The 144,179-nt window shown below is 45.2% G+C and overlaps 1 protein-coding gene and 1 long non-coding RNA gene across 2 annotated transcripts; one reads left to right on the forward strand and one right to left on the reverse strand.

The window, feature by feature from the left end:
* Positions 1-24,543: 24,543 nt before the first annotated feature.
* Positions 24,544-65,619, reverse strand: LOC146823125 (uncharacterized). The gene is made up of 2 exons (XR_014961878.1): positions 65,264-65,619; positions 24,544-27,037 (listed from the first exon to the last, which is right to left on the reverse strand). It is a non-coding gene; the product is annotated as an uncharacterized LOC146823125 (long non-coding RNA).
* A 151-nt stretch (positions 65,620-65,770) lies between these two features.
* Positions 65,771-88,196, forward strand: IGFBP1 (insulin like growth factor binding protein 1). Its single transcript, XM_085607382.1, has 4 exons — positions 65,771-66,196; positions 80,306-80,484; positions 83,170-83,298; positions 84,721-88,196. Exons 1-4 carry the CDS (start codon positions 65,839-65,841, stop codon positions 84,850-84,852), a joined length of 798 nt encoding a protein of 265 aa, XP_085463508.1. The 5' UTR covers positions 65,771-65,838; the 3' UTR covers positions 84,853-88,196.
* Positions 88,197-144,179: the final 55,983 nt, after the last annotated feature.

The raw sequence follows: 144,179 nt of genomic DNA on the forward strand, positions 1-144,179 counted from the left end.
CCATCCTTTTCAACTGTTGCACCAGCATCCCCCAAGTGCTTCACACCCTGTGCCCTGCTGTCCACCATTCCAGCTGCACTTGTTCCTAGCCCTTTTGTGGGGCTACCATCTGCTGTGTCCATACCCACGCCCACTTCACCCACTTATTTTCCTCTTCTCAGCCTCCCCATTGGCACAACCCGCATCCACACCCATGGAAATTATCACAGGGCCCATGCCCTCCTCATGGCCCTTACCTGGCTCCAGGTTCAGTGTCTGTGCAGGTGCTTGCTGCTTTGCCATTGGCCTCCGTGTTCCTGATGCCACACTGTGCTGGGCCTCTCTCACCTGTAATATACTAGACTAGAATAGGTTAGCAGTATCCCCATCTGTGCACCCATGCCGCCACAGTGTCTTCTCCATCACATAACTCGCCTTCTTTTAGGCTATCCTCCCCATAACCTAACATTGACACCCCATGGTGTCTGCTGCCCTGGCCCAACTCAGGGCAGTGCTCTCAGGGTGTCTTATCACTGTTGAACTGGCCTGTACTGTGGGCTGAACCTGGCAGCCATGAGGGCTGTAGGGACCACACACTGGTCTGCCGACACCACTCAATCTTCTTCCATTCCGAAGGAGTTGGAGGGCATGCAAGACCTACATGCTGATTGAGCCAACAACGTACTCCTGGACCTACTTCTGCTGGCTGTGATGGGATTCCCCAAAGGCAACCAGTGAACTTCTCTGTGCCCAGCCTTCTCTTCATCTTGATGCCTATGAGACACTCCAAGCTTTCCCAATTCTGGTTACCTGCGACACTCCTCCACCTGGGAAACAGAAGACAGGACTGTTATGTGGGTGCCCCTGTCCCTTGAGTTCCCCCCAACTTCTACCTCTGGCACTCAAAACCACTAGCCCTGCCCTGCACTTTATATCTCACCGCCCAGGAGGTAGTCCACTCTGTTCCACAACATCACATTCCCAACAACACCAGTCTGTCTGTCCCCCCCACCTCTTGGTCATCGGACTCCGCCCCTTTATCCTCACCACTCCATTCCAGCATGGAAGCTACAAAAGCAGTAGCTGGCTCCTTCAATAGCTGCCCCCCTCCCCTGCCTTACATGCTCACACTCAAACCTAAGACCAGCATTTCGGAATCCCTTGGGATACTCTATGCAGCCAGTCCCACCGGCCTAGCCAGAGGTCATCCTCTATCCCAGTAAGCTGCCCATCACCCTCTAGGCTTGATTCTGCTCAGTGGAGCCCCAGAATAGTTTGGGCCCCAGAAAATTTCACTGTGGCAACTGTCATTGCCCCCATTGACATATTCCTGTTCAGTGCTTGTAATATGGCAGGGAAGCAAGCCCACCCTTCCACTCCCCCGCCTCGATTGTGTGGAGTGGGAGGCTCATCCACTGCCTCCCATTCATATTGATCCCCCTGGGATGGCCAAAAGCACTGCCGCGGTCTCCCACCCTCCTGACCTCCTTTCTCGTATGGTTCCATACATGCATCTGGGGCGCTGACAGGCCTCCGTCAAATCCTCATTCAGAGGCACTGCATCGATCCATGCGGACATCTCCCCAACAGCTGCCACTTCGCGCTGCCACCCTTCCTCACATGCGGCACCGATGCAGGCTACAGGGGAGCCAGGGCATTTCGCTCCTCACTCTGGCCAGCCCCCTCCCACAGCGACTTCCCACCAATACGAGCCCAGCTCAAGGTTGGGCACTGGGACACAGAGCAGGCTTGCACCCTTACTTCCTTTGACACCTCCCACATCTTGCGGGGCAGCCAACATGCGATTACGGCTGCGCCCACATGGTCTGAGGTGTGCCACGTTGGTCTCGCTGGGCCAGATATGTCTCCACGAGGCACCATCAAATCCATGCAACCTGCTTTGCACAGAAGGCACATGGCCTCCGCAACCTTGACGGCGCTAATTGCCATTTTTTTCTTCCTAATGCCAATAACTAATACTAGGTAAAGTTAGGAAAAAAGACTACCAGGGCTCCCTGTCACCAGCCACCAGGTCACCAAAAACCAAGATGGTGTCAGGTAGCCCCAAATAAGCCTCCTTTATAGATTTATTGGGCTACATTGGGCTCCAATGGAGCTTGAGCGCAAGAAAGGGGTGGGCAGTCAATTCTGACTGCACTCACTCCCCTGGGGGGGGAGGGTAGACCTCCCTACGGTCGACTGCCACCAAAATCCCCATTGTGCACAGTAATGGTTGGATGCGAAGAAAGGTTGGAAATGGGATATAGCTGAAAACTAGGCCATTCAGCCAACTTCTGCTGCCCACAGCGGAAGGCAATGTACAGTATGATTTGGAATTGCAGTACTTGAGGAGCTGGGCCTGGCCAAAGACTGTGCACAGTAGTGGATGATTGTTTAGATGGTAAATGTAGAATACAATGAATCAAATGAAAACAACGTTCAGGGTAAGATATAGTTTCCTTTGCTCATAGTAACGTTAAAGTGAATTTATGGTTCCAAAACAAAAAAAGAGCCGAAACTGTCCAGTTACAGATGATAGCACAAACCAAAAAACACCTACCCCCACCCATGCAAGCCATAAGCCATACCCCAAATAGACAGCTCATACTCTTTTGGAGAGGACATGTGGCTAAGCGGTCTTGGTTGTCCATTAGGGTTAAATCCTGGCCTCAGCTCAACATCCTACATTGGTCCTTCTAGGCCAATCACTTAATCGCCCATGCCTAAAAAATGTGTAATTCCCTTTGGACCAAGGTTGCAGTACAAAACACTGCTGAAAACAATTAAACACATGAGTTTGCAGACGCCATCACAAATTACATCAATTGAGCCATTTGCATGTCACCTTCACATTATTGGTCCCATGACTATGAATACAGTATTATTTCTTTGTTTAGATATGTGTTTTTATGTTGTTGAGCACTTTCATTTATTAACATGACTACTGTAAAGCCAAAAGCAGTTAATTTCGCGTACAGTTATGGTTTTCATTGCGGCGGTACGTGGTATGTTTTGTTTACTAAACCATAACTGTACAATTTCAGAATTTGTTTTTTTTTAGGTTTTTCGGTTTTATTTTATACCCATGAGTTCAATAGACTCGTTTTAAAGAATGGATACATGTCTTAAAATATTCCGAATTAGGTGGAACATATTTCTTTAAAAGTTATTATAAAATAGGTTCTGTAATTAAGACAAAAAGATGGAATTACTGGCGTCTAATGTCAATTTTGAAGGGAAGTTAGTATGTGCATAACTGCATCAATGGCAGGCCTGCACCCGGGTGCAAATTTCACTGAAGCTAATCATATGTTTTTATTATTGTATTTTAGAAAATAATCATTTTGAACGTCTGCAGTTCTTGGCAAAAACAGCACAGATCGACCTGACACAAGTCTAAAAAACATGTCATCCACAGTGAGGGTGAACCGGTTTCATGTGCTTTGCTTTGATGTGTTTTTGAGATAAGGCTTCCGGTCAAACACACTGAGGTTACAGCTGAGAGTCTCGAGCAAACAGAAACGTTCATTGTTGACATTCCTGCCTAGTTATCTATTATGTTTGTGTACTTTAAACCATTATCAAGGTCAGTTGGGAGTTGTAGTATTTCAACAAAAAACAAAACACACACATACTCACTCACTCTAGTTTCCAACTTAAGTTTTACGGCTTAATATGCGAAGTTTCATGGCTTCAAAATAACCGTAAATACACAGCGAGCGACGTTATGCTACAATAAATGTGTGCAATATTTGCATTCTTAAGGCAATAGTCACTGGTATCTGAAGTTTTATCGCCATTGGTGATTCACCCTTGCATGTGATTGGCTGTTCTGCCTGCTCGTGGGTGACGTTTTCCTAGCAGCTTCCTCCTCCTGTGGGAGAGCTGCAGGGCACACCATCTGTGAAAAGCATGTGTCTTTGCAGTGCTAACTCTGAAATGCTTCCTGCCCTGCAACACTTAGTTAATATGACATGCTATGGGCATCTCCGTAGTTGACCTCTCGGCTCTCAATGTGACTGAAGGGATCCTCCCACAGAAGTGACTCGGGAAGACATCACACATCCCATTACATTGTGTAAACAGTACAGGGCGCCCCAGTGCTCCCTGTTATGTTAGTCATACAGTTGCTAAGGAAATATTATTCAAGTAAACACATACATTCATGGCAACAAGAGGTCTCAGACTTCTTGTCGTTTGGAATGTGATGATTGACCACTGACACCTATGGGCACTCGTTGATTGCCTGCACCACTGTGGCAAAACGTCATCTTTGGAAACCGCTAGGCTTCTCAGAAGGTTCAGACCCACCTTCTTCACATCAAATATTGGTTCGGAATTCCATGTTTTAAGCCTCTAATTACAAATGAAATACATGTGACAGATGTTCTATGGAGAAATGAGAGGCACTGTTGAAGGGTGACAATAAGGGAATCATTGAAGAACCCCAACAAAGTTTGTTGTATCCGGGTGCATATTAAGGTCATCATTTACTATTCTTTAAAAGCGAATGCAATTCATTATATAATGATAAATGTGTTGTAGAATGCACCATTGATTCCTAACTTTTCTTGGGGGGAGAGGCCACTCACTGCACTTAGTGTACACTGTATGGGGACTGGTCTGAAAACACTTGCCAGGGCTGCTTTGGGTTTCCACTCTGGCCCTGGCAGGAGCCTTGTACGGTGAAATAAAAGTAACTATTTAAAAGTTACGGAGATGCAGCACCAACCTTCCCATTACATTTTTCCCTTTTTTGCAAACTCTTTCAATAATATACTAAAATCCTTAGTAATTCGAGTATTTGTTTTTGCGTGCACATGTGTGTTCATTTTTTTCGAATTACATTTTTAATGTTTGAAATTTAAATCATACAAATTGCTGGGGGTCCCCGGCTTCCAGCGGTGAGTCAGTGGGGGTCCTCAGGAGTCACAAGTTTGGGAACCACTGCAGTAGGCGATTCTAGTGACCTGCTTTTATAGGAGAGCATGTGTCTCTCTCTGGTGTGGCATATATAGGGATCAATCAATCAATCAGGGGATTGCAATCACGCTACTCACCTGTGAGGGTCTCAAGGCGCTAGTGGGGGGGGGGGGTTGTTAGCAGCTCCGTCCAGCCAAAGAGCCAGGTCTTGAGATTCCTTCCTGAAGGTGTTCAGGGAGGGGGCGTGTCTGATGTCAGCCGGTAGCTCGTTTCAGGTTTTGACTGCAATGTGGGAAGGATGATGTCAGGCATGATGACAGGTGCGCTCTCATGGTTTTGTTGTTTTGTGGCTTGTTGTGCTTTGAAATAATTCAACAAAGGAGAGATAGGATATTTATGCTTATAAAGACGACGATTTATGGATGGGTAATATAATAAGTGAGTGTGGTCTGTGTGGGAAGTGGATGTGTCATTGTATGCTGCATTGTTTCTCATACTCATTTACCATGAATCCAGAGCAAAGGAACTCTGTGCAAGTAGATTTGCCTGCCATCCTGAATGATTTGTTTGAGTATCTTGTGAGTATGATCCCTAGTTCTGTGTCATTCATGCCACCTTGTGATGCAAAGTGATTCTTCTGTCTGCTGGCTTAGTAACACTTCGTCATCATTGTGAAAAGAGCCATCTCTTCACGGCTCTCCCAAATTCCAGATGGTATTAAAGGCTTATTATTTTACTGGTGGGGGGATGATGAAGCCTGGCTGCCTGGACAAAGGAGGAGATTCCACTGGTGTATTTCTTCATGTATAAAGACTTGAAAGTTGAGTGTCAGCTATTATTAGCCAGGGATGAAGTTTAAGGACTGTTGAGGTTTGGTTTCATCCAAGAAGGTGTAATAGGTGGCTTGCTGTCTTTTGATGCCATACTAGTAAGTTCTAGGTAGAATCCATTGGCATAGTCTGAAGAAAAAAGGAAGAAGAATATTGTGACCTGGAATTTATGAGAGAAACGTAGATAAGGTAAGACGTAACGAAGAGTGCCATGGTGATTAAGTGACTTTATTCACGAGGGGAACCAGATAGGCAGGAACTCCTAATCATACCCCGGTTTCTCACTCCTGTTAACATTGTTGGTGTGCTAATTTTCAAGGGCAGAATAATCGTACTCTGCTAGTTTTTCTATGATCTAGGTTACAAGCTCTCTTTTGGGCGAATTTATATTCAGGTTTTTCCACAATACACAGTCCTAACACTTGAGGAATGCTGTGTTTTTTCAGATTTGAGATTGGCTGGAAGGTATCAGTGTGTTTGTAGTTGTACCATGTTTGGCTGAAGGACTGTTAGGGGTGGGAGATAGTCGTTGAAGAAAAATACTGAGATAATAAATCCTTCAGAAACACACGTCAGTGCTGAATTGGAAGAGAAATTAACTGGGCATTAATATGATGCAGGATCTGTCAGAGAGGTCGCAGATGATCCATCGAAACATTGGTGTTTTTGATGCCAAAATCTTCTAGTCTCATATGGAGAGAGTGGCAGTGGGGTTTGATAAATGTAATAGATCAGTTCTGCGTAAGAAACGTTACAGCGCCAATTCTGGGGACAGTGGTCTTATGATCTTCTCAGAGGAAAAACACAGTGGATTTGGTGCTTCACTGGGAGTAGAGCTATTTCCTTTAAATGAAAGTTTTGTTTTTTTTTCTTGCAAGATGTCGCAGACATGAGTGAATGCCTCTCTTTTGATAATGGGCTGTTCAGGATTGTTCTATTGTGGGAAACGGCTGCTAGATCTAGAGATATTTTCTTAATAAGTGGTCATAAGTAGCAGACCTTGTGGTCTGATGGGAATTGTTTGATGTTAGCAAGCGGTTCATAATTTTGCTAGGAAGTGCAGAGACAATCATTAACAATTGAAGAGTTGTGTGGGATAGGAGTCTAATAGAGAACTCGCTGGACCACTAGCCTTGATCAGATCCATGAACTGTGAAGTTGAGGGAAGCTTGAAGTGGACCAGAATCCTATGTCTATCGATTAATGATTTTTTTTTGTAAATTATGGACTTGGTTGCTCAAATTGATGCTTTTCCTGAGATGTTCCTTGGTGGGGTGTCTGTTGTTGACGTGGTTATAATAGTGATATATTTTTGCCTTCTTGAAGAATTATGTAATAGATCCTGTTGAATTTTTGGTGGAAGATGTCGTCATATTGATTTCTTACATTGATGTTGAAGTGCAGTGATGTTTTTGGGACTACAGCTTGGTCATAAAATGTTCAGAACACTTAGGGGCATATTTATGTGAGCCCTGCATCACTTTTGTACCACATTAAGTGGTGCATGGGTGACACAGGGCTCTCATAAATATTTATGAAGCCACACAAAGCAGCCCTGCATGACTTTGAGTGGGCTATAAATCATGAGTAATGCGAAACAGTGCAAATCGCTGTTTTGCCTTATTCTGCACCCGGGAGTTGTTCCATGGGCATTGTGGTGGGTTTTTTCCATGTAACTCCCAAGGAATTTGAAGCTGCCCCTAATATACAAAGTAATGTAAACCTGGGGAAGCATCAAATCCATACTCCTCCTGAAGTGAGGCGTAACAAGAAGAAATCATTGTTTCCCTTTCCATGTTTGCTGCATCCTGCAGCACACATGCAAAGAGGAAACAGCGAGGAGGATTGTTCTTGTACAGGAAGGTGTCTCTTCCTGCTCAAAAACAATCCTGCCTGCAATGGAGGCACCCATGCACCATGATGCAAGGGTGTCTATGTCGGCTGGATAAAAAACGTTCCCCCGACTGTAAAAGATTGGATTAATTCTGTGAAGTATATAATCAAGTTGGATAGGTCATCACCAAAGAAGAAGAGAGATTTTTGGGTACCATGTGTGAGTTGGCTGGAAGCTGACGTGAATACAGTCCTAAGATTATGCCTCTACACTGAGATACTTCACCGCTCCGGTTGCCCTCTGGATGGCTCTGAGAGTGGGCCGGAATGAACCACTAAAGGAGAGGTTCTGTGTAAAGTGCACCACCTTGTAACTGAGTTCTCTGGTCGGTGCCAATTAAGGAGAGTGGGCCAAAGAAATCCTGTATATCTCTGTTTTTATCTAAGGCGAATGAGGACTAAATATTTTTTTTTTTAAAAGGGTGTCTATGTTGGCACGAGGCTGCCAAAATGGCGTTAGCGCATGCATAAAGGATAGGACTGCACTGTATTGCTTAAATACGGTGTATTCCTTCCCTTTCACTTTGATGTAGGGCAGCACAGCAAGGTGCCTTTCAGTGCTGCCCTACGCCAAAATGCCATAAATGAGGCCCCTAGTATGGAAAGGTTTAGGTGGTGTAATATAAAAATGGTGTTCATTAAGACACCCCTAAATGTCTAACATGATGTGTACATGCCTTATAGGATGGTCAACAGCAGTCTGCAAATTAGTAGAAATGAGAAGAAAGGACGTTTTGAAGAAGAGCACATTAGAAGTGATTCACAGTGGCAAAACAATGGTCCTTGCAGTCCCCACAGTACAGGGAGGTCCCCGAGTTCCAGAGGGCCTCTCAGCACAGTACCCTGGACTGAAATCTTCTGAGTGAGTCCATGGGGCCCCTCCATGTACTTCTCAAGGGGGCCCCCTCAAGGTTTGTTAAGCCATTGGTGATTCACCCTTGCATGTGAATGGCTGCTCTGCCTGCACGTGGGTGGCATATTTCCTAACAATTTCCTCCTCCTGTGGGAGAGCTGCAGTGCCATCCATCTGTGGAAAGCATGTGTCTTTCCAGTGCTTTCCAGTGCTAACTCAGAAATGCTTCCTGCCCTGCAACACTTGGGGGCCGATTATGATCTCGTCCAGAAAGCATTCCAACCAAATCGGTCCAGGAAGGCTCTCCGAACAACTCACATCGGATACAAATCATATGCATCCAATTCACTTGGTCGGACTCCCCCCATACGGATACGATTTAGTTGGACTCCTCTTGACTTCAATGGGAGCCTGTGTTCCAAATGAATACACAAGCTCCCATTGAAGAAAGGGATTATTGGGGAAAATCGTGAACCCTGTGAGGGGCACCACTTGGTGCCTGACACGTTTTGCATGGCTGGCAAGGGGGTGCTCCCTTGGGTACCCCCACAGGACCGATTCGGAACACCCCAGGTGAAGGGGTGCCTGCTATTGGCACCCAAAGACAGATTCCGGCAGTCGATTTGTCCTGGGCAAACCGAATCGGAACGGCTGTCCTAATCAGTTATCGTAATCGCTGATCCTGAAACCGTGTTCATAGAGCTGTACGGAATGACTCTGAAAGACTGTCCGAATGCCTTTCGGAACCTATTCGGTCTGCTCGAACGGTATCCTGGCATCATAATTGATCATTGGGACAACAGTATGATTCAGTAGGAAACAAGGGTTCCAAATCAGATTCGTCAATACCGAATCCCATCCGGAGCCCTTCCTAACGACATCGTAATCACCCCTTAGTTGATATGGCATGCAATGTGTATCTCCGAAGTTGGCTTCTTGGCTCTCAATGTGACTTCAGGGATCCTTCTACAGAAGTGGCTGAGGCTGGCTGTTTCAGCTTTTTGCTGACATCACAGGGCTTCTCATTGCAGGAAGTTCCTGTTCAGTGGTTTTGGAGGACTCCTGAAATCCTCAGAAGCTGAGAGGCACATGTTCTTAGTACATGTAATTCCTTGCTAATGAACCTGAGGCATATTATAGACATTTCAAACAACTATAAGCCAGAACTATGCATACCCAATTCAAGATGGCCGACAACCAACAAGTTATTTTAGTTTACTCAATGCAATATATTTTTATAATCACATGATCTATTAAAATGTAGTTTTCCTGTTTGTTTGCTATGAAAGTTCTTCTGTTCCCCATCTACCTGTGTCAGAACACAGTCATAGTATTTTTCGGTGGATTCATCTCCCATTCAGCTTACATTTTTGTGCCCTTTTTTCCCTTTTGCGCCAGCCTTACTTTGGTTTATCAGCAATTCACTCCTCCTTCACTGATGATCAGTGCTCACCTAATCATGAAGCTGAACGTCTGTTTCAATAAACAACCATCTCTGTCCAGCCTTGTGAAGACTTGTGCAAGTGGATGGGTTTTTTTTAATGTCTGAAGGGTTTTTTCTCTGGATCGTGGGCACAATTTTCATACACTAGACCAGACAGAGAAGATTAAAGGTTGTCTGTTGACACTGTTGCTTTAGGGTCATCAGATTTCCATTGCCTCTAGCCCTTGACACTGACACTAGAACACATGTGACTAGTAAGGATTTCTTGAAAATGGCTACTCATCCTTCTCCTTTCGTCCCTCTCTGAATTTGAATGATGATTGCATATCCAAGAAGAATTGCCTCATGTAGAACTGGGAAAGCATTGGTTCTCTACTAGGATTCAGTGGAGAACAGTAGGTATGGTTTAGAGTCGTATATCAAATCTATCATGTACATGCAATTCTTGTTCATCAAACGTAATTTGTAAATGGTAGAAGCTCAGCTGATTAGACAAATGGGTCAGAGGAGTAAGGAGAATATGTCATGTCACCAGTGATGTGTCAATTATGTCATTTGTGATGTCACATGAGTCATCTTGAGCAGTGAATGGCAGCATGAGGGGGTAATAAAGCAAATATAGATTAACTTGAGAATTACAGGTTTTTCAGGTTTTGTGGTTTTTCAGGTTTTGTGTTTTAGACACTGCATGTAACAATTTTGCCCTGGTTTTTGTGGTATTTGTTAACGGAAATACACAGAGGCATAACTATAACATACCTAAAGTTTTTCCATATATCTTTTACGTACTTGGGTGCTTTTATTGCACAAAATATAGGAGGATTAGAAACAAGCAAGTTCACAGGGAACTATGAAATATGGATAATATTCCACAATTCCTGTGAAATATGGATTTCAACATATGAAGTGCAGCCCTGAATCTATACCACTTTGCAAAGGTTTGCCATTGTCAGGCATACTAGGATTATATGGCCTGGAGGACTAGCTTATGCAGTTGAAATGCAAATTATGCAACACCCTCTGTGGAAATGGTATTTCATCTATTTTAGCTAGAAACAACACTGTTGTGAAATCTGCAAGCTAGGTGGAAAGTTATTTGGCAGTACTGTTATTGCCAGTGCTCTAACCTTTAAAAGTGTATGTTTTATTGGCTATATCCAATTGGCATAAGCTAACTTACTTATACGTCCCTAGTATATAATACAAGGGGTCACCAGGGCCTTTACGTTAAGATGTCCCTCATGGCTGCAGCACTTATTGTGCATCCCTGAGTGTGACAAAGTAACACATAGCTCTTAGTCTGCTACTACAAACTTGTAGTGTTTAAGCTGATAACTTGACTTTGCCCTTAAAACTAATGACAAATTCTAGACCTCACTTTTTAAAATATATAAAGACACCCCTACGACAGGCCTATGTAGACATAAAGCAGGGTGCTGTATATTAAAAAGTAGGTCATATATTTCTGTATGTTGTAACAGTAAAAAAATCCCCATTTTTGTTTTGCAGTGGAATGGCTACTGGCTCTATTGGCGAGTACAGGGTTACATGCTGACAACTTAGCTGTGCTAACTCCTAAATAAGGCTACTAAAGTTGGTACTTCAAGGTATTAAAATAATCATTACATTAAACCCAACTTGAGGCACAAGTGGAATTTAATGTAACTTTTAATTAAAATTCAACCTAAGAAAGTTTCCATTATGTTGCTCAAGTTTTCCAGTGGCCATTCACCGACACTGATCACAAGGCAGCCTTCTGCAGTCCTGGGGAGAGATGTGAATGACTCTCACTAATGGACACAATAAGGCCTGCCTTTGGAAGAGGTGTTACCTCTCCCCAGAAGGAAGCCACACAGGATGTAAGTCCAAAAGGTGGGCTTCAGAGAGGAAGCCGCCTTTGAGGCCTAATTGTGTACACAAATGAGCGAGGCAGCTCTTTTGTTCTGGTAGACAGGTTGGTGTCGGGAACAGAGAAGGAAAAAAAGTTGACAAACTGGTTTCCCAGGGGTGTGGAGTCCTTAGATAGTAACACCTCTAAGGTGGGCTACCAAGCTTCGCAGAGAGAGGGGGGGGGGCTGCCAACTTGGGAGTGGGCAGAATGTTACACTTTGGGATAGTTGGATTCCACACATTGTAGGCAAGAAGATATCTGGCAGCCCATTGGTAGTAAGTGATGCATCCCTTGAAGGCACTTTCTAGGTATAAATATTGCACCCCTGGCACCCACACCTCAAATCACATCTGCAGTGGAGAGAAGGCTGAAGAAGGACTGCCCTCTGTTCTCTGGATGTAGCAAAGAGAAGCTGCACAAAGACTTAACTGCACCTGCTTCTCCTGGACTAACAAAGGGAGAACTATTCCTGTGGTGCCTGACTCAAGGAAAAGTAATCCCCAATCACCAGACAGAAGAGATGAACTGTAAGTGTCTGTTGTATGACTTCCTGTTACAAGTCAAGGGCTACAACAGCTGAAGAAGTCTGCCTTGGCTAATCAGTAGCCACAATTGTTTGATTGCCACTGACCGTGACATCCAGCCTTGGAGACTGAGTACTGATGATCAAATGTTGTACCTGAGTCCACTGGAGAGAGTCATCAGAATGCAGTTTGCACCCAAGAAGGACACTAGCCTCCACCAAAGGGAACTGCTGGTTTCTTTATGACTGAAGACCAGTGGCAACTGGACGTTTGCTGGATCCCTCAGGACTTCAAAGGACATTGATCACTATGACCAAAATTGACCTAACAAGACCACAGACAAGGAGTATCCCCAGGAAGGCCCCTGTCGATGAACAGCATCCTAAAGCATCTTCAGCATCCTGTATCCCTTGCATCAGGACCACTCCATTGAAGACTATGACAGTTCGCCCATAAAGCTTGGAACTGGACTGGAGACTGCTTTAATGGCAAGGTAACTTTCTCACAACTCGTTACTGTCTCCCTTCACCTGCTACCTGCCAGAGTTGGTTACCAAAAGTACCCAAACACAACTTTATAAAAGATATACAAAGGTTCCAAAGCTTCCCCCAATCATGGTAGTTACCAATGCCTGTTTACATTTTGAATGAAAAGTGCTGACTTATGTTTTAGTGAAAATCTATTTCTCAGGAACCCTTTGCTGCATTTTTTTTTCTATTGGTGTTTAAACATTTATAAGAATAAGATCTATTTATATAAATTAGTGTCAGGTTTTTTTCATGTTTTATGACTTTCTATTTTGGTTGTTTTGTTCCTTCTAAATGCTTTGCACATGCTCCTTTGTTTAGGCCTGACTACTCACAGCCACAGCTACCAAGAGTTGAGCTAAGGTTTAACAAATGATCCCGACTGGACCCAAAATGGTATTGTGAGTGTATTACACAATGAGATCGCACAACACACCATATAAAATACCACTTTCCTCACAGACTCTGATTCCAAACAGTGGCATTGTTAGCCGCACTTTGAAGAAAACTGTATTTAGGCCAACATCCCCAAAAATTAACATCTAATATAAAAATACATTCTGAGTAATATTTAGTCTTATCTTACTATCTCGAAGTTCTGGTGACATTTACCAACAACTCGACCTACTTATTTATAATTTGCTCTGTCATATTATACAGTTACCCATTATGTATCACACATACACACACACACACACACACACACACACACACACAAACTTGTGTGTGTGTGATACATAGCGGGTGGCAGTGTAATATGAAACTCCTCCACTGGAAAGTTGGGTTTCCGTGGCGGGTTTGGGTGCATGGCCTCGCCAGATGCTAGGCCGTTTAGCCAACTCCTCACTCTGCAGAGAATTTGGCTGTGCGAAACAGGTGGTTGGCCAGCTGTGATGGGTTTGGGTGCATGTGCAATGGGGGTGTTGACTAAATATGATTTAAAAAACCTGATAATTACAGAAAAAACAAAGGTTAAAGTGAAGTTATATATAGTCATGATTATAAGATCTTAGCTAATGTTAAAAAAAAATTCACAGAAAAATGATTGAAGTGGCATAATAGGTGTTGAGATCAGATAAATACTAATGTTTAAAAAAACAAATATGCACCAAAATTCACAATGATATCTCAAATTACGTCATTGATGATGTTACTAATAACACCATTGTCATATGCAGCATACAATTACTGAGTGTACACTTGAGGGTCTTTACCATAGAAATACTGTATGCCCTAGCTGAAGTGTGATTATGCATGTTGAAAGTTATTTTGCACACTGTTTACACATCACTAAAGTGTGGGATGCAAGTTTTACTCCATTTTAAACAAGGTAAAGTCTAAGCGCACCTGATTTAAATTGTAGCAGTTTTTTTCAAAATAAGTTGTGGCTGAAAGCCAAAGCCTTTGTAATTCCCAAAAATCTATGAGAAGACCAAGGCTTCTCTTGACAACAGATTATCCACTAGTGGCTATCTGGCACGCACTCATGTTAAATAATTGTGATACAGTGCTATAGACAAAGTCTATGTAGTGAGGACCTTGATACGGTGTGGATGTTTATTTTCTGAGCTTCGCTGAAAAAATTGAGGCATTGCAGATTCACTGAAAAAACAAAGGTTAAAGTGACATTATAGTATATCAGCAATCAAATTATAATGGGCATACACTTTTGCAGCATACATGACATGCATCATATCTCTGAACTCACCCGCATGTGGTGGATGTCATCCTGTTTTTAATGGTATTCACCCAGCTAAAAAATAAAATGCCTCCATACTCTTTGATGGGCAGCCCACTTTATAACTCTTGAACATACTATAAAACAGTGTTCATTCACCATCAATCCACCATATTAAAGTCACACACTTCAACACCTCACATTATTTGCAATATCGAGTCAAGAAGGTGGTTCTTTGAACTACGTTTTTCAGTTAAAAAAGGAAAGAAATTATGTTGTTGGTAATAACAATCTCTAAGTGTCAAAGTATGTTTAGCCATGCACAGCAAAGTTGGGTGTATAGCCTGGACAGTGTCTTAGCCCTGCATTTAATCCCGTTGGAGTGGCCAACTCTGCTGCATTCCACAGGGTGCAGACAATCAGTAGCAGCTTTTTTCTTTCCTTTTTGTTGCCACTGGACTCCCGCAGGACCTGCTGTTCAGAAATACCTATCTTTTTCTGAAGGTTAACCAATCCACGCTCAACCCAAGCTCCTCTTTAAATGCTAATAACAGAGTTACAACAAATCACAAAAAGCATGAGTAAAGTTCAAACGTTTTGCCAAATTTAGTGTACTTATGTTCAGCTGGTTTTTTTCTATATCTGACAGCAAGGTTTCCCACGGGAATCAATATGGAAAATCACACTTTTGAGAAACACCCCTCCTCTTTTTTTTGGCCTCTGTTTGACAGGTCAGCGCAAAACTTTGTATGAAGGAGCCAAGGTGGAAGAACATTTTCTGAAAAGTTGTGTGCATGCTGCTCAAAGTACACCACTGTTATTAAGAAAATAAACAAAATCCCCAAAAGGAAGCTCAGACCTAATTCTAACTACACAGTGGTGACCGACACTTTGTGATAGATATAAATTACATAGTGTCAGTCACCACTGTTTAGTTATAGTTAGGTCAGAATTTTCATACATAGGGTGTTTTTGTTTTCTTAATAGATTTAGCACAGTTTGATCTACCACAGCTCCTTCCTGAAAAGTTTTGGTTGATTCATCATTTGGGGGCTAAGAAAAAGGTGGAGTCCCAAAAGGAAATCTTTCCTTGCAATTTCCATAGGGAATTTTAGACAGTCCTGCAACAAAAAAGACCAAACACAACTATATTAAATATGGCAGAAAGCTCAATATTTACCTGGAAAGCATAATTTTTGTGATTTGGAGTAAATTTATTCAGTAGTTTTGGAGAAATTAATTTTCTGAATCTCTAGATACTTTGGTGGTAGGACTGAAATTCAAATATTCAAGCATTCTGATTGCCTGAGGGGGCTTTTTTGGACCTTTGGGCCATTACCGGACTAGGGTACTTGGTCCTCTGTCCTGTAAATGTTAAAAAAACTTTTAAATTGGCAGGGTTGGGGGATCACAGACCTCCTGGACCTATTGGCGGGTCTTAGAGACCCCCCCCCCCCCCCCCCCCGCGATCAAAGTGCAAAGAAATAATTTTTCGGGGAGTCACTGCCCTAGCCCAAAATGTCCCAAAAAATATTTTGAGGTAGTTGTGATCCCACTGATGACATCTAATATCTATGGCAGTGCAAGTAATATGTATGTCAATTTTATACAACTGCTGATTTTCCCAGGTATTTTCCACAGGGTTTCTGATCTCCTTCCAGAGTTTGCAAACCCTAATAGTCATATTCCTCTCCTATCATGTTCTGAAGTTTGGGTATCCGGTGCAGATTTTGTTTAAAATAAAATCGATGGACCCTTGTTTGATCCTCTGTCACAGTTTGTGAACACTGTGAAAAAGTAATTCTCAAATGAATCTTTTTTTAGTTTTTGTTTATATGGGGAGATTTTGAGTTTATTTAAATTCACGTTTTTTAATAAACTTTACTGCAACTGTTGGTGCCAACTTCACAAATGGATTTTTTTATTTTTTTTATTTTTATTGATGGTTGATTTTGAGTCTGAGCAAAAAAGCAGAAAAGAATCTGAGTGAAATTTCAGGGGGGCATGCTATTTAAACTTAATATAGTGACAAAATCAAAGAAAATTGTTGTTATCACATAATTACATTTAAACATACCCCACCCTGGAGTGTGGCTTGCATTGCTTTGTATAACTTATATGAGCTTTGGGCCAACCTCATTGAGCAGGCTCCTACATATATAATACACTACCAATAATACCATCAATAAAAAGTAAACAATGTATATATTCATGCACATAGAATATAGATAGCACTGCTGTAATTATGGTTATGTCTAAGTTTCCATTGAAAAGCATTTCTTTAACTAATATTGATGTTGCTCTGTGAACCTGCATGAAATTTTCCAAAAACAAACATTCACCAGATTTTAGTTTGGCAAGTGCTGTGCAGATCTGTGAAGTGGGGCATGAGTGCAGGGGCAAAAAGTGTTTTTTCCAAATCTAGTTGCCATAGGAGTCCTTGTTCTCCTCATAGTAAAAACGACTGAATGGATTTCACTGAACTTAACATTTCATGGGATTAAACATTTCAACAGATATCAGAGGTGGCAATGAGGAACTAAGGATAGCAAAAGCCTTATGAATTATGAAGCTAAAAGCTGTATAACGGGGCCTTTACATTGGTTACAAGCTTCAGTATTTACTTGGAAATTGAACGATAACCTACATCATTTGTTGCTCAGTGGTTATGTGAACCACAGTCATTATTGGTCAACTTCACATGTTTCATATGTATACAGGCTATGCTGTATCTTCTTACATCATTTGATTATGTATCATTATGTTGGAATGTAACCTGTAGCATTGTATTGCCCTGATGCAATTGATTATTAAGAATTTACCCTATGTTAATTAACCGTTCCACTAATCAACATTGTAACAGCTGAAGAAATAACTGAGATAGTTCATGCTGAATGGTATTTGAACATACACTGTTCACTTGATGTGTAAATTAATTGGGTTTTGTTAATGTTTCACATGATTTTCACAATAGATTGCATTAACTAACCTTAGTTCCCCTTATTTGATACTTGTACAATTGCTTGTCAATGGTGCTGTGAGCCACAAGGAAAGTTAAATCCAGAAATTCAAGATGGATGCTACATCTCAAACTTAAATGGAGTTTGTAGAATACAGAAGAATGTCGATTTTTGTTGGGATGCTGATGCGTTATGAGTTCTCCACAAACTCAAAGCCAGAAGAAGGAAGTTATTGATTTCAAAGGGAAACCAACAAGATGATGGCTCTAAAAGGCCTACTCAGCTCTGTGGACTGGAGAGAAGTGCGTTAATTTGGAAAATGCTGCTGAGTGTGTGTGCTGACTCAAATGTGAAACTCCTCTGCAGTTGCGGTTGGGGGGCTGTTGTAACTGTAGACAGACATTTGATGTCATATCATCATCATCACATGATACACACACTTGGCTAAATGTTATGATCAGCCAAGGCTCTTGCAGGTAAGAGCTGTGGGGCCGGGTGGGAGGTATTTCAACAGATGACCACAAAGGGAAAATTAGTTATTTATTTGAGTTTCCCTCGTGGATATCTGTCAAAATACCCCCCCAACCCGGCCCTACTACTTGTACCTTCCTGAGCCATGGCTGGTTATGATGTCTTCTCGGTTAATCAAACATGAATCATAAAATGAATGATTGCAGCACCCTATGCTCTTGCTGTGCCTCTGAGTCTTGTTACACTCCTCATTAAGCTTACCTTCTGTCCTTCTCCTTAACTCTACAATATCATTTATGTTTTACAATACTTAGGCCAACTCTTCTACAGCACAAAAGTTGAAAGCTCCATAACACTCCTGTTTACCCTACCGAACCGGTTCAGCCAGGCACCCAAGATGGCAATTGCAAGCAGAATCCAGATGCACTGCTCATTTTAGCATTTGCTGTATTATTTTTCTTTTAACAATCATTCCTTTTCAGAAATGTTTAGGTTCACGCCTCCTGCATTATTCAAACCTTGATGACAGAACATTTAGATATATAAGAACTTGGATCTATGGGGCAGAAATACTCTGTCCAATGAACTTAATTGAACTGGCATTCCTTCATTTCCTTCACAACAGATTGATGGGGTGCTGCCTATCACCCTGATGAATACTGTTTTTGGGCAGTGTTTGTCTTTATTACACGATTCTCCAACTTCCCTTTCCCATCTATTGATCAAACCCCTAACCCTCTTACCCCATGCTGCTTGATTTATTTAGATGTGACTTATTTTACACCATAAATGGATCACAAACTTGGTGTGGTGGATGTGGGGAAAGTAACACCAATGCACTGCAGGATCTTCTAATACCTGAACAATAGCCCACACGAGCCCCACTTTCCTACTCACACATGAAAGGGATCGATAATTTAGATATAACATTATTCGTCAACATCATCATTCAGGCCTTGTGTTGCATATACACTTAACCTTGTCCACTCCTAATTCTGAGTCCACATCTCCTGATTTGAGGATTTTGTAAGTTTAGTCTATCTCCCCATTGCTCAGATGAAGTTACTATTTCTAGATTTTATTATAATAATCAGGTCTTTGTGTCATGGTGGTAGTCTGGTCTCAGTCTTTGTGAAGTTATGGTATACATATAACCCACAAACTCTATATGTTCTTTCAGTCTAGTGCCTCTGATGGATAATCCTTTTGATTAATCCTAAAGTTGGAGTTCACCTAGGTTGGACTGGAGTAGGACTTCACTTGTGATGCCTTCCCTGGTAGCGCTCTAGCCTGCTACTACTACCACAACAATTAAGAAGGCCCTTTGGTAACCCCTGCTTTAAGGTTTTGGAAGATCATCTGTTCAGGTAAGATAACTATGGGGTGAAGTGAACTAGTTTAGTTTGTAATTAATTTCTACTGAAGAATAAGATGTTGTTTATCTCAGTTGTTGTAGGCATTATAGGCATAGGCAATGGCATACAACCCCCCTAGTGGTCAATAAAGTTACAGAGGGCAGTAGAACAAGGTTATAACTAACTAGTATACACTTTGATAAGCGGATTGAAAAAATAGGCGGTGCTATAAAGGCAGCAGTGCAAAATAAAACACACAAAAAATGGGAGGCATAAAGTAACATAATTTCCAGTTAATGTTTTGAATAATAATATAAACCCATCCTCTCCACCCACAACAGCTCCACCCCTCCCCAAACATATACCACTACACCCCCAGCCAATGTTCAAAGGAAAGAATGTCCAAAAGTAAAGTTCAACTTTCCCTTTTCCTTTCAAATTCCCACCTTCTTCACCCACAACAAACGTCCCTCACACCATAGCAAAAAATAAAAAATGAGAAATAGAGGGCATCAATTTGGGCATGAAGGCTTGTCCCCTACTTACAAATGCTTGCTACCTCTTGGCAAATCAGCCCCAGCTTGCGAACCATGCAGCATTGGAAGTGGTCTGGGTAGGGGTGGTGCTGGCAGCTGGCTGGAAGAACTGGGGCCCGGGGCCAGTGGCAAATGCCTCCACATTCCTCTCCTCCTCCAGAGCCACCAGCTGGATGTATTCAGTCCAGAAGGCCTCCATTCGGTGATGCCACAGCCAGGGGGCTATCTCCTGATTAGGTAGTGGTAATGGTGGAGCAGCAGGAGTAACTGTATAAAGGGAGACAAAAATAAAAAAGACAAATTGTAAACAATGCTCTGTGCAAACAATTATTTATATAGTGGTACTGCAGCAATACATGGCTGGTCCCCTAGGGCCATTTGAAATTTTCATGTGATTAGTCACAGGGCCAAGTATTACCCATACATGCCTCACATAAAAGCACCGACTGGCTAACTGATTAAGACAGAATCCCACCAGAGTTAAACTAAGCGATTTTTTATTTTCAAGGATTTCATAGTAAAATAAAATTAACAGACACTTTGCGTTTAAAAAGAAAAATGAATTACCTCTCATTAATGAGTAAGGCGTTATGTACTATGCAGCACAAGCACTCTTGTTGTGCTAAATTGATAAAGGCATGCTAGCACGTCGGGTACTTTGCTACTCTCTATAGTCTGCAGCTGTGGCAGCTGTAATGGGCAACTTATTTATGGAAACCATGGAATATATATACATAAATCATTTGTAGTCTTAAGCGGAGTTCATGGACTTTCACTATGTGGAATCCTGCAGAGTTTCTAAAAATCTCCACTGAATTACACTGAGTTTTGCCCATCCCTACATACCTACAATTTTAACAGCAGGCACTAAAATGTCATATAGTCACATTAAAATGTCACAGCAAGTAAACTTCATTCCACATGCACAATGATCTAGACGCAGTAGAGCTTGCATATACAGACCCCTCTACTTATTTTATATATCCAAACAATTTCTGTGAAAGTGGCAAACCTAAAATCATTGAGACAAAAGCATACAATGAATTGCCTGAAATAATCTCTCTGTGTGTAAACCCCGCTGGCCTTACCTAGTCTTCTACAATGGGCATGCCAATCCCTGGCTCTAGGTTGCCACTTCTGAATATGGGGCTAATCTGCCATCTGATTGGAAGTTACAGAATCTCATATTTGCGGTCACCACCTTTAGAATTTGTGTCAGTCACTTGAAATAATGTATGCAAGCAGAGCCAATCAAAAGCAGTGTTACATTGATTGGCAGGCTAGGGGGGCAGTACTAGGATGGGCATGATGGTTGCACCACTCCATAAAACCTGCTATTGGCTAAAAAGAGATGTATTTACCTGAGAGAAAGCTCACAGTCTGCCAGAGAATACAGTCCCACCACGAACCAGAAGAAATTTTGCCCCCAACCGACCCAGAAACACAAAGTAGTTCTGTAAACAATCACACCTGAACCAGCTTTTTAATTGCTGTGCTAAAGTATGTATACTGCAACAACTTCCTTAATTATATTTGTGATACCTGAAATGAATTTATGTGGACCATAATGTTTATGACAACCTTCTTCTAGCTGTAATGTAAGGTGTTGTCCAGCTCTAATGTGTTGTCATGCCAAGCAAATATAATGTTCTTAACTTGTCTCTCTATGTGCACGAAATGTTCCTGCTAAAGGGCATGCTGTGCCACTGATCTGACTCATGAACCTAGGGAACCAGTATGCAACCCTCTTGGGCACCTAAAAGTGACACCGTTTTACAGTTAGCACTTAAAATAAATATACCATTTGTATGTGTGTGTTTGCGTTAGCGAGGGGGTTGCTGAATGTCTGTTATCAGAGACAATACATCACGGCAGAAGAGCTATATATGCATGAATGACCAGGCAGGTTTCTATCACCCAGGTTAAATGTCACATTTAAGCAATGCCTTACTATTAAGCATTATTGGGGTGGCTGCACTGCAAATAACCAGTTTTAGTGAGAGTACCAGTAAACTCCGCTCCAACGGCAGTTGGCAGACTTTTTGCCAAACTCCACGCTCCAAGTGGAGTGCAGAGTCACAAACTGAACCAACTCCCGTCACAGGGCGTGGTTTACTGCCCACCCCATATCATTTAGCCAGAAAAGTAGCACATGCCAAGAATAGATTTAAAATAAATGTGGGTAGGTTGGGTTAAAACTTAGGTAAGAATAAAGGAATAAAGTACTAGCATGAGTTGACTGATTGGGCACAGGGAAACACAGCACACCCATTTTTTGGTTTGCAATGCATTGAAAATGTTGTAAATGCCTTGTTAATTGAAGCAGACGTACATTGCACAGCCAACAGTGCAGTGACAAACTGAAACATGCAGCAGTGAAGTCACGGGTGGCAAAATGCCATGGGCAGTGAGGTGATGAATGTTGATGGGTGGGATATCTGCCTCGCTTAGCAAATACATTAAATTTAATTTGTCAAGAAGGAAGCAATGTGACTTACCACCAACCATCCTTGTAGCCGCTGTGACTCCCCCTCCACTTCTGGCTTCAGCGCACTGGTGCTACGTTTTGTGCCGGCACTGGTGATCTGAGTGGTTAGAAACAAAATCGCACAATTTGGACTCCAGATTCGCCTCCCCTTATTATTATTTTTTTTAAAAGTACACTTGCAATACCTCACTACATATCAGTTAGCAGTATCTGATATCAAAACTATAACGTTGTGCTGTTGTTGCCATTGATTGACAATCTTAGAAAAGCCAGGTACTCAAGTCAACCAAAAACTTTCTGTAATGGAGGTGCAGAGATATCATGGCTCTGAGTCATTGAAGCACAATGAAGGGGTGGAATAATGGTCAACGAAGGACATATGGTCTTGTTGGCAAACGCAATGGGCCCGCATAATTTCCTTTCATGATGCGCTGTCCTGGAAACTGCTGGTAAACTGGATTAATAATTTACAGAGCAACAAATTACAGCACAACATTGGGGAGTCCACCATTACCATGGCCACTCTCTTCTTTTAACTGTTTGAGCATGAGCAACAAAAAGACAGCCTTCTCAATAAACTTGTTGTGAATAATCCCTGCTTAATTGGGCCTGCAATCTTCACAGTAGAGTCCCAAAAATCTGTTAACTTAGTCTTACAGTAGCACAAGTTATATAAGAGAGAGGGAAAGCCTACTGAAAAAGCACAGGAAAGCTACAGACTAGTACAGACAGCAGAATGTCAGCTAGAGAAATATGAATGATATAAAAAAGGATAATGCAGGGATAACAAGAACTTATCAAACATATAGGAGGGATGGGGGAGATATGGCCTCGAAGGCTGTGTTGGTTTTAAAATCTTGTTGTTTTATTATTATCAAAGTAATGAATTAACATATGTTGAGGGTATCAAGCTGATGATAGATGACAGCTTTGAAGATGAATGTTTTCTCTCATTCTCTGCAGATCCTCAAGGAGACTGTCACCACCAGTAACTTTGGAAAACAGGTCAAAGGGTCAGAAAGTAGTATAGTCTTTAGAATAATGGTTTGGTTGATCCCTTCACCAATATCCCCATGCATGACCAACCAGGTCCTAATCCTGTGGGGTGTTCCTTACTTCCTAACTGCCAGAAGTAGGTGATTATTCCAACCGAGGGTTGGTGGAAGTACCCTGGTTCCCCAATATCAAACCCTGTGTCTACCAACTGGCTTAATACACAAAACTCTTCTTTAGACTTAAGCTGGAAACCTAATGCCCTTATATACAGCCAAAAAGGGGGAATATATGCAGTGCAATCCAATAACAGTGATCAATTAATAAGTGAAACGTGCCTCCAATCAAGAATGTGCTCCCCACCCTGCCCTCTAACAAACCCCGGTCATTCCCTGTGACAGAATTATCAATTCCTGCTTCCCTGTGTACTCATCAGGCTGCCACAACTCCCCTGAGTTGTGGCCGGTGTGTGTATGACCTCCGGCGGCATCCACCATTCCTCAAATCATGTTCCTAGACCTCCACAGTGTTGTCGGCGTAGCTCATACGGACTCCAAATTCTTCTTCACTGGCTTCCAGATACTCTTGATAGTCCGGGTCCTCTCTCTATTCAGTGCTTCTCCCGGTTCTCTTCTCGTGTTCTCTGTCCTCTCTGGGCTGCTGTTGGGAGTTCCCTGCATGCCTTTCCTCTCATCCTGTTGGTCTTTTGGGGTCATAGCTCTGCCCTTTGCACCAAAAAAGAGAAGTTTCTCATCAGTTTTTGTGGTGTTTGTCTCTGTTCTCGACCCTCCTCTGTCTTACACTCTCTTCTCATTTTTCTTTTACAGGGCTGCCAGCGATTCCTGCTGATGGAGGATCAGCTCCGGATGTTTCCTACAGGTAAGGTTTAGGGGTGAGGGGAAGGGAGGTTCTCCACAAAACTTTACATAGAAGAGATAAAAAAGGAGAAAGTATGATAAAATATACAAGGCAAATTAAAATTATTCTAATAGTGGAGAAAGATAAAAGTTAGGGAAATAATGATAACAGGGCTTACTAGGGCCCGCAGAACCATTGGCTGTGGCCGAGGCACTGGTGGTGATTCCACCTGCTGTGGCACTGCTGGTATGAAACAAGGGGGGGGGGGGGGGGGTTGTCCAAATTCAGGTGCCAGGTAGGACATGTCAAAGGGCGCAAAAGAGAAAAGACTTGGCTACCATTTTGTATCGCTGCTATTTATTTAGGCAGACTATCAACCTAGACTCAATAGTTCATAGGCTTAATTTGATATACTCACAAATAGTTTGCATTTTTTAGTACCATTACAAACATTTTGTCTGTGTAGAATACACAACCAGTTAACATGATACGTTAAACAAGCAATTGTGAAAACAAAACAATAATTACATTCATACAAAATATGCAAGTATTAAACAATATTCAAGATTTACACCAGAAAATATAATTTACATAAAGCAATCTCTATAGCCCTTTGCCTTGGAACTAGAGAAGGGATTGCTCCCACAAGGGTAGCATGCTTCTCTGTGGGGTTGATTTATGAAAATAAAACCTCCTCAGAGAAATACAACATTTTTTGAAAAACCCTTTGTGGAAAAAAGAGGAAAATCCGACGCATTTTCAATCCCGTTGGTGAGTCACAGGGTTTTCATCAGGGCTGGGGCCCTGTGTAACCTGTTAATTAAAAGCAGTGAAACAACTGGTTATCTAAAATTAAAGAGCTTTCTCCTGTTTTACATGGTAATCATGCGTGTTGAATTTGTAATGTACCTCAAGCTGCAAGCAAGAACTTTCGAGCTTCTTTTTGATGCTGTGTTCTTAATTTTAAGACCTGAAAAAATGCGAACATCTTGTGTCAGTGTCACATTATATGTGTTTCACACTTTATGTACCAATGTCAAAGGAAAATTTTGACTTACGGTTTTTTGATGCGGAGGGGGCGAGTGTTCATACAGTTATGTATCTTCTAAACTCTATGGCTGTCTGTTTCTTATTGGCATACGTGATCTGAGGGTAAACAGAGGGAACACCACATTTTATTAAGACGGTGAATTCGCATTGTTTGAGGAATTGCAGTGAGAAGAGTCTTTTGTGTGGGCAACTTACTTGAAAGCATGCGTTTGCTTATTCGTTTTAAGGAGCCTTCAAGTTCGTCGTGTGTTTATCTCACTTCATCTAAAAAAGGAATCAGGAACATTTTAAGTATTTCATGAAAAACAGCAGAAACTGACACATGTTGGATACGTTGTGTCTACTGAAACCGGGACACACTTAATTGAAACTGTGTCACCTCTGCGCAAGTATTATTTCAATCGCAAGCTTGGGAGTTAAAAAGTAAAACGTAGAACCCGCATTTAGTCTATTTATGCAAACAGGCTTCTTCCAGTACAAAATTCATGCCTGTTTAATCATTTACTTTTGGATTTTACGTCTGAGTTTCAAAATGTTCCTCCTGTCGTATGATTCGATAAGTGGAGAAGGAAGTGTGTCTATTTGAAATATAGTCATGAAATGACGTACTTTCGCAGAATTGTGGGATTTGAAGTTCCCGTAGTTAACTATGGATGCTCCTGAGGGAATATGGGACATAGAGTTCACTATTATGTTTGCCATAATTAAATGCATGAGTAGTTTTTGACACATATGAAGGCAATATAATCTACCCTCTCCTGCTTAATAGTGAAGTCTTACTTATTTACAAGAATGTGTACTTGACACATAAACAACATCGTTTTTAAATAGAATTTTTACAGAGGATCAGCGCACTGATTTGTGCAGTTCTGACATTTCGTTCAGCCCATCAGTCACGCAGTTGAATTTCAGCATTAAATAGGCCTCCCGTTTTAAAAGTGATGTTTCAACATTTCCACCTCGAGATGAGGGTTTGATTCCTGAAAGTACAGTCCAGATAAAATCTTTTTCAGAGTGATTCTTGTCAATAAAATGTTCTACCATTGGTGCTGTTAGTATTTTTTGTTTTATTCTTGAACAATGTTGGGTGATTCTTTGATTGATTTGTTAAGTGTTTTTTTCAATGTACAGTTTGGGGCATGGGCACATGATTGCATAGACTGTGTTGTTAGTTTCACAGTTTGTGAATTCTTTGTGGACCCATTTAATGGAGTTGAATACAAATTATTTTCCTTCCACCGTATTAGAGCATGATATACACTGGCCACATTTGTGGTGGCCTTCTACATGTTTTAGGTTCCATAATGATCTTATGTCTGTTTTTGCTTTTGATGCTCCCAAGTTGGCACGTATGATCTTTTGTCCGATACCTTTATTTTTCTTCAGGGCAAAAAACAGTCTTTCCATCGGGCATTCTAATGTAGTGAGAAGATGCCAGTTATTGAGGATAACCTTGCGGAATTTATTGGTGTGTGGGCCATAAGTTGACACACATACCAGTTTGTCCAAGGCTTTTTTTGTTTTTTTTTACCCAGTAATTCCTCCCGTGGTGTGTACCATGCTCTCTTGGTTGCATATTTGAGCATTTTCTTGTGGTATCCTCTTGTTTTCAGTTGTTTGCACAGTATTTTCGCGTGTACTTCGAAGTTTTCCTGGCACAATTTTGCCTTATTCTTAACAGTTGACTATAAGGTAGATTATCTTTGAGACTTCGAGGATGGAACCTTTGGCAGTGGAGGCAGCCCTTCCTTCACCTGCCTTAGATGTTCTCTTGACCTTGGGTGCTGATGTAAGAAATAAAGAAGATTAAAAAAATGGATTAGAGATGCAGTTAATCTCCCTAAAAATATTTTGGCAGGCAAACGCAGTAACAGTGTACTTTTCTAAATCAGATCGCCTATAGTTCTAGCAGTATTGAGTTGACCTATTCCTAATTTCCTCAGCCTAAACTACATTTAGAACTACTAATGCATTGCAACGAATGTTGTTTGTTTCTCAACTACCTTTTATGGGCCAACTCAGTCTCCCTTTTCAATGCATTGATACATTCTACACATCACTGGGAGATTGGGCTTGTATAAGCAACATCGAGAAATGAACAGAGAATACTAGCTCACTACTATTACTACCACTATCTTAGTAATAGGAGGACAGATGAGTCTGTGTGACTTCTTAAATAATCATTCCAAGTGAGCGCTGATGAGTATGATTAGGTATCAGCAAGCACCTGGCTGGCTCAAGCTGAATCACATTATATTCATAATGTCACATAAACTTAACTTACCTCCGAGTGCCGTCTGACTTACCGTCCATCGTCTCCTTGTGTTTGCTTTGTTCGGCCTAAGTTGGCAGGGTATGCCCAGAAGTGGGTCCCTTGCTCACTTTGCCACTGGAGTAAAGCTAGCCTGGCTGATGAAGGGTGTTACCCAGAAACCGGTCCCAGGATATTAGTTTCCAGTTCAAGGAAGACCTGGCTTGGGAGCTCGGGCTGGACTGTTCCCATGAGGCACAGGGTCAAGACTGATTTGCATATAGCTGGGTCTGAACTGAGGTGGCGAAGCGAGGAGCACAGATCGCGCTACTTGGTTGTGAAAAAGCAGCATGAACAGATGGACGAGCACTTCTGCACAATTGCGGAGACCCACGGAATCCTGCAGAGGTTTTTTGCAGTCCAGGGAATTCCACAGAGCAGAACTCTGCTTGCTCTGCCGAGGCATATATAACATATGGTGAACTTATCAGGCGCCTAATTCAATAAAAAATTAGGACAGATGCCAGAACTAACTAGAATGTATTTAAGCGATTCTTTAGGCAAATAAATCCCTTCACAAGAATTTCAGTCTGTGTGGCCGTTGGAGGGTTTGGTAAGTGTGTAGAGAGATTCCCAACACATTTTAATGTTACTTTTTTGTCCTGGAATTTAGGACTGGATGATAATAGTCTATAATCAATGTTATTGAATTGCTAGATTTAGAGATTTAAAAATAAATGAGTGTTGGAAAGTGGGGGGTCTGTTCACCAATGTGACTTTCAAAGCACCTGTTATAGAGATGTGATGATATAACAGATCTGATGGATTATTATGGTGGTGATGTAATCTAAGTACAGGAGTTTTAGGTATGAGTGTATGAGTGTCCTGACAATATCTTTCTTCTGTTATATATTAATAATGGGATCAGTAATATCAGTTTACTTTGAGCCTTTATAACAGAGCTTGATGCCTGCTGGTGACTTTGTCCCTCATTACATTCGTAGAAGATGAAAGGATAATGGATAGGAACGGACAGAGCTATAAGTAAGCCTGATACAGAGAAGAAGGTAAGATGGGTGGTGATTTTAAATATAGCAATATCAAAATGATATATATGCAAACTGATACATTGGTATGTGGTCATGTTTCTCACTCATAAGGAGTGATGACATATGGATATGTATGTTACTGAAATCACTGGGATAGAGCCTACATTTTATATCCCTCTTCAAATAACAGGTAGTGATGTAGCCCAGTTACAATCAATGTTGATAGGGAAAGTATAATGCTCCAGGAAGAGGTGAGAAATATGTCATACTATTTCTCTCAATACTTATGAGGTAGTAGAGGGGAAAAGGGCAATATACTCCTATATATCAGTGTATTTAAACTGATTAGGAAATGATAAGCTTTTGAAACAATAATAGCTTCCTGAAATGAGCTTGTATTTATCTCTGAACAAATGCATAAGAGTTCAACTGTGAGACTTCCAAATTCTAAGTCTGTATTATGTTGCATGTGATGAGGCAAAATACATGATGATTCCCTTCCTAAACAAGTCAGTCAGGGGACTACTCCTGGTGGAACTCTTCAAGGTGGAGTGATTGCAAGCCATATCCAACCTACTGTACCACAATGCCACTTCGAAAGATGGCTTCCTGGCTGAGTTCTATAAATGGATGAGGGAGGAGGTGGTGAACTCCCTCTATGAGGTCTTTTGGGTGGTTGAGCACATGGAGTCTCTTGGTTCTATCTCTCAAATAGGTCCCTGATTGTGGTCCTCCCCAAGTCCAGGAAGGACCCACCCTCTGCTGTAGCTATAGTCCCATCTCCCTGCTCAATGAGGATAGCAACATGTTGGCCGGGATTCTGGCGGCTAAACTCCAGACAGTAATCTTGATTCTGACACATCACACCCAGGTGGGTTTTGCCCCAGGTGTTCATGCCAGAACCACGTCCGAATTCTTTCTTGTGCCTTGTGATTTGCTAAAGGCGCTGCCTGAGAATGCATTGCCCTCTCACTTGACTCAGAGAGGTGTTTCTCCTCCCCCTCTCCTGCATTTTTCTTTCTGTTTTCTGTTTCCGATCCTGAAGCTGAGCACCTCTTCTAAAAAAGTCAAAGAGCATGCTCCCTGTGCAACTCTGTCCATATCTCCTTCCCTATTTGGTTCATCAATTGAAGATGCACCTGAGCTTGCACTGATACTAGAAATAATCTTGATACTAGGAGTGACTAGTGTGTTACCCTTTGGTACTTGTATGAGTCAAGCTACGTGTATAAAGAAAGGACCTCTGACAAAAACTCTTCACTTCTGAACTTGTGAATACTCTGCCAGAAGGAAGGACTGCTGTACAGCTCCTTGTGTTTGCTTTGTTCACCCTAATTTGGCAGGGTATGCCCAGATGTGGGTCCCTGGCACAATTTGCCACTGGATTCAAGCTAGCCTTGCTGATGAAGGGTGTTACCCAGAAACCGGTCCCAGGATACTTATTTCCGGTTCAAGAAAGAAATGGCTTGGCAGTTCGGGCTGGACTGTTCCCATGAGGCACAGGGTCAAGACTGATTTGCATATAGCTGGGTCTGAACTGAGGTGGCGAAGTGAGCTAAAGAATGATGATGGATCCAACCCAGATCTGTGACTGAGGTTGAGTGTCTGAAACTTTCAGCGCTTCGTCCATCATCTCCGAGTGTTTGCTTTTTTTGCCATAAGTTGGCAGGGTATGCCCAGATGTGGATTCCGTGCTCACGTTGCCACTTGATTCAAGCTAGCCTGGCTGATGAAGGGTGTTACCCAGAAACCAGTCCCAGGATACTTGTTTACGGTTCAAGGTAGACCTGGCTTGGTAGTTCGGGCTGGACTGTTCTCATGAGGCACAGGGTCAAGACTGATTTGCATATAGCTGGGTCTGAACTGAGTGGGTGAAGTGAGGTAAAGAATGATGATGGATTCAACCCAGATCTGTGACTGGGGTGAGTGTCTGAAACCTTCAGCGCTCAGTCCATCATCTCCATGTGTTTGCTTTGTTCACCATAAGTTGGTAGGGTATGCCCAGATGTGGGACCCTTGCTCACTTTGCCACTGGATTCAAGCTAGCCTGGCTGATGAAGGGTGTTACCCAGAAACCGGTCCCAGGATAGTTGTTTCCGGTTCAAGGAAGACCTGGCTTGGCAGTTCGGGCTTGACTGTTCCCATGAGGCACAGGCTCAAGACTGATTTGCATATAGCTGGGTCTGAACTGAAGTGGCGAAGTGAGCTAAAGAATGATGATGGAATCAACCCAGATCTGTGAATTTGGGTGAGTGTCTGAAACTTTCAGCACTACGTCCATCGTCTCCTTGTGTTTGCTATGTTGGGCCTAAGTTGGCAGGGTATACCCAGATGTGGGTCCCTTGCTCACTTTGCCACCGGAGTACAGCTACACTGGCTGAAGAAGGGTGTTACCCAGAAACGGGTCCCAGGATATTAGTTTCCGGTTCAAGGAAGACCTGGCTTGGGAGTTCGGGCTGGACTGTACCCATGAGGCCCAGGGTCAAGACTGATTTGCATATAGCTGGGTCTGAACTGAGGTGGAGAAGTGAGATGAAGAATGCTGATGTATTCAACCCAGATCTGTGGATGAGTGTCTGAAACTTTCAGCGCTCCGTCCATCGTCTCCTTGTGTCTGTTACAAGGAGCGCCACTCTGCTGGACTGCTGCTCTAAAGGAACTGCTACCCTGCTGTGCTGACATGTTGCCTGCTGCTCTCTTGCTCAGGGAAGAAGAACTGGACCTGCAACGTCATCTTGATCCCAGGACCCAAGAGTGACTCAAAGGGCTAGTCTGTTGGCCTTCTAATTTTAACCTCAGGGACATAAAATACTCCCCAACAACTCCTGGAGCCATCTTCAGCACATTTCTGACCCCCAAGTGTTGCCTATCAGGTCCTGTACCCTTGGTGTGGATCTCGGGCTCTCTAAATCAATCTTTTGGGCTCTTCACAACAGCAAACAGGCCCTTTCACATTGGAACCGCTGTGCATGCACCAAAATTCAGAGAAAGTCGCCTTTGATTTTGACCCCATCCAGTACGACCACATAGATAAGTTGGCACTTACTTTTTTTAGGCAATATTTTACAGTTTTACTCCAATTCTGATTATTAGATTGTTGTCATTTTGGTCTTATTTTCATGATCTAATCCAGCTCTATTGTTCTAACCTGGTGTAGGATTGTTTTGTGTGGTGTTTTCTGTTTTACCGTTTGAAATGTTGTACAAATACTTTATACATTGCTTCTATTTTAAGCATCATTGCTCTGTGCAACCTACCAGGGGGTTGAGCACAGGATCATTTGGGGTTTGCTTGTGCCTTACCCTGACAGGGATTGTGGTTGCTGGTTGACCAGGGCTCACACCCCAGTCAACCAGTAAGCCAAATTCTAGCAGAGGTATTCAAATCTTGCATCATATGTACATAGCCCCCGGGCATTGCTACAGGTAGGCCGCCTGCATTGAAGTTTCAACCATGACCCAAGCTCCATAGAGGTCCTGGGAAATGACTTTACACGAAGACTAGATGCAGCCTGTACCCCACACTCCGCTGACCTGTAAAATAGAGACAAAAACAAACAGGCAAAGGAAGGTAAAGGAGGTGAAGATATCCTCATTGGCAAGGAGCAGTTTGTTTTTATTTGATGTTTTTAGGAAGTTGACCTTGTTAAATCTGTCTGTGGTGGCATAGATGCTTCATTTTGAAATCAGACAAACAAGGAGGAGGACAAAGAAGAGCTGATGAGAACTCTAAGGGGCAGATTTACAAGGAGCGTGACTCAGTGTGTGCTGCAAGCAATTTGGCTGTGCCACACTGAGTCACTTTCAAAGCACAGGGATGTGACATATTTACAACAATAGGTCACATCTCTGTGCTTCCCCCCTGCGCTGGCACACAAACTGCTGCCATGCACCGGCTCAGGCACCCTGGCACCATGGTGAAAGGATGCCTGCATCGTGAGCAGATTCTTTATGTGCAGGAAGGGTTCCCTTCCTGCACATAAACAATCAGAAATAGCGTTTTTCAACTTCTATGTGCGTTGCCTGCTTACTGGCTCCCCCCTGTTAAGTATCTGTCCAGTCACTATTACTGATGTCCCCTGTCTTAATCATGTTACAACATATATATGAAGGTTTTGCACCTCTTAACTGAGACCCATCCAGTTATCTCTGTCTGCGTTGCTGCTGTATCCTTATTGTTAGTAATAGGGTTGTTGGTTGACTGAGATATGAGATATGGTCAAGCAGCAACCACAATACTAGTTCATTCTAAGAGGTAGGCAGCCCCTAAATTAACCTGTGCTCACCCTCTGGAAGCGTTGCACAAATCAGTCAGGGTTGGCTTAGAGGCAATGAGTAAAGTATGTGTGCAACACTACATACAGTAATACTGTGAAAACACCACACAAAAAGATCCAGTAGACTTTAATAAATAAAACAAGACCAAAATGGCAAACATCTAATTAGTAGAACTGTAGATATTTAATTTCACATTTCTTAAGTAAAATAGTGCCAAGAAGCAAAAAGTGCTATTTGGGATATATGGTCACGCTGGACTGGGACAAAGTCACAAGCTCATGCCAACCACGATGGAGTGTGGGCCGGCTAGAGGGACTGGGTTAGAACAACTGAACAAAGTACCTTAAATCCTGGTTGTAAAGCATTGCATGAAGATACGTCGCGCAGCAGAGGTGATGCATTGGTTCCAGGACACAGCATGGCTGCGGTGTGAGGTTCTTTTGCATCAACGTAGAGAAGCCTGTTGACGGGGCTTGTGATGGGAAGTCCAGTGTCTAGGATGCGAGGCGCAGCTGAGGCATTGCATTGATTCTGATGAGCGGTGACGATTGGATGCAGTTTCTACGTCGTTGTAGAGGCTGTCATCGATGAGGGATGTGAGGAGCTTGTGTTGGAAAACGTGTAGCTCAGCTGTGGTTCTGAAGGCGATGCAGAAGTCCCAGATGCAGGATACTGGGGCAATGCAAGTTTTTAGTGGCAAGTCCAAACCCCCGCAACAGCTGCAATGCATAGTTCACCTCATAGATGCACCGCTAAGCAAAGGAGATGCATCCGATCTTTTCGGGGATGCCTTGCTCAGAAGAGAAGATGCATCAGTTCCGCTGACAAGCACCTTAGGCCCACTTCCAAGGGTCCAGGACTGGGGTGGCACCACTTGGCAGTGTGGACTCACAGACGGCAGGGTTCCAGTGCAAGTGTTGGAAGACTTTTATGTCCCCGAGACTTCAGATCAGGAGGCCAGCCAAGTAGTTAATACAGGGAGGGTATGCAGTCCTTTGTGTGTGGCCAGGACACAGCCTGTTCAGGTGTAGGTGAGGCTTTGCCCAGCTCCTTTCTCCCATCCTGCCAGAGATGTGCATTGTGAGGAAACACCTAAGCTCCCAGTGTGTGTGGCTGTCTAGGAGGAATACCCATAGCCCAACTGCCAACTACATTGAGTCATTTGATCAGACACAGGCTACAGGAACCAAATGCCAAAGCAAGAAAATTCCAACTTTATAAAAGCGACATTTTCAGAATTGAGATTTAAAATCTCACTTCACCATGAGTTTGGATTTTAAATTGTGATTCCAGAGGCACCAGACCTGAAGGGTTTATCGCTTTCCAACTGGTGATTACACTTATACAATGGAATAAGGTAATGCCAAAGTTAGCTTATGGCAGAGATAGGCCTTGAAATAGTAAAAAACAACTTTGAGAGGTTTTCACTACCAGGCCATGTAAAACTTAAAGGCACATGTCCTGTCTATTAAATACATTGCACTCTCCCCTCTAGGGGTGTCTTAAATGTATAAAAACGTAAGCCTAGGGCCTGACAAAAGGGTTTATCTTCCAAGGTCGAAATCACAGTTTAAACTGCACACACAGGCTCTACAATGTCAGCCCTGACACATGGTTAGAAGGGCTAATTATGTGGGTGGCACAATCAGTGCTGCAGGCCCACCGGTAATATTTAATTTACAGGCCCTTGGCGCACGTAGTACACTTTACCAGGGATTTTTAAGTAAAATAAATATGCTAATTGGGGATAAGACAATGTTACCATGTTTTAAACTGATAGCACATGCACTTTACCACTGGTTTGCATTGGTAGTAAAGTGCTCAGAGTCCTAGAACGAGCAAAAATAAATTCAGCAAAAAGTGAATAAGGAAGGCAAAATGTTTAGGGGTAACTTGCAAAAAGGGCCATTTCCAATACTTATACAACAGGAACACATGAGGAGCTAAGTCTGGGTGTTATCCACATATCATCAGGTATGAGTTCAATGTGGTCTGACAGAGTGAGAAGATGCTTTCTAGTTGCTAAGCTGCAAGCTTTGAAAATGGGGGGGGGGGGGGGGGGGGGAATTTGAATCTTAGCCTGGCACTTGACTGAAAATTGTGTCATTCTGAGCACACTATTTATTTCCCCCATGTCCAGAAATGTTAATATATGAAATGTAAATCTGCGTATATGTATGGAATTGTGCAAATCAAAGATGTTAATTGCTACTTAATGTGCTCAATCTTTAATCATATCTCAGCCCCTCCATAATGTACAGTGCTTCACTGCTCAACAACTGGGCTTGTGCAACATATATCACATTACATGCATTCATGCATATATGACTGGTGGCTTCAGATTCCATTCGGATAGCAGGTTGAAGATACTCAACTCCAGGACTGGAAGGGTGCTTACACTTTTAAATAAGCAGACTCATTTGTTGGCTTTTTGATCCTTGTGGCCATTGGAGGAGGATAAATATTGGTCCTATTCACCAATACTTGTTAGCTCCCCTGAGCTGTTAGAACGCTTGTATACCAGTTTAGGAAAATGCATCCAACCAGAAGAGAACCTCTGCTGAGCTGCTATTCTCCTTACAGACTGCCTTATATCTGCAAGTCCTGAATGATGCATTCGTTTTGTGATCTGTGAAGAGAAGGAGTGCTTACCTGCAAAAGGAGCTTGATAGCATCTGTTCATATTACCTAACCTGATCTGTCGAAGACCTTTACAAGGTCAAGCTGACTAAACTATATTTACGGAAGATATCCTGATGGACCGAGGAGATCCGTTAGGAGCCATGAGATCCCTTTAGCCCAGCAAGTCACAAAAAAGAAACAATAACAAAAGTGTATCCTCTGGGTTATGCAGCTGCAATTTTGTTTGTCTTTATTGAGAGGGTGAGTTAGCACTGACCCAACCTTGTGAAGTACCTGGAGGGTGCCTGTGCCCACCTTGTTAGTGTCAGCTAGACAAGAAGGGAGTCTGACTTCACACCCCTGGTGCTAGACTTAATTCTGTTGGCTGGACAGGCCTGCACTTACTCTGAGACCATTTAAACCATCTTTCTAACGTGTGCAGTGCCAAAGATATTAACTTTCAAGTTTATTGCAATGCACTTATCCTAAAGTCCCGTTTCCAGCAGAAAATGTTAAATCTCATGGTCACAGTGCATGCACCCAGGCCTGAACATTTCTGACCGGGATTCCATACTGGAAGCATGCTCACTATTACATCTGTCCCACCATCAGTAGAGCCCATACCTATTGGTCCTTGTTGTTCAGATGGTGGCTTTTTGGCCATTGGGATTTTCAGTGGGATAACTTTTATTTTATCTTGGCTTCAGTTTCTTTGGTTGTTGAACCAATACCTAATAAGTCCTGCAGTTGTATTATATGCACAAACCTAAAACCCTTGTGGGAAAAAGCACCCCTCAAAAAAAGTGGAACCTATTGAAGTCTAAAGATCTATGAGTTAACTCAAGAACAGCTCTATTAGTAAACATTGACCACATAGACGATGAAATATGAACTCTAGATCTTAGCATGAAGGAGTTCTAAAATCATTTAGGGTTGTATCTCAGTCCCAAAATGTGCTAGCACCTTCGCATCCTATGTGTCTTTCTTAATTGTGACTGTCCCATTTGCTATCGACAAACTCCTCCTTCATGTTAAAAAAATAAAGCACTGACCAAATATGGAAGTTATTGAGTATTATTGAATATGACATATTGCATCTGCATTTGTAATGCTGCCCCTAACTAGAATAAGCTTTGACTACTTGTCCTTGTTACCCCAAGAGAGTCAAGTTCCCTAATTCATTAACCTGGCTCAGAGATAACATATGTAGTATTTAAGTAGCACCAAAAAACAATTATGTCCAGAAACCAGAAATTGAAAATCCCAAACCAAGCCAGAAAAAAAGTTGAATATTTAATACATGAAAGGGCATAACCGTGGTCAAAATCAGATAAAAGACCAAAAGATATGATTTCTTAGAGTTTACAAGCCCAAAAGTGTCACAAAACATCAAAGTGCCAATTGAAATCTAAGGGTGCAAGTGAACTGATTCTTTCCAAGTTGACCAGAATAGAGAGCAGACCAGACCCATCTCAGTCAAACATTTGGAGACAGAACTCTCTGGCTTGTGAGGGCTTCACAAAGGTGGTTATGATTAAGTCAAAGTCTTACTGAAGCCTTCAATTTTGGTGCCAAATGTTCAACAGGGGAGCAAAATATAAATCATTGCCATTAACCTCACCTTGCTGTTTGAGTCACCTTGACATCTTTCTCTAAGGCTTTTTCCACAGTTAAGTCATTTTCTGGAGCTCAGGAAATCAATTAAGACTTATGATGCCAATGAGAGGTGCACAAGACCTGATACTCAGGGTGCACGGTCCCAATGTAGCCTTGAGTATTGGTACCAAAATGTTCTGAGTGGAGTAAGTCAAACTTCATAGACTAAAAAGTCATACCATCCCTAGGGTTAAGTTGCTGTCTTTGCCTACTCCTCTTTCTAACTTCGTAATTTGTCTTTTTTCTTTTTTGTCAGAATCCTGTGGTGGAATAAGGTCAAAAACTAGAACTTGATGGGGCACCTTGGGGTCAAATACTTATATTACTATGAGGTCCATCTGAAAATCTGAATGTTACTGCAAAAAGTCTTAAGAGGGGCACAACAATAAATCATAGAAAAAGCAAGATAGCAGACCCAATGTCAAATCACATGCCTCTACTCAGACACTGGGTAAATATAAGTGTTTTACAGGTAGAATTTTTAAGAAAACTGGTGTTTTGTCAGACCTAACACAACATGCAGGTTAAGACTATCCTCCCAGGGATTGGAGGTGTATTGCTTACTTTCCGACAACTGAAGGGTGGAGACCCAGACACTGAAGTGAGGGGAGTGGAGTGGGGACAAGCCTATTTAAGATACTCAATGAGGCCATTTGGTTAGCAAGAGTTGTTGATTAGTCTGCATGATCACTGCCATTTGGTGGATGGTAGGGGTAAAGGGAAGGGCTGAAGACTACTGTAAAAGGTGAAGACGTCTCTAGGCAATGCTTTTTTGGCTGGGAGAGTGAGTTGTTAAAGTGTTCGAAAAGTAGTGTTGTTAGAGGGCAAAGTTTTTAAGCCCTTACCTGCAGAACTCCAGAGTGTGTATTGAGCATGTCTGTCTCCTAGGAGATTCTTAATTGAGGAGCAGCTTCTAGCACCCTGCCTAGCAAACATTGCCTGAGGTCGAAGGCACCTTATACAGGTTGCTATTGGATGCTACATGTGTGAACTGGTTGGTGGCTGTATCTGGTGTTTCTATTGGATTTGGGTTAGTGTTCTCATTGATTGAGTATGTGATGGTGCTGATTGGTTGCTGGGTGATTCTATTGGATGTAGGGTTTAGGGTTAGTGATCTTATTGGTGGATCGGTGTAGGGTTTCTGATTGCTTCCTGGGGTTAGGGTGTCTTTTGGGCATAGCGCTTAGGGTTTCCTGCATGATTGGCTGCTGGGACTAGGGCTGGGCCTAGAGTTTCTACTGGATGTGGAGCTTAAGGTTTGGTTTCTGATTGGCTGCTGGGACTAGGGCTGGAACGAGGGCTGGGACTTGGATTTCTATTGGACCTATGGCTTAGGATTTGGTTTCTGATTGGCTGCTGGGACTGGGGCTGTGGTTGACTAAAAGAAGTGGGTGTCCTATTGGTTCTAGGGCCCTAGGACTAGTGTTGTGATTGGTTAGGGCTAGTCTTCCCATTGGCCAACAAGATCACCTCATTACTAGGTCTATTAGGGTGGGGAGGCTAATGGCAGAAAGGACAAGGGAAGCTGCCTGTTTGAGCCTGTTAAAGTTTGGTCAGGACTCAGACCGGAAATGCTGCCGCAGTTTACATACACCAGCACCCACCCCATTCACAACCAGAATAACAGACTCACAGCACATGCACTTTACTCATTTACTAAAAACTAACCCACGGCAAAGTACAATGTCTCAGCACCCACTACAAAACTAAGAAATCAAACCTATGCACCCTTCTACTGCAGCTACCACACATTTCCACCATCACTTACAAACAATTCACAACTCTATCCTATACCACTAACCAATCTATTCATCACTAATACAACCCAATTCCACACCATACTTAACTATATCCCATCCAGACACACAATCCCTGATCTAATTACTCCTAACAGACTCCTTTTTCTCACTAACAAACCTATACTCAGCCTTCTATCTTTTCTCCCACCCACACCCTCTCTTCTTCCTACCACAATAACACAACCACACAACACTAAACATGTCAGCACCTCCTTTCACTACTCCTGAAAATAAAGCATAACACACACACCAGCACAACAAAATCTCTCACTCATACCTCATAACACGTTCCGTCACAAACTACAAACATACACCTACCTTCCATAGTACACAAATGATACACACCGTGAACAAACTCCAATGCCAAGCTTTCTCTCTTCCCCCACACCTAACACACATACAGCAACACAGCAACTCTCTTTTAACTGCCTCTCATCCATTGGACATTTAGAACCTTACTACATGGCCCATCTGCCGCACCACCACCCCTAACTCATACACCTTCCATCCTAACCAGATGAAAACATAATAAGCAACATGACACCACTCACAACTTTGCTTCTCTATGCCTACTACACAACAAGTTTACACTACAAAAACAACACAGCTCACCAACTCACTATCGAGCACTGTCTCTACCACCTAAACATGCAGACCCACCAAAATGCCTTCTTAGTCTGCTTGATGAGAAACATGATACAGAACAGCTACACGATTGCTAACCTCATACATCTAATAGCAACACTAAGGCCACGCCTGCTACAAACCCAAAAAATACTGCTCACTCTTCTACAAAACAAAGTCACACTATTGCCAAAGCACATTCTCTAAACTGTCTACTAATAAATGCTCGATCGCTCTCTGAAAACAAACATCACATCTACGATTTTTTCACTGACACAAAACATGACATGCTCTTAATAACTTAATCATGGTTGGAAGATAATATGGCTCCAGTTCTGCATAGAGTTGTTCCTCTAGGCTATAAAACTATCACGCAAAATGGTATAGGAAAAAGAAGCGGTGGCTTAGCTGTTGTGTTTAGGCAAACATTACATATCACGAAAGCTGACGACGTCTTCATGCAAGGTTGTGAGGCCCTTTTCACCAGATGCAATCCTACACCATCTTCCTCCTGTAACTTCCTGCTCCTTTATAGACCTCCACTTAGCAATGCAACATTTTTAGACACACTTCTAGACAAAGTTTCAACCCTGATAACACTCCACTCCAACCTATGCATTCTGGGCGACATTTGGTTTGACAAACCCAATATGTCCCATTCAAAAACAATTTTCACCAGCCTAGTTGCACTGAACCTGCATCAGATCGTCCACAAATCCACATACATCGCTAGACACATCCTAGATGTCATTTTTGCAAATCCAGAACTAGTTACCTTTCAAACAATGACTCAAGTCACATGGACAGACCACCATTGGCTTGCTTTCCAACATAAAAGAGCACAAAGCAACGCACCTAAAACCAACTTACGTGCATCCACCTATCAACTGTGGAACAAACTCAATTTGGAACACTTAGAAACACATCTATCATCCAGTACAGATCTAGACACAATAAATTCTGTTTAAAAACTATATGAGTGACTACAGGAAGCTTTTGATATCCTGATACCACTAAAAAATATACAACAGAACAAAAGAAAATAGGCACCTTTGAGAACTACAGAGATAAAAGAGATGAAACAACAAATTAAAAATCTGCAACGTACCTGGCTCAAAACAAACACCAATCAATACAAACTTCGCCTACAGAAAATTAACAGATTATACAAGTCATTTATCAAAAAATCTAAGAAAATGTACTATTCAGACAGAATTCAAAAAGCTAAATGTGCAAATAAAGAATTCTATAAAATCCTCACGGAATTATGTAAACCAAATTTCCTAGAATGAGCTCATCCCGTTACTCAAGATTTCGCAGACAAACTGTCAAATCATTACATGGCCAAAGCAGTATCATTGGACTCATATTTAAAACAAAGACAAAGAACCAGTACTGACCTTTTTCCAAAACAAGAATCCAAGAATACTCTAACCCAGCCTCTCCATTCCTTCCCACATATTTCACACGATAAATGTATGGACCTGGTCATGGCAAGCAGGCCTGCCGGCAGCCCTTCTCACCCATGTCCACCATAAAACTTCAAGACAATTCTTATAACAACCTTTGCTGCCACACCAGTAAGAAGAATCATCAACAATTCCTTAACTACAGGAATATTTCCAGAAGAACTCAAAAAGTCATGCACATGCCTATTACTGAAGAAAACAAACCTGGACCCGCAGAACCCCGACAACTACAGACTGATTACAAATGGACCTTTGCTGGGAAAACTTATAGTAAAAGCAGCATTCGCCCAGATGTCAAAATTCATTGAACATAATGCCAAACTTTCAGACTTTCAAGTGGGATTCCATCCAGGAAAAGCACAGAATCTGCCCTTGTTGCCATCTGGGATGACCTTAAGAACACAGTTGACCAGAGCGGGGTTGTGGCGCTACTTCTCTTGGATCTCTCGGCTGCCTTTAACATGATTGACCATGACACTCTGATACAAAGACTGTACTGTAGAGGATATTGCTCTAGACTGGATCACATCCTATCTTCACAACAGAACTAATGTCATCCATGCCCCTCCTTTCTCATTCAAACCATACTTTTTTTTGGGTGAAAACTTTATTGAACTTCAGCACAGTACATTGAAGTGTTGCGATCAGGGATGTCACATCCATAAATCCAGTAGCAAAACTGTTAGCATTACATTTCAGTAAATTACCTTGGTACACATTTGTGCATTATACATGACTACTTTACACCGTATGAGGCCTCCAACGTTACTTCAGAGTACTATACTTTATGTTATCAAAAAGCCGATCCCAAGTGCGTATATGCCCTCTTTCAACCCTTCCCAGTTCACAGAGAGTCATTCACATCTAGGTCACAATATCGTGCATAGTGGCACGCTCAACAAACCCATCTATCTTATCAGGTGCACGTTTGCCTACTCGTGTACAGTAGAGTCTGCCCCTTTCTCAGTGCTCTCTATTGTGGCTAAATACCAAAGGTTTTTGGGGCGACTACTTGGAGGAAGTTGTTCACTATAGTTTTCAGTCTGTGTGCAGCAATATATCATGTCTCTTGACCAGCTTGCTAGTGTAGGGGTCGGGCCACGGGACCAGCTCATCACGACCTGTCGTCTAGCTAACAACAGCCCCATATCTATCAGTCATCTAGTTGGCTTCAGGAGATGCAGTGAGTAGCCCAGTAAGGCTAGCAATGGGTCCGGTGTCAGGGGTGTTGTGATGATTCCCCTAGGGTTTTTAAGATCTGGGTCCAGTAGTTGGCAATCCCCGGACAGAGCCACGCCAGGTGGAAGAAGTAAGCCAGTCCACTACCACAGTGTTCGCAATCTGCAGTGTCCCTCAGTCCGTACCTATACAATCTCTCCGGGGTGTAATACACTCTATTTAGAAATTTGAAATGAATTAGCCTGTGCTGGCCATTTAAACAGTTGCGTTTCGTGCTCTCGCAACAATACTTCCACATTCTGTCATCTATGTTTTTGTCTATATCAGCTTGCCATGCCAGTCTAGCTTTAGTGTAGTGATTGTCTCGATAGCTCGGCATTAACTTATACACTTTGGATACCATCTTCGTCGTCGCTTCCGTTTTTATCATAAATGTTACGCACCGCTACCTCAGACGGTTCAGCCATGTCATTACCCAAGATGTCTTTCAATGATTGCCTCATTCGGTGATACTGAAACCTGGCAAGAAGAGTGTCCTGCTGTCCCTGCTTCTCCACCGCATGCCATTTCTTCACTATGCCCCCTTCAAACATGTCTCCTATCGTATTAATGTTTGTGCCCGATAGTGTCTGAGTAACCCCTTTATCCCTGCAGGCTGGAAGCCAGAGGTACCAAGCTAGGGGGAAATACAAAACAGCCCCAGCTTGTAGCTTCAATAAATGATGCCAGGCGTGAACTGTTGAAGTGATAGAGTCTAGAATACCTGTTCTACGGTCCAGAGGCATAAATAGAAGTGCCGGGATCAGGAGTGGCACCACCGCCACGTTCTCGATTTGCAGGTGCCGTGTGTCTACAGGGCCATGGATCCAGTAATGTAAACAAGAAAAACAGGAGCAAGCCCGTTAGCCCAGTTGAGACCGGGTATATGTAGTAACAACAACAATATCTCAACAGGGAAATTATGTAAAGGGACCAATAAACACAAAATGTAATCAAAACAGCCAAGGAGGGACAAGGGAGACCAAAGGGAATGAAAAAATAATTTGTAATTAAATACACAATTGGTATATACAATTTGAAGTAACCATAACAATCATATGTGCACTGATAGCGCAGTGACATAAGTGTTAAAAGGACAACATAGTGCGGCAAAGAACTATTCAAAAATTAATTAAGGGTCAAGACAAAGATATATACAGTAGACAATTTACGGAACAATATTATTAAATCACAGATGGCCCTTTAACAAGCCGCGATTACTGCTGTCAAGTGGACGACGTTTCAACCTCCTTGCGTTGAGGTCATCATCAGGACTATGGTTACCAGAGTATTAAAAATACCTGTGTAGGAAGTTATAGCGTCATGGCTGAATACAAAGGAATATAAATCCAAACGGGGAGCTGAGAGAAAGATGTATTAAACCATCAATGGAGGTCCGCCAGTGAAGGAGGCACGTGTGTGATAATTTCAGCGATATAAATGAGGTTTAATACATCTTTCTCTCAGCTCCCCGTTTGGATTTATATTCCTTTGTATTCAGCCATGACGCTTGTAACTTCCTACACAGGTATTTTTAATACTCTGGTAACCATAGTCCTGATGATGACTTCAACGCAAGGAGGTTGAAACGTCGTCCACTTGACAGCAGTAATCGCGGCTTGTTAAAGGGCCATCTGTGATTTAATAATATTGTTTCGTAAATTGTCTACTTTATATATCTTTGTCTTGACCCTTAATTAATTTTTGAATAGTTCTTTGCCGCACTATGTTGTCCTTTTAACACTTATGTCACTGCGCCGTTCACTTGTTCACTTCACTATCAGTGCACATATGATTGTTATGGTTACTTCAAATTGTATATACCAATTGTGTATTTAATTACAAATTATTTTTTCATTCCCTTTGGTCTCCCTTGTCCCTCCTTGGCTGTTTTGATTAAATCTTGTGTATATTGGTCCCTTTACATAATTTCCCTGTTGAGATATTGTTGTTGTTACTAATGGATCCAGTAATGAGCATGTACACACTGAGCTACTCTATAGTACAGGTCTAGGTCCGGCGCCCTCAGTCCCTCTGGTGGTATGGCAGTGTAAGTATGTCCCACCTAACTCTAGCATGCTTCCCCGCCCAAGCCAATCTGATTAATAAAGATGTGAGTGTTTTAAAAAAGGAGGACAGAAGGATCATCAGGATATTATTGAACAGGAACAAAAACCAAGGCAATACGACCATATTCATGATCGAAACCCTACCGGCTATTAACAGTAGCAATCGTATCCACCGTTCAATATCGGATTCTAGCTTGCTGACCGCCACCCCATAGTTCTCTTTCAGTATAGTCTCAGAGTCTGTATGAATCATAATCCCCAAGTACCTCACCGGCTCGGTCGTCCATTGCAAAGGGAAATCCACTGTAAAGTGTGAGATAGTGGGAGTAAGGGGGAAAATTATCGATTTGGTCCAGTTCACCTGGACACTTGACATTGCCCCGAACCTGACTACTTCACATAATATGGGGGATAAGTTGCGCTCAGAGTCCCTGAGGTAAAGTAACGTGTCATCAGCGTATGTGAATATTACTAATTCGTACCCCGGAAAGTGGATACCTCTATATCTGTGATATTCTCGCATCACGCAGGCCAACGGTTCCGCAACAAGAGCATAAAGTAACGGAGATAACGATCATCCCTGCCATGTACCCCTGGTAATTTGCATTTTGTCGGTAACATTGTCGCCTATTTTTTTTCTGGCCACTGGGTTGTTATACAAGACTCCTATCAGCTGCAGGAAGACGCTTCCTAATCCGATTCTCATCAGAAAGTGCTTCATAAAAGTCCATTCGACCGAGTCGATGCTTTTTCCCTGTCTAAAAACATGGCTACAGCTTGCACATCCTTTCTCGTGTGTTGAATGGCCCCAAAGACTGTTCGTAAATTGTTTATCAAATTTCTACTGGGGACAAAACCAGCCTGTTCCGCCGCTACCAATAGCGGGACAAGTGGTGACAGACGATTCGCAAGTATTTTAGTATATATTTTCGTGTCTACATTTATTAGCGACAGCGGCCGGCAGGACGCACACTGTGTAAGAGATTTCTCTGGCTTCAGTATGGCGACTATCAGTGCCTTCCTCATAGATGGGGGCATTTGGCCGCTTTCGCTAATTTCCTCAAACAGCATGCGCAAATGTGGTATAAGCATGTCTTTGATTTCCTTATAGGAGGAAACCGTTAAGCCATCGGCGCCAGGAGTGCTGCCCGCTCTCATTCCTGACAGTGCTGCAATTATCTCCTCCATTTCGAGTGGCCTCATGAGGTATTCACGATGCGCATTCGTCAACCAGGGAAGCTTTATATGCGTCAAATAGTCCAGTCTCACTGCGTCAAGGTCTTCTGCTCTAGAGGTGTAAAGTGAGGTATAGTACCGTTTAAACCTGTTCACTATTCCTGTAGAGTCCGTAATGGGCTCTCCCTACTCATCATTGACTATCACCACCCCCGTTGTGTCCATACGCTTTTTTAACAGAGAGTCCGGAACCAAGCCAGGCCTTTCACTTTCTCCATAGGTACGAGCTGTGGCATATTTTCCAAGCTGTTTGAGTTCTGAGTCAGCCGTGTCATGATACTCTTTTAGGAGTTCCTGAAATTCCTCCTGCGCATGATCATCAGCACTATAGAGTAACCCTTGTTCTACCGTCTTCAGTCTACCCTCTAAATCAGCAAGGCGTTTCCTTAGCGCCTTAAGCACACCAGAGTGTTTGGACATAGCAATCCCCCTGATAAAAACTTTAAACATTTCTCACACCACCGAGAAGGTATCAACTGACCCTATCAATCAATCAATCAATCAATCAATTTGTAAAGCGCGCTACTCACCCGTAGGGTCTCAAGGCGCTGGGGGGGAGGGGGATCCGCTACTGCTCGAAGAGCCAGGTCTTGAGCTGTTTCCTGAAGGAGAGATGGTTCTGGGTCAGTCGTAGGTGGGTGAGGAGGGAGTTCCATGTCTTGGCCGCCAGGTAGGAGAAGGATCTTCCTCCGGCGGTGGTATTGCGGATGCACGGGACGGTGGCGAGGGCGAGGGTGACGGAGCGGAGGTGGCGCGTGGGTGTGCAGAATGTGAGGCGGTTGTTGAGGTATGTGGGTCCCATGTCGTGGAGAGCCTTGTGTGCGTGGGTGAGGAGTCTGAACGTGATCCTCTTGCTGATGGGGAGCCAGTGCTGGTCTCTTAGCTGGGGAGAGATGTGGCTGAAGCGGGGGGTGTCCAGGATAAGTCGTGCAGAGGCGTTCTGTATGCGCTGGAGTCTTTTCTGTAGTTTGGCTGTGGTTCCAGCGTAGAGGGTGTTTCCGTAGTCCAGTCGGCTGGTGACGAGGGCCTAGGTGACCGTCTTCCTGGTGTCGGTGGGGATCCACCGGAAGATCTTTCGGAGCATGCACAGGGTGTTGAAGCAGGATGACGAGACGGCGTTGACTTGCTTGGTGATCGTGAGGGAGGAGTCCAGGATGAATCCCAGGTTGCGAGCTTGGCTTTGGAGCGGAGCCCAGGGCAGGAGGCCACCAGGAGTCGTACCAGGCGGAGGGGGATGTTCCCAGGATGAGGACTTCCCTCTTATCTGAGTTCAGTTTCAGCCGGCTGAGTTTCGTCCATTCCGCGACATCTTTCATTCCTTCCTGGAGGTTGGCTCTGGCTGTGGCGGGGTCGTTGGTGAGGGAGAGGATCAGCTGGGTGTCGTCGGCGTAGGAGATGATGTTGAGGTTGTGTTGGCGTGCGATGGCTGCGAGGGGGCTCATGTAGACGTTGAAGAGGGTGGGACTGAGCGAGGATCCTTGCGGGACGCCGCAGATGACTTCGGTGGCCACGGACCGGAACGGGGGAAGGCGGACTCTCTGGGTTCTGCCGGCAAGGAACTAGATGATCCATTCCAAGGCCTTTCCTTGGATTCCGATGTTGCTGAGGCGCTGTATCAGGGTGCGGTGACATAGGGTGTCGAAGTAGCCGAGAGGTCCAGGAGGATGAGGGCAGCTGTTTCCCCGTTGTCGAGTAGGGACCTGATGTCGTCGGTGGCTGCGATGAGGGCGGTCTCGGTGCTGTGGTTTGCTCGGAAGCCGGACTGCGAGGGGTCGAGGGATCCGTTGGTCTTGAGGAAGGCGGAGAGTTGATTGTTGACGATCTTCTCGATGACTTTGGCCGGAAAGGGGAGGAGCGAGATGGGGCGGAAGTTCTTGAGGTCCGTGGGGTCCGCGGTGGGTTTCTTCAGGTGGGCGCTGAGCTCGGCGTGTTTCCAGCTCTCTGGGAAGGTGGCAGATGCGAAGGAGCTGTTGATGATGTTCCGGAGTTGGGGTGCGATGATGGAGTCGGCTTTGTTGAAGATGTGGTGTGGGCAGGGGTCGGTTGGGGAGCCGGAGTGGATGGTGATCATCGTGTGGGTGGTATCTTCGGTGCTGACCGTCGTCAAGGTGCGGAGGGTGGTGGTGGGGGGCGCCGGATCGGTGGTAGGGTGCGCGGTCTGTGCGCCGAAACTGTTGTGTATGTCAGCAATCTTGTGGTGAAAGAACGAGGCGAATGAGTCGCAGAGGTCCTGCGAGGGTGTGATGTCGTTGTTGCAGGCGCTGGAGAGCTCTTTGACTATGCTGAAGAGTTCCTTGCTGTTGTGGGAGTTGTTGTCCAGTCGTTCTTTAAATGTGGCTCTTTTGGTGGTGCGGATCAGTTGGTGGTGTTTGCGGGTGGCGTTCTTGAGGGCTGTCATGTTTTCTGTAGTCTGGTTGTGGCGGCAGGCTTTCGCGAAGGTACGGCAGGTTTTCTGGGAGTTTTTGAGGACGTTGGTGAACCAGGAGGCTTTCTTGCTGCCGTGTCTGCTGGGGGGGTTCTTCAGTGGTGCGAGGTCATTGGCGCAGTTGGTGAGCCACTGTGTGAGGTTGCGGGCTGCTTCGTTGGGGTCCGTCGTGTTGGTGGGGGGGTTCTGGCTGAGGGAGGTGGTGAGCTGGTCGGCGGTGATCTTGCTCCAGCTTCTGCGGGGAACCTGTTGAGGGTGGTTGTGGGTCGTGGTTCTCCTGAAGTTGAAGTGGACGCAGCTGTGGTCTGTCCAGTGCAGTCCGGTGGAGTGGCTGAAGGAGATATGCTTGCTGGAGGAGAAGATGGGGTCAAGCGTGTGGCCGGCGATGTGGGTGGGGGTGTTCACCAGTTGCTTGAGTCCGAGGTTGGCGAGGTTGTCCAGCAGGGTGGCGGTGTTGCTGTCATTGTTGTTCTCCAGGTGGAAGTTGAGGTCTCCTAGGAGGATGTAGTCTGAGGAGGTAAGGGCGTGCGGGCTGACGAAGTCTGCGATGGCTTCGCTGAATTGTGTGCATGGTCCCGGGGGTCTGTAGACGAGGGTGCCTCTGAGGGTGGTCTTGAGGTCGGTGTGTATCTGGAAGTGAAGGTGTTCGGCGGCGGTGAGGGTGTCATCGGAGTTGGTCGTGATTCGGATGGTGTTTCTGTGGACGATGGCGATGCCTCCTCCGGCTTAGTTGACACGGTCTTATAGCCATCCGGGATGGCTATGGCGATGTCATCCATGTTTCTGTGAGGAAGGCGACGTCTGGTGATGTTGTGTCGAGAAGGTTCCAGAGTTCGATGGCGTGCCTGTGGATGGAGCGGGTGTTGAGCAAGATGCACTTGAGGTGGTCGCTGCTGGAGCCTGGCTTGGTGGGTGCGGTGCAGGATCGAGTGCAGGTGAAGTTGCAGGCATGGCAGGTGAATGTTCCGTGGGTGCGTTTCGGGTTGGCTTGGTAGCAGGCTGGCTTTTGGGCGGTGTTGAGTGCGTGGAGGGTGGCGGCGTCGTATCTCTGTTGGGATGGCTGGCTCCGGCGGGGTCCAGGAATTCTGGCGCTGGGCGCGGTCCAGGCGTGGACGGGCGTAGACGGGCTTGCCTTTGGCACGCCTTCGGCGCGCAATCGGCGCGCCCGCTGCGCGTACGCGCGGTCCCCGCCATATATGGCGAAGTTGGAGGGTGGAGCAGCTGGGAGGCGGGAGCGGGGCGACGAATGGGGAGCGGGTGCCAAGAGAAGGGGGCGGGGCCGCAGGAGAGCAGCGGCGGGGAGTGGAAGGGGGGGTTGGAAAGAGCGGGAAGACGGAGCGGGAGAGCGAGGGCAAGCCTGGGCAAGCCTGGGCAAGCCTGGAGAGCAGGGGCCTTAAGGAGAGGCGGCAGCAAGAGAGGCCAAGAAGGCAGCAGCAGCAGAATCTGGGCACACGGGGGCCATGCGGAGTGGAGTGACCGGGTCAAGGGTCACTGCTCACTGCAGCGCGGTCCCCGCCATATATGGCCAAGTGGGAGGGAGGAGCAGCTGGGAGGCTGGAGTGGGGCGGCGAATGGGGAGCGGCTGCCAAGAGAAGGGTGTGGGGCCGCAGGAGAGCAGCGGCGGGGAGAGGAAGGGGGTGGAAAGAGCGGGAAGACGGAGCGGGAGAGCGAGGGCAAGCCGTGGCAAGCCTGGTCAAGCCTGGAGAGCAGGGGCCTTAAGGAGAGGCGGCAGCAAGAGAGGCCAAGCAGGCAGCAGCAGCAGAATCTGGGCACACGGGGGCCGTGCGGGGTGGAGTGACCGGGTCAAGGGTCCCTATATTACATTCAAAAAATGTATCTATCACTTCTGAGAGCTCCGATTTGAACACCGTGTCCAATAGGGAGTATAGGGGAAATCGCCAAGTGAAAGGCGGGATACGCTTGCAGGGAATCTCTATCAGCAGTAATACTGGGGAGTGAATCGAAAATGTGCGGGGTAGTACCGCGCAGTCGCAGATCTGTATGTGTAAGTTCCTAGAGGCCAGCCAGTAGTCAATTCTAGTATGTAAGTTGTATTGAGCGGAATAGTGTGTAAAGCCTCCTTGTGTGGGAGAACGCGTTCTCCAGACATCACATAAGTCTAGTTGTGTCATTGCCCCTATAATTTCTCAGGCAGCTGCTGTTAGTCGCTGGTCTGGACCACCCGATCTATCTAGTTGCATGTCTAAAACACAATTGAAGTCACCTCCCCACAGTTGGAATGAGCTCCCATAGTGGCTCATCTTCTCCGGGATCGCTGCATTGATCTTAGTGTTGTCAAAATTCTGTCCATATATTAACTATAATCAGATCCAGTCCTTTCCCTGTGCACCTTGATATAGTGTATCTACGTCTGGATCCGTGTCTAGAGGCTCCAGATCCAATCCTGCCTTCGTTGTGAACCCCGCAGCCTGAACCTTACCCTGTAGCCCTCTGCAGCTGAACATACCACTGTGTAATGGCAAGTGCGACTTTTGGAGTAGTGCTATATCAACAGAGTGTCTGTTGAGGTACATCAAAACATTCCTTAGCTTCCTATGGTCATTTAGGCCTCGGACGTTCCATGTCAAGGTAGTAATCCTAGCATTGTGTGACTGTGTCATAGAATTTGGAAGAACCATGTATGTTGCTTAGTACGTGTGCCTGTACGTCCCTGTATATCCTCAGATAGAAATACAGCTGTCTCATCTGGTAGATCGTTAGTTTAATAGTTACAATAGAGTTTGTACTGTGTCCCCATGTCCCCCCTCCCCAGGCCCATGCAATGCAAACCCCAACACTGCATTGGCGAAAAAATCCCAACACTCCCATTGCCTTTGCAAAAGAACCATATTTCTTGCGAACATTAAACATAAACAACCCAAATTAAAGTAGTGGTACACACACTGGGGCAGATGTTGCCCAAACTCTGCCCTTGCAATCGCCTACAAGGCGTTGCTCCTATCCCCTTCGCCATCCAGCATGTCTTGTGCATTATGCTTTCAATTCGGTATCCACGCACTCACCCATAGAGCATTGTGAAGTGGAAGTCCGCCCACTTCAGTCCTCACTAGTGGTTCTGCATGACCTTACTATGACTTATTGTCCTTACATCTACCGTAAACCCTCACCCGCCGCCCTGTTCCAGCATCGCCCTTTATATCTCCTTCATTCCTTATCACCCTACCCGCCTCCCTCCTAACAAAATTCTTATCTGCTACTTGACGGGATTCGACCGTCAGTCCTGCTCCTCCAAACTGCATCCCACAACACCCTCATGGTCAGATGAATCTTTTTGTAGAGGTCTGTCTTTAACCCATTCCTTCAGGGCTTTTTGCAAGCTTTTAGGGTCTGTGAAGATTCGAGAGCATCCCTGTCTGTTGACTCGTAATCTTGCCGGGTATAACATGGTGTAGTCCAGGTTTTGGTCACGTAGCTGCTTCTTTAACGGAGCGAACTGTCTGCGCGCCTCCTGCACACAAAGTGTGAAGTCCGGTTAGAGTGATACCGTTGACCCTTCGTATTGCAATGTTTGTTTTTCAAAGGCCACTTTCAATGCACCATCTCTGTAATTTAATAGTTTGGCAATGATTTTCCTCTGCGGTGCTCCAGGGGAGGCCTCTGGCCCAGAGACCGGTATGCTCGCACCACGATAAACATCGGGGAGAAAATATCACAGCCGAATAGCGTCTCTAGCAGTTTCTCCACAAAGAGTTCCATGTTTCCTACATGTGTTGACTCCAGAAGGCCTGTGATTCTAATGGTGCTTCTGTGTGAGTGTGCTTCGAGGTCCTCGGCCTTATCTTGGAGGGTATGTAACAGCTTGCCCATCTGCTTTTGTTCGGTGTTCAGTTCCGTCTGGGCTTCCTCCACTTCTGCTACCATGCGTTCTGTCATGTCTTGCCTTTCCGCTTGCTTATCCATGCGTTCTGTGATTTGATCCATACGTTGAGCCAATGTGTCTAACTTGCTATCAATAGTGGATCAGCTTTGTTGTAAGCTCTTCTGCATTGCCTCATCGGGGAGCTGTGACTCCTCTGCGTGCTTGTTCTGGCCTTCTTCCGGGTCTTGCTCACGGATCTTAGATTTCCGTTGCTCTGGTTGTTTTTTATCCACTTTCCCCATAGTCACAGTGGTGATATATCCGTACCTCACCAGTAATAGGCCCCTAGAGTGCTATAGGGCTGCCGCGCCACGCTCTTATTTCTCTTTAGCAGGTTCTTTCTGCGACTTCTCCAGCGGGGTATACTGCGCTACATAGCAACCGCCGAACTCAGGGTTCCTCACGCAGAGGGAGGGGAGTTGAAAGGAAGTTAGGCATATTGCCCCACCAGCGAACATAGAATCCGGCAGTGTGACAGCGGCGGCCGTGCCACAGGGCTCTTACTGCCAGTCCCCGACGGCGACCAGTGTCATGCAGCGCAACAACCCCTCCACAAGTCCGCAGCTCCGCATGTAAGGCTGTAGCCGATGAGAGCGATGGCCGGTCACAGTTTTTCGAGTTACCCACCAACAGCTGGTGAAGGCTGTGCGTCAACAGAGCAGCCAGGTTGTCACTTCACTGATAGTCGCACTGAGACAGTGTCAAAGAGGTTCAGCCCCAAAAGTCAGGGATCTCACAGCTCCATGGCAGCGCCGGCGCGGTCGCGCACCTGTGCCCTTGCGCATTGGTGTTGCTCTGTTCAGAGCCTCGATCTTTATGGAGGCCATCTGGGCATCCGTCTTGCACAGCTCTCAACCACCAGCCTAAATAGCCAGTGGGAGGCCTAGTGGGGGGGGGGAGAAGGCCCTCGCACCATCCTCCCTCCAGGCTCAACCCTCCCCGCAAGGTGGGTAGACAAGGTCCCAAAATGGACGCTCCTGGTCTACAGCAGCCGAATCAGGCCGCAATGCTACCGCCAGACCAGCTCAGGGATGAGCATGCAAGTCTCTTTAATAGGCGGGGAGGGCTGCAATCAGGTGAGTCTATCCTCCCGCACTGCTCCGCAACCATCGATGTAAACGGAAGGGCTCCAGCATCTACCCCTGTCTTCTACCCGCAGCATACCTCGCACGCCGTCGCAAGGATCGAGCCGTCAGGCGTTCTTACCTCAGATTGGGGTCCCACAGTGGCGCCGCGTGTATTCCTCGTGCTCCGCAGTCCAGCTAGTCCACCGTTCTCGATCGCCCGTAACTTCTGAGCCAGGCTCTACAGCCCAGTCAAATCAGCTCCAGGGACTGCGATAGCGCACTTCCAGCCAGGAATTCGCCAAATTCTCCAAGCCGGCTCCAAGAGTCGCACAGCCGGCTCCCGCGTCACTCTCCAGTTTCAGTGCTTTCCGTGACGGCCGCTGAGCGCAAAGCAGCTTGTTAGATATCTTAGGATTTATGCTGGATAACTTGCAGATATTTGGATGGCTCGGCGGAGAGCTCGTACTACGCCGCCATCTTGAGCTTGCAAAACACACCAGTTGATGGACAGAATGCAGAACAATGTCATACATTCACCCCAGTACAGAGATCTGGGCATAAATCCATCGTTTTTTTGCTCACCATGCCGTTCCAGTTTAAACCAAGCCATTTGCAAATCAGTCTTGCCAAGCCAGGTCCTCCCTGGACTGGAAACAAGCATCCTAGGACCGGTTTCGGGGTTTCACCCCTCTTCAGCCAGGATAGCTTGATTCCAGTGGCATGGAGAGCACAGGACCCACGTCTGGGCATACCCTTCCCACTCGGGGTGACAAATGCAAAAGCAATAGTTGATGGACAGAATGCAGAACAATGTCATACATTCACCCCAGTACAGAGATCTGGGCCTAAATCCATCGATTTTTGCTCACCACGCCGTTCCAGTTAGAACCCAGCTATATGCAAATCAGACTTGACCCTGTGCCTCATGGGTACAGTTTAGCCTGAAACTTCAGCCAGGATAGCTTGATTCCAGTGGCATGGAGAGCACGGTACCCAAGTCTGGGCATACCCTTCCCCCTCGGCTTGACAAATGCAAAAACAACAGTTGATGGACAGAATGCAGAACAATGTCATACATTCACCCCAGTACAGAGATCTGGGCCTAATGCCGTTCCAGTTTGAACCCAGCCATATGCAAATCAGTCTTGACCCTTTGCCTCATGGGTACAGTCCAGCTTAGGCAAGCTCCGCCCCGCCATCCAAACCATACTTCACAAAAGCAGGGGTCCCTCAAGGCTCTATCATCTCACCCATGCTTTTGAACATCTATATGAAGTCATGACTAGCACTGATCAATCAATTTCACCTCACATCCTATAACTATGCAGATGACACACAAATACTCCTTCAACTGGAATGCCATAAAGACATCAGAAACTCACCAATTCGCAGTTGTCTCAGAGCTGTGGACCAATGGATGAGATGGAGCCATCTCACATGGAATGCTTCCAAAACGTAAATACTCACTTATGGTGATTGGAAAAATTAGGACCCATTTGCAACCTGGCCTGATGATCTGGGGACACTGCCTAAAGTATCGAAGAATGTCCATGGACTCCAAGCTATCACTGAATGCCCATGTGGACAAGCTAGGAAGATCAAGCTTTATTTCTATAAAATCTCTGCAACTAATCTTCCCCCATCTGGGATTTCCACAAAAGGTCCTGGCTACCATCTCTCTTGTTCTGTTCAAACTTGATTACTCCAATAGCTTTTGCAAGGGTTCACCTTTAATGACTATGAAAAGACTACAACAGATTCATAACTCTGCTGCCAGACTACTCTTACATATAAAACCACAAGCCCACATCTCCCCTTCCTTGAAAGCCCTACATTGGTTACCAGTTGCCAGAAGATCCACATTCAATCTGCTTTGTCTCACCCACAAAGCGATACATGGAACACAACTGCTCTTCATCGGGCAATAAAATCACAAAATACATTCAAAAAAGGAACCTCCTCGCTGGAGTGGCACCTCACCTCAAAATCCCAAAGTACAGGGAAAAAAACATTGGTGGCACATCCTTCTCTGTTCAAGCAGCCAAACTATGGAACTCTTTACCCCCCAACATAAGATTCATGGATAACCACCTTATCTTCAGAAAACTACTCAAGAATTGGCTCTTTCCCACATAACCACCATACGCAAACATAAATATACAGCATATCCCTCTGTAAATAAGCTTTTATTTGGACTATAGATATGTACCTACATATGTGTATTGCTTTGTATAAACGTGTATAATAATTATGTTTTAAAAATATAGATATTTGTTAGTTCTGCTTTACAAATGTACATATTACTTATAGTTCCAATATTCTATGTCTTAATGTATATAAGTGACTGCATAAATAAGTAAATCGTTTATCATAACTATCTACAATTGCTTTACTACTGAATTACAAAAATAAAAACAAATAAATTAATTTACAGTACAACAAGACTTGAATTCCGGAATTTTTTTAATGCATCTTTAATTTACATATATTACCTTCCTTAAGCATATCTGCACCTTTTATGTACTTATGTATCTATATATGGATTACTTTTATTCTAATTCAGCACATCCAATGCACTACCCCATTTCTCACCCTATACCACTCTCAATATATCCTCTACCTCAACTCTCTGACTCATCACAAACCTCATTCTACTGCTCTTTCCAATGCACTACCCTTTTCTCACCCTATACCTCTATCAATATATCCTTTACCTCTACTTTCTTATTCATCCCAAACCCCATACCACTACTATGATCCCCAAAATAACCCTTTCTAGACTCTTCCCTCCTATACCCCTCCTTGCATCATATATACCTCTTTTACTATTCAAATCTCATAAACAAGCTTTTCTAAACCCTACCCTCTGACTCTTCCCCCTCCACCTCCCCTTTATCCATCCCAAACCCACTCCTAATGCTTTGAACTAAAAATAATAATAATAAATAAATGCATTCTAGACACTCCCTCTTCTATCCCTCCTTCACTCTTCTATCCCACCACTATTCATTTTCAATCCAAATAACAGACTAACATGCCCACCACTCACATTAATGTCATATTTTTCTATACTAACACCCCTCCACCTCCCATTTACTCATCCCAAACCTTCCTACGGCTATAAACTCCCCTCAAAAAATGTTTTCTAGATTCTTTTTATCCCTCCTCTATTCCTTTTCAAGCTAAATAACATACAAACATGTGCACCACTCAAATTTATTGCATATTTCCCTATACTAATTCCCACTAATGCTGTTTGGGTTCTGGAGTAGCGTGTTACTCACCGAAAATGTGTTTCAACACCTGATCAGGGGTAGCAAGCTCTATATAAATGCAAACCGTTTCCCTCCACTATCCTTCTCAATCCGAATAAAAGACTTACATATCCGCTGCTCAAATTACTTTCATATTTCACTATACTAATTCACCATTAAAACTTTATGGATTCCAGAGTACCATGCTACTTGCTGAAAAAGCGCCTCAACACCTCATCAGGGGTAGCAAGTGCTATATAAATGCACATCTTTCCCTCTCCTATACCTCCACTATCCTTCTCAATCCAAATAACTGAAAACATATCCACCACTCAAATTACTTTCATATTTCACTACATTAATTCACCACTAAACCTTTACAGGTTCAGGAGTGGCATGTTTCTTGACGAAAAAGCACTTCAACACCTCATCAGGAGTACAGGGGTAGCAAGTGCTATATAAATGCAATCCTTTTCCCTCTTCTATCCCTCCACTGTCCTTCTCAATCCAAATAAATGACTAACATATTCACCACTCAAATTACTTCCATATTTCACTGTACTAATTCACCACTAATCCTTTATGGGTTGCAGAGTATTGTGCTACTTGCCAAAAAAGCGCTTCAATACCTCATCGGGGGTAGCAAGCGCTATATAAATGCAATCCTTTTCCCTTTTCTATTTATCTACTATCCTTCTCAATTAAAATAACTCACTAACTTATCCACAACTGAAATTCTTTCATGTTTCACTATACTAATTCATCACTATGTGTTCCGGAGTAGCGTGCTACTCGCCAAAAAGGCGATTTGAAGCCTTTTCAGGACTAGTAAGCGCTATATAAATGCGAATACAATAAAAAACGCATGTCTTTCCCTAATTATTCCTTCAGTTGGCCTGGTGATAGCCAGATGCAGAAACCTTACACCTCTGTTGTCCTCTATTGTGGATGCTCATGGATGCATACAACCCCAGTGCTACCTGCAGTGTGTGTGAAACTTCATTCTACACAAATATTTATATCAGGCGAACAGCCTTGGAAGGAACCCAGCTATATGCAAATCAGACTTGACCCTGTGCCTCATGGGTACAGTTTAGCCTGAACCTTCAGCCAGGATAGCTTGATTCCAGTGGCATGGAGAGCACGGTACCCACGTCTGGGCATACCCTTTCCCCTCGGCTTGACAAATGCAAAAACAACAGTTGATGGACAGAATGCAGAACAATGTCATACATTCACCCCAGTACAGAGATCTGGGCCTAATGCCGTTCCAGTTTGAACCCAGCCATATGCAAATCAGTCTTGACCCTTTGCCTCATGGGTACAGTCCAGCTTAGGCAAGCTCCGCCCCGCCATCCAAACCATACTTCACCAAAGCAGGGGTTCCTCAAGGCTCTATCATCTCACCCATGCTTTTGAACATATATATGAAGTCATTACTAGCACTGATCAATCAATTTCACCTCACATCCTATAACTATGCAGATAACACACAAATACTCCTTCAACTGGAATGCCATAAAGACATCAGAAACTCACCAATTTGCAGTTGTCTCAGAGCTGTGGACCAATGGATGAGATGGAGCCATCTCACATGGAATGCTTCCAAAACGTAAATACTCACTTATGGTGATTGGAAAAATTAGGACCCATTTGCAACCTGGCCTGATGATCTGGGGACACTGCCTAAAGTATCGAAGAATGTCCATGGACTCCAAGCTATCACTGAATGCCCATGTGGACAAGCTAGCAAGATCAAGCTTTATTTCTATAAAATCTCTGCAACTAATCTTCCCCCATCTGGGATTTCCACAAAAGGTCCTGGCTACCATCTCTCTTGTTCTGTTCAAACTTGATTACTCCAATAGCTTTAGCAAGGGATCACCTTTAATGACTATGAAAAGACTACAACAGATTCATAACTCTGCTGCCAGACTACTCTTACATATAAAACCACAAGCCCACATCTCCCCTTCCTTGAAAGCCCTACATTGGTTACCAGTTGCCAGAAGATCCACGTTCAATCTGCTTTGCATCACCCACATAGATATACATGGAACACAACTGCTCTTCATCAGGCAATAAAATCAGAAAATACATTCAAAAAAGGAACCTCCTCGCTGGAGTGGCACCTCACCTCAAAATCCCAAAGTACAGGGAAAAAAACATTGGTGGCACATCCTTCTCTGTTCAAGCAGCCAAACTACGGAACTCTTTACCCCCCAACATAAGATTCATGGTTAACCACCTTATCTTCAGAAAACTACTCAAGAATTGGCTCTTTCCCACATAACGACCATACGCAAACATAAATATACAGCATATCCCTCTGTATATAAGCATTTATTTGGACTATAGATATGTACCTACATATGTGTATTGCTTTGTATAAACGTGTATAATAATTATGTTTTAAAAATATAGATATTTGTTAGTTCTGCTTTACAAATGTACATATTACTTATAGTTCCAATATTCTATGTCTTAATGTATATAAGTGACTGCATAAATAAGTAAATCATTTATCATAACTATCTACAATTGCTTTACTATTGAATTACAAAAATAAAAACAAATAAATGAATTTACAGTACAACAAGACTTGAATTCCGGAATTTTTTTAATGCATCTTTAATTTACATATATTACCTTCCTTAAGCATATCTGCACCTTCTATGTACTTATGCATCTATATATGGATTACTTTTATTCTAATTCAGCACATCCAATGCACTACCCCATTTCTCACCCTATACCACTCTCAATATATCCTCTACCTCAACTCTCTGACTCATCACAAACCTCTTTCTACTGCTCTTTTCAATGCACTACCCTTTTCTCACCCTATACCTCTAACAATATATCCTTTACCTCTACTTTCTCATTCATCCCAAACCCCATACCACTACTATGATCCCCAAAATAACCCTTTCTAGACTCTTCCCTCCTATACCCCTCCTTGCATCATATATACCTCTTTTACTATTCAAATCTCATAAACAAGCTTTTCTAAACCCTACCCTCTGACTCTTCCCCCTCCACCTTCCCTTTTATCCATCCAAAACCCCCTCCTAATGCTTTGAACTAAAAAAAAAATAATAAATAAATGCATTCTAGACACTCCCTCTTCTATCCCTCCTTCACTCTTCTATCCCACCACTATTAATTTTCAATCCAAATAACAGACTAACATGCCCACCACTCACATTAATGTCATATTTCCCTATACTAACACCCCTCCACCTCCCATTTACTCATCCCAAACCTTCCTACGGCTATAAACTCCCCTCAAAAAATGTTTTCTAGATTATTTTTATCCCTCCTCTATTCCTTTTCAAGCTAAATAACATACAAACATGTGCACCACTCAAATTTATTGCATATTTCCCTATACTAATTCCCACTAATGCTGTTTGGGTTCTGGAGTAGCGTGTTACTCACCGAAAATGTGTTTCAACACCTGATCAGGGGTAGCAAGCTCTATATAAATGCAAACCGTTTCCCTCCACTATCCTTCTCAATCCGAATAAAAGACTTACATATCCGCTGCTCAAATTACTTTCATATTTCACTATACTAATTCACCATTAAAACTTTATGGATTCCAGAGTAGCATGCTACTTGCTGAAAAAGCGCCTCAACACCTCATCAAGGGTAGCAAGTACTATATAAATGCAAACCTTTTCCCTCTTCTATCCCTCCACTGTCCTTCTCAATCCAAATAAATGACTAACATATTCACCACTCAAATTACTTCCGTATTTCACTGTACTAATTCACCACTAATCCTTTATGGGTTGCAGAGTATTGTGCTACTTGCCAAAAAAGCGCTTCACTACCTCATCAGGGGTAGCAAGCGCTATATAAATGCAATCCTTTTCCCTTTTCTATTTATCTACTATCCTTCTCAATTAAAATAACTCACTAACTTATCCACAACTGAAATTCTTTCATGTTTCACCATACTAATTCATCACTATGTGTTCCGGAGTAGCGTGCTACTCGCCAAAAGGCGATTTGAAGCCTTTTCAGGGCTAGTAAGCGATATATAAATGCGAATACAATAAAAAACGCATGTCTTTTCCTAATTATTCCTTCAGTTGGCCTGGTGATAGCCAGATGCAGAAACCTTACACCTCTGTTGTCCTCTATTGTGGATGCTCATGGATGCATACAACCCCAGTGCTACCTGCAGTGTGTGTGAAACTTCATTCTACACAAATATTGTGTCAGGCGAACAGCCTTGGAAGGAAACTGCAAAAAAGAATTACCTCAGAGTGACTCTATAGTTGAAGACTGTAAATGCTCATCCCTTGTCTAGAAGATGTGAATAAAGGTGGGACCTAAATGAACCCACGTGATTCCAGTTCCAAGTTCTCTAAGACCAAGAACGAAAGTGTTTCACAGACTACTCAGAAGACTACTGTGCAGCCATGTTTGATACTTGTCTGACAATCTGCCAACAGTAAGGAGACATTCCTGAAGCCTGGAATTGTGCAAGCAACTGAGCAGGACTAAAATTGCTGAGCTACTGAACGTTCAAGTTGGGCTGCAAATGATGAATTACTAAAGACTTGCAGGCAGATTCCTCAAAATGTCACACAATGTATTGCAGCAAGACACCTTGCTGCATTGCGTGACAGGGAAAGGGTGGGACGGCAACATATTTAACATTATATGGTACATTCCTTTCCTCTCCTTGCTCTGGCGCACTATGAACTGACTAGTGCCAATGCAGGCAGACTTGCACCGCCGTGCTAGGGTGCCTGTGTTGCAGGCAGTATTGTTTTTTGCAGAAAGTGGCACCATCCTGCACACAAATTATCATTTGAGGCTGTTTCCTCTTTCTGTGTGTGCTGCACAATATAGCATACAAAGTAAGAGGAAAAAACAAGGAGAAATATAGATGATTGTCCTTTAGTACGCCTTCCCTGGGAAGGCGTAGTATTTGACAGAATCCCAGATCTACCACTCGTGGTAAATCTGGGAATGCACCAAAATCCATGGGTGGATGTATGGGAACACTGATTCACCACCCAAGGAACACCTCCTTGGGCAGAGTAACGCCAGGCATTGACTTGTGCTTCCTTTCGTTACTCCAGATTTGGCAAGCCACGCAGGGCCTCCCAAGATGGCATTGCATAGCTGCGTAAATCTGGATCTAGGTTTTGCATTGACCTGCATCTCCTTGTGTGGTGCAAGGGTGACGCAAATCCTTTGATAAATATGCCCCTTAGTCGGGCCATATCTGTGGAACAATCACATTGAACATGGCCTACAACTGCAGAGAACTTCCCTGGGACTGCACCCACCTATGGTGTTGTCGGGACTGCACCACTTCAAGATTGCTGAATACCAAGCTATGGACTGCACCTGTTGTAGCTGCGACTGTGATCATCGTAGCTGCCATGGCCAGACCCACAACCAACGTCAAGGAACAAAGGGCCATATGTATGAAACTTTTATTTTGCATTTCCTAAATAGTAAATCCTAAGACATAGCTATTTAGGAAATTGCGATTTCCTAATAGTAATTCCTACAGAGTCGTAATCACTATTAGGTAATCGCTATTTAGGAAATGCAAAACCATGTGTTCCTATAGTTACAAATGGTTTTGCATTTTCAAATTTGCAATTTCCTAGTAGGAAATCACAAATTTAGAAATGTAAAAACAAGGTTACCTGTGGCCCTAAGGCCTCCCTTAAATCCCCCCCAAAAAAGTGGTGTACATGTGAAGTGCTCAAATGCCCTAGTGGGGAGTGCGCGCTCTATGGCACTGCCAAAACTGCAGTTTTGGGTGCCTTTTTATATTTTGCACATCCTTACCATCAACTTGAAATCTATGGTAATAGCATTTACTAAATGCCCATTTCGCATTTAGGAAATGCTTTGTACATGTGCTTAGAAAATCACAAATAGGAATTCCCTATTTGCGATTTCCTATTTTGGTGATCGCAAATTGCAATTTGCAACTGTGGGGTACAAATTGCAATTTACAACTGCATTTCTGCTTTGGTACATATGGAAAACCCATTTAGCATTTCTTAATGGCTCGAAACAGTGATTTGGTCCATTAAGAAATGCTAAATGGCATTGTACATATGGCCCATGGTGCTTCAACCACAAGAAGATGCCTGGGTGGATGCACTATCATAAGAGTCCCACACCCGGCAGGATGCATCCAAGACATGCTGGTTTTGTACGTTTTTCCACAAGTATGAGGGAGAACCCCTTCAGAATGCAATGCGGCAGCCGAAACGACTCCTGAGACTCTTGTGCCCATTATGGGGTAATACAAACAGACTGAGCATGCACATTTTGTGAACTTCGAGAGATTGAGACTGCACCTGAGCTTAATTCATGCTTCTCCTGTTTGGCCTAAGAGTGAGGAGAACCCATTACCATAGAAGTTGCCCTAGGAGAGGGTGGTGAGGGAGTCAGGTCAGTGTAAAGCTTCAGTAACAGTATTCTTGAACGGTGTGGCACAAGTTCTGACTTTTATTTTTGTAATAGGCAATATGTATTTATAGTCAGGTGTGAAAAAAAAGATCTTTTAGAATTACTGTAAATTTTGAACAAACTTTGACATTCATTCTCCTTGTGCTTCTCTTTCTGATCTTTCATTGTAATACTTGTCTACTGTATGTGTCATCACACAGCACATAATAAATTGGTTCAATGTATCATCTAGCGTGGTTCACCGAACCAGCACTCTAAAGTCACACTTGATCTGCACTTCGGGTGCAAAGCAAATTCACAAATGTTTTAGGATTAATTGAAGGAGTCTAATAAGTTATTTAGAAAGGAAGCCATGAGCCCTCTCCCTCCCAGACAAGACCCCCAACAAAAGAAACAAGTTCACCTACTGCGCGACTGAAGTTGCTAATTGAATGGAAGCCAAATGTCTCAACGCCAACAGGAGAGAAGTGATCTTTGGCAAGAAAACCTCACCATGGGAAACCAGCCGGCGGCTGGCCAAACTCAGACCCACACTAAGAACGCAGGAATAATCATCAACAGCAAACTGGACATAGCTGCACAAGTCAATGCCGTCACTGCATCCTGCATCCAGACCCTGAAGGTGATGAGGAAAATCTCCAAATGGCTTCCAAGCATAGCTAGAAAAACTGTCACTCACGCCCTAATCAGCAGCAAGTTAGACTGCAGGATCCCCAAGCAACTCACTAGAAGACTACAAACCATCCAGACTCATCCTCAACCTCTGATGCAGAACTTACATCACACCACACCTACACAAGTGCTCTCATTTCAAACTCCTCACACACATTCAAGACACTGCACACATTAAGCCCTGCCTACCTGAACTGTTGTATCTACTTCCACCAGCCAAACAGACACCGCCGCTTCCAAGGATCCTTACTCACACATATCTCACGCATAAACAGAACCAAATCAGGAGGACAGGAGTCCTCTTACACCACTCCTAAAGTTTGAATTTGGCCTCCTACTCCCAGGGGGGGCCAGCACAGCTTGAGGGTGGGGTGGAGGGTAGGGCTCGCAGGGCTGCTTTTTTTAAAAAAAAAAAAAAAAAAAAAAAACTTACCTTGTCAGCACAGGATCCCGCAAATTTTCTACTGCTCGCCTGTGTTCGACTCCATGCCGGAACAGGAAGCAAGCAGCCAGGCTCCCACCACTAAGCCAATCACGGCGTTCCAATGGAGCATTGTGATCGATCCTGGCGCCGTGACACGGTGCTCAGCCAGGGCCTGTAGGGATGGGCATGTTCTCCATGCAGGCTGTAATGCAGCCCGCATGGAGAACAGGGGAGTGCACATGACTGTTTTGGGCAGCCTAAGAGGGCTGACCAAACAGTCATTATGCAATGGAGTGTCTACCACTCCTCCCCTGCAGCTCCACCCCGCCCCCACACGCACTGCCGCAGCAGGAGGAAAAACTAAAATGATAATACCATTCCATTATTATCATTTTCTTCTTTCCTTTTATTGCAACTCCTGGCAGTGGGGCGACGCTCCTCCGCCTTAGCAGAGGAGCCGCCACTGCCTTCTCCACATCAAAGCCTCCTCCTCCGCAATTCTTGAATTCCGCAACAAGCTGAAGACCTGGCTTTTCAATGAACCAATTTAACATAGGCAGGGCCAGGCCAACACACCAGCTCAGGCCACGATTCGCCTGCAGGTTACAGTATGCTTTACCAATACACATAACAAGGCAAGCAAGAAAATTGAACCCCCATTCCGTATTTTGGTAGTCAAAAGAAGACGCTACCTGAGATGAAGTGGGCCCCCCCCACACACCTCTGAGTCATGGTGCCCATGAGTCGTGTAATGCTTGTGAATCAGGGTGTGTGAAGATGTGCAGACGTGCTTGCATCCCAGGCCTCCTGTGCTCCGGTTCACCTGGCACCTCATGATTGTAAAGAATAGCACACGCTCGGGTGCCGTGAGCTTGAGGAGACACGTCCTCGGTTCACAGCGAGGGAATGCCCTCCCCCTCCCTATAACGCTGACTGACGCACGGTCTCGTATAGCTCGATGCAAACGTATAGGGCATGTACATAAAAAGGACAGTTTCACATTTCTGAAGAATTCTAATTCCGGTAAAACTGATGGTGGGCAAGATAGATTTGATGGGCACTCTAAAAGCAATTATTAATGGTATCTAGCGGGCGAGAGCGTGAGGAATCAAATGTCTTGGAAAAAAGTGGAGAGTCACAGCAGCTAAGGGCAGTATCCACCTCCTGGATATTGGATTGTACCTCATACATCCCTCGACCTCTCACACACACGCACAAATAGTACAAAAGTATTCGATTTGCTGCCATGGCGGGTTGTATTTAACTCCACGAGAGGCAGCGAGAGTTGCCTATATATGTTAATGCCGTTTTGAAAATTAAGAAAACGGCCAAGACTCTTAGGGAAAAAAAGCACAGCAGAATCATCCTCAGGGTTGCTTTGTTAAGGGGGTGCAATTTCGCAGGGTGAGCCTGAAATGAGCATCTGTGCTCTCTTGTCTGTGCCCCCTCCCTCCCCGCCACCAGAAGCCATTGTGCGCCGGGTGCGTATGGCCAGAACCGCACGTACCCACCACACGCGCACAATGGTAGGAGGAACAGGCGCTGGGTGCTGCACTCACGTCTTCAGTGAGGTGAACGGAGGGCGCCATCTGCATCACCGACGCGTGACGGTGACAACAGTGTAGTAGAGGGGAAGCTGTCAGGAACATTCCACAATGAAAAACATGCGTCCTCTCAGTCTGCACGCGTCACTGGGATGGATCACTGAGTGTGTGCCCCCGCCGTTCCCGAGCCAGCACCGTGACCTGGGGCCAAAGGCCGGCGTTGAAACTCCCCCGGGGTCTGTCAGCTGCCTCTGAGGGGGGAGGAGGGAATCCCGGTCAGGGTTTGTCTGGCTTCCTATTCCCGGCAGAGTAGTGGGAGGAGGGAGGGTGGGGCTGGGGCAGGAGGTGGAAGGTGAGCTCGGAAGTTTTGCGGCACCTATGGGGAAGGGGGAGTGACCTTGTCACCGCAGCGTCGGCCGGCACCAATCAGGTAGGCCGGCCGGCATACACTCCTCCTTGGCAAATAGTTAATCTGATGGGAGCGCCATGCTTCAGCCTATAAATGCACTCTGGGGCAGTGCTACTGGCATACATTCCTAGATCTTTTTAGGAGCACGAGACAGCACCTCAGCCTCAAGGACCCTTCCGCGATGACTGCTGCCTGGCCCCTCTGCTGCTGGTTGCTCTGCTGCTGCGCCATGCTCCACCAGGCGCAGAGCTCCGAGCTCTTCCGCTGCGCCCCCTGCTCAGAAGAGCGCATGGCCCTCTGTCCACCAGTGGCCCCTGAGTGTCCGGAACTGGCGCGAGAGCCAGGCTGCGGCTGCTGCCTGACCTGTGCTCTGCCCCGTGGCGCCTCCTGTGGGGTGTACACTGCGCGCTGCGGACGAGGGCTCAGCTGCCAGGTGGCCGCCGGCGAGCTCAGACCAGTGCACGCTCTCAACCGGGGCCAGGGGACGTGCGTGGAGCAAGAGGAGACAGAGAGGATGCGGAGCCCCGACACAGCCACAGGTACAGCCTGAGCGCGGGGAGAAGCACGTGGCACAGAGTGAATGAAGGGAGCTGGGAGGGAGCCGGCGTTTGTGGAAGCGCACGCCAATAGGAAGCGCGCACCAGGATGGTCTGATGGCACTCGGAGGGCGAAGAAGGACGCAGAGGCTTTAGGGCATAAGAGGGGACATGGCACACTGAGACTGTAGGCACGTGGTATGAGGAGCTCAAGGGGAAGCGTGACATAAGCAGAAGCAACTGGGATGCGTGGTTTTAGCACAGGGAACAGCGGAGTGACCATAAGACATGGAAGGCGCATGAAAAATAGAGACGGTGGGAGGGGAGATGGACACAGGGAAGGGTGCTTGCTTGGTACGTGTGGAGAAGAGGATGGAGAATCTGGCTTAGAGACTAAAGAGGGTCCATGTCACGGGGGGAGCTGACGAGGGGCGACCTGCTGCCGAGATAAAAAGAGGGTGCTTGACACGGAGAGACCAGAAAATCAGGCATGATATGCGGAGTGTCAAGCAGGGTGCATGGTACAGAGCGGGCTGAGGAGGACACTTTCGGCACAGGGAGTAAAGGGATAGGCATGACAGAGAGAGAGAGAAGAAGCTGGAAGATGGCCACGTGATATATAGAGCCCGGAGTACGCATGCAAGGAGGCAGAGGGGCGGCATGGGATTCAAAGAGCCAGCTGCAGAGAAGGGGACATTGGGCGCAGAAATTCCCGGGTGGCTTGTGGTGTAGAGACAGCAAAGGAAGGGTTTGTGGAGAGTTTCGTGGGTGACGCCTGTGACTAGCGAGCAGTGCGTGAGACATGGACATAAATGCCAAATAAAACCATAGTGCACAAGGAGCAGTGAAAAAGGGTGGGACACTAACGGCCAGACAATATGGATAATGCATAAGAAAGAGAGGGGCCAATGGGATAAGGCAGCCTGAGAAGCCACGTGCTACACAACATACGAGAGACCTTGTGGCATAGCCGGTGGCCGCTACATAGGGAATACGGAAGGATGCATAGGCAGAGTTGGCAATGGATATGAAAAACTGGAAAGGTACGTACTTTTCAGGCATTAGCGGAGGGGTCGAGTGGAACAAGGGATTCAGAAGTGTGTCTATAAATAGCAGGTATGTAGGCTTGGAACTTTAAGAGCTATGGAGGGACCATGCTACATAGTCAATAAGCAACAGGGCCTAAGGGTGGTGGAGGCATAGAAAAATGTGAGCAAGGAAGAGGTAGACAGCACATAGCTGAGGAGCGGTCTATTGACGCTAGGTGCAATTGTCATGGAGGCACGGAGAGCGCAACACGCGTGGCGAGACAAGGATGCCGAGTGACGCATAGGGGGCAGGTGAGAGGGCGAGGCACGCAGAGATGCAATGAGGTACAGAGCATAACGGGTGCATGGAAAGGAGAACAAGTGGAGATGGGGGAATATGGCTAATGGTTGCCTGGAAGTACGCACAGTATAGAGATAGAGGCATAGCTTATGGGTGCATGAAAGGGCGCACAGCATCGATATGGGGGAGCATAGCTTATGTGCGCATGTAAGGGCGCACAGTATAGACATGGGGAGCATAGCTTATGGGTGCATGGAACGGCGCATAGAATAGAGACGGGGGAGCATAGTGTATGGGTGCCTGTAAGGGCGCACAGTATAGAGATGTGGGAGCATAGTTTATGGGTGCATGTAAGGGCGCACAGCATCGATATGGGGGAACATAGCTTATGGGCGCATGGAAGGGCGCACAGTATAGAGACGGGGAGCATAGCTTATGTGTGCATGTAAGGGCGCACAGTATAGACATGGGGTAGCATAGCGTATGGGTGCACGGAAGGTCGCACAGAATAGATATGGGGTAGCATGGCTTATGGGTGCATGGAAGGGCGCACAGTATAGACATGGGGGAGCATAGCTTATGGGTGCATGAAAGGGCGCACAGCATCGATATGGGGGAGCATAGCTTATGGGTGCATGGAAGGGCGCGCAGTATAGAGACGGGGAGCATAGCTTATGTGTGCATGTGAGGGCGCACAGTATAGACATGGGGGAGCATAGCTTATGGGTGCATGAAAGGGCGCACAGCATCGATATGGGGGAGCATAGCTTATGGGTGCATAGAAGGGCGCACAGAATAGAGACAGGGGAGCATAGTTTATGGGTGCCAGTAAGGGCGCACAGTATAGAAATGGGGAAAATAGCTTATGGGGGCATGGAAGGGCGCACAGTATAGAGATGGGAGGGCACAGCTTATGTGGGCATGAAAGGGTGAACAAAAAGTGGAAGGAGCGTAGCAAATGGATGCCAGGAAGGGCGCACGGTAGAGAGATGGGTTAGCACAGCTTATGGGTACCTAGAAGAACGGACAAGTATAAAGATGGGGGAGCATAGCTAATGGTAGCCTGGAAGTGCGCACAGCTTGGTGGGCATGTGCCACGGTGAGGTACAGTGGAAGGGGCTTAGCATTTCGAAATTGTGCGTGGGACAAGGTCACTGAGAGGAACGGGTACAATATGGAGCCGTGAATGAGACATAGCACTCGGCAGACTCGTGGCACAAAGGAAGCCTCGTGGGGTAGTAGAAGTAGCGCGAAGGAAGCAGTAAACACGTGGGACGCAGGAACATCGATGTCGGGGAGGACGGAAGAATTCAGGACTGCATCACACAAGCACCTTGGGGCCATAGAGCCCGGATACTGGAGGGGAGACAGAGAGGGAGGTGATTGCATGGTGCGTAGAGAGCACGGGGGTCTTCCTAGGGGCCGTGGCATATAGAGAATGTGACGGAGACATGGTAGATGCGGAGCTGATCGTGGCACGCGCTTTGTCTGCGCAGAGACCAGAGAGAGAGAATGAGGATAGTCATCTACTGAGCTTAGAGCATGCATAGTGCGTAGATAAAGAGCATGGCTAGCATAAAGCACGCAGTGGGTATGCGGCTAGAACAAGGGCCCTGCTTGTGACGGGTGCACGTGCTCATATGCACGGCTGACCATCGCCGTGGCTCCTGCTCTGAGCACAGCTCTGCTTCCGTCTCTGAGCTCAGACCCGTTCAGACCCGAGGATCAAATTTTGCACGAGTGAAAAGGTCTGGTGGTTATTGATTAATGTCGACGTCTACTCTGAAGTAGAACATGACCAGAGATGAGACTCGAAAAGCGCCTCTGTGCTCCCGGAGGTAAGACAGGCATGATGTTCTGGACTTAAAGTGTGCGCCATCTTGGATGGGTTCAGGGGTGCGTGGGTGGGGCTTGAGCCTGGCTTTGGCCCCCACAGTGGGGTAATGCAAGATAATGGGCCCCCAGCAGAATGGCGTAAGGGCTCCAGAGACTCCATAACTCGCAGACTTTCATAGGCTCTAGATTACTTGGGGGCATTTTGGAGAGTTGTGACCCAAATGCACTGCGGGAGCCGGTGTTATGCCCCATGGCCAGCGACAGCTGTGCCGGGCTCTAATTAAGGGCCAACCACTTTAAGTCAGGGGCGTACGTGGGGCCTGCAGAGTTGTGACAAGTCTCGAACAACGCAGAGTCCTTCCTGGACCAGCCTCAATGCCTTTGTCATACCCACCACCTCATGCCCTCGCCCCAGCGGCGCATCAACCTACGTGGTGGCGCGTGCTCCCGATGTCCTCGAGTACCCTCGAGAGAAGAGTGAGAGCGCAGGGTTTGCCATGAGAGTACCTGACTGCCAGGGAATAGGGCAGCGACCAATTAGCAAAGGGGAAGAGCTTCGTTTTAGAACACTATCTACAGACATGAAGCACCCCTTAATGAAGAAGAATGCTACCGGTATTTCCATTTTGGTGTATAGTCGTGTCCGGTTAATGTCACCAGACCGCCACCTCGTACCTCTGGGCGGGGAGACATCGTACCAATCCGTGGGAGCTCTCTTTCCTCATTCGCGGAAGGACCCCACGCTGCCAGGTGGTACCCCGCATTACTTGAAGGGGTTTGCCATTCGTATTTTCATACAATCATAACAAAAATGTGAGATTGCCCCGCTCAAAATGTACTAGGTTCTACGTTTTAACAGGCACTATTCGCCTGTTTAATACTCTTTTCTACAGTTCTCGAACAAGATGCGTCAGAAAGATGCGAATTCCCTTTTTAAAAGAAAGTCCTCTTGAATTATATTCATTCTAGGGGCCAAAAGCTCGCGTTGAAGGGTGCGAACACAGGCTCGCTGGATTATCCAAATGGCCTTTTATGTTGGGAAGAACAGATTGCAAGAAAAGTGTAACCACGTGCCTGAAGTCGCGTCGATAACGTTGATAATATTAACCCCGTCAGTGGTACTCATTTCACCAATTTCTGACTGATGAAAGGCTGAGCAAAAAGGAGAGTTAAGTTTCGTTATGCTACACGTTGGATTTCAGACGAGACCACTCTTCCCTGACGAAGTAATTTAGAACGTGTCGTGTGCCCTGTTTATCTAAAACAGAATATACATGTCTCTTCTTATCAAATTAAAGGCGTACTGACAATTTAGGCGCACAAACAGTCTGCAGCTAAAGATAATAAAAGAACTGATGAGTACAGGCAGAAAATCGTGCGCTCGCCGATTTCATAGTATCACAGGCAGTGCAGACACGAACTGACCGAGCTCCCTGGCTTGCCTCTCATCTCTCCCTGACAGACGGAGCTTTGCTATTTCGGTTTTCAGTATTGTCACACTGGTGGGTTTGCTTCTAGAGCTATTAGTACCCTCAGTTACGGCCCTGTGCACCGTGCAATCTTTGGCGTCATTGCATCAGTTCCTCGGAACAGGCGCACGGTTCCAGGACACAAAGGCAACACCCTGCCTGGTTGCGCAGACAATGCCTGACGGACAGCGCTCTTCGGGCCTTCCCGCCTCACACCCGGGGAGGCGCCTCTACCGCCCGCGGCGCTCTTGCTTCAGTCCCGTTGCATCAGTCTGCGCGGAGCTGCCCAACGCCGAGCCGGTCCGCTTTGATGCTTTGTGCTGCGTCCGCGTTTGGCACCGTCCCGCGCTTTTCATCACAGAGTCACGCTGGATGGGGATTAGGAACGAGAAAGGTATCGGGGCAGGCGTGACGCAGCAGATAGTGCAAGAGCGGCCGCGTATTTCAGCATTACGTTTAAATGAGAGTTGGTCTATTAACCTTGCATCTTTCCGAAACTGAAGGTCACAGGTGTGGTGCAAAGATAATTTGTTTAACATACTTTAATGCAGTGGCAGTATACTGAGTACTACGGTGTAACATCTTCTTAACCCGCAGGGCCACGTAGCTGTGTCCAGAGAGCCCCAGTCCAAAATATCAGAAGCTGCAACTTGAACAAGAGATGCCCAAAAATTGGTCGCACAAATCTGGGGGTGTGTCTTCATCTCATTGTCTGTTTACTGGCCCTTGTGAACAACGCAGCCCACCAACCTGTCGCTTCTTAAAAGGTGCTTTAATGCTAATGGTCGTCATGTTTACAAGCATTCTACATTTTGGAAAGTGTGGGCAAAGGGCATATAAGTATTGTGTGCAAGATGGCACAATGCGTTCAAGTGGGGAAGCCAAGATTAGAAATGAACTCACCAGGCCGGAAAGCTAGCAGTTTCTATGCAAGTGAACGGTTCACGCAGCACTAGCTGCTGCAGCAGCTGAACCAGTCCCCTTTTTTGGGAGAGTCCCTGCAATAGACTCTCTGATACCCGATATTGCTCGCAGATTGTGTTCGGCATCTATCTTTTCTGGAGAACCGCTGCATTCACCACTGTCCAGGAGCCTGCCATAGAATGCATCTCCAAGTCTCCTGTAATAGAGGAAAGGGTGTACACGGATAAGGTGCCAGGCTGTGGTAAGTCTGCATTCACAGACTCCGAGGCAGTGGCATGAAACAAACTGGCCCCCGCTGAAGTGACCGATGGATCCGGGTTGACTTTCAAACACATCCCCGGCAAAGGATTGAATGGGTAAAGTGCTTGTGTCCCCAAGGGCAGGAGGTAACGATGTCTTTGAACGTGTTGGTGACTTGACTTAACAAATCCCGCAGATGGTGACACACCAGCTCTATAAGATCCCCTCCCTTCTAGACACAGCCACCTTGGCTTACCCCTGCCTTTAACCCCCATCTGACCATGACAGGAGGCACTTCAGCCTCTGCCTAGTTTGACCCTCACCAGAGTCTGTTTCCTCCCAGGTCTTGCCTCGCCTGACACTCGCAGAAGGTCGCTTTGCGAATGACCCTAGGCCTCGCCTCATCATTGCATGAGCCCGCGTCTCGCTTGCCCCTGGCCTGGTCTTGCTTGAACCTCACGAGAGTCTACTTCGCCCATGGGGGCATTGCCTTTTTTGACCCTCATAGCCAACAAATATTCTCTGTGCCCCTCTTTTGTCATTGCCAACCCAGTGCCCCACTTCAGACATCACCCTGCCTGACCCCTCAAAGGCCCATTCTGCCGCTTCCCCACTCTTTAAGGTCACCGTGTACCCAGAATCCACACTGAACGTGACTGGAGTCCTTTAAGTCCCGTGTCCCCCCCCTCCCCAGCCTGAAAAGGGGTTCCCGGTCCTTGCTCTCAGCAATGTGTCTCTGTAGAGGGCGTTTTTCCGATCCATTGCGCATGTAAATTGCCGATTGACTTTTCGCCGGTCTCTGTGGACTCCGAGCCTCCCTCAGTTTGCGACCCGGCAGGGAGCTGCTGAGACACGTCATGGCGCTGTCCCTGGCTCTCACGGACCGGACGGGCAGGCTTTACAATTCCGGTGACTCCAAGTCAGTTCCAGTTGTAATCCTGAGAACGCAGGTCGTCCCTCAGTCCCCCGAGGACGTTGTGACGCTGTTAAGTTTCCACAAGTATTTTAAGCAGCCAGGAAATGGAGGCGAGCTGCTCGGGTGTATTCTTCCTGCAGAACAATGTGTGACCCTCCACGTGACGCGGAGTGGACATCATGTCTTGCACAGGGACCTGTGAGTGTTCGCTCGGAAGTTGAATACGCACGAGGATGTCCGGGTAGAGGTTGCAAGGGCAGGGCAAGTTCCCATAGCGTCGAATCCCATCGAGGCTGCAGGAAAGGTCGGGCGGTTTGAGTGAAAAGGTCGGGCGGTTTGGGTGAAAACGCGAGTCAGATCGGTACCTCATGTTCTAAATTAAACTAGACAATAACTGAGCTTATTACACTTGCCCTTACAACCAGTCTCTGACCTATATCGCCTGGATTTCAGAACTATCGCATCTGGGTGTTAGAAATAAATTTAGCGTGAAATATCACGTGATTCTTTGGTGCAGCGTTTGGAGACCTTGAATACCAGAACAAATATTTTTTTTTTGCCGAGTTTTATATAGCGCGAACTTGACCCGAATCCAATCAAGTATCAGAGCGCTTTAAATAGCAGCAGTTACGTTACATGAGGACACACATTCATTTTTTGTTAGAGAGGGGGAGATTAAGTGATTTGCGTCATTGCCGAGACTCGAACCCAGTTTCCCCGGCCTAAGGTCGAGCGCCCTAGCCGTTAGGCCAACTCCTTTCCCCCAATTGACATTGTTTAGACAAAAGTTTCACCTCATGAGCACCAGTTTGGAGCCTGAATAGAGCAATCAGCATCAAAAGGTGTCGAATTAACCTCATACTGCAGAGCACCACACGTGGCATTATTTTGGTAATTTGTGATCCAAAGGAGCTTTAAAGATTGTTTTGTTGTTGAAATGTTCACATTATTCTTTAGTTGGTGGATTGCAGGACAAGTGCGGTAAATCTATACATATGCAGAAAAGGACACAGTCACAGACAGGATCATATATTTCCAGAGGCTTTACCTATTAACCTTTCCGGTTTTGTGTTCGATGTACCCTCTACACCAGCAACCACTACCCTGCATTGCAGTGCGTTGTTGTAGGAAGTGCTAGGAATATACGCCCTTGAAAGACCTCCTCCCAGATGAAATAAAAACAATTCTTTCTTTAAAGTGAAGAATGAACACATATTGGCCCAGACTTACAAAGAGACCCAACCCCGACACAAAATGCTTTTTGGTATTTACAAAGCTTTGCAAATGTTGATTTGCTTGGCTTTGTAGGAAAAAGTAACTCAGTGCAGTGCAGTGCATAGCTCTACCTTAGGTTACTCTGTGTCAGTTAGACCTTCCATGGGCGTTGCTAACTAGTTCATTTAAGTGTTTTTCAGTTCCTTTTTGTTTCCCTTTTATTACTTTTTTCACTCCAATGTTGATCACATTGATCAGTTTTGTGCAACATGTCCTTTCTTTTGTTTCTTTAAAGTCATATGTATTTAATTATATGTATATGCACTTGAAACTAACTTCTGCATCGTATGTACAGCCTTAAAAAAGGAATATGAGTCGTTACAACGCGTACAAATACAACGCGTACCATTACAACGCATGTATTAGTACCTATTGTCAATTACGAGATACCATTCCTACGCAAAACTTTTAGCACGGCTATACCTTTACCACGCATGCCATTACAACGCAAAAACATGCATGGTAAAGACATAGTTGTGGTAAAAGTTTATAAGGTAAGTGACAGTCCTCTCACTACATTTACACTACCCAGCACGACCCCCCTACACTACCCTAAACCCTAAAACACTACCCTACACTACACATACACCACAACACTACACTAAACCCTAAAACACTACCCCCAGAACGACCCCAACACTACACAAACACCACAACGCTACCCTAAACCCTTAAACACCACCCCCCGCATGACCCCCAGTCCTGTCCCTGCACTCAAACACTACCTAGCACAACCCCCCTACACTACCCTAAACCCTAAAACACTATCCTAAACTACACAAACACCACAACACTACCCTAAACACTAAAACACTACCCCCAGCACGACCCCATACCCTACACAAACACCATTACACTACCCAAAACCCTAAAAAAATAAACACCCACCCCAAGCCCAATCTTCCACCCCACGACCCCCGACACTACCCTAAATCCTTAAAAAATATACCCCCACGCCACGCCCAATCCCCTTACCTCTCTCTCCTGTTGCTCAGCTATTTGATGTGTGAAGCCCAGTCATGATGGGACATTACTAGAACAGGCAAGCTGTATTTCCAAACACTTTGTAAAATCTCCCAAGTTCACCTTTAACTTTCAGAATCTTAAGGGTGGACTTGCTCCTTTTGCAGCACACTGACTAGTGCACATTAGTGCCTCCACCGAGAATCATCCAGACCCCGCTGGACATTCCACGCCAGTGCTTAGAAATATTTTCTATTATATGCTTTAACTGGCTCATGTGTGTTTGGGCATTAATTGCTGCTCTGAGCAGTCCAGTTGATTCCAGTTTCGCATATAACTGCTCAACGAGTATTACGTTGTGGTTATACTGCTATGCTTTTTTAACGATTTTTTTTTTTTTTTCCTGTGGGTAATATACTGCCCAATGTCAAAACCTCATATGCTGCACCTAGATCTAGTAGAAACACGTTGCAATCAACTGGCATTTACAGAAGAGTTTCAAAGCTTGTTTATTTAAGAATATATTGGCTTGAAATCAGGACCATTCAAACATCTCAAGCTTCTACCACAAGGTGGCGCTACGCTGTTGACATGGCTCATTTGCTGCCAATATCACTTAACCTAAACACGTTTCAGCATGCAGTTTTAATCACGTCCCTGTTACAAACAATTATTTTAACCAAGCAAGCACTTTACAATCTCATGTGTCATGACTGTTCTTTTGTTGGGTTTGATCCAACTGCTGTAACTTCCCTAATATTAAATAAACAAGTAAATAAATACACTGCTACCCCCGCTGTTCACACAGTGAGGTTGTCAGAGATGAGGTTGTCCTCTCTACAACTAGACATCCAAAATGATAGGGTTAGTAAATGACAGAAAATCATAGATGGCACAAAAAACTTAAACAAAACCAGAAAAATCAGACCGGAGTTTAGACGAGACCTTACTTGAATGAAGGAAGACCAAGACAAGTAGTTCAGGAAATGACTAAAAAAAAAAAACATAAAACGATGTGTCGGTGGTGCGAGATGTAGAAACCCAGTTTGAGCCTTTTCTTTCTTAAAACAATACTTTCCTTTTTATCCTTGTCCTGTCCGGACATGTAAAGCTGATGTTCAGTGCCTGATTTACAGCTTATTTTATGATCCGGAAGAGTGGGGGCTTCAAATAAGCTCTTTATCATTCATTTCATGCGGATATATTTTCTGCTCGGCAAGGGACTCAAACAATGTGCGTGCGCTCCTTGTGTAGGAATTACGGTTAATCATCACTACACACTGTACTGATCCTGTAAAACTGCAGACATGCACTCAAAGGCAAAGCAAGGAAGATGGAGGCTTACAGCAGCTTAATGCTAGGCCACCTCACCATGTCGTCATCACTACTGACGCGTGGCAATCAAGGAATATCTAATGTTTCACTCAGCAACTTCGTAGTGGCAAATTAAATAGCATTTTGGTCTGTAGTGCCCTGACTTCCTCAGATTTATTGGGCTTAGCCTTTTCCCATAGACATATCAGGACAATGCCCATTTTACGTGTGGCGTTTGCCAAGGCACTTTGTCTTTACTAAAGTTATATGTATAATATATTTCCTTATAGGGGCTTTCCGCAAGACCTCTTCCTTCATTGGTATGTTGTGTCATTCACAGTGGGTCAGCCCACTTTAGCCATTGGCTAAACTCACTGTGAGTGAAGGGCGTTCTGCCCTTTCACAAGGAACACACCCACACACAAAGTAGTTCCCTTTATTGACAGGGGCTTCTATGGCAATCTGTGTTTTCTGAGACTAACGTGCTTTTAGCCACATTTTTCGCCTCTTGTTTTTAGATTCAAGAGGAACTGGCAGATCCCCAATAATAACGATGTGTAAAAACTGTGACAAAACAGATCAAGCATTGGCAAAGTAAAAGGCTGGCACCCAAAAAAACCAGGCCTATTGGCTTTCCCAATGCTACTTTGGCTTTAGAACCAAGCTGTGCATGTGTTTTTGAATGTATATTATTATGCAAAACTTTAGCATAAATTGCTGTCAAATGACCCTGTGCCTTGAGGGTGAAATAAGCAAATTTGGTGTGTTTCCCTTTTCAGTCAGTACTAAGCATGTTGGGACTTTTAGTCTCGTGGCCACATATATATGGAAAAGTGAAGCCACATGTCCCAAAATGTTTCGTGCTCTGCCCTGTAAAATCAGGACTGCCAGAGGGCCACACGTGTGGCACGTGGACAACTGGCAGCTATGAGACTAGTACTTTCAAAGTCAAGCTCCTGCCAGGTTCTACTTTTACTAACATTGGTTTTCGAGCGGCCCACATCAAAAATTGAATCTTCAAGGCACACTGAAGTTATGACGTCCCTTTGGAAGTAGACCACCAAGAGAAGCACACTATCCCCACTCTCTCTATCTGCTGTAAGGACATCACTCTGGGAATCTGTGTGGATTCCCGCTTTCCTTTCTACAGGTTGCTGCGGCTAGAATAGCCTGACCCTATGGGCAGCTTCTTTCTGATTCTGAAGATACAAAAAGGACACACCAATAAAGAAATTGTGCTTCTGATATCAGAGGAATATAGGACTAGACTATGAAGGGAAATCATGTTAGGGGATGTTTGTTGGGTGTACTTCTTGCATCCTCTCATGCTATTGCTGTGCGATTGCACATAGTTATGATGTGCTCTGCAGTGTTATTATAAACAAATGATCTAAATAAATTGCTTTGTATGGTTATAATTTCTATAAAGATGTCAAAGAATTAGAAATGTTTTACTTGCCATGCCTTTACCCATTCAGGAGCGTTGTTGGGCCCTTGTTGGGGCACCGAAACCTGTTTGGTCACTACGTCATTTGACCACAAACCCCTCTGGGCAAGGCCCTTGCTAGCTCCCACACCTATTGGATTATGTGATTGCATGGTCCCCTAAATATATTGGACCATATGTATGACCATTATGTTTTGTGACTCACAATTTGCAATTTTTAGCGACTGGCAATTTGAGAAACGCAGAATGAAATATACTAATATGCTTCAGTTACAATAGCGATTCCCAATGGGGCCTCAAACGACCTGAATCATCAATATTCATGAGGCAGGTCGCAATTTGCGACCCATTGAGAATGGGCAATAACACAGGGATGGTTGCCTGCTTGGGACAGAAGACCACCCACGTGTCTGTGTTTGCTTTAAAAAAAAATATATATATTTTTATATATTCAGCCTGTTTTTCTTAAAGGAAAATGGAATGTGCTTCGAAAAAGAAAAATTAAACATTTGCTTAATTTTTAAGAGCAGGCAGTGGTCCGGGGGACCACTGCCTGCTCTTAAGAAACATTTTCGATGCCAGTCACCTACTTAAAGTAGGCGATAGACTGCTATTTTGCGACCGCATTTCTGTCGCAAAACAATCATACATGCCCTTGCGACTCTCTAATAGAAAGGGACCCTCTTGGCATGCCCCCTCCTAATAGCAACACGAAAACCCTATTTTGTGAGGTGGTAATAGGTTACAGACACACAAAATAGGGTTCGTACATGCCAGAGGCTGCTTTAGCAGTCACAAATAACTCGATTCTCCATTTGTGACCCCTGAAAATGGTCGTACATCTGGCCCATTGAGTTTTACCCTCACTGTGTTACCCAAGACTGTTAAGTAATGCACATATTGGGTCACCAAAATGAGATAAGTTGTGCTCTTAATGGGTCATCCAAATTTCATGCAAACCTGTACACAATGGCCACTCGGTCAACCGAAAGTATTGGGTCTGACTCATGCCCACGCCAGGTCACCCAAACCTGGTTGACTATGGTGACGCAAGGTTACCCAAACCAGTTTAATCATTCCTTCATAGGCGCACTCAGTCCAGCTTTGGCCATTTCGACTTGTGGGTCACCCAGACATGTTTGTCCGTACTTATACTTGGTCACTCAGTCCTGTAGCGCCATGCTCATATTGAGTCACCCTGGCTTATTTATGTTTCAGAGCCCTAGTGTTTTACTAACAGTTTTCTGTTAATATTTCACCATTTGTTTGAGATCGACAAATAATAGGGCTGCCAATATTTCCCAGTGTGGCACAGTTTGTTGTCATGCTTTCTTTGCAAAGCAAATATGTGTCTTACGGTGAAGCAATAGCACTGCTGTACTTAAGTTTGAGCTAGAACAGGATTACATGTGTTTTTAAAGTCACAGAGCTACAGGTAAATAGATCATTTTCAATATAGGTAGCCACCGAAAAAAGACTGTAAGAAGGCATGACCCAGCCATTGGTAATAGGTAGAGAGCGGGGTGTGCTGAATTAATATCAAATCGGCTACATTATTTAGAGCTTGCAAAGTTGCACTCAGCAAAGTCACAAAATCCACAATCTTCACAAACCTTAGCTGTTGGTGAAGATTCCACAAATAAAGTTTTTGGAGGAGAAATGTCTCACAAACATTATCTTTGCATGAGTTATTCTACTGAAAGAAGGGTTTTGTTGGGCATCATCAAGTCTTCAGTTTTAGTGTCTGTTGTTGCATGTTTGTGTATGCTGCTCACAGAATACTCTTTTGGAAATTTAGGATGTTCAGTGCTGATTGTCAAAGACACCATAATTAAAAGTCTGCAGTGATGCTTTCTCTACATTTTCATAAGAGTGGATTGGCTATTGGGGTTGGAGTAAAGCCCACTATATGAAACTGGCATCGACCTCTACTATCTGACCTGTAATGAATGGATAGCACAATGTGGGACGAACTTAGTACATAATTATCCTCTCCTAGGCAGAGAGAGTGCAGGCACTTTAATAAACCCACTCTCCTTAAAGGTGCCACATATGCAGTACATACTCTTTAACTGTGCTAGGGCTCAGTGAGACACCTTCACACTGCGTGCATCTATCCGTATCCAATATGCCGCAGGTTCGAATCCTAGCAGAACTATTTACCTTTTCAGAACTCTAAGGCTGACAAATTGAGACCTGTTGATTGGGTAGCAATGCAATTACCTCTTTCAATTGAGTACTATAAAATGGCAAACTATGAGCTAGGAGGTGCTTTAAAAAGGGCTATTTTTATTATCTGTCTGTAAGAGATTTGGGCTTTTTTGAGATTTTACCACCTGCATAAGATATATAGTGCAGAGTTCCAGTCAAACTAATGACAATGAATTTGCTCTTGACAGATATCAAGGAATCTACTGAGCATGAAGGCATTGATTCCACGCAAGACCAAATGCAGTCGAACTTCCGCCCATCTGCGTCTGGCAGCTACGAAAAAGAAGACTCACTCAACACCAACAGCCCTTATGAACGCATGAAAGCCAAGCGACTCCTTGAAAGGAAGAAGTGGAAAGAGCAGCAGGTGAGGGGAGAGTTGCATGAAATCTCTGCATGCCATGGTATAAGGACATAGACATGAGAAAGCACATTTGATACCATAACAGGAAGTAGTCGATGCATGAGATCAAGGGAGCCTTTCTGCAAAGTTGCAAAAGGTACAGATTTCCTTCAGAATTACAGTCACTTCCTGCTCCAAGTTTCACATGACCCAAACCTGGTGTGTCTGCATCTTTCCCACTGACAAGTTAGATGAGTTTTTATAAAGTAAAATGCCTTTCCAGTTAAGCTTGTTCATGCCGCAGGGTACATAAAGGGCAGTCTCTAGATAAGAAAGAAGTACTGTAGGAAACTGAGGGATTCAAAAAGGTAAATTACGCTTTTGAGTGAGTTTACTCATTTGAGTAAGTGTATTACCTTTCAAATTTTACAAATTGCACTTTTGTAGTAACTTACACTTTTTTAGTAATCCCGGCATTGCACATGGACAGCCACTGGTACTGCAACACTCACTCATAGAAAATAATGGAGGTAGGGACTTAAAATAAAACCCTATCTTAAATAATCTTAAATTAAATTATGTAAAATAATTAAATATCCACAAATAAGTATACTTTATAGTAAATATTTAATTATAACCAATAGTTATGTACTATTTTAATATATTTTTAAAATTAATTTTTATATTTTTATAGATATCAGATCTCTACTATCATGCAGTAAAAACATTTTGTACCACTTCATTCTTTGATTATCGCTAAGCAGCACACTCGGACTGCGCAATAATCTATTTAGAAGTTGTGTGTGGACTTCTTACAAATTACCACTTGATGGCGCCAAAGTATCGTAATATAATTTATGGCGCAGTCTTGCTTGGGATGTACAGTTTTCGAATCAAAGGCAGTTTTACAATTATCCTAATATGATTTCGAGTCTTTGGTTCATTGAACCTTATTTAGTGTTTTTCTTCTGTTGGGCTACTGTTAGCTTAATTACTCTTCTCTGACTCTTTCAGACAGTGTACGCTCATTAATTGAACACATCACCTGGACAGCAAAACTGAAATATTTGTAATCACAGGTCACTTTTCCGTTTTCGTGATAAAACATGATTTGAACTATATTGGGCGTCTATTCTAAATTCACTGTCTGAATTCCTGTGACAAGGAATCCTGTTTATGTCAGCGCGACAGAACGCGAGTGACATCTTGTGGTTGAATATTGGTAAATGCAGGCCAGGAGTCGCTCATTCTACTGGCCAATTCTGCTATAGAAATTAAGTACAATTATGTTCAGTGTTTTGTAGGGTGTCAAATTTCACCAGGGCGCCAAACACATCGCCTCACAGCCCCTTGAAAACATTTCAGTGCACACACAAATGCAATCATGCCTTCATGTGCTGTTGACAACGGGGCCGATTCACAAGGATTTTGCTGTGACTTACTATTGTCGTACTCCGGGCTTACTCCTCCAATTTGATGAGCAATCTGAGAGTGTAACAGGACTACTCGAGGAACACTCACGACTTACCCCTGGAATTTAAGAGTATTACAAGAGTGAGTCAGAACTTCTCTTACGCCAGTCTTTGTGAATTAGCCCAGTGTGTGTAGTATTCAAGATTAGAGCGAGGAAACACATTATGTCTGCAATGTTCCTGGCTACCACACCAGTCACATCTACCATACAATATTCAGAGTTTACACATATATAATGAATATGTCTGGGAATATGTAAAATAGATACACACTACACCCATGCATTGGTGTAAGCGGTGCCTGTACAGCCAACAGTCTGCGCTGACGCTGGCCTCTGTTCATTGGTCACAGACGGATGAAGAAGTAACCTATGAATGATGTTAGAAATGTTGCTATAAATTGTTTCTGACTGGAGCATTTGAAAATCTACCACTGGCCGTGTGTGCTCTGCTGGTAAAACACTGGGTCTGATTCATACTGATTTTGCGGAGGCTTACTCATGCAGTACTTTCTGCTTACTCCTGAATTTCAGTAGTAAGCTGAGAGTGAGCCTGGAATCTAGGAGTAAGCCAGGAGTACTTCAGAGTTAAGCCACACCTACTGAAAACGACATCTTTATCAATCATGCCCTGATACCCTTGTCTTTACTTTGGTTTTCATTGGCCAGCTCAACACTTCTTTCTGCTGGGCCCGATTCACTGAGGGTTTGTAATGATTTACACTTTGACCTCAAAGGGTAAACCAGGACTGCTCATAGCTTGCTTCTAAATTCATGAGTAAGGCAGAAGTAGTACAGGAGTAAGTCACAGCCACTCATAGGCCAATGTTTGTGAATCGGGCCTCTTGATATAGGCATGACACAAACAGAAAATACAGATGGTTTGATTACTAAGGGCTTGGTTCACAGAGATTGTGCTACGACTTAATCTTGTAACAATATTGGATTCCTAATGAATTACAGGAGTAAGGCAGGGGTAATCCTGTTTAACTCATGGAATCGAGGAGTAAGTCCGGATCAAAGCATGCCATCTCTGAGCAAAATATTTGTGAATCTAACCCTTAGATGAGTATTGTCCCACAAACAGGTCGGGAATCACAATTTCAGCAGGGGTCTTGGTTCATGCAAACATTCCCCAGTGGCAACTCAAAGTGCGAAGACTGATTGATGACTGCTTAAATGAAAGTTGTTTGTTGCTGTGCCTCAAAGCTTGTGTTTATGGCGCTCTCTTCTTTCAGGGGCCATGCCAGAAAGAACTCTACAAAACAATGGACAAACTCGCCAAAGCCCAACAGAGGACCGGTGAAGAGATTTACAGATTTTACATCCCCAACTGCAACAAGAACGGATTTTACCACAGCAAACAGGTAATCTAATTCCCTTAACTTGTGCCACAGAACTCTCCTACCAAAATTAAATGCTTTGTCTGATGTGTGTGCCAAACAAATGGACCACCAAATCAGCCTGAATTTGTGGAACATTATTCAAGAGAGGCTGTTGTACCCGTTGGTGGCGCTGTAGGTCCATAAACATGTCTCCTTCCCCATGAATGAAGTGTACATGTGCAGTTTAGCCGAACAACTCTGTGGAAATTTGGCCTTCCCTGGTAGTTATGAAGACCAGAGGCCCTATGTAAGAGGATATCTTGAGGCAGGAAAACGATGCACACGTCTGTGTTGCTGATCATTGTAAACATTTTATGACGCAGCTTTTTCTGAATCTACACGCGGAGCGTTGTCCTGCTTTTATATTCTTCTACCGAGAGATACTCTCAGTGCATTGTCACTGTTAATCCACAAAGGGATTATACAATGCTACGGCTGTGGCGTATAATTAATTGAGCCCCTCTGGCCCACCTACATACCCCATTGGATTGACAGCCTGTCCTCACGTTGAGTACTCAGACGGGTCCTCATGTGACTAAACCTTTTTCCTCTTTTCTTCACGTGTGGCACATCATTTTCATAAGGCTGCACAGCCATATATTCAGATGTCCCTTCATCAATAGTGCTGAAGAGACCCCACATACTTTTGAGGGTAGAAACGCCGTCGACATACAGAAGAAGCGAACCATTTCCCCAGCACATATCACTGTATATAGCTGCTGTTCACATTGAATTATTATGATAATGGTTGACTTGTACAAACTGTGGAAACATTGTATTTAATATTCACGTTGTCACTTAGGTTTAGGTTCCCTTTGTCACTTGGGACACTAGGCACAAATGTTTTGATGTATAATGTTTACTCCTAACTTTATTGTTTAAAAAATCCATAAAATATACTACACTGTAATCGGTGTTAGTGGTTCCTTCACGCTCTGCCATTATCTAAACCCTCTATATCGCGATTGTGCTTATGTATCATAACCTCATAGTATATTATTCCACATGAACCAGTTTTTTTCCTATATAACTATTACCCTGGTATCTTAGTGAGTAGGGTTCCCCTGTTTTTTCTTGAATTGTAAACTAACATGGCACGGAGAAGACTCTTCTAGGGCTTTGTAAGCAGAGCTGGAGAGGCCTTTATGTACTACCAGAGCAGACTCCTTAGAAACTTCCTCCAGTGTGCTTTGCCTGAAACTTTACCCCGCAAGAACCGTCTCCCCCTAGGCCCTTCAACTTTGCCCTAACTGTGAATCAGTCTGTTTGTCAAATAACAGAGAGAGACAAATTAATGCGCCAAAATCCTTGTTGTTGTATTGATGGAAGCCTGGTGGCACTTAGCACAGGTTCTATGGTCCCTGATGTGCACAATCTCTAACGCTACCATTTTTCTTTCTGTAGTGTGAGTCTTCCTTGGATGGTGAACGTGGCAAGTGCTGGTGTGTGTACCCTTTGAATGGAAAACGTATTCCAGGATCACCCGAGCTGAGAGGAGACCCCAACTGCCAGCAGTATCTGAGTGTGCAGGAATGAATCCTGTCCCACCATTGCATTAAATGCGCCCAAGACAAATGGACACACTGTGCTCAACAGAGCACCTTCAGAGTAGAATTTGAAACCTGCACATTCCAGAGAGTCAACAGGATGTGTAATATGGCTGAACCGTATCAGACCTAGAATACCAGGATTGTAAATTACTGAGCTATTTATTTTACAGTTTGTTTTATATTACAGAAAGTTATGAATTTGTTTGACCCTGATTTTTTCTATTTTATATATCTATTATATATCTGTATATTTAAAAAGAGCTTACATATCTTTATATTTAAATACTTAATATTAAGGGTCTTAAATGATCTATTTTTTTTATTTCATGTAAAAGATTATTTTTGTTATGTAACCTTGTCTGGAATAACACTCGAGAGAAACAGTTGTTTTTGGAATTTTTTCTTTATTTAAGTTTGCATTTTTCGTTTGTACACATGACACAAAGCCTTAAGTTAAATGTTGACACAAAAAAATAATATTCTTAAGCACTGATTCTTTGTTAAGGGATTTTGTGTTATGTTATTTGATTTGAATCTATTCATACTTTTATTTTTTTATAAAAAATAATGAACTCTCTGGTTAATCCTGCTTTTTATATCAAAATGTTTGGATTCAACAACATTATTTTATGCTCAGTCTCTAACAGTAAGAAATCACTTCCACAAGAAGGCATGGTCAGCTAACCGTCCATGCACATAATCTTATCAAATACAAGTGGCATTCTGTTTCCTCAACATCGATTGTGAAGTCATACAGAAGTGGGTGATTCTATTTGGCCTTTACATATATGTGCCTCCTACACATGCATATTCATGCATGAAAAATACTTTATGAAAAGGCCCGAGAAATAAAGCAAGCCATTAGTAACATTTTTTGTTTAACACCTCAGTCAGCACTTTTTAGCAAGATAAATAGGAATTCACTGAACAAATGTTTTAACGTTTCAAAGCTTAGCCCAAGCAGATCTGTAATCTTTGCATATTTTTCTATAAAACGTCGATAATGGAGAGATAGCATCAGTAAAACATCCCTTCCAAAATATAAGCACTACTACCTGTATTGTAAACCATTCACCAAAGGTCATTTATTCACAAGTATGTCAATCTTTGGGCCCTTAGGAAACATCATACAAAATGGCCGCTTCATGTGTTAAGATAATGTTATCAATCAAATAACTGTGTTTTTAGTGACAAACCTTCTTAGAGCTTTACCCATTTTACCAACATTTTTTAATTTAAGGAATCAGAAGTTTATCTTACCAACGTTGAGTCCCATCAGCAAAGCCATGGCTGTAAAGGTTGAACATTTTCTTTGCTATAGTTACTCCTACATTTGGAGCAAATGTTTAACTTTTGCAGAATTTCCAAAGGATACCGTGAGTACCCACTGGAATCTTCATCTTTGTCAGGTCATTGAGTACTACATTGCATACAATTTACATATGCAAAATTTCCAGAAGATGATATATTTAGCATGTACACATTTGATTCCAATGTGTGTACATTTTACTTTTTATTTCTCTCTGTGGAAATATTTTTCCAAATGTGGAATCTTCATCCCTTATAAACACAATCCATATATATTTTCCCTAACTGAAAACACACTTACTCCTTCCCTTGAATGGGGTAGATTTTCCTATGTTTCTTAGAACAGAAACTACCTGTAAGAGGTGTGTGAACAACATGAAATGTAAGAGTTTTCAGGTGTTAACTTTCTTGTGCGGACAGGACCATCCAAGAACATCTATAGCCACTACCCCAAAATTTATAATTATGAACATTACACCACAGAGGCTGAATTTCTAACATTTGCAATTGCATATTTATCAGTAAAATGCCATCAGTCCTGTTTCTCCAAATCTTTGAAAATGGTTTAACTTGTGCATCTAAGTTTGAGAATCGTGCACATTGAGATAGTTAAACATTTCCGCCATTAATTAGGGATATATTATAAATGCTTTTTTTTTAAACTTCTTTTTCATGAAAAACGAATTTGCCATCTACTGCCTTGAAAGAAAGAATGCGCACAATAGTGATGCCATCCATTACATCATTTTTGGTAGACTAGCTAAGTAAGTTGCCCTTCCAGTTGCAACGCTTAGACTTCGTCTTTTTTCACAAGCCAATGAAGGCATTGCTCAGAAAAGTAAACCATTCACAAAGAGGGACATAGGCGAACACCCTTCAAAGAAGGCTGCATGTTACAGCCAGAGATTTGTGAACATTTTTACATTTACTTAACACAACTCACAAATGCCCTTACAACCGCCCACTTATACTTCCGTTCAGCTTTACAATAGCAACACCAAAGCAAATATGTCTGTTATATATGTGCTATTTATTTTAAAAAGCTATGCTTTCTTCCTTCGACATCCTTTGACAAAGATTGCAGTGTGCCACCACGCAGGCTAACAACTCAGAAATAACTTTTGCGGGATATCGCTAGATGACCAAGTGCCTTTACCTTCTTGTAACCTGAGGGCTTCAGAAAGCGAGGCATGCTTGCCTGGCAACCCCCACGAGCACACCCCTGGAAGAGAAGCACCCCCACTCACACCACACTTCCAGGTTTATGTCTAGAGGTTATGCAGGTCGTTTTGCAGACAACTGATTTATTCGTCTGCCCAGGTCAGTGCACTCCCGAGCCTTTGTAGTCCGGAGGTGAGATCCTATGGGCACCCTATAGATTTAATATCCTGCCACTCAGGGAGGGCACATGAAAGCAAGCACTATCGGCTCCATCATTGCCCTGTGTCTTGCTCTGACATATTTAGCACGTTTCCAGCTCATAACAATTATGCAACATCTGGGTCATGTATTTAAAGATACGTCTTTTATCATTATACTGCTTTTAGAACAGCTCTGCCATACCACCAGGCCTTCTATTTATTTTTTTCATATTTAACTTGTCTATGAATTGATGCAGATTCATCACCAGCTAGGAAGAGTATTACCTGGTATTCGGTTAATTATGCTCTTAGCTGCTTAGCAGTCAACGTCCCTATACATAGTTTTCATTATTTATTGAAGCCGCCTGTTCTTTTGTAAATGAACGTCATTTTGAGTGGGAGTACCTTATCTCGGATGTTGACTGTTATGCAGCTCTGACATTCATTTTGCTGCTATGTAAATGTTTGTTCTATATTTGTATATTTTGGTTGTCAAAAACCCTATATGTGTGTTGTGGTGTATGTGACATTATGCTGCTAATGTGATACCCTGCACTGTTTAAACAACACTGTAATGGGGCAAATTGAAATATTATGTCTTTCGTTCTAATAAAACTGTAATATTTAGTCATTTTTATAATAAAAGTAGCATTGAAAATCATTTGTACTGTGTTATTTTCTGTTTAAATATCATTGCTAATTCCAGTTTTAAAATAGCTGTGTTCTTTTGTGAAAGAAGTGTTAGGGAGGTATATTTTTCTCTTTGGTCCAATCTCAATCGAAGTTTTGAGAATCTTCACTTGCAACAGATGGTTGATATCTGGATCTTCCTATGGAAAAGGGATGCAACTTCCAGCCCAGATTTACTATTGTGTTGCACAGTTGCTAGTAATACTAAGCGGAGTTTTGTAGGTCAAAGTAGCTCAAATAGCGGCAGCGGTCAACTTTTAAGAGCAGAAAAGTTTTTGCAAAGGAAGTTGAGTGGAGTGCAAAATGTTTTGTGTTGCATAGTGCACAATCTCCAATATTGCTTCCAAAGTGGGTGTTTTGTGATGGGAACAGTGCAATTATCCACCGACAGCAAAACCATCCTTGAACTACTGAAGTGGTGCACAGTAACAAAAATGAGTAGCCAAAGTGCCTTGTAGAGTACAACAAAATGAAAGCCGGTGCAAACACTTTGAGGTATTTTTTTAAACCCCATTAGAAATATTTAATAAAAATCTCCTCTAAAAAGCCACAATGGAGGTTGCACTGCACAGAGAAAGTTTGGGACTGGTGTAAATTGCACAAAATTCTGACATGAGGGAGTTGCAAAGGGAAAACATCTAAACATTATCCTACACTGTTTGAGAAACTTGAGGAGAAGACAAACTAAATGATATGTTAGGCTGGGTCATAATAGCGAGGTTCCCTGATCACACTGTATCCTCACTTGACCCAACTACAAGTAGGTCGCATGATATACCAGCTCACAATAAATTGCTTACTGAGCATAATGTACTCCCATCAGTTTGTTTCGTAGCACACGTGCAGGATTAGCGGAGGTCTCCCAAAGCACAATAACTCCATTCCTTCCTTATGTATTGAAGGAAGCCCTCTCCATTACACCACTGCGCCCCTGGTTCCAAAACCAGTCCCCAAACAGCCCTTCCCCTAAGTTGTTGATGCACCAGAAGATGGATACGGTTGTGCCTCGTGTTGACATATACTGAACTAGGGCAATATTATCTACCTAGTGTCAGTTGCATTAAACTTAAACACTTGACTAATGCATATTTTGATTTTTATCGAGTTGTTACCCAAATTTAAATAAATCAAAGTTTAACACCAAACTTACTTTACATTCCAACGATACGTATAGGTATTTTTTTTTTAATCAAAGGTCAATGTCTTTGAGAACTGGGGCATTACTATGCAGTCAATCCTATCCCTAAAATCTCTCCTACTACACTTAGTGAAAGAAGGAATAGTTAAGGTACATTGCAGCAAACTAATTGGCTATGGAGTGAAAACTTGCTCATCAATCTTAAGTGGTACCCGAGGATGAAGTAACAAGCTGCCAGTGTTTAATGTTACAATTGAAATTCATTTTGATTTGATCCAATGAGCAAGGATAATTAACACCAAAAGCACTGAAAAAGTAGGCTGGAGTTGAGTTGTAATGGTGATTGCACCAGTCAATACATCTTCTTCTTAGAAGCGCATCCCCAATACAACTAGGGCCAGATGTAGGAAACATTGTATGCTAAATACTGGTCGTCAATTGTGACCAGTATTTTAGCGCCCAGTGTGGAAGTTTCCAAATCGACCTATGTATAATTATGTCAGTTCACAAAATTCCAAATCATAGTGAGTTAACAATCCAACCTACCTTATCAACATTCATGAAGTAGGTAACAAATTGTGGCTCAATAAAAATGTTGTCCTTCGCAGGGATGGTGCATACTGAGGTCAGTAGACTGCCATGTCTTTGATCTCTTTCTAATAAAAAAGCAGCTTCATTAAAAAAAAAGTTAGAAACTTTATAAAAGCTTGCTTGAGAGTAAACAGTAGTCCCCTGCACCAGTGCCGACTCCCCCAAAAACTATTTCTTTCATTCACAAAGGCAAATGGCTTACCACTTTATGTGGGAAGTTGGTAACATTTCAGTGTTTTGCGACAGGATGTTGCAAAACATTGATACATACTGTTAGAAATGGGGTATTTGGTTGTCTAGGGTATGCACCTAAGCCAGGCAGAGCCCACCACTCTAGTCAGGGCAAGTAAGTTACACACCAAAGAAAACATGTGCTCACCCTCTGGTGGCATGGCCCGAGCAGTCAGGCAGGCTTAACATCAGAGGCAATGTGTAAAGCAAATGTGCAACACACTCATACAGCAAAGCAATGAATACACCACAAAAACAAATCAAAACGGGATTATATGATTTAAAAAAAATTATATTTCACATAAAACCAGACCAAAACTACATGAATCATGAATAATGTGCAGACTAGGCAGTTACTCACATAATATTCATTATCTTGGACAATGCAACGCAAAAACGACTTATATCAGAAATTACTTGGGCCATGTAATGCAGCAGAAAAGCATATCAATACCATTAGGTAAACATAGGCACTTGAACCCCTGCACTCCTATAGCAAGGTTACTGTAATCACTATGGCCTGACTGAAGTGAGTGCATAGCATTTGCATGCCTACTCGACGTGATACAGTTATTTTCAGATTACCTTCTCCTGAAGGCAATGAAAGTTCCTCACGGCTGTACCCTGCCGTGCTCAGGGACCTCCACTGAGGTTTCTCCCCAAAATGCTTACAGAAGCTCAAATTCCCCCAAGGGCTGTCACACAGAGTAAAGGGGGGCAGGAACATACTCACTCTCACTGTGCCCTTGCGCAACTGCCTGCGAATGCGGGGTGCAGCTTTCCAGAAGCCCAGGGGCATATTATCAAGAAACGGCGTTAAAATTATCGCCGCTTTAGCGGCAGAAAACTGCTGCTAAAGCGGCGATAATGGGATTGATAATATGTCCTTGAGAATTCCAGTAGAAGGCCAGGTTCTGGTGTCAACATGGGCTTCTATTGGAATTCTCATGGGCATATTATCAAGCCCATTATCGCCGCTTAAGTGGCAGTTTTCTGCTGCTAAAGCGGCAATAATTTTAACGCCGGTCTTGATAATCTGCCCCCAGTACCTTTTGTGGTGCCCGCTCTGGGGGGGAGGGGCATGGGTGTGAGGAGCAAACAGGAGACATTGCCTGGTCCCTTGCTCCTTTTCAGACCATGATATCCAGCTGGCCTTGAGCATACGGTGCATTTACTTCAGCCCTCTCTCAACAGGGAGCATATTGGAGACCTCTCCCGGTCTTGTGTTGCCATGCCCTGGCACCGCATGTTAGTACAGCGTGCTGAGCTACCGCAGGCAAACAGTAACTCTTGGTAAAAAGGTATGAGGCATCATCAAGGGAACCAGTCCGCGTCTGGGATTGATCAGTTCTCAGAGGCATCTTCTCGCCTGATCTCTGATGCAGGACTCACACGGCCCTTCTCTCTGATGCTCCGACAGCCGTTGACCTCCTGGTTGCTTCAGCAACCCGAGTGTGGGGCAGGGAAGCCATGCTCCTTGTTTTGCAGTAGTTGATGACCTTACAGGCGAGGAACAGCTCTAAGCCCAGGTATGGGTGTGAAGACAGAAGACTAGAAGGGGTTTGCCTGTCCCTTGGGGAGAATAATGAAGTGCTCATCACATGCTATTTGAAACCACCAGGAGCAAATAACAGCACTCACCCTGCACTAACTTAGTCAAGAACCCTGTGCCAGACTCCTCAGCTGCTGAGTCCCATGGAAGGGGCAGACCAGGAGAAGCCTAAATGGCACTGGGATTCTGTGAAGAAGCCCACATGCCATTAAAGAACACTAGGGCACAGAGCGAGGAGCAGGCAGGCAGGCCAGCACATAGAGTTACTTTTAGCAGAGTGGCAATCACTCCAGCATGCCAACAGGCAGGATGCCAGCACAGCAAAGCAAGTAGTCCAAATGGCGCTTCCTCCTGGCATCACAGCAGTCCTCTAGCAATGTGCAGTTTGTAGAGCCAGCAGCATCTGATTACAAGTCCATGCAGTGTCTCCAAAACATGGCGTCAAAAATGTCTTTGATGAAGGGGTGATCACAAAGGAATCCTTAGAAGTGTGCAACAATCCCTTTAGCCCAGCCCTAGATCCAGACGATCAGTAGGTGGTAAATCAGTCCTTTGTGTGAGGGCAGTATACAACCTATACAAATGTTAAGTGTGAACTATCTCTCCCTCTCACAGCCCAGGGAGACTATCAATACGCAGACGAATACAGATGTATCCCTTGTCATATCCAGCCCATCCTATGTTGTGGCTGTCTAAAAAGTATGCACAAAGTGTAGCTGTCACCCAGCCCAGATGTGTATTAGAGTTAGGCTGCAAAGTACAAAGAGTCAAAAACACAGAGAAATACCCACTTTCTAAAAGTGGCATTTTTAAAATAGTGATGTAAAATCCAACTATCCCAGTAAGTAGGATTTATCACCAGCATTCCAAATATATAAAACGTGGCCATGTCCACTCCTTTCTTATCAGGAATGACCTTTTATTAATATTTAAGGAAATTCACAATCCTAGCCTATGAGAGAAGTAGGGCTCACAGCAGTGAAAAATGAAATAGACTATTTGTCACTACCAGGGCATGCCACACTTAAAGGCAGATGTCCTACTTTTTACTTCCACAGCACCCTGCCCATAGGGCTACCTAGGGCCTACCTTAGGTGTGACCTATGTGTAATAAAAGGGGAGTTTAAGGCTTTGCAAGTAGTTTTAAATGCCAAGCATAGGTGGCAGTGTTGCAAAGTCTGACTGTGCCTTGGGCAACCCCAACTTTTTGCTGACTGGTACTGGTGGTAACTGACTGTCCATGGGATCTGCCTAACCAGTGCTATACTGAAAAGACACATTGAATTCAGTGAAAACACCTACATACCCTAGGGTACACTATGAGTTAGGGTATCCCTATGATTGGCACAACCTCCCCTATAAGACCCTAGTACATAATAGGGCTGGGGCATTACAACTACCTTTAAGACTCCAGCTTTTCTGCACTTGCATGTGTGGACTGCTGAAGCCTGAGGTAAGTTTAAAAGCAGACCTGTGTTGCAGAACTGCTTTTAAAATGCAAATTGTGCCCAAATATGACTTTGGTGTTTGGGACACTGACAAACTGCTACACTACAATGGTTCGGCATAATAGGTACCCCCCCAGGTCTTCCCTAGGGTTGCCAGGGGTGGGGGCCAGGTATTTATAAGGACACGAGTTTATATGCTCTGCGTTTGGTGAAATTGCGCATTTCACTCCCAACATTGTGGTAACGTGCTTCCCAAAATTGTGCTAGGAGCACTATGGAGTGAGGATCTGCAATATTTATACATATTCAGAACCCCTTAGGTCTCCCCAAAGTGTTATAGGGGTGGGGGATCCTGTAAGATATAGGCAGGGTCCTTATAAAAGATGTTTTATAAGCCCTGATGTTGGAGAAATTGCACAGTTCATTTTCCCCATTGCAGATCTCTAGCCACATAGGTTAGCTTATTAATATGCAGCGAGCAACGGCAGACCGCAATGACCGCACCTCCCTGCTGTACTCCTCTTGTGGTTATTTGAAAGTGATAACAGTTGGTGTGCACATGCAACTCCTGCACCTGCCATTGATGGGTGCCAACTGCCAAGCAGAATAAAAACTGAACCAACTTGGAGAGGTGCACTCCCAGAAAGTCATATCAATAAGTAAGGCTGACTTGTTCCTTTAATCCAAATAATCCTTTCTTTTAAACATCATCTGACAACATGAGCTCCAGCGAACGCGTTTCGTTCATTAGAAAATGAACTTCTTCAGGGCTGAAAGTTACAATACATAGATAACATAAAAATACACCAACATATAGTTTGACACAGTGTTCAACAATGTTACAAAAATGACTGAAACACAAAAAACTAAAACAAGGACTTGTGGCAAATGACACATGCAATTATAGATGAAAACAACCATTTCTCAAGGTGAGTGCATCTCATGCAACACACTCCACTGGACTAGAAAGCTTGCTGGCATGCTCGTTGTTAAACACTGGTACCAATACTGGTACCCTATTGCTAGTCACTGTGGGTTGTGGTTTGAGTGGTGTGACTTTAGCAAAAGTTTCTGTTAAATGAAATGGGTAACTAATCGGGTTGTTAATATATACAAGACCAGTCGGACGTGGTGAATGCGTGGGATAATAAATTAAATTAGGTGAGTGTACAACTGTGGTGAAACATTCAAACCCAGAATAGCATGGAAACGGGGGTGGCAGGATGGGCAATCTGAATCCTAAGTTCGGAATGATTGGGAGCGGTCAAAGCGCCAAGATGTATATTTCCATTGAAGTAAAAATGTTAATAAAAAAGGAGGGTGTCTGTGCATACCAATGATAATTAGACAATAGCTAGGAAGCAGTGGTTCTTAGTTCCCTAAGGGTTGCAATTAGTGGGATGAAAAGCATACAATAATAATGCTCTTTGTAGTCGTCCCAAAGCACGCATGTGTAGCACGTGCAAATTAATGCATCATGCTGGGCCACCTTGAGAAGGGTCTGGAAGCGTAATCCTGAAAAGGGCAGAGACACAGTATTAAAATAGTACGGTGAATGAGAACTACCCAGTCGGGGAGAAAGTGAAAAGAAAGTTATGCAAAAGATAATCACTTGCGCAGGTCATGGCCGTGCCGCACATGGACGGTGCCCGAAATGGCAGGATGACGAGGTCTGGAAATGATGAAAAAGCCCTGGTGGTAATGCGATGGAGATCTAGCAAAGAGCCCTGGGGACCCTAAAGGAAGGCGCGAGGGCACTGCCGAGTCCGTAGTTCTAAAGACACATACTTCATCTCCCAGGGATACAAGCAAACATCAAGGGAGTAGGAGAACCAAAGTGTCCTGCTGCGGTGATGGCAAAGGAATGAACACAACCCCATTGTTTGAAATGCCGCTCTCTGATGTAGTGTAGCACAAAGGAGTGAGAACATACAACAAACTCAAGTGATACTCTGTTTGTTGTAGGGGGCTGGGTGTGAAACGCCTATGCGTTTGGCTGCTGAGTGTAAGGGGGACCGGGAGTCCCTGTTGTTGTGCGCTCTGCGGGGGTAAACCGCTCTAGAAAACACAGAGCCGAAACGTAATAACTCTTAAACAGATTAAAGCAGATATAAGGTGGGTGTCGCTGTTCTAACTGGGAGGATAAAAACTGGATAAAACAGAACAGCACTCCAGACGCTGTGAGCGACTAGTGCCTGGGATAACGGAACAAAACAACAAAAAAATTAAATCATTTTATTTTTTTTATTTTTACTTGAAGCGCTGCATGTCAAGACCTGTCCTTTACGGGTCACCAGTGTGGGACGAGAAACACTGCCCGACACGTTTGCTGTATATGCTTCAAACCCACGGGAAGGCAAGAGACTGAAGGAGGGAAGAAGAAAGAATAGCGGGGACATCCAGTGGCTCGCGGAAATCATGATTTATCCACTGATTATCCGGAATGTCTGACAAAATTGAGGGTCAGCATATGCTGATGGGACCATGGCATGTTGGAAGTCATGGAAACCAGGAAGCTGTTCAATCCCATGGAAACACTAAGCAAATGCCCGTAGGCAATGACCATGCTGAGTATGCGAGGGAATGGGAAGGTCCCAATGAGTGAAGTGAGAGGAAAGAAGGAGGGAATAGTGTTCGTCGAGCCAGTACTTGTAACCCAATAATGATATTAAATATATGCATGAAAATAAAGAAAAGTAAACTAAAATTAAACTCGAGAATGCGTATGGACTGCAGCAGTGGGACGTGAACAGTCACACTGGGCCCTGGTGACTGTGCCAGTTGAAAACTGCTAGTGACGCTGTGTAAGGAAAAACAGCTTGCTGGGCCCAACAAACTGTGCATTGAGAGAGAGGTAAAAGAAAGATGATGCTTAGTCCATAGGACTCGGTATGCCCAGGTGTACACGCTTACAGGGTGATAAGCGTGTCTGCGTAGGGCTGGTAGAAGAGGATCTAAGAACGTTAAGTGGGCCCGTGAGTCGGGCATTGGATCACAGAGATCTATTAGGAAAGAATGAGGGGGAGTTTGGGATCCATACCGTTAAGTCAGGATAAGGGTGCACACCCGATACCCAATGGTTGGGCCAGGGTTGGGTAAAAATCACGATGACCACTTGCTGCGAGACAAGGTGCAGTGTCTCAGTCAGTGTATTTATGTCAGAAAATAGTGAAACTCGTGGTCAGTGTTGTGCCCTTTTCTGACCGACTCTATTCTGCAAATCCATTTGGCCTCTGTCTGCCATAGTGTCAGTTCTCTATCCTCCCCTTTGTTTGGTGGGATATGGTCGATACCAAAAAAACTGAATGTGACTTCACCCGCATGTGTGGCATGATAGTGCTCAGTCATGGCATATATGTCATCACCATTTATGATAGCCCAGCGGTGTTCTTGGATTCTTATTTTCAAATTGCGCACAGTGCTGCCCACGTATATCATGCTACCTGGGCATTCAAGAATGTAAACCACGTACCGATTGTTGCAATTAATGAAATGTTTGATTCTGTGTACAAATCTTGAGTTGTAGCAAAATTCTTTCCGCTTACTCTGGCCCAAGCAGCAAATGTTGCATTTGGTGCATGTGAAGAAGCCTTGGGGATCTGTGGCAACCATGTACTAGTGGTTGCTTTATGAGTTGTAATGTAGCTAGGACATAAGGATCTCCTCAGAGTGCGTCCCCTCCCATAAACCAATGAAGGATTGTTATTGATGATGGGGCAAAGTGTGGCAATTTCCAACAGTAGGTGCCAATGTTTTTTAAAAGCCTTGAAAATCCTATGACTATGTGCTGTGTAGTTGGCGAAAAATGCTACCTTTTCTCTATGTTGGTCCTTGGCGTGATGTTTCCCTGTTTTCCTGGATGTGCTTCCCCGAGTGTGTCAGACCTGGATAGACTCAATGCCCTCCGCTCAGTCCAAGATTTTGTGATCGTAACCCCTTTGCTTGAAACTTTCCTTGATATTGGAGATATTCTCTTTGAACCCATCCTCCTCACTGCAGTTGCGTGTGCCGTACCATTTCGCCATATGGAATATTAGAAAAGACTGAGTTAGCGTGGGCAATCCCTGCGTGAAGTATGCTGTTGCAAGCAGTTGATTTCCTGAACAGTGTACTGCGTACCAGCCCTTCCTTGAAAAAAACTGAATGTCTAGGAAATCAATACGTTCCTTATGATGCAGCACAGTGAGCTGAACATTAAAGGAGTTGTTGTTGAGATATGTCAGATACTCATTCAACTGTGCTTCCAGACAAATGATATTGTTTATGTACCTCCCCCAGTAGACAACGTACTTGGTCCAGGGGGAGGCACATGTGCCCCAGGCATGCTCCCTCTCATACCAGCCCATGAAGAGGCCGGCAAAAGAAGGAGCAAACCTGGAACCCATGGCAGACCCACGTAGCTGGTGGTACCATCTTTCTTTGTGTTTGAAAAAGTTATTGGTGAGTATAAGATCAATCATGTCCATGATCATGTTGTTGTATGAGTAGGTGGTCTGCCCCCTCTGTGTCTAGGTAGTGACGAACTGCCAACATGCCAAAGTTTGTATGGATACAGGTGTAAAGTCCTACTACATCCAAATGACAAATCTAAGCTCATCAGACCGTGGGAATCCCTCAAACTTCACCAGGATGTCTTTGCTGTCTTTTAAGTCGGCTGGTAAGTTTGTGACATGTTTCTGTAGGGATAGCTCTAAAATTCTGACAGCCGTTCTATTGGAGACCCTACCCTTGAAATGATGGGTTTCCCAGGTGGGAACTTGCCTCCCTTTTGCAGCTTTGGCAAGATGTAGATGCACTGGAAGTGTGCATTGTAGTAGTGTAAGTACCTAAACTCATCCTCTGTCAATAAACATTCTTTCCTCCATTCTGAGAGTCTCTTGTTGATGGTTACTTGTAGTGTAATGATGGGATTGTGGTTGGTTGGTTCATAACACTGGTGGGCATCTAGCTGTTAGGAAATCTCACCCATGTAGTCCTGTGTGTCCATCACCACCACATTGCCACCCGTCAGCCTTCCTTATTACAATGTTGGTGTCATTTTGTAGTCTCTGTAGGCCTTCCCTTTCTTTCCTAGATAAGTTAAACGGGTGGTGTGGTGTGTGTTTGTTGGTGCTCTCCAACTTCCGTAACTCCTGTGTGATATTATCACTAAATTTCTCAATGTTGGGGTGAATGCCACTGTGTGGGACAGACTTGAATTTACATCTAAGGCCTGTATCTTGATTGAAATTCTCGCTGATATCCAGATCATTTAGGATAGTCTGCATATCGGTTATTTCATCATTCTCAATAGACAATATTGTTTCGACCTCTCGTATCTTCCCAATCGTTCTGTGCACTGATGGTGTATTCAATACATTTATGACAGGTTTGGCAGGTGCTGTGAAAAAAATTCCTTTAATTTGAGTACACGAAGGAATTTGTATAAATCAATGTGAACATCCACAAGGTCACCAAATTGTGTGGGGCAGAAACCAATGCCCTTCTTCAAAACATTACATTCATGTTCATCCAATTCCCTGCCTGATAAATTAATGATCTGTAAGACTGATTGCTAAGATGGCATAACAGTTAGACGAGTGATCCCCCTCGTGGTGAAAACCCCTGTCTGCTCTGGGATGTTGATGGCTGCTAGTTCTTTTTGGGACAGAGTAGCATTGAATGACTGTCTGCTCTTCCTCCCTGGACTCCCGCCTCTCCTTGTCCTTTTGTGCTCTTTTTTGGCTGTCTGTCGCCTATGCGCAGTCTCTTCAGCTCCTTCTGGAAGTTGGTGGCACCCTCGCCTAAAGGAGTCTCAGGTTGTGCCGAACTGGAGGTGATGCTCTCACTGGATGCCAGTGAACTACTGCTGGCTGATTTGTTTTCTAGACTATCTTCTCTGCCCCTTTTTCTATCCTCGGTGCTATTGGAATTATCATATTTTTTGGCAAACGTGTAGATTCTGCCATCTCTATAGTCTCGGTCATCCCTCTTAATTTTACGCATCTTTTTATCTCTGAGGTGTTGTTGATGTTCCTCTTTGACCTTGTTAAGGATGGCATCATTTTCTTCAACCAAATCCTGACACTCCATGGCTTTTATTTGTATCACTAGATCGTCTATTTCTGCCTGTAACTTCAGTCCCTTCTCATTAGCATGTTTAACCAAGATTTTCATCATTGTGAATCATGCCCCTTCCAAATTGTGTTCCCATTCACCCAAAAGATCCCCACACAAGTCCTCGAACGTTGGAAAGATTAAGATTCGGAGGCCTTGGGGGATTTTTTTGTTGTCCATGTACTGCTGCAGGGTTATGCCATCCCACCAGCGGGCAAGCTCTTGTTTCTTAACCCTTTCTAGTTTGATAAAACATGATCGTAGTCCAGTGTTGCGTTGTTCGTTCGGTAGTGTGGCAGCCGCCACACTGAATCCTTTTCCAAAAAGGTCCTGAGCTAGCTCTTTTGTTCTGTCGATAAGTTTTGGCATGTCTTTAGGATGCGCAGGTGAGTGCTGACTGATCCAGTGAATCAATAATATGCAGCGAGCAACGGCGGACGGCAATAGCTGCACCTCCCTGCTGTACTGCTCTTGTGGTTATCTGAAAGTGATAAGAGTTGGTGTGCATATGCAACTACTGCACCTGCCGTTGTTGGGTGCCAACTGCCAAGCATAATAGAAACTGAACCAACTTGGAGAGGTGCACTCCCAGAAAGTCTTTTCAAAGAGTAAGGCTGACTTGTTCCTTTATGTCACATAATCCTTTATTTTAAACGTCATCCGACAACATGAGCTCCAGCCAACACGTTTCGTTCATTAGAAAATGAACTTCTTCAGGGCTGAAAGTTGCAATACATAGATAACATAAATATACACCAACATATAGTTTGACACAGTGTTCAACAATGTTACAAAACGGACTGAAACACAAAAAAGAAATTCAAGGACTTGTGGGAAATGAAACTCGAGAATGCGTATGGACTGCAGCAGTGGGACGTGAACAGTCACACCGGGCCCTGGTGACTGTGCCAGTTGGCAACTGCTAGTGACGCTGTGTAAGGAAAAACAGCTGGCTGGGCCCAACAAGTTGTGCATTGAGAGAGAGGTAAAAGAAAGATGATGCTTAGTCCATAGGACTCGGTATGCCCAGGTGTGCACGCTTACAGGGTGATAAGCGTGTCTGCGTAGGGGTGGTGGAAGGGGATCTAGGAACATTAAGAGGGCCTGTGAGTCAGGCATTGGATCACAGAGATCCGTTAGGAAAGAATGAGGGGGGATTGGAGATCCATACCTGTGATTCAGGATAAGGGGTGAACACCCTAAATATCAATTCCAAAATATCGACTGCCCAGAATATCGAAGTTTAAATATAGAGTGGACAGAATATCGAATTATCAAAATATAGATAGGTTAGAATATCGAAATTGGGGTACAAAATATCGATTTACATAATATAGAATTTAAAAATATAGAATTCCATAATATCGAATTTTAAAATATAGATTACCATAATATCGATTTTTTTTTAGTGTTATGTATGGTAGTATATGTGTTAAAATTATGTATTATTTTTATAATGTATGTTTAATTTATTTAAACTAATGAATGTGATGTAATTTAATTTTTGCGTAATTTAATTCTGTAGCGGGTTGTGGGTTCATAGGGGAATAGGGTGGGAAGTAATTTAATTATGGTTAATTAAATATTAATTATATTTATATGTTTTGATAATTAATTGATTGATAATTAATTATTAATTGGTAATTAATTTTTATTAATTGGTAATACATTTATATTAATTGATTAATTGATCATTATGTTAATTGTATTTTTTATTATTAGGAGCGGGTTGTGGGTTTGTAGGGGAATTGGGTGGGAAGTAATTTAATTGTAATAAAGTAAATAATTATGTTTTTATTTACGTGTATTGATAAATAATTGATAATTAATTATTAATTGGTAATTAAATTGTATTAATGGGTAAATAATTTGTATGAATTGTTAATTAATTTTTATTAATTGCAAAATTATTTTTATTAATTGATTAATTGATAATGTTAATTGTATTTTTTATTATTGGGAGTGGGTTGTGGGTTTATAGGGGAATTGGGTGGGAAGTAAATTAATTGTAATAAAGTAAATATTTTTTTTTTATTTATGTGTATTGATAATTGACAATTAATTATAAATTGGTAGTTAATTTGTAATTAATTTTTATTAATTGATAATTAATATTTTTCAATGGAAATTAATTGTTATTATTTTTAATTAACGTTTTATTGGTATTGATAATTAATGTAATCTTATTTTAAATTTAAATCATTACTTTCCCTACTTTTGCACTCTCAGGAGTGGGAATAGTATTTTTTACCCTCCGCTATCCAACTCTTTCCCTACTGTTGCACTCACTGGAGTGGGAATAGTAATTTTTACCCTCCTGCTATCCAACGATTTCCCTACTGTTACACTCTTTGGAGTGGGAATAGTAATTTTTACCCCTACACTATCCAGCGTTTTCTCTACTGTTGCATTCACTGGAGTGGGAATAGTAATTTGTACCCCTACGCTATTCAACGCGTTCCCTATTGTTGCACTCTTTGGGGTGGGAATAGTAATTTGTACCCCTACGCTATCCAACGTTTTCCCTACTGTTGCACTCACTGGAGTGGGAATAGTAATTTTTACCCCTACGCTATCCAACGCTTTCCCTACTGTTGCACTCATTGGAGTGGGAATAGCAATTTTTCTCTTCCTGCTATCCAATGCTTTCTGTACTGTTGCACTCTCTGGAGTGGGAATAGTAATTTTTACCCCTACGCTATCCAATGCTTTCCCTACTGTTGGAGTCACTGGAGTGGGAATAGTAATTTTTCACTTTCCGCTATCCAACTATTTCCCTACTGTTGCACTCTCTGGAGTGGGAATAGTAATTTTAACTCTCCCGCTATCCAATGCTTTCCCTACTGTTGCACTCTTTGAAGTGGGAATAGCAATTTTTACCCCTACGCTATACCAACGTTTTCCCTACTGTTGCACTCACTTGAGTGGGAATAGTAATTTTTACCCCTACGCTATCCAACGCTTTCCCTACTGTTGCACTCACTGGAGTGGGAATAGTAGTTTTTCCATTCCTGCTATCCAACGCTTTCCCTACTGTTGCACTCTCTGGAGTGGGAATAGTAATTTTTACCCTCCCGCTATCCAACGCTTTCCCTACTGTTGCACTCTCTGGAGTGGGAATAGTAAGTTTTTACCCCTACGCTATCCAACGCTTTCCCTACTGTTGCACTCACTGGAGTGGGAATAGTAATGTTTACCCCTACGCTATCCAACGCTTTCCCTACTGTTGCACTCACTGGAGTGGGAATAGTAATTGTTACCCCTATGCTATCCAACGTTTTCACCACTGTTGCACTCACTGGAGTGGGAATAGTAATTTTTACGCTCTCACTATCCAACAAAAGCTCTACGTTTTTTACATTACTTTTATTATGTTTACATTTTAAGCTTTTTGATATTATATTATGTATGTTTTATTTAATTGTTTTTAATATTTAATTACTTTTATATTATTTTTAATACATTTAAAAAATTCGATATTTTAGCTAACTATATTTTACCATTCTATATTTTGGAATCGATATTTTAGTACTTACCTGTTTGTAGATAGGGAGTCGATATTCTGTCCTTCTATATTTTGGCGTCGATATTTTGGGCATTCTATATTATGTCCCTTGATACCAGTCACTGAACCAGTATAAGGGTCCACACCCGATGCCCAATGGTTCAGCCAGGGTTGGGTAAGAATCGCGATGACCACGAGCTGCGAGACAAGGTGCAGTGTCTCAGTTAGTGTATTTATGTCAGAAAATAGTGAAACTCGTGGTCAATGTTGTGCCCTTTGCTGACCGACTCTGGTCTGCAAATCCATTTGGCCTCTGTCTGCAGTAGTGTCAGTTCTCTATCCCCCCCCAGTTGTTCGGTGGTATATGGTCGATACCAAAAACACTAAATTTATCTTCACCCGCATGTGTGGCACGATAGTGCTCAGTCATGGGATATCTGTCATCACCGTTAATGATAGCCCGGCGGTGTTCTTGGATTCTTTTTTTCGGATTGCGCACAGAGCTGCCCACGTAAATCAGGCTACACAGGCATTCAAGAATGTAAACCACGTACTGCGTGTTGCAATTAATGAAATGTTTGTTCCGTGTACAGATATTGACTTGTAATAAAATTCTTTCTGCTTGTTCTGGCCTAAGCAGCAAATGTTGCAGTTGGTGCATGTGAAGAAGCCTTGGGGGGTCTATGGCAACCATGTGCTAGTGGTTGCCTTCTGAGTTATGATGTAGCTAGGACATAAGGATCTCCTCAGAGTGCCTCTCCTCCTATAAACCAGTGAAGGATTGTCATTGATGAAGGGGCAAAGTGTGGGAATTTCCAACAGTAGGTGCCAATGTTTCCTAAAAGCCTTGAAAATGTGCTGTGTAGGTGGATTCTGTTGTTTCCTTCATCGTTGTAGCACCAGACGGAGCTACCGACGACAAAGCACTACATTGCATATTTTTAAGTATTGTGGGGCTGATTCCGATCCGGGTCGGAAATAGGGGTGGGCGGAATTTGCGGAATTAACCTTCGCAAATTATCGCGAAAATGTTTAAAATTATCGCAAACAAGCAGAAATATCGCGAAGATGCGGAAGTTTGTTTCCGGCATGTTCGCGAGATTTTCTGCATGGTTGCGGGTCGCCAACTTACCCATGTGGTTGCTTGCGGGCGCGGCCATCTTGTTTTGAGTTGTTCTCGCGGTGCATGATCGCGAGAAGAAAGACGTGATCGCGCGACGCATGACGTCACTGCGGGCGCGAACTGTCGCGAGACAGCGCAAATGGCTAAAAACAATACAAATCTCATGGAGAACGCGACCGGATCAAGAAAACTTGTCGGCGAACGCAGGGATTCAGGTAAGGCGATCGCGCGCGCGCGAGAATGTATTATTTTACAGCGCGAGCAAGAAACAAATTATCGCCAAGCTGCGGAAACCGGAATTTTTGACATTTTCGCGCTCTCCGCGGAACGCGAAAATGTCAAATTATCGCAATTTCCGCGAACGGAACGAAATTTTTGCCCAGGCCTAGTCGGAAAGCACTCCGACCGAGCCGGATCCGGAGTGTTTTCCGACCGAGCCGGAGTTCTGCAGTCTGACCGAGCGAGTACGATGCAGCTGTATGCTGCCGGACTCGGTTCGGTCGGACTCCCATTGAAGTCAATGGGAGCCGGTCGTACGACGTGTACATGGGCTCCCATTGACTGAATGGGTACGTCTCGTGCAAGGGCGCCTCCTACAGTGGGTACACGTCGGTGCCATCCGCATCGTACATGCCTGTGTTGGGGGACACTTAGGTCTCCCCCTGTGTCCGACTCGTAGGGCTGTGGGTGTCAGGGGGTCCGACACGGACCCCCAAAGGCAACCACCCGGACGTTTAGCGAGCCGGACAGGCTGTCCGATGCGTGCATCGTACTGGCTCGGTCGTAAATCGCATCCATTGCACGCCACGGTTAGCTTACGACCGAGACGTACGGAGTGGTTCGGACCCGGAAACGGCTCAGTCGGTGAATTTCACGTAGCTCGCATCGTACTTGCTCGCTCGTACAGCTGTACGAGTTGGCCGGAAAACACGCGTACAGCTCGTAGTTTTCTCGGCCGGATCGCGTTCGGTGCCCTTCCGACCCGGATTGGAATCGGCCCCTATATGTTGGATTTTTATCATTTTGGTCTTATTTTGAATATATAAAGGTTTGAATATTTTTAGCTGTTGTTGTATCCTTTTGTAGTGTTTTCACTGTATTACTGTTGGCTATGTGCAAATGCTTTACACACTGCCTCTGAGAAAAGCCTGACTTCTTGTGCCAAGCTACTAAGGGGGTGAGCAGGGGTTATTTCAGTAGTGTATCCCCCTTATCCTTCAAGGAAGTGTCCCTACTTGAACAAAGGTGCAAACCATTGCCAACTAGGGACCCCCATTTCTAACAAGAATCTTCCTAATGTATAAGATGGATATATGAGTTTCTCAGGTTTCAACTCTTGTATTTTGTTGGAACTGTCATGCACCAGTATCAAGATTATTTATGAATTTCCAGAATCTACTTGAGTCTCTGGAACTGCAGATATTGAAAAGATTTGCCAATAAACTCTTGAAATATTAATTCTTGTTTATATGCATTCCTTTTTTTTATTCTTTTCCTACATTGGCGACTTCAGTTGGGGGTTCTACCTTTTTGTTATATTTTATTAGATGCCTAATTTCAGTTTTAAATCTCCTGTAAATCAGTGAGCGTTAGAGCATTTGTCAATCCTCCCCCACCACCCCCAAGAGTGCTGAAGATGAATTCACTGATTGTGATTCCAAGTAGGCCTGGGCGGTGAATTCCGTTCCGCTCGCGGAATTTGCGTAATTTGCGTAATTTCGCGTTCCGCGGAAAACGCGAAATTGCTCTAAAGTCTGCTTTCCGTGATTTCGCGAAATTTTTGCTTGTTCGCGTTCTCAAAATGCGTGTTCGCGAGATATTTCTCCCCGAGCACGCAAACAGCAATTGTGAACAGGAAAAAAGCATCGCGAACAAGCAATCCGCGTGTTCGCGGAATTTCTGCGTGTTCGCGGAGATTTTTTACCGTTTCGCGGAGATTTGCGTAACACAATTACGCAAATTCCGCCCACCCCTAATTCCAAGTACATTCATCAAGAGGCCATTCATGCCTTTTGGCCATATGTTGGACTCTGCCTTTCTGGCCTGTAACAGGTTTCCTGCAGCTGCAAGGGTATGTAAGTCTTTTCTGTTGGGCCAGATGTAGTGGTGATCCCACTGTGTTTTTAATCACAGCTGTGCTACGTTGGGCACGCATGCCAGAGATCCAGACCCGCTTGTGGTTGAAGGTGGGTGGCTTTACTCTCACGGTTGGTCCTGGTCACCTTTTCTACTTTCGGACCTAGACATTTTGGGGCCGATTCCAATCCTTCAAAAAGGCTGTACGAATCGTTGTACGGAGTGTTGTAAACTTTTCTACAACCTTGGAAGTACGATTCGTACAGAAAGCCTCTTTCCGTACGAATCGTACAAAAGACCGTACGGGTAAAAAATAACACTGATTCGGATCCGGAACAGCCTGTACGCCTGTACGCCTGTACGCGATGTCCAGATGTATTTAAGCAGTGGTTTCCGGCCCAGCAAGTACGATTCGTCCCTACGACACTCCGTACGGCTCTTTTCTTACGGGAGCCAAAAACAGCCGGGAGCCCCGGTACGTGACGCACACGCCATGATCCCCATCGTATGTGTCGTCCCGGTCCTCTTAGCCTACGATCTGGTGCACCGAAACCGACGCACACGCCGCAGAAGGTGAGAACAACACCCAGGGGCCAGGGTGGGGGTCAGGGGCAGGAAACATACCCCATACCCAAAGCCAAACCTATAATATGGAGCCCATACATTACCACCAGGGTCTGGTCACTTGGGGGGGCGTGTCCAGAAACCCCTGCGTACTGCAACAACGGAAGGGGACGTGTACCGTGCATTGCACACGTACCCGTACGGCACCAGTACAATAGTGATACGGGGCGTACACACGCAATGAATGCGGGGGTACGCTGCGTTTCACACGTACAGGTATGGCACCAGTACAATAGTGTTACGAGGCGTACACACGCAATGAATGTGGGGGTACGGTGCGTTTCACACGTACAGGTACGGCACCAGTACAATAGTGATACGGGGTGTACACACGCAATGAATGCGGGGGTACGGTGAGTTTCACACGTACAGGTATGGCACCAGTACAATAGTGATACGGGGCATACACACACAATGAATGTGGGGGTACGGTGTGTTTCACACGCTTACAATGGTGATATGAGGCGTACACACGCCAGGAATGGAGGGCTACGAGTCGCACAAGGATGTCCATCAAGTACTTGTCATTGCATACTTTCATGTGCAGGCCCTAGGTGTGGCAGCCAGTAATATTGCACAGGTCATCTCATCTAGTTGCACAATTGATGTGTGATGATCTGTGGACACATGTCATGTGTGATGGGGCACTATGTGGCACACCTCACCTTGACACTTGCCACATGTGTGTCTGTAGTCCAACTGTGTCATGCACAGCAGCAGTGGGATGGCACAGTCATCAACACCCGCACCTGTCTCCTGATGCCAGGAACAGGGACACTCTATCAACTGACATGTCACGATCAGCGTGACCCTATGTGACTATGTCAGGTGTGTGTCATGTGTTCCCATGAGCTTGCTGTTAGGGTTCCGTCAACTGCATCTGCTGTTGGTGCATCCAACATGGGTCTGTGTGGAGATGGGCATGGCACACATCTACGCACACCATGCCACATGTGGATTCCCACGGCTGTAGGGTCTGTGTGCATCGTACATCATATTTTCCCAGGCATACATGTCTGGGTCATCTCAATGGCTGTGTTTTTTTGTTGTCACGTCTACCCTTCATCGCAATGTGTTTGATATGTACGTTTGACATTCCATGTGACCTGTGCGTGTGCCTTGCAGTCAGCTGTCTGGATGCGATGACATCCTTCCAATGCAGCTAGGTGGATGTGTGTCACTCTGGTGATATCTCTGGCTGTTCACTCAGACTGGCCCCCAGCTCATTTCAGGGCATGTCATGTAGACTTGACAATCAACAGGTGTATCTGGCTTTTCATAGGAGTGCCAGCAAGCTGGCATATGTGTCCTGGATGTATTGTGCACACCAGACTCCATACCTGATGTTTAGTAGCAGTTTAGCATGTGCTATGTTCATTGCCATTGATGTTGGCAGACTCTCAATCTTCATTATTCCAAACAATGTCCTGCAGTGCACCGCCTGTCCCAAGACCAATGCCAGACTTGGCTGCCATGAGGGAACGTGCCTGCATCCGATGTTACAGATTCACTCGACAGTTGATTGAGGACTTGACTAACAAGCTGGCACCACACCTCCAACCACGACATAAGTATCCTACTGTGCTGACCCCCAAGATGAAGGTGATGGCAGCCCTACATTTTTTTGCCACAGGTACGTTTCAATTCACCATAGATGATGTTGGTGGGATGTCACAGACAATGTTCAGCCGTGTCCTGCGTGATGTTTTCGAAGCCATGTTGGAGCACCTTGATGAATTCATCAAATTTGCTACTTCTGAGGAGTTGACAAATGTCAAGAGTGATTTCTATGCCCTGGGAAGGATGCCCCATGTCATTGGGTCCATTGATGGGACACATGTGGCTTTGGTACCACCACAGGCACAGGAGCAAGCCTATTGCAACCAAAAACATTACCACTCAATAAATGCCCTTGTGGTGTGTCTTGCTAACATGCTGATTTCCCATGTCTGTGCACGTTTTCCAGGATCAGCACACGATGCCTACATCATGAGGCGTAGCAGGGTGCCACAAATGATGCTGCGGCTGCACAACGAATGAGCATGTCTTGTTGGTGGGTATACTCTATTTGTCCTGTGTGTTGCGGTATCTTTGGCTCTTACGGCATCTCCTGACCCACTTATGTACATGATGTTTCTATGTAGGGGACTCTGGATATTCCAACATGCCATGGCTACTGACACCTCTCCGCAACCCAAGAACAGCTGCAGATCACCGGTACAACAATGCACACGGGCAGATCAGGGGAGTGATTGAGAGGACGTTTGGCCTCCTGAAGAGCAGATTCTGGTGCCTTGACAAGACAGGCGGGTCCCTCCCATATGCACCGGAGAAGGTCTGCAAAATCTTCATCATGTGCTGCATACTGCACAACATGGCAGTTGAGAACGCAGTGCCACTCATCCTGGATCCGGATGAGCAGGAACATCCAGCCGTGGAGGATCAAGGGCTTGGTCACGAGGCAAGTGATGAGGAGGAGGAGGATGATATCCGGAGTCAGCTCATATGCAACTTCTTCTCATAATGGTGATTCACTGGGTATGAGTGTGCAAGCTTGTAGCATTGAGTGGCATGTGTTGCAATGTGTGTGTCCAGCTGACTGAATGCTAAGTGACTTTGATGTGTGTTCTGATGTGTCACTCGAGTGATGATGTCATGACACACAGTTTTGCGGAGAGACTTTCTTTGAAATTTGCATGTGTCCAACATTGTTCATGTTTCGTAACTGACCATGTGTGCGGCGAGAATTGTTTTAGGTGACTTCTTGTGTGTCTGTCATTCCCAGGTTTTTGCGCCTGTTGTCTGCTCGTGTCATCTTTGTCCTCCTGCTATTCCTCATGAGGATTGCAACGTGTGCTGAAACAGCGTTCCATGCACGGACATGTGGAAATGTCAGTTTGGGTAAGGATTGCGGCAAGGCTTTTTGGTGGTGATCCGGGTTGGGAATGTGTGGGGACTGATTCTGTGCATTTTGTGGTACCATGCATACATGTCTTCTCACCATGGAGCATATAACATGTAGCATCACTCCCATGACATGATAGTCACCCTTCTTGACAGTCATCTGTAGTGGAGTGTGGAGTCTGATGAAGGCATCAATGTGTGTAAATCTTGCCTCTGAAACATTGCGGATGCTACTGGTGGGCATAGTGTGGGACATCACAACAACAGGCTATATGGGGAATTGCAGCCTCTCTGTGTGTAGCAGGATGTGTTTGGCTCATACCCTTAACTTATGTGCTAGTTCATTGGGATTTACAACATCCGTGTTGTGAAGGGGGGGTCCAGTGTATGTCCCACATGTTATGTCAACTGACCTGTGAGTCTGTTCATATGGATGTATTTCCCTTTGTGTGAGTTTGTGTAATAAAGGTGTTCACCATAATCCAAAGTGCCTCATCTCTGTCACTGCAGATCTCTTGCCAGTTTGCATGTGTCATCTATGGCATGATTGTCAAAGATTGAGAATATGAGTGTATGTGTACTTCGGAAACATGCATGCAGTTCTTCATGGCTAATAATCTCTATTGTGCATGAAGTACCTGGTTGTGTATGTATTTGTGCAGGTTGCTCCCCACAACAGGACGTCAACGCCTGCTGACGGTGTGTCTCCTGTGTGCAGCTCCGCATTTTGTTGCCTGATCCTGTGGCCGTCATTTTTGGTGATTGTTCAAACATTTTCTCGGAGTGACCCATGAGTAACCTGACACTCCTTCCTTTACATACACCTGTTGCACTGTGCCTTTCTGACCTCCTTGTCTTTGTGTGCTACTTTTTGCCTAGTTTCTCACCCCTTCTGCCTGCTGCTGCTTCACCTGCGGCACCGCCCCACTGAGTGCCCTGATTCTGCAACCTACACGCCTCCAAAATGCTCCTCCCTCCCCCCTCCACCCATTCTTAATGCAGCCAGCAGCTTGTCTGTGCCACTTTTGCGCCAACGCCGTGCCAAAGGCAGGACCGTCTGTGCCTGCAACATGCACAGTGCACGACCCTCTGGTCCTTGCATGACCCACATCACACAACAGGCTCATGCTGTAGCCACCCTCCAAGCAATGTCCACCAGACAATCAACCGCCTGCTATCAGGCAACCCCTAAGCGCACACACGACACCTTTGCATGCTGAGTGTGCAACTCCAACTGCCTACACAGCGCTGCCCCACCTACCAGACCCTGTCAGAACAACCAGGTCATGTGCCTCCTACTCCACATCCGCTCCGTTCACCAGCACGCCATTGGACTCTGTTACCTCCTCAACACAACAGCCCCACACATCACCTTCATGACAGTAACCTGGATAAAAGCATCCTCAGCACACAACTTCTTCATTGTCATCTCAGACGGATACACGTCCAGCACGTCCTGAATGTCTCCTTTGAGTTTGCCACATTCCATGGGAGCTGGAGGCATGCAGAGACCCAGGCCCTTCTTAAACAACGGATGGCAGTACCGCAGGATCTCCTGGAACATCACCCTGCTTCCCTACCCAGCAAATGTCATCAGGAAGACACTCAACGAGCAACTGACAAACTTCCTTGACTCAAACATCTCCAGGCAACCGGCACCAGACCATCTTCCACAGTAATCACACCACTGCAACCGTCATCATTGCCACCACCAACGACAACTTTGCCCTGCTCAACAATGGTGAGACCACCCCCCTTGACCTCTCAACGGCATTCTACACCATGTGCTACCACACTGTCAGCTCACACATCTCCAACACTGGTATCCAGAGGAGGACCCAGGATTAAATCAACAAGTAGCTTACCAGCAAGGCCCAGGGAGTCACCCTCCACCCTTCAGCATGTAGTACACTGGGGTCATCTGGCCCATGCCCCAGGGCTCATCTCTCAGCGTGACGATCTTCAATGTCTCCATGACCCCCCTCTCCACCATCACATGCGCACACGACCTCATCATCATCTTGTATGCCATTGACACCCAGCTGCTCCTCAGGCTCACCAAAGACGCAGCCATTGCCAGATCCAACCTTCAAGAAGGCATGAGATCCGTTGACGAATGGCTGAACATCAGCCACCTGAGGCTGGACCTGGACAGGACTGAGGTCATCATCTGAGGATTGTCCCCTTACGGCTGGGTCACCTCCTTGTGTCCCACCGGCCTGGGCACCGCACCAGCACCCAGTGGCCACGCACGCAAGCTGGTGTTCATCATGGACTCATCGCTCACAATTACCATGCAACTCGACACCATCTGTACCTCATGCTGCAACACCCTCCGCATGCTGCAAATGATCCACAGATAGATCCACTCCAAGGAAAGACAGACCGTCCCGCAGGTCCACGACACCAGCCGGGGCAACTACAGCAAAACCGCCCTCTACGGAGGAACAACAGCAAAACTGCAGGAGAACTTGTCCACATCCAGGGTGCATCCGCACACCTCATCTTCAACATCCCCCGCCCCAGCCACATCACCGTCCACCTGAGATAGCTACAATGGCTCACTTTCTGCTGCAGGATCACCTTCAGACTCCTCAACCACACTCAGGAGGCAGTCCACAACCCCAGACCCAAAACCGACCTTGGATGTCTGTCATCCAACACCCCGTTGGCCCAACTCCGTGCAGCCAACCTTGCCCTGGCCACCATTCATCACATCCACAGAACAACTGCATGCAGGAGATAGTTCTCCCACCTCACCAAACAGACCTGAGACTCCCTCCCCGGGCACCTCCACATGACCCATGACCTCTACGCCTTCATGATACTCTTCCAAATTGGTCTGTCCGAGCAGTATTGCAAGCCCCCCCTCAGCAGCTTGAGGCCATCACGGGTGAGTATTGGGCTCCATGTCTGTATTTGATGATACATTGTGACCCATGTGTGTCCTCGACCGGACTCAGATCCCAGTGTATGGATGGCTGGAGTTAGTTACACACTCAGGCATACTTTGACATATCCCCACACGTATGTTGTGGACTCATGCTAAATGACTGCAACATAAAATTTCAATTATTCTTTTTTGTATTATAGGTCTGTGGCGTGATTTGTGCAAAGAAAAAGGTGCAATACAGTGACCATAGAATCCAAGGTTCACAGGGGGAGATGGGATCCTTGGCATTTGAAGTCAGCAGAGTCCAGACCACAGTGTTTGGCATCATTGGTCAGACTGTGACCAGCAAGTCCATGTGGCAGATAATGTCAGTCAATGAGGTGAAGCTGTCGCACATGAAGGCCAGGTGCCAGGCCAGGTGACCTGGGAGATGTGGATGGGCCGCTGCCTCTCACAGTCTTTTCCGTGGATGACCCACCTTCCTCGGGGGACCCTCAGATGCAGGCCTTGACGATGCTTGGGACGCTCCGTCGGACGAATCCTCCTCCTCCTCCCTCCGTGTGGCTGGTGGTGGTCTTTTCCTGGTGGCACAGGGAGGGTTGCCCATGTTGTCGGGGATTCGACGTGTGAATGGCTTATGTCCCTTTGCACCGCCAGGAGCTCAACCAGTCTTGCCTCCATCCGTCCTTGGTGTTCTTGTTGACTGGCGTGTTGCTCGACCTGCTGGTTCTTCATCTCTGTGATGGTCCCCTTTATCTCTTTGAGGGTCCCAACTACCTGGTTGAACTCCCTGGTGTCACGCCGGTATGCGTCCATGATGTTGTGTATGTGTGACATACCGGTCCCTTCAGCTGGCTGGTCAGGTTCTCGCCTCCGCCTGCCTACACTCCCATCACCCTTGCCCACATGAGCCTGGGCTGCCTTTGTGGGCACATCGGGTCTACGGGACCCCTGAGGGATGGCTGTGGCGGTGTTGTCTGCCTCCTCCTGGGTGCCCGGCGCACCTTGTCCCTCCTGGTCAGACTGGCTCAGTTGTTCACTGCAGGCACTTTTCCTCGGTGTCTCCTGTGAATTGGGGTGATGGTTGGCACAGATGTTCCTGAACCAGGTGCTGCAGGGGCTTGGACACCAGAGGGTCCAGGTCGGTCGGGGTCATCCGCGGAGTGTTGAGAGGCGTCGCTGCTGGTGGGATCAGGTTCCTCCCGAGCCTGGGACTGTGATTCTTCACCCCCATTGTTGGGGGGAGATTCATCACGTTGCCCTGTGTGTGAGAGACAGACAATGTTAATGCTGTTTCATGCAACATCCATGTTTCATACACATTCAAGTTGGTACTGTTCCTTCAGGTAGTTGTATGTGCCTAGCATTCTCCTCAATGTTCACTTGTGGATGGGTATGTTGCGGGGGACAGATTGATATGTTCTCCTGAGTCTTTGACATGTAGATTTTTGGCTTGGATGCATCTTCGGCTATGTATTGGTCTTGTTGTGTTACATGTCCATTGTGACAATGGGTAAATCCATTGCCTGTCTCGGGGGTGTCTGCTTGTGTAAGGGGTGTGTGTGACAGGGCCTGCTGGTGGGTGTAGTGTGATGTGGCACTGGGGCTCCCAGGTGATGTAGCTGTCCCCCCATGGAGCATGCTGCCATGACAGTGAGTGTGAGTTCCTGTGCTAGATATCTGACCTTGTTGTCTTGGTGTTTGTGTTTGCACTGGTCACAGGAGGCCTTGTGCTGCCTACACCAGGGCCAAGTGTCAGCTATCTTGTCAGTACTTTCCCAGTCCCTGTGCATTGTGCATGGTGCATGGGTATGTACCTGGGCCATATGGGATGAGGGTAATTGTGTCTGATTTGGAGTTCAACAATGCGTTTTGTGACACCCACCCTCCCAGCATACCGGACATCCATTCTTGGGTTTGTGCTTCGTGTAGCATGGGACATAGCATGGCCTTGCTTTCTCAATGGGGCATATACATGTTAGTGGCATTAGCGTTGGTTTTGACTGTGGTTCTGGCCGGTGAGGGCTTGGGGGTAGTTGCGTGCATTTTGTGTAGTTGGGGTGTAGATGCCATTACCCCCATGTTACATAAGTTGTTTGTGTTCCCACCAGACTCTGGAAGTCCTTGAATTCCATGTACTCCCACCGGCGGAAGCAGGGCCATCACCTTCTCCTCCCAGGGATGGAAATGTACTGGTCTGCGGGCCCACCACCTCCAGTGATGTTGCTCTGGGCGTAGTCATCATTCATCTTTTGCTTGACTGACCTCCGCAGATCGTACCACCTGGCTTGGCTTTCATTCCTGGTCCTTCTGATGGGTGCAACAGCATTCACCCTATCGACGATTCTCTGACACAGGCGTGATTTTTCACCTATGCTGGTTTGTCTGACCAATGTTCCAAACAGCTGTGGTTCGACTCCGATGACTTCATTGACAAGGATCTCCAGCTCCTCCCTGGTGAACTTTGGATTCTTGTCTGTGGGCATGGTGTGGGGTGAGGGTGTGGATGGTTGTGGGTGTGTGGGTCTGAATGTGAAGGTGTGGGTCGGAATGTGAAGAGGGGGTATGTGTGAAGTAGGTTGTGTGAAGGTGTATATGTTAAGGTGGATGGGTGCAGTTGTTGGTGTGTGCTCTCTAGCTGCAGTGAGTCTGTTGCAAAGGCTCATGGTTTGTGTGTGTGGGCCCATTTTATTGGTCCATTTGTGGGTGGGCCTCAGTTTGATTTTTTGGTGGGTGTGTTATAAGGGGTGGTTGTGAGTTTGCCCCTCTGTTTGCCTGTTTGGATGTGGCCAGGTCAGTCATTTTGATGTTTTGTGCACTGTAGACGTGTTTTGTGGTGTTGTGCGAGTTGTATAGACCCTCCTCGTGCTCTTTTACAGTGTCCGTGGTTCAGTACGACTTGTTTCGTTGTATTTGCTTCTGGTTTTTTGTGTGTCCGACTCGGTCATACGCGACGTTCTCCGCGGTACGAATCGTACTCCGACACGTTCCCAGGGGTGCAAGTCGTACAGGGATATGAGTCGTACAGGCATAAACCCCCATGCGTTGTGTATGTACGGTGCGTACCCCAACATTGAGTATGTACGGTGCGTACATACGCGATGTTGTTGTAAGGTGCGTACATATGCATGGGGGGCCTGTACGACTCGTACCCCGGGAACAACTTTTCCCGGGATACGATTCGTACAAAGTTCGCTCCGTAGCGGATAAAGTCATTCCCCGTGTACGGGACGTTTTCCGTACGATTCGTAAATCGGAAAGCCGGTCCGGATCGTACTTGTATGGTCGGACTGTATTTTTACGATTCGTACGGAAAAGTGTCCGGGTCCATCTCGTACAACTTTTCCCGATCCGATTTGTACGGATTGGGCCGATCCGTATGTATTTTTCCTGTACGAATCGTACTTCACGGGTCGGACGGGACTTGTATGATTCGTACGGAAATAATTACAGATATGAGTCGTACGAAAAAAAAAATACAGGATCGGAATTGATCCCTTTATGGAGCTTTTTCTTTCAGGGTCCCTCGATGCTCTTCACCAGGTTGGATTCAGTAAGGGTTTGCCAGCTTGGGTTTCAGCCTACTCCCAGTCAAACTTTGGAAGTCGGACCTCCGGAGCCTTTCAGCGGCACGAACCTGAATGGCAGGCCGGCTCGACAAAACCCTTACAAATCCATTGGTAGTAGTCCAGGTTGATGATTCTTGGTTGTGATGTTCCAGGTGAGCTCTGTTAACCTGTAGCTTGCAGGAAGTCCACTCTTTAGTCCTTTTGAAGCTAGGTAGGTCCAGAGGGCTGTAGTTTCAGATTGTGCAGCAGGCACAGTCTTCAGAGTGCAAATCAAGAGAGAAGAGCTAACTAAACTAGCCTACGGGATGGCTCATCTACATACACTCCCTCCCCTTTGCATCTGGAAATTCTTGCCTTGAGCCTGCCATGTGGCTGGGTTCAGAAAGTAGGGCTGTAACTGGACCTGACTTACTTTGTCTGTCCTCTCCTCTCTTTGAAGAGGATGTTTTATGACCCCTCCCCCTGCCATAGCATTCCTATGTAGGAGAACCCAGTATGGCTCCCTGACCCCCTGGACTACCTTATCAGAGCAGCCTGGCTAATCCACTTAACTCTGGCCAATCAGATCAGAGCACTAGAGGGCAGAATTTTGGCTACAGACAAGAAAGTATTATAACTTCTGGTCTGTACATGTTAGGATAAATTCAACAATGCCATCTTGTTGGATTTGTCGATACCATTCTAGAAAGTCCTTGACTGATATTTCTATCACCTCCTTGACGTTAGTTATTATTTAATAACTTCTTGCCAAGCTAACCTACTCATACAACAACATGACCATGGACATGATTGATCTTATCCTCACCAATACATTTTTTAAACACAATGAAAGATAGTACCACCAGCTAAATAGGGACTGCCATGGATTCCAGGTTCACTCCTTCTTATGTGGCCTCTTCATGGGCTGATATGAAAGGGAGCATGCCTGGGGCAAATGTGCCCCCCTGCACCAAGTACATTGGCTACTGGGGGAGGTACATAGACAATATCATTTGTCTATGGTCTGGCTCGGAAGCACAGTTAAATGAGTATCTGACATATCTTAACAGCAACCCCTTTAATGTTCAGCTCACCATGCTGCATCATAAGGAGCATATTGATCTCTTAGACATCCATTTTTTTGTCAAGGAATGGCAGGTACACAGTACACTGTTCAGGAAATCAACTGCTTGCAACAGCATACTTCACGCAGGGAGTGGCCACGCTAACTCAGTCATTTCTAATATTCCATATGGTGAAATGGTATGGGCACGACGCACCTGCAGTGAGGAGAATGGTTTCAAAGAGAATATCTCCAATATCAAGGAACGATTCAAGCAAATGGATTATGATCACAAAATCCTGGACAGAGTAGAGGGCATAGAGTCTATCCTGGTCTGACACACTCAGGGATAGCACACCCAGAAAAACAGGGAAACATCACGCCAAGGACCAGCATAGAGAAAAGGTACACTACATGAAAACAACAGAATCCAACAGTTCCATCTGACCACATCGGTCGTGGAGTCGGCAGGTTGGTAAACAGTACCTTTTCATTGTGGCCAATCGCATGGGTGTGGGCCGGTCGTGACAACTGTTGCGGTTGTGAGTTGAAGCGCAGCGGTGTGGCGTGCAGTGCCCTCAAGTCATGGCGCAGGCAGTGACTCGTTGATGGTAGTCCAGTGGTGTCGTGAAACCAGGGCTGCAGTGCGGAGAGAGGCAGTGCTGGTTGGTGGGAGCTGGCATTGGTCAGCCCAGATGGTAGTGTGGGACATGGTGGTGAGTTGTGTAACTTACGAGCGGTGGCCCAAACCACGGTGTGGTCATGGGTGTCTTGTTGAGCGTGCAGCGAGGTCATCGGTGAGACCAGGGCAGCAGGGTGAAGCAAGTTTGTGCAGAGTGTGGTGCCCACAGGCCGCTGTGCAAGCAGTCGCTCGGTGGCAATGGCGGTCATCGTCATCAGTGAGACCAGGGTTGAGGTGCAAAGTGCGGCAGTGCTCTCTGCGGTGCCTTCAGGACACAGAGTCTGCAGCAGTGTCGGTGATGGTGTCGGCTGCTTTTCCCCTCTGTGGCAACTGAAACCGCGGTTCCAGAGGCATTACCCAGGGTGAAGAGACAAAATATTGAGTCAAAAATATCGAATTGCACAAATATCGTGCCAAAAATATTGTGGGTCAAGAATATTGGCAGACAAATTATCGTGGTCAAGAATATCGATTTTAAGTAAGTAATATCAAATTAAAAAATATCGAAGTTTATAATATCGTATAATATCGTTTGCAAAAATATAGATGTTAAAAATATTGGGTTTTTATTAATGTTATGTATTTTAGTATATATTTTATATGTGTGCGATGTATGTATTTTTTGTATAAGAATTTTGAAATTTTTATTGTATGTGTTAAAATGTTAGTAGTTATAAAACATTTTTTATTTGAATATAGCACTTTTAGTTCCATAACGGGTTGTGGGTTCATAGGGGAATAGGGTGGGAAGTAATTTAATCTTATAAAATGTATTTATTATTTTTAGTATTTATTATTTTATTTCATTTTTGAATTTTGTGTTTTTAGTTCCGTAGCGGGTTGTGGGTTAATAGGGGAATAGGGTGGGAAGTAATTTAATTTCATTAAATTTATTGAATAATTTTAATGTATTAATATTTGTTGAATTGAGCTGTTATAGTATTAAATGTGTAAATTAATGTATTATTAATTATTTAATAATTGGTTGTCAATTAATTTTAATGAATTAATTGGGAATTCATTATGTTAATTGTGTAATTATTGTAGCTGTGTGTTGTGGTGTTTATAGGTGAAAATGGTGGAAAGGGTGGGAAGTAATTTATTTTTCTTAATGAATTAATAATTAGTTGTTAATTAATTTTAATTAATTAATTAGTAATTAATGATGGTAATTGTGTATTTAATTTTTGGTGTGTGTTGTGGTGTTTATAGATGTGAATGGTGGGAAGGGTGGGGAATAATGTAATATTAATTGATGAATTGATAATTCTTTGTTAATTAATTTTTAGTAATTAATTTGTAATTAATAATGGCCATTGTGTCATTATTGTAGGTGTGTTTTATGGTGTTTATAGGTGTAAATAGTGGGAAGGTTTGGAAGTAATTTATTTTTAATTGTTGAATTAATAATTAGTTGTTAATTAATTTTAAATAATTAATTAGTATTTAATGATGGTAATTGTGTCATTCATTTTATGTTTGTGTTGTGGTGTTTATAGGTGTAAATGGTGGGAAGGGTGGGAAGTACTTTATTTTTCATTGATCAATTAATAATTAGCTGTTAATTAATTTAAGTTAATTAATTAGGAATTAATTATGGTAACGGATTCATGTTAGGTGTGTGTTGTGTATATTACAGTGTTGAAGAATGTGTATTCAATAAATGTTTATTATTGATTTAATTAATAATATTTGTTAAATTCATTATTAAGTAATTTATTTATGGAAATAAATGTAAATACTAATGTTGAAGTTTTTTCATATTGGTGTGGTGTTTTAGGGTAGGAAATAAAATAAATACATTTATGTTTAAATATGTTTGTTATTATTTGCTTCTTTTAAATAAATATTGTTTATAAATGTATTTGTCAATTTATTTTAGATAATATTTGTACCTTTTTGTCATATGTAATTAATATATTTAATGTTAATGTTTAATATATTTAATCGGATATTTTTAAAATATTGTTTATTTAGGTGCCGATTCCGATCGGGTAAAAAATTTTCACGTACGACTCGTATCCGTATTTTTTTACGTACGAGTCGTACAAGTCCCGTACAAACGGTGAAGTACGATTCGTACCGTAAAAATACATACGAATTGCTTCGGGAAAAGTCTACGAGACGTCCCCGGACAGATTTATGTATGAGTCGTAAAACTGAAGTCCGAGCGCACAAGTCCGATCCGTACCGGTGTCCCGAATACACAAGCGTATGGAAAACGTCCCGTACGGAGTAAACTTTGTACGACCCCTACCCCGGGTACACATGGGCCCGGGGTACGAGTCGTACGGCCCCCCCACCCCACCCGCGCATGTACGCGCCATACCCCAGCACCCGCATATGTACGCGCCGGACCCCCCAACCCCAGCACCCGCGCCTGTACGAGCCGTACCCCAGCACCTGCGTATGTACGCGCCGTACCCCCCACCCCAGCACCCGCGCATGTACGCGCTGTACCCCAGCACCCACGTATGTCCGTGCCGTAACCCCCACCCCAGCACCCGCGTATGTACGCGCCATACCTCAGCACCCACGTATGTCCACGCCGTACCCCCCCACCCCAGCACCCGCATATGTACGCGCTGTACCCCAGCACCTGCGTATGTACACCCCGTACCCCCACCCCAGCACCCGCGTATGTATGCGCCGTACCCCAGCACCCGCGTATGTCCGTGCCATACCCCCCACCCCAGCACCCACGTATGTACGCGCCGTACCCCAGCACCTGTGTATGTACGCGCCGCTCCCCCACCCCAGCACCCGCATATGTACGCCCCGTACCCCCCACCCCAGCCCCGTACTTGGACGCTCCGTTCCCCAACACCATACCCCAGCATCGCTTATGTACAATTCGTACAACACCATTGCATATGTGATCACTGTACAACAACATAGCCATGGACGCACCTTACATACGCGAAAATGACTCGGACTGAACCAGGACACTGTAAAACAGCTCACGGAGGGCCAATTCGACTCGCACAACACCACAAAACACGTCTACAGGAAAAAAAAGAAAAACACTGACCTGCCACATCCAAACAGTCAAACAGAGGCCCAAACTCACAACCACCTCTTATAACACACCCACCAAAAGTTCAAACCCAGCCACACCCACAAATGGACCAATAAAAAGGGCCCACAATCACAAACCATGAGACTTTGCAACAGACCCACTGCTGACAGACATCACACACAAACAACTGCACCCATACACCTTAACTTACACACCTTCACACAACCTCCTTCACACAGACCCCCTCTGCACATATACACACACCTACACATTCACACCCACACACCCACAACCATCCACACCCACACCCCACACCATGCCCACAGACAAGAATCCAAAGTTTACAAGGGAGGAGCTGGACATCCTTGTCAACGAAATCATCAGAGTCGAGCCACAGCTGTTTGGAACATTGGTCAGACAGACCAGCATATCCCAAAAAACTAGCCTGTGGCAGAGGATCGTCGATTGGGTGAATGCTGTTGCGCCCATCAGAAGGACCAGGAATGAATGTCAAGCCAGGTGGTACGATCTGCGCAGGGCAGTCAAGCGCAAAATGAATGAGGAATACGCCCAGAGTAACATCACAGGAGGTGGGCTGCCCTGCAGACCGGTACATTACCATCCCTGGGAGGAAAAGGTGATGGCCCTGCTTCTGCCGGTGGGAGTACACGGAGTTGAAGGAGTTCGAGAGCCTGGTGAGTACACAAACAACTCACGTAACATGGGGGGAATGGCATCCACACCCCAACTACTACAAATGCAATTACCTACCCCCAAGCCCTCACCTGACACAACCACACTCTAAACAACGGTCAGGACACTAACATGAGTATGCCCCATTCACAAAGCAAGGCCATGCCATGTCCCAGCCTACACAAACCACAAACCCAAGACAGGATGTCCGGGATGCTGGGAGGGTGGGGATCACTAAACATATTGTACAACTCAGAAACAGACACCATTGCCCTCAGCCCATATGTCCCAGCTACATACCCATGCACCATGCGCAATGCACAGGGACTGGCAAAGTACTGACAAGTTTGCTGACACTTTGCCCTGCTGCAGCCAGCACAAGGCCCTCCTGTGACAACTGCAAACTCGAACACAAACACAACAAGCTCAGAAATCTAGGACAGGAACTCACACACACTGACATGGCAGCATGCGCCATGGTGGGACAGATTCATCACCTGGGAGACCCACTGCCAAATCACACCACACCCACCAGCAGGCACCGTCAATCAATCATCAATCGATCAGGGTACTTGTAAGGCACGCAATTTACCTGTCAAGGTCTCAAGGCGCAGAGGGGGGGGGGGGGTTCCACCACTGCTCGAAGAGCCAGGTCTTGAGGAGTCTCCTGAAGGCAAGGAGGTCGTGGGTCAGTCGTAGGTGGGTTGGGAGGGTCTTCCAGGTCTTGCCGGCAAGGTAGGAGAAGGATCTGCTGCAGGCGGGCGTACGTTGGATGCGGGGGACAACTGCGAGGGCGAGGATGCCGGAGCGGAGCTGGCGGGTGGGGGTGTAGAAGCTGAGTCTGATGTGCAGGTAGGCTTGTCTGGCGGTGTGGAGTGCCTTGTGTGCGTGGCTGAGGAGCCTACAGGTGATCCTCTTGTCGATGTGGAGCCAGTGCAGGTCTCTCAGGAGGGGGGTGATGTGGCTGTGGTGGGGGGTGTTGACGATCAGTTGTGCCGAGGCGTTTCAGAAGCATTGTAGCCGCCGTTGGTGTGTGGATGGGAGTCCTGCGTAGAGTGCAGTGGTGTAGTCCAGTCAGCTGCTGACGAGGGCCTGTGTCACTGTTCTACTTGTTTAAGTTGGGATCCACCAGTAGATCCGGCGGAGCGTGTGTAGGGTGTCGTAGCAGGAGGAGGAGACGCCATTGACCTGCTTGGACATGGAGAGGGAGGATGCGAGGATCAATCCTAGGTTGTGGGCGTGTTTGGTGGGTGTCGGTGATGTCCCCAGAGTGATCGGCCACCAGGAGTCGTCCCAGGGTGAGGGTGTGGGTCCCAGGATGAGGACCTCCATCTTGTCCAAGTTCAGTTTCCGATGGCCGCTCCGCATCCAGTTGGTGATGGCCCTCAGACCCTCGTGGATGTTTGTCTTGGCGGTGTGAGGGTCCTTGGTGAGGGAGAGGATGAGCTGGGTGTCGTCGGCGTAGGAGATGTCTTTGAGGTTGTGGTGGCGGGCCACTTGTGTGAGGGGGGCCATGTGGATGTTGAACAGCGTCGGGCTGAGTGATGATCACTCACCCCTTACACAAGCACACACCCCCGGGACAGCCAATGGAGTCACACACTCTCACAATTGACATGTGACACAACAAGATCAAGCCACAGCCAAACAAGCATCCAAGGCCAAATGCGACATGTCAAAGACCCTGGATAACATTTCAATCAGTCCCCTGCAACATACCCATCCACAAGTGAACATTGATGTGAATGCTAGGCACATACAACTACCTTGAGGAACTGTGGCAACGAGAACATGTACGAAACATGGATGTCGCATGAAACAGCTTTAACATTGTCTCTCTCTCACACACAGGACAACGTCACGGATCTCCCCCCAACACTGGGGGCGAACAATCACAGGCCCAGGCTCGGCAGGAAGATGATCCCACCGCCAGCGATGACTCTCAGCACTCTGTGGATGACCCCAACCAACCTGGACCCTCTGGTGCCCAAGCCCCTGCAGCACCTGCGTCAGGTACATCTGTGCCAACCACCACCCCCATTATTGCCACATCCCAGGAGACACCCAGGAGCCCTGCCCGCACAGAACAACTGAGCCAGTCTGACCTGGAGGGACAAGGTTCTCTGGCCATCCAGGAGGAGGCAGACAACCCTGCAAATGCCATCCCTCAGGGGTCCCCTAGACCTGATGTGCCCACAACGGCAGGCCAGGCTCGTGTGGTCAGGGGTGGTGGGAGTGGAGGCAGGCGGAGGCGCGAACCTGACCAGGCAGCTGAGGGAACCGGTATGTCACACATATGCCACATCTTGGAGACATACCGACGTGACACCAGGGGCATCAGCCAGGTAGTTGGGACCCTCAACAAGATTAAGAACCAGCAGGCCGAGCAACATGCCAGTCAACAACAACACCAAGGACGGATGGAGGCAAGACTGGCTGAGCTCCTGGTGATGCAAACAGACATAAGCCGTTCACTCCGTCAGATCGCCGACAACATGGGCAACCCTCCCGGTGCCACCAGGCGAAGACCAGCACCAGCCACAGGGAGGGAGGAGGAGGAGGAGGAGGATTCGTCCGACGGAGCATCCCAAGCATCGTCAAGGCCTGCATCTGAGGGTCCCGCAAGGAAGGTGGGTCATCCACGGAAAAGACCGTGAGAGGCAGCGGACCATCCACATCTCCAAGGTCACCTGGCCTGGCACCTGGCCCTCATGCGCAACAGCAGCACCTCATCCAATGACATTCTCTGCCACATGGACTTGCTGGTCACAGTCTGACCAATGATGACCAACACTGTGGTCTGGACTCTGATGACTCCAACTGACAAGGATGCCATCTCCCCCTGTGAACTTTGGATTCCATGCACATTGTATAGCACCTATTTGTCCACACTAAACAGGCCCCCCACCGAGAATAAATCTTAATTTCTACAAGTACATGTTGCATTCATTTTGCATGAGTACACAACCTACGTGTGGGGAAATGTCAAACTATGCATGAGTGTTGAACTAACTCCAGCCATCCATACCCTGGAATCTGAGTCTGGGACAGGACACACATGGGTCACAATTAGGGGTGGGCGGAATTTGCGAAATTCACTTTCGCAAATTATCGTGAAAATGTTAAAAATCTCCGCAAACACGCGGAAATATCGCGAAGATGCAGAAGTTTTTTTCCCGCCCGTTCGCGGTATTTTCTGCGTGGTTGCGGCTCGCCAACTTACCCATGCGGTTGCTCGCGGGCGCGGCCATCTTGTTTTCACTTGTCTCGCGGTGCATGATCGTGAGAAGAAAGATGTGATCGCGCGACGCATGACGTTACTGCGGGCGCGAGACAGCGCAAATGGCTACCAACAATCCAACATCTCGTGGAGAACGCGACCGGATCGGGAAAACTTGTCGTCGAACGCGGGGATTCAGGTAAGGCGATCGCGCGCATGCGAGAATGTATTAGTTTACAGCGAGAGCAAGAAACAAATTATCGCTAAGCTGCGGAATGCGGAAATTTTGACATTTTCGCGCTTTCCGCGGAACGCAAAAATGCCAAATTATCGCAATTTCCGCGAACGGAACGGAATTTTGGCCCAGGCCTAAAAATAACCCCTGCTCACCCCCTTGGTAGCTTGGCATGAGCAGACAGGCTTATCTCAGAGGCAGTGTGTAAAGCATTTGTGAACACATACAGTAACCCAGTGACAACACTACAGATGGTCACCACACAAGTTGTAGTATAAAATAAGTATTTTTATATAGACTTAACACAACACCACAAACAACAAAAATCCACAATACTGTACTTTAAAAATGGCAGAAAATAGCTTAGATCTCTTAAGATGTAAAATGCGACACTTTGAGTTCAATGTACCTTAGGATGCGTAATGCTATACAACGAAAGTGGTGCAGGGAAGGTGATGCGTCGGTTCCTTACACGCAAGAACGGTGATGCGTCAAGTCCCTACTGATGTGTAGGGGATGCGACGGTTTTTCTCTGTGAGGGGAGGTGATGCGTCGGTTTCTTACTGCGCTTTCGTGGCGATGCGACCCGCAACACCGTGATGCGATGAAGATCCGGTGTGATGAAACGAAGATGGCATCTTCTTCTTGGTGCGACATGATGCCTGCTCGCCCAGCGGCCGTGCGGCAACTCAACGATTCTTCTGAGCCCTGACAGGCCCTGCGACACGGTTCCCGGTGATGCGGCGGCGTCTGATGCGACGTCGATCCTTTTCTCCGGCGATGCGAGGCACTTCGGCAGCGATGCGACAACTGCAGCGGCGACACGCTTTCCCAGAGATGCAACGACAGCGGCTGCGACACGCTTCTCCAATGATGCGGCGGCATCTGGTGCAACGTCGATTCTCTTCTTCAGCGATGCGAGGCGATTTCGCGTTGTGAAGCGACAGTGGCAGTTTGGCGACATGCTTCCTCTTTGTGCGTCATGCTTCCAGCCCCTTGCGACACGCAGTCCCTCAGAAAGCCCAACACAACTGCAGGCACTTCCAAAGAACTCTTGGGGAGCTAGTGGGTGAAGTCTGTTGTCCCTGAGACTTCAGCAGGAGGCAAGCTCTTTCTCAAGCCCTTGGAGATCCTTCACAAATTGATGAAAGTACACACAAAGTTCCTCTCTCCTTTCTTTGGGAGTCAGGCAACCACTGCAGGGCAATCCCTCAAGCTTAGGGATAGTCTCTCCTCAGTTTCTCTGGTTCCTCTCCTCAGCAAAGGTTTCTTCTTGTTTCCCAAAAGTGATCTAAAGTTCTGGGGACTGGGTCCCCCTTTTATACACAGTTTATCTTTGTTCTCTGAAGGCAGAGAGGCCTTTGCCTAGTCCATATAAAAAACAAGGACCCCCTGAAAATTGGTAAAACAATTCCTAGGACAGGGCAAATGTACAGTAGAAATTGGCAAAGATCGTCCAACATTGTCTCAATCCAAATTTATATTGACCCACACTAAATTGATTTACCCCAACTCATTTAGGACTAAATTAGCTACACAGGGTTATGATCACTGGAAAGAGACCGCTGAATTAACATAAATGGGGGGCACGAAACCCTGGCAGGTTCAGGGGACTGAGACTTTACACCGTTCCTGCCTGATCCCAACTCATATTTTGTTTTTGAATGATACAGTCTATGAAACCATTTGTTTCGGCCTGGCAACTGTAAAAAAATGAAATACCCCATCCATTTCGTCATTAGCGGAATACAACAATTGGAACATTCAGACAAATCACACTGTTGACGCATTGCAAGCGTTGTTTCAAAATGAGACCTTCAATGTCTCCGAAATTGATTCATCCAGATGGTTGGTGTGGCAAACAAATACAAACGCCTGCCAATTACGTTTTTATAATGTAATACCTGTTTTCACTCAGACTAGACCGGATCCTCGTTATCCACTTACACATTCAGTCACCACATACTCTGTGGGTAAATTATGCCAACAATGGTTGCAACATTCAGCTGTGGCATCAGTGAAACAGCACCTCTCACTTTTGTCAAATGATATCGATTTGGCTGATTTCGTCTTAGGACCTAGGTCCCCAAGATCTAAGAGATTCATTTATGCTGCCTACAACGAAATTTGGAAACTTTTGCAGATTGAAGCAGCTCTTCGTCTGCGCCAAATTGATCAGGCCAATTTAGAGAAAGTCCTTGCCGTGTTAGATAATAGCATCAATACACTCTCATCACGCATTTATACATTGGATAATATTGTTTCATCTGGTATTGATATTGTTCAAAGTGATGTATCTTTGTTGTATCATGGTCAAAATCAGTTAAGATCTGTCATGCAATTTGCTTGGACATTGCAAACTCTGAAAATGGGGAAAGTGCCTTGGGATTATTTAAATGCTACTGCTTTGTTTCTGCCATTTAATTTGACTGATAAACAGAGATTTATGTCCATGCAAGATGCTGCATATACACTTTTGCATATTGAACAATTAGAGCCCTTGCGGTTCTCTGGTAGTGGAAACAGACTCTGCTGTTTCGTTAATTCATGGGTTTATCTCTCTCCCTTTTTCGCTGTTTGAATGTAAATCCTGCATGTAACATTTTTCAATTGGCCGTTTTGAACCACTGGGTAGTGCATTTCTCTTAGAATTGTGGTCCCTACCTTTCACTTACAGATGTCAGCGGGAGGATAAGTACGTTTTTCTAACAGGGGAGGACTGTGATTCCACAGTAGGACACTCCCTGGTTTATAAACACGTAAAGTGGCACGGCGCTTGTAATGTATCAGCGTCTAATCTCGCTTGTTTTTTAAAAGGAACCCCAGTGCCATCAATAATTCCCGCTTTTACCTTGCTTACAAACGGCAGTTATCTTATTTTAAACAACCAAGATTGCTGTAGTTTATGGGCAGGAATCCCGTATTTAGTAACAGTTTCACAGCATGTACCTTGTTGTAGCAATGTGCTTTTTCGGCCCTGCATGGGAGTCTAGAGAGGTACATTTGGCTTTCCATTCCGACTTTGAAAATAGATTTAAGCAAATTAAGCAGGTTCAAAGCGCTATTATTCCAACAAGAGGTGGCTCTCACTTCAGCTTGAGAGACTTTCACGTTACAGATGGCTGAGACATTTAGCGAGATACAGTCCCTTCTGAACACTAACCTCCCACTTCACTTTGGGGAACTTATACATCAAATATTTAATGCATCTGACACTAAAGCCCCTGTACATTTTTTTAACGGTGTGGGATCTGGCCTTGTGACTTCCTTTCAGACAATATTTGGTGTAATACCGGCTTTTATTCATTCTATTTATTCCAGCTTCTTCGGAGGGTTTCCCCTTATTACTAGGGGTGGACGGAATTTGCGAAATTCACTTTCGCAAATTATCGCGAAAATTTTAAAAATCTCCGCAAACACACGGAAATATCGCGAAGATGCGGAAGTTTTTTTCCCGCCCATTCGCGGTATTTTCTGCGTGGTCGCGGCTCGCCAACTTACCCATGCGGTTGCTCGCGGGCGCGGCCATCTTGTTTTCACTCTTCTTGCGGTGCATGATCGCGAGAAGAAAGACATGATCGTGCGACCAATGACATTACTGCGGGCGCGAACTGTAGCGACACAGCGCAAATGGCTACCAACAATCCAACATCTCGTGGAGAACGCGACTGGATCGAGAAAACTTGTCAGCGATCAGGTAAGGCGATCACGCGCACGCGAGAATGTATAATTTTACAGCGCGGTCAAGAAACAAATTATCGCTAAGCTGCGGAATGCGGAAATTTTGACATTTTCGCGCTTTCCGCGGAATGCGAAAATGCCAAATTATCGCAATTTCCGTGAACGGAATGGAATTTTGGCCCAGGTCTACTTATGACTGGCGTTAGGTGGTGGAATTCTGCTTCTTCTGTTCCTGCTGTGCAATGGCTAATTATCTTGTGGTAATGCACAGACTAGGCCAATTGCAATTGTACTGTGATCGAATGCAACACGTTTTTGGATGCTTGCCGTTAGCAACGCTTGGCGTGAGTTATGGTTTAACTTTTCGCTTTGCCTACTTTACTTGCGTGCAACCAGTGTTCTACTGTCAACGGTGCCCCTTCTATTGGGCTATGGATTTATGCCTCTTCAATACGTTATGTCCAGTCCCGGATTTTAACCAGTTGATGGGCCCCTTAGAGACTCATGACCAGGCTTGTTCTGGGGATCGCCGTATGGCGCACGCGGCAGCACTTGGAGTATTGGCAGAATGGGATATCTGTGCGGCTGCACAGACCTTTATACATCAGAGTTTCATCGAATATCACACAAGTTGTCCGGTTATGCTTTTAGAAGCATCTGATTACGAGGTGCACGTTTGTTCCTTCGATCTACTGAATTGGAAGGCATCCCTTTTTTCTACCAAAGATAGGGATGATCTTTTGGAGGGAATCGCATTCTTAGGTTCACATACTTTGATGGATTCACCGCCTCCTTCATAATAACTTTGCTATCCCGGAGACAGCACTCTTTCAATAAGCTCTAATAAGACTATTGAAAAAAAAAAAATCGTTTTTTTTCCACTCTGGTTTTTTCAAATGTTTTGAACTCTGCTTGCTTTTTGAACTCTGTTGTGGTCCTTTGTCTATGTCCTATGACCTTACCAAGGGGAGGGTGTTATATGGCCCTTAGGAACATTGTCGACATTGCTAAGTTAGCATGAGCTTCGCTTCCATGATGCTGCTTTTTCGCATGTTACTACATGACTTTGTTATGGCAAAACTCTGTTTTTGCCTTTCACATGAGAACGGTCTGCTTTTCACGTTCTTTGCAAAGTTCCTGGAGTTTCTCTGAACATGATGTGCAAGGTCGATAAACAATGCCCCTTGTTATTCTGTTCTGATCAGTCCCTAGTACCTAGACATAACATGCTAAACACAGCTGCAATGCTGGAGACTTGGGCTTTGATATTACGGGGTTGCATTTTTTTTAGCACACTTGGAGAAAGCCTTCACATGGAGAAGAGCTACGCTGTTCCTATGATGTAAACCTTACATCCAGGCTTTAAGGTATGAGGTCTGCTGTCAGCCCAGAGATCTTCCTTAATATAAATAATCTTCTTCCAGTCAAGGGGGCGTGGTTAGGCCTCAAAGTCCTTTATCCACTGTCTTTATATCATGAGCTCCACCTTTGTACTCTATGTAATTGTAACAATGCTAAGTGTTTTGAGTTTATGCATTTTGCTGCTGGTAGTGGCTTGTATACTGTATTGTAGAGCTCGATAGTTAAAATAAACATTTTGAACTATTTCAGTGACTCTGCCAACTCTGATTGCGGACAAGTACGAGTGAGTGAGAGAAATAGTTTGTCTTGCTACCGTAATTCCTGAGAGAGTCGGGAGTGTTGTGTTCTGGGTTGTCTAATCATTTTTGGCTTCGTGATTTTTGGAGGAAAACGAATTAAACACTTTTGCGAGTCGGTTTTTGGATTTTTGGATACTAAGGTGATAGGTTGGTACACCCCCTACACACTGAGGTCCTGTTTTCCTGCACATAGTTCTGTGTAGGTGCAGAATTCCCACAACAGAATCCTACAAAGAGCAATACATGCTCCAATTTCTCACCTCACTGCCTTATTTCTCTGTAATAAAATACAGTAATAAAACATCTATGTTGTGCCTTCTGGAATATGCTATATCATGAAGCATCTTTCTCCTGTCATTGAGGTGTCTTAAATTCCATGTCATCATTCGAAGGCGCACACGCTCAACCCTGCAAAGAGTGTGTCATCGTATTCATTGTATGTGTATGTGCTGCATTTTGCTTGCATTGGACTAACCAGCCATGTATAAAATAACTGATGCATTTTTCTTTTTCTAACCTCCGTAAATCCCCTTCGTTACCCACGCTGAGTTCAAATTCCTAGCAGTCTCCCCTCCCACGTACCAAACTCACTGAACACAACAAATCCACTCCATCCCCATCTCTAGTATCTGAAACCAAGCAATTCCACCACAGAGGCAACCTGAGTAGAAATATGAAATGCCACTTGCAATTGAGAAACTTGACTTGCCGTCTCACTTAGGGCACTTATAAACTGTCTTGTGTTGCAGTTACTCAACTCTAGCCAATGTAGAATTCCTTCAGTGTTAACTGTGATGTACCCTTCCACCATGCAGGTATCCCAACCTCCTGCCTCAGAGGTACTTTCCAAAATGTTTCCTCTCTCCGCATTTGTAAATGTAAATGTAAGTGTAAAAGCGTACTTATATAGCGCTACTGTCACTCCAAGGAGCATCTTGGCGCTAATGCGGAAACCAGAGATGGAAAGAAAAACTGGTTTACTGCTAATAACAGAGGGAAGTAGGGTATTTAGATCAGAGTTTTGCACAGTATATCTGGTGCACTATAAATCCAAGTTTTAAGGGCCTTCCTGAATACAGACTCAGAAACAATATGGCGGAGCTGAGGTGGAAGTTGATTCCATGCCTTTGAGCTTATAACTGCAAGTGATTTTCCTCCCTTTGACACCAATCTAAAAGTTGGAATGGTCAACAGATTTGCGTTGGATGATCTTAGGCTACGGTAGGGAACGTAGCGCTTGAAGCCAGTTTGAAGATATTGTGGGCCTCGTGAGTGAAAGGCCCAAAAGGTAATAATAAGGACCTTAAACAGAACACGTTTGTGAACTGGCAACCAGTGCAATTTGTCTAATACAGCAGAGGAAGATGATTTCCTAGGGCACTTCAGTACCAGCCGGGCAGCCGCGTGCTGGACCTTCTGAAGCTTGTGCATGACTGATTTGTTAGTTCCTGCATAAAGACTGTTACAGTAGTGCAGTCTAGATGTAATGTGTGCAACAGCAACAGTTTGCCTGGCTGAATAGGGGAGCAAGTCAAAGAATTTCTTTAGACTTTTTATAATATGGAAACATGTGCCCGCAACTGCCAAGGACTGTTGTTTGAAGGATAGGGTGGTGTCAAATTTTATTCCTAGGTTTCTAGCTGCATTTATTGTATTAGGAGGGGGGGTGGCGTTTTCTGGCCACCAAAGTTTAGGCACAAAGGGGTTTTGTTTGCCAAATGGCAGGATCTCTGTTTTTTCCGAGTTACACTTCAGATGGTTGTTGTTCATCCTTTTGAAATTTGCTGAGAGACATTTTCGTCAAGACTTTTTCTTCAAAATAGTCTGCTATGTTATTGCAGAGGCTCTGGGAGGGAGGGATCTCTTGAAGTAGACTATTCAGGTTTGTAAACAAGTTAACTATTTTGAAGATCTCTTTCTGTTTGTTTTTGGAATTTTTAACAACCTCAGTATAAAAGGCTTTTTTTGAAGCTTCGAGCAAGGCATGATATTTTCTGTGTGCGATTTTGTAGGTGTTAAGGTCATTCCTATCGTAGCTCCGGTGCCATCTACGTTCTATTACTCTAACTTGAACTTGCAGTTCTTTCAAGGATAGTGAAAACCATAGCGCAGAGGGTTTTTTTTTTTGGTGGCCTATGTGGTGTAATTGGAGGTGCCAACTGATATTTTAGTTAAAGCAATCATTTCCCAAAGAGCTGGGTGTCAGTTATAGGGTCACCAACCATATTGGGCCTACCCATAAGGGCTTTAGGGACGAGATCTGGAAGCCCCATAAGTGCCTTCCAGCTGACTTTGTCCTGTTGTTGGATTTTAGTTTTTTCCTTAACTGGGGCCCTATCCTTTATCAGGAATTCAAAGGGAATTAATTTATGGTCGGTCCAGGTTTGCGTAACGGGGGGCTTCACTTTAAGAGTATTTAAATTAGAGCAAATGCAGTCCAAGATATGGCCTGCGCTGTAGAAGATAGCGAGAGTTGTTGTAGGCCAAAAACATTCATTACCTCCTTGAAGCAAGTTGCTCCAGGGTCCTTATGGGAGTCAAGGTGTAAATTAATATCACCTAACAGAGTGAAATTGGAGAACCTAAAAGCAAGGGTACTAATCAGCTCTCCAATGCTTTCTAAAAACTTGTTATGCTGTCCTGGAGGGGGGTAAACTCATGCTCCTGCAACGGAGAAGGAGTCATGTAGCTGGATACAAAAGCGAATGCTTTCTGCTCCTTTCAGTTCAGGTAGCTGCTCTATTGTGCACCTAAGAGTGTCGTGATAGATAATTGCGAGACCACCCCTGCGTAGCTCTGGTCTGTCTGCCCTTTGGATAAGATATCCCGGGGGGAGTGTGTTCACGATGTCTGGACTGCACCAGGCTTTCAACCATGTCTCAGTCACAAAAAGGCAGTCCAGACCATCGTCAACTATAAGATCAGAAATGTGAAGTGCATGCTTGCACATTGATCTTGCATTTATGAGGCCCCCACGTAGACTTCTACGTGAATCCTTCTCCAAAGGTATAGGTGCTTGTGTACAGTTAAAAACCTTTTAACAGTTGTTACAACTGATTGGTCCCTCCCATTTTGTAGCGTTTAGGGGCTGATGGCATTTAGATGGAACATTATTTAGAGATAATATAAGATCCCTTGGGAGAGGTTGTTTTCGACTTGGAGAGACAGCATGTCTGGCCATGGGCCAAGTGCCGGCGCGGACGGGCACAGACGGGTGCAGACGGGCTTGCCTTTGGCGCGCCTTCGGCGTGCCAGCGGCATGCCCGCTGCGCGCGCCCGCTGCACGTCAGCGCCATCTGCGCTTAAAATAGGTGAATGAAACTGATCCTAGTCAGAAGACTAGACCGTCACCTATTCCAAAATGGCCCCCTCAAGTGTGCCACAGGAAGTGAGGAATTAACACAATGGGTCGCGTTTTGAAACCTCCCTCCACACAAACAGCACCAGCTGTGATGGACCGGGGAGTGGAAACGGCACCCAGCGAGGTAGGAATCAAGATTAAAACTTATTATCACAAAAGAACTGTGAATTAAAAGCAGATACTGTGCAGAATAGTAATCATTCAGACACAGGTCCGATGTGCACCATAGCACATCTCTGGTGCTTTATGTCTTTGAGTGCAGCTGTTTGTCGTCGATACAGAGAGAATTTTGCTCCAACTCACTCAGGTTCTGCTCAGGGCCACAATCTGCATCTCAAAGATTCTAAGCACTCTGCTTGAGATGTTTATTCAGGAATGTCATTGTTGCTTGATAATCAATGAAGACAGTGTTTTTACCGCGAGGAATTAAGGGGCAAATTATCAAGATACGGTGTTAAAATTATCGCCTCTTTAGCGGCAGAAAACTGCAGCCAAAGCGGCGATAATGGGCATGATAATATGCCCTTGAGAATTCCAATAGAAGCCCATGTTCTGGTGTCAACATGGGCTTCTATTGGAATTCTCAAGGGCATATTATCAAGCCCATTATCACCACTTTAGAGGCAGTTTTCTGCCGCTAAAGCAGCGATAGTTTTAACCCAGTGCTTGATAATATGCCCCATAGCCGCAACGGGTACAGCATGGCATATCCTACTTCCATTTCCCACAGTAGCTTCTTAATGGTCACAAATTATGTTGGGTCTCTTGCACCTTCTGCATGTGGCCCCTCATATGTTATGTATTTTCTATCTCTCACCATTGGAGTAGGGTATCCCGATCCCTGTAGTTAAGGAGTTTGGCCAGGATGGGTCGCAGTGGTACATCTGGAACTGGCTTGGGGCCCATTGTGTGGTGTGCAAGTTCACGTCTCCAGACCTTCAGACCTTCATTTTTCCTCTTCACAGCATCGAGTTCTACTAGCATTTCCTTCTGCCTCTTGCGTCATCCGTTTCTGAGAGGTGCTGTTCAGCCAGGTTGAGGCGCTGCTCATGCTTCTCCACCTTTTCCCTCATGGCGTCTAACAGCAGAATTAATGCATCTAATTTTTATATTGATTTTGGCTAGATTACTGTTCATCTTCTCTAGTAGTACCTTCATCCCATTGGCTTTTCCCTCTTATGCCTGCTCACTGTCTGCACCTGGCGTGTCCAACTCCACATCCTTATCCAGGGACAAGGGGCCTTTTCTAGGCTCAAAGGCTAGTTTGCCCTGCCCTGGATCTCCTTGGCCCATTGTGGCTCCAAATGGTACACTGGTTAGATGCCGGTAGTTAGAGCAGGTACCGGGGCCCAAAGCAGGTGCGGAAGCACGTCGTGTTCCCTTTGTCCAGTCAGGTGCAGGCAGCAATTATGTAGGTGGATATCCAGGGGTGTATGGCCGAAAATGTAACAGCTCACGCAACCCACCATGTAACAGCAGCCGATTGTGGCCCAGGTAATAGGTGAATAGGCATCACTTTCATCTGCGGCAGTGAATTGCTCTCATGTGTTCTGGGCCCAGTGCATGCAAGTCAGTTCATTGGCCTGGCCCATGCAGCACCAGAGTTTCACTCACCTCACTGTCCCCTCGGCACATGCCACGGCCGCCGCCAGAGCCCCTTTCCACTTATGCCAGGCACAGTACAGTAATCATCGCTCAGTGCTCACATGAGGCCTGGGACATGATTGCATGTGTTCTTCCGCTGGGCTCGCTGAAGCCACTGCGCCTGCTCCTCTGTTATTCCAGACCCCTCTGTTAACGCCAGAGCATCACATGCATGCACCTCGGTTCATCAGCAGTAATAAGCCAGCATATCTGGTGCAATTATATATTGGCGGATGCCAGACCTTTAACAGAATGCTGCCAAGTTGCTTGGCTCCCAGTCTTTGTCCTTTTGTTAAGTATCTTTCAGTTGGCATTATGGAAACTGCAGGAATTATATAGGAATGCCTTGATCTAAATTGGTGCAAAACAAGGTTAAAATTGGCATGAGTGGAACTCATAGAATTGTACTCTGCTGAATTCCATGGAGTTACATAAAAACTCAGAGGCATATTATCAAGCCAGGTGATCAAATTATCGCCGCTTTAGCGGTAGAAAACTGCCGCTAAAACAGAGATAATGGGCTTTATAATATGCTCTATGGAATTCCAATTGAATCCCATGTTAGATGTCAATCTAACATGGGCTCTAACATGGGCTTCAATTGGAATTCCATACAGCATATTATCAAGCCCATTATCGCCGTTTTAGCGGTAGTTTTCTGCCGCTAAAGCGACGATAATTTTATTGCTTGGCTTGATAATATGCCCCTCAGTGAGATTCACGAACTTCCATCAAGATGCAGAAAAAAATGCAGGTTGTGCTGCAATTTAGCACCAGTAGTTTTAGCAGTTCTGGAAAGTGCACAGTGCGTTGAGAAAATCTACAAGAGCGGCAGCAAATCTACTTAAATGACAGCCCTCTGACCTCGACTGCCGGTGTTAGAAAAACAGACTAGTGGATGCCAAATCTCAGTCGTGCTTGCATTTTCTGGAGCCTCGTAGGAGTAAACTTCCGCCGCGCAACGATTGCCTCACTTTGGCCAAATCTTAGCGTTAAATAGTAATGCGGAGTGACCAAAATGGTGAACTGAAACATTCCACGCACCCCTAGTTAAAATAACAAAATATAAACAGACAGTGATGAGAAGCTGTGCTGAATTTTAGCACCCTTGCTTGTTTCTCTGTACATGACAGATATGCACTATTTTATCGAAAACAGAATTCTCCTCTAAAATGAATGGTTTATCCATTTAAATGCTATGCTATGTTGACAAAAACTATAGTGCTTGATCAAATGCTCATAGACTATCAGAAGCCATTGTCAACTTTTCAAACACTATTGTAATTAAATCTATTTGAGAATTACACTGAAAACGAATAAACTAATATTTAGATGTAGAAAAAGTATGTACATATACAAAGAATTAAAGATATAGATTGGTCGTGGATATACATATTTGGTATTGTTGTCCAATACAATATGTAGGGGTCATGTGACAGTATAAACCAGAGGGATTGGGCTGAAATTACCTCTATAGGTATACACAAGGGATTTTTTTCATGTAGACTAGAGTTCTCTGGTCCTGGGCGGAGTGTTCTGCTTTCCAAATTGGGGTGGGTGGAATTACACAGAGTGAAAAGAAAACTCTGCAAACTCAGTGCTAGCGGGCGGAGTTGAGACTGGCCGCCCATTCACGCTGATTGGAGCAATTAGCTGGCGCCACGTAGCCACCCATACACAAACAGCACCACTCAGTCACCTGTGCGTCCGAGGCCCTCCTCCACCCGCAGGTTCCCACCTGCGTCTCATCCATGGTGGCCCAGTGGTTAGTGGTAAGTATCTGTCTGCTCACTCTGCCCCTTTGCCATCTTTGTTGTTTTATCCCTGCTCAGCTGTTTCAATTGTTTTCTCATTTTTCTGTACTGTATTCTTGCCCTTAGTTCGTTTCAGCCCGCACTTCTGTTCTGTATTCTGTGCCCTTGTTCCGTTTCCCGCCCGTTCTCCTCGCTGTACTCTGTGCCCTGAGTTGTATTCCGCCCGTTTTCCTGCTAGACTCTGTGCCCTTTTACTGAACTATTCTGTGCCCTGACTTGTATTTCGCCCGTGTCCTGCTAGATTCGGTGCCCTTTACTATATTTTACTGTATTTCCGCCCGTGTCTCCCCTGCTGTACTGTACCCTGTGCCCTTCTCTCATCTTCCCGCCACTGTGTCCCCTGCAGCCCCGCCCCCACTTTCCCATTCTTCCCGCTCCCGCCTCACAGCTGCTCCTCCCTCCCACCTCCCCTTCTTATGGCGACCGCTGGCGCACCGAAGGCGCGCCTTAGGCAAGCCAGTCTGTGTCTGTCCGCGCCTGGACCGCGCTCAGCGCCAGACCTGGCCCCCGCGAACGCCACAACGACCTCCACTAACTACGATGCCAGCACCCTCCATGCGTTCAACACCGGACGATCACACTCCTGCTTCCAGGCCGCCCGAGGCGCACCCAAGGACCCTTCTCCTGCCGAAGCTGCAGCTTCACCTGCCTCCGAGCCACCAAAACGCCGACCGAAACAGGACGCAACCACCTCAGATGCATACGTCTCAACACCCGCTCCGCCCGCAAGCACGCCATCGAACCTGCTCGACACATCCTCCCCGGATGTCGCCTTCCTGACGGAGACCTGGCTGAACCCCTCCTCGGCACCCGACATCGCCATAGCTATCCCGGACGGTTACAAGATCACCCGTAGGGACCGCACCAACGGAATAGGAGGGGGAATCACCATTATCCACAGGAACACCCTCAGGGTCTCGACTAGCACCGACGACACCCTCAGCATCACCGAACACCTGCAATTCCAGATCCACACTGACCCCAATACCACCATAGGAGGAACCCTTGTCTACAGACCACCCGGACCCCGGCCTCAGTTCAGCGACTCTATCGCCGACTTCGTCAGCACACACACCCTCGTCTCCGCGGACTACATCCTCCTCGGAGACCTGAACTTCCACCTCTAGAACAACAACGACAGCAACTCCTCTACCCTGATCGACAACCTCGCCAACCTCGGACTCAGACAGCTCATCACAATGCCCACCCACTCCGCCGGGCACATGCTCGACCCCATCTTCTCCGCAAACACCCATGTCACCTTTAGCCACACCACTGAACTCCACTGGACCGACCATCCCTGCATCCACTTCTCCTTCCAGGAACCCACCACGCACCACCGCACTCAACGGACCACCCGCCGCAGCTGGAGCAAAGTCACCGAAGACCAGCTAAACACTGCCCTCGCCCGAAGCCCACCTTCCAACCCCATCCACAATAACACTGCCGCCCGCAACCTCAGACAATGGATCGACGACTGCGCCAACATTCTCGCTCCGATCAAAAAACCCTCCAACGGATGCACCGTCAGGAAAGCCAGCTGGTTCATCGCCGACTTCCAGGCCTCCAAGCAGACCTGCCAAAAGCTCGAGAAGAAATGGCACCACGAACAGACATCGGACAGCTATGCAACCCACAAGAACGCCATCCGCAGGCCCCATCACCTCATCTGAACCGCCAAAAGGACCTCCTTCAAAGACTGCCTCAACAACAACGCACACAACAGCAAAGAGCTCTTCAACATCGTGAAGGAACTCACCAACCCCAGCGCTAGCGCCAACACCAACGACATCCCACCATCACAAGACCTGTGCGACTCCCTAGCCACCTTCTTCCATCACAAGATCGCAGACATCCATGATAGCTTCAACTACCAGACCCGCCTGACAGCCACCGACATCTCAGACCCACCGCCAACCGTCCGCACCAACCCACTGCTCACCTGGACCCACGTAAACGATGATGACACCACCAAAATCATGAACACCATCCACTCCGGCTCTCCGTCAGACCCATGCCCGCACCACATCTTCAATAAAGCTAGCGCTACCATCGCACCCCATCTCCGCAAGATCATCAACATCTCCTTCAATACCACAACCTTCCCGGAGGGCTGGAAGCACGCCGAGGTCAACGCCTTACTCAAAAAACCCAAGGAGCACCCGAGGGACCTCAAGAACTTCCAGCCCATCTCCCTACTCCCGTTCCCAGCGAAGGTCATCGAAAAGAGCGTCAACAGACAACTAACCCTCTACCTTGTGGAGAACAACATCCTGGACCCGACCCAGTCCGGGTTCCGCAGCACCCACAGTAACGAAACTGCCCTCATCGCCGCCACCGACGACATCAAGGCCCTGCCTGACAATGGAGAAACCGCGACCCTCATCCTCCTGGACCTCTCAGCTGCCTTCAACACCGTCTGCCACCACACTCTACGCACATGCCTCCACAACGCAGGGTTCCGAGACAAGGCCCTGGAATGGACCACCTCCTTCCTCTCTGGCAGAACCCAGAGTGTCTGCCTTCCGCCATTCCGATCCAAAGCCTCTGAGATCATCTGCGGCGTACCCCAAGGATCATCCCTCAGCCCGACACTGTTCAACATCTACATGGCACCGCTCGCCCACATAGCCTGATCACACGACCTCAACATCATCTCTATGCCGACGACACCCAGCTGATCCTCTCCCTCACCAATGACCCCTCCACAGCCAAAACCAATCTCCACAAAGGAATGAAGGCTGTCGCCGAATGGATGAAGGACAGCCGACTGAAACTGAACTCAGACAAGACGGAGGTCCTCATCTTTGGCTTCACCCCCTCTGCCTGGGACGACTCCTGGTGGCGACCACTCTGGGAACAGCACCGACCCCCACCGACCACACACGCAACCTGGGGTTCATCCTCGACTCAGCACTCTTCATGACCAAGCAAGTCAACGCCGTCTCATCCTCCTGCTTCAACACCCTCTGCATACTCCGCAAGATCTACAGATGGATTCCCACCGAAACCAGATGGACGGTCACCCAGGCCTTTGTCTGCAGCAGGTTGGACTACGGCAACGCCCTCTATGCAGGAGCCTTGACTAAACTCCTGAAATGACTACAACAAATACAGAACGCCTCTGCACGCCTAATCCTCGACATCCCTTACTGCAGCCACATCACACCCCACCTGAGAGTCCTGCACTGGCTTCCCATCAACAAGAGGATCACCTTCAAGCTCCTCACCCATGCACACAAGACACTCCACAACACCGGACCCACACACCTCAACAGACAACTCACCTTCTACACCACGAACCGCCAGCTCCGCTCTGCTGACCTCGCCCTCACCAGCGTCCCCGCATCCGAAGAGCAACCTCCGGTGGCAGAACGTTCTCCCACCTCCCCGTCAAGACCTGGAACACCCTCCCCATCAACCTGCGGCAGACCCAGGACCTGCTAACCTTCAGGAGACTTCTCAAGACCTGGCTGTTCGAGCAGTAGCAGCACCCCCCCCGCACCTTGAGACCCTCACGGGTGAGTAGTGCACCTTACAAATAATTGATTGATTGATTGATTGTGCTCATGGCCTTTTAGTTTTTTCTATTTTGTGGGTGGTGCTGGGCCTCCTTCACAATCATAAATATATCTTTTCATTTGTACCTTTATTAGTTTGCCCTTAACTTTCCCTAACTTCCTAATTTCTCCCTCTCTAGTCTATTCCTTCTCTTCCTCCTTATATTCACCCAGCGCCATGCCTGAACCTGGGAGAGGCGGCGCCAGTGCAGGGGGTGCAGCGAACCACACACCCAGTAGGTGCCCATGCCGCCTGAAGGTGCAGCCTCATGCCATTTTTAGCGAGGAGAAGGTAGACACACTCATTTTTTGTGTGCAGCGCCACCTCACCTCCATGCTAATGGTAGGCCTGGTAGTGGGTATGGCATGCAGGAGTATCAGCTGCTGTGGGGGAGGGCGCATCGTTGCATTCGCCAAAGCACTGGGGTTTGACACATGCAGCAGCAGCTACTTCACAGCTGGGCTGACATCCTGAAAAGGGGCCTGTTCAACCTTAAAGGTTGCAGGGCTTGGGAAGTACTAGTAAATAATTATTACTAATTTGTTGAGTCCTATTCTGTAATGCTATTTTCTTTTCCAAATTGCATACTGCTCACAGTCAAAGGTAAGTTAAGGTCACGTAACGTTACGAATATTATGTGTTTCAATTTGAGGGAGCTAGGTGATACCTAGTTCTGCTCGTTGCCGCAGGTTCTCGCTTGGGCTGATTATGTAAGAAGCTATGCTGACTCCTCTGTCCTCCTGTCTCTAAGATAGTGGCACTGTGGTAGTAGTGGTAATACATTATCAGTGAGTTTGCGTTCTCTGTGTCTTTCTTCTGATGTAGCTTGTACAGTCCCAAGCAGTCTTCCAGTGATGTAGTATGGAAAATATGCATCCATGCATTGAAAAGGAAAACTGACTGAGTTGGCCCATCAAAGGGATCTAGATTTGTTAAGTAAATAATAAGTATTTTCAGAATAGGACTCGTGTTAGGTTTTGGAAATTAGGAATAGGTCAACTCGATAATACAAAGCAAACACAAGGACTGGGGGTGAGTGTCTGAAACGATTCAGTGCTCAGTCCATCATCTCCTTGTGTTTGCTTTGTTTGCCTTAAGTTGGCAGGGTATGCCCAGACGTGGGTCCCTTGCTCACTTTGCCACTAGATTGAAGCCAGCCTGGCTGATGAGGGGTGTTACCCCGAAACCGGTCTAAGGATGCCTGTTTCGAGTTCAGGGAAGACCTGGCTAGGCTGTCCGGGCTGGACTGTTCCCATGAGGCTAAGGGTCAGGAATGATTTGCATGTAGATGGGTCTGAACTGAGGTGAGCTAAAGAATGATGATGGAATCAACCCAGATCTGTGACTGGGTGTGAGTGTCTGATAAGTTTCAGCGCTCCGTCCATCATCTCCTTGTGTTAACTCGATAATATAGGCATACTGTTTTTAGAAAAGTATAATGTCAATATGTTATGCATTTGACTTTGCTTGTCAAAATGTTTTCTATGAGATTAACTGTACCACTAATTTGTTTTTGTTATATTCTTTAGTCACCCACAGCGGGATTGCTTAGACATCGTCGGAGGCCCGCACCTTTTCTCAACCACTCTGCAAAGGTGCCTCCTGGCTCACTACTAGTTGGGCGATGAAGTCCCCTTGGCAGCTGAGGGTATTTGGGGGCCAATACCCCTATTGTTGCCACAAGTACCCAACAGCAGGATTGTTGAGATGTCATCAGAGGCCCCACCCCCATTCTCAACCACTCTGCAAAGGGGTCTCCTGGCACACTACTGGTTGTGGGACGAAGTCCCCTTGGCTTCTCAGGGTCTTTGAGGGCCAAGAACCCCTAGTGTTACCAAAAGTCAGTCTCCCATAGTGGGATTGCTGAGATGTTTGTTGGAGGCCCACCCCCTTCCTCAATCACTCTGCAAAGGGGCCTCCTGCTATACTGCAGCTGTGGTCACTCGCACTCGACCGCACCCGCCTAAGGAGCAAAAGAAGCGCTGGAAATCGCTGGCACAGCCTAAAGCTGCATTAGCGGCTACAAAATCTCGCTGGTGCTTGCAGACTTCTAGCAAATCTCATGGGCGCTCACGAGTGCTCGTCAAGTCTTGTCGCACGCCCGCGTGCATGAAATGATGTGATGAGCGTGCTGCTGGAAAAAACAATCTGCTTCATTGCGGAGTGCAAAGTTTATCGGTAACTCCGAGAAATGAGGAGTTTCCAAATTCTCACAAACTCCATGAGCGGAACAGAATTTTACACCCAGGCCGAGCCACCACCAGTGCTGTGGTGGGTGGAAGTCTCACCACCACCACAGTGCTGCGGTGGATGGCTCTGTTGGCCCCAGTATGCCCTGGTTAATATTATTTATTTCTCTAACTTTTTCATCTCCCCATTAGATACATTTTCCTCCTTTCTCTTATACTGTGACTTTGTTTTTAAAGGCTCATCACACTATTTAATGTTAATTCTTGTTAATGGCATTGTAATCTGGTAGACGGGATATCCATCATGTTTGTGACGGAGCAACTCAGTTCGCCACTATTGTATTCAGGCCCTAAGACACTAGGGGGCATATTCTCAAGAACGTGTGATAATCAATGCAAATTTAGCTTAACGCAACTTTGCATATCGCAGTCCATCGCGGGAAAACAACGCCGTATTAACGTAGTATTCTCAACCCGGCGGCACCATGCGATAGACCCACAATACCGCATCAAATGACCACGTCAAAACCAATGCAACGCCGCAAAAATGCGAAACACGAACGCCCAAAAAGTTGCCATCAGGCCAATCGCGATATAAAAATCAGCGAAAGCCAGCCACAGGCCTGCAATTCCCACACGTCATGCGGGCAAATGCACTATCAAAGTAGAAATAAAACATACAAACAAAACCCAAGAAACAGCGAAGCACAATGGAGATAGGCAGAGCAAGTGCAGAGGACAACCAGAACCCCACAAGCCCCCTGGAGGACGAGCCTGGGACCTCAGGGTCAGGTAAGGGCAAGGACAAGAAGAAGAGGAACACGCGGTTCAGTACGCAGAAAAACAGGATCCTGATAACGGAGGTGGTGGAACACCATCACCTACTGTTCGTCACCACCACTGTGTCACTGGCAACTAAAAATGGAATATGTCAGACCATCGTGGACAAGGTGAATGCAGTCGGAGTGCTGAAGAGGTCAATGGAAGAGGTCAAGAGGCGCTGGAATGATGTGAAGTGCAAAACCAAGCAGAAACTCGCAAACAACCAGAAGGCAGCAATGCAGACTGGAGGTGGGAGTCCAGTGCCACAGGAGGAGCTGGACGAGATGGAGGAAATGGTGTCCACAGTCATCAGTGGGGAGTTCAGTGGCAGGAGTCGGGGGCCTGGACACTGCTCAACATGACCGGACACAACAGCAACAGGGTGAGTAACGACCAGGGACTGGGGCGACATGGGGAGATGGGCACAATGGTACACATGCACAATTAAGCATAGCACATCTGCAGACAAATCATGCCCCAGACCTCCAACTCCCATCAAGAGACCAATGCACCCAAGTATGCAACACCTCAGCACAGTATAAGCACAGAAGCCAGAGAACACAGCATGTAAGGGATAAGG

Source organism: Triturus cristatus, chromosome 5_2 (assembly GCF_964204655.1).
Source record: "Triturus cristatus chromosome 5_2, aTriCri1.1, whole genome shotgun sequence".
NCBI classification, from domain to species: Eukaryota; Metazoa; Chordata; class Amphibia; order Caudata; family Salamandridae; genus Triturus; species Triturus cristatus.

What these genes read in the sequence shown, in the direction of transcription:
- IGFBP1 (XM_085607382.1), top strand. Translation starts at nt 65,839, where the DNA reads ATGACTGCTGCCTGGCCCCTCTGCTGCTGGTTGCTCTGCTGCTGCGCC. An exon ending in AGAAGTGGAAAGAGCAGCAG is followed by an intron (nt 80,485 to 83,169) that starts GTGAGGGGAGAG and finishes CTCTTCTTTCAG; the next exon opens with GGGCCATGCCAGAAAGAACT. An exon ending in GATTTTACCACAGCAAACAG is followed by an intron (nt 83,299 to 84,720) that starts GTAATCTAATTC and finishes TTCTTTCTGTAG; the next exon opens with TGTGAGTCTTCCTTGGATGG.